Source organism: Centrocercus urophasianus, unplaced genomic scaffold (assembly GCF_019232065.1).
Source record: "Centrocercus urophasianus isolate 14NV4802_14NV808 unplaced genomic scaffold, USGS_Curo_1.0 seq_42, whole genome shotgun sequence".
NCBI lineage: Eukaryota > Metazoa > Chordata > Aves > Galliformes > Phasianidae > Centrocercus > Centrocercus urophasianus.
In genome coordinates this window covers 1,213,876-1,351,711 of record NW_024885000.1, presented here as the reverse complement: position 1 = coordinate 1,351,711, position 137,836 = coordinate 1,213,876, and the positions used below count along the sequence as shown (strand labels likewise).

Genomic DNA, 137,836 nt, shown 5'->3' with positions numbered 1-137,836 from the left:
GTTGCACAAATGTCCCTGTGTAGCAGACCCAAAGCGAGTGCTAGTCTTCCTGTAGCCTGGAGAATGTGCACATCTGTTTGGGTGTGGAAAAATGTGGGACAAATATCTAAAATATCTCTAAGAACAATATTATGCTGGAACACCAGCAGCAGTAATACTTTATTAGGTAACTGCCATGTGTTGACTAAATCAGCCATATGTTAGGGAACAAATCAGCAGCAGAGGCACTGAAAACATGATCTGAAATTGCAGTCAAGGGCTGACATTGTATTCCTCTGTGAAGAACTATGAGGTACAGACAGGATATAAACAGGAAAAAAACATAAATCCCTATCAATACAGGCTCCTCCCCTGTCTTGCTGCTCTGTTGTGCATGACGTGCCTCAGCTGGCCCCGAATTGCAGCGTCCAGCCAGCAGGCAGGCAGCCTCACACCCACTGGACAAACAGGGTTTTTCAAACGGAGGAATCAGGCTGTGCAATTCCGCTGTGATTTCCCAGCATGTCCTAATGTTTTTCTGGGATTGGGTCAATGACTGTTGACTTCACTCCTTCCTGCTCAGCTTTCTCAAACTAGAATTCAAAGAGGCACTAAAGCTTTGTCTTTGCTGGGATGCAGTCTTGTAGAAAATGCAGAACCCTGACATGCACCATAGGGTCCTGTGTGGATACTTCTTATCTCAAATGAGCTGAAATAAAATAAACAGCTGTGTTTGTGCAGGGCTTAGCAAGCATTTAAGAAATCAGCAGGACATGCCAAATAGACTGAAGAGATGCTTCAGACCCTGCATCATGGGGACAAAAGAGAAATGCCATAAGCAACAGTAGCAGTTCTCCTTTAAGCCTTTGGACTGGAAGAAATGGGGATGATACGATGGTTAGGAGTCAAATCCCTCTCACAGAGAAAGTCCTTACTGTTCCAGCTACTTTAATTTACTTAAAAGAAGACTGAGGGTTGCTGCTTGCCCACATGCTGCTCATACTTGAGCAGCCATCATCGTCTGTACAAGGAAATAGAACTAGGTGTAGCTCAATAGCTTGGCTGTGCACAATTCAAAGAGTAACCCCTTGTTCAACAACCAAATTAAAATCAGATGGGTCACTGCATCTCTAGAAAGTTAGCTTTTCCAACAGAAATGTTAATGGAAAAGGTTTGCAGAACGAACTCCAGGCGCAATTCAGACATGCCAGAACAGCCTCAGCATATCGTGTTTATGCATAATACCCATTTTTATTATTCCCTTCTATAGAAAAGAGGCATAGCAATGCCAGCAAAGAGCTCTTTTCTGATTTTCTGCCACACTTTTTTCTCTGAGCTTCTTAGGTTGCATATTTTGAATCTTTCTTTGTATTTCCTGTCCTTCTGGCAAAGCATTCTATGGGATTGTGGCCCAAACACAAGCAAATGTATATGGGATATGTGGTATTTTCCTGAAGATTCAGAACTGAATCTTTTAATCTATTACAACATTACTAGAAAATAATTAAAAATTAAAAAACAGATTCAAAAAGTGGATTAGTCTCAGTGACAGTGCAAGCAAAAAACATTTATGGAATAGGCATGCCTTAAGACTGTCAGGATTGTGACTTTTGCTGATGTGAAGGTATTTTACAAGCTGTTTTAGGGGTTGTTTCTAAATTTGTTCTATGTTTAGCTACTGGACTCTTCCATGGTCCTTTCTGCTAAGTGTTCACACAGTTCCCATCCAGTGCAGCCACCTGAGCTTCCAGGGAGACGCGTAGCTGTACCAGTGCTGGCACTACAGCCTTTGTAACGTGGGCCACAACTGTTACCACAAACCTCTCAATACCAAAAATGCAACAGTTGTACAAAACCAGAGGATATTTAATGAGCCCTGTGACTTCTAAGTGAATTATCCCTCCTTGTAATAAACCATTTTCCACAAAGGCATTTCTGGAGGCAGAATATGGGAAGAAGGGATACATGGGAACTCCCCTGTTAGCCAAACAATAGCTAGCTAGCAGATACCAGTGATGCAGCTTGTTTAATATGTCAAAGAACTAAGCATTTCCAAAAAATAAGACTATTAAATGCAAACTGCCCTCATCCTCACTTTTCAGAAGACAGATCGATTACTTTTTAATTTCAGGATGGCAGTTCTTCTCTCATTTGTTCATCAGATGCCCTGCTACCTATTCTCATACAAACACTTCCCCTGGTAGAGATGTTTGGACTGCTGTGTGATGCTGGTAATACAAGATTTCAGTCTGCTCTGTGTGTGCTGTGCTTACCTCTGAGTATATTGCACAAAAAGCTGCTCCTGAGAAAGGTCTTTATTTCATCCAGATGCTGAGCTGGGGTTGGCTGCAGCATGCCATCGGGCCAGTTTGGCTGCGTAGCTGAGTCTGGGAGTTGCTTACTCAGTGTTCAACTAGAATTAGAAGTATTTGTTTCAGTCAATAGCCAGCAAATACATGTTTTCAGTACCCTTCCCCACTCGATAGCAGGAGTACAGGGACAAATCCACGCTCTTGGCTCTCTGAGCTGTGCCTTTTTCACTGTTATGGTGTATTAATTGTCTAAAGTGCAATCGTGGCTTTCACAAGCAGTGTGCCTGTAAGACAAGATACCTTATTCCGCCCCTTTACGAGACCCTACTTAATTATCCACTGTCCCCAATCCCTCTCAGGCATCTTACAGGCTGACTGCGAGCAGGAGAAATGCAGCATAACAAAACAATGCTTGCTGATGTAACCATCTGAACTCAGTTTGCACAACAGATATGGACAAATGAGGATTCAGACTTCCCATCTTCTTCATCTGGAAGGCAAATCTGCTTACAAGTGATGACACCACATGTCGTCAGTTCTCACTCAAAACCAGAGACAAAAGCACAGGATGGTTTAGGTTGGAAGGCTCCTCCAGAGGCCATCTCATAGAATCATAGAATGGCTTGGGTTGGAAGGGACCTCAAGGATCATCAAGTTCCAACCTCCCCAGGCAGGGCCACCAACCCCCCCATTTCATAGCAGCCCAGGCTGCCCAGGGCCCCATCCAACCTGGCCTTGAACACCTCCAGGGATGGACAGGGCATCACAGCTTCTCTGGGCAGCTGTTCCAGCACCTCACCGCTCTCTCTATGAAGAACTTCCCCCTGAAATCCAATCTAAACCTTCCCTCCATCTGATCCAACCCACCTGCTCAAGTAGAGCCATCTAAAGCAGGTCTGCCAGGACCACACAGGCATTTATAATACCTACAGAATAGTTCCAATGGAAAAAAATAATACAGATGAAACATCACACAGCATATCCAGTGGTGGTGATGGGACTCTGCTGACTGTTTGGAATCAGCACTGTTTTGGTGAAGAGATGATGCCTAAAATCTTTCATTTGCGTGTGCTCTTTCACATCATAACCTGAATTCAATAGATATTCAGAAGGAGAATGATGAGATGGGTGTTTGTTATCCAAGAATTACCTGATATTTGCTGATATTTGAAAAGAATTTGAGGGTAAAAAATTTGCAGGCACGTGAAAGCACAGATTCAACTGCTTGTCCACTGGCTACTATCAAGGCAAAAAATAACTCATCTTAATTGTAACACTGCAAATGATCACGTAGACCCAAATCAAAGGAAAAACATTTTTTTCCTTCTCAGATGAATCTAGTATTTAGGTATCTTCTCAGCAGAGTATGGTGCAGACTGTAAATTCATCTTAAATACTTAGGTAACTGATCTGTCCCATTTAACAAGATAAAGAAGAGTTGTATAAGGTACTCCCATATAGCAAAGTATCCTGATAGACTCAGTGTGGAAATTCAGGTGCAGCTGCTATGGAGAACATGCTCCTAACACCAGCGTACAAAGTAATGTTCAATTTTTTTTAAGTTGACTTCATTTTACGCCTGCTGTGTTGCAGCCAGGAGAGCTGGCTGCCATTTTGTGTGCTTACTGCGTTTGGTTCTGCTACCAAGATCCAAATACAACAGCTTAATTTTCATAAATCTGAAATCTTCCAAGCTCTTGTTATGTGCTCATTGTATTGCTTTGTGCAGCACTGCTGTATGCTGTGCTTTTTGGAAGAATGTACTAATAAAGCAATAACCTCTTCAGTGTACTCTGTCAGTTTAGTAATGATAGATCTAAAGTAGTGACCACTGCCAAAAATAATCCAACAGCTTTTCCTACTGTTCTGCCACCCTAAGAAAACACAGCTTCAGTTCCAACTGGCTGGTTATTTAACCACAAAAGAGTTTATTTTCAGAAGGTTGTATTTTTTTTAAGTTCTTTTGCTGCCTTCTTCCCGGATTGCCAGCTGTGGCAGAATCCAGTAAATCATGCAGTGTTATTCAAATGATGCTGAAGACAGCATCTGCACACTATTCCTTTGTACCTAGCAGTCCCAGAGATGAAGATAATATCCTACTGATGTCTTGCTTCAGAATTTATGTGCATAAAAGATTACAAACTTTGGGAGACAAAAAAATTTTAAAAATCACCTTATTCCTACTCCTTAGTCTCTTCACTGAGCTGATGAGCAAGAAAATGGGAATTTTTAATGAATTCAAGATTTAATTCCTCTATTACATCTACAGTGACTCATCCTGTAAATAAGAGGCTTATGTATGCTGAAGAGCCAGTTGGAAATTACCTGTGTCTCATGCACTTCCTTTTGTTCTGAAGGCCTCCAGTGCTGAAATGCTCCTTTGAGTGTTTCTAGGGAGAGCAGTAGACTGAGAAAAATGCTGCCCTGCAGCAATGATGGCCCACTGTGTCACCATGACCATCATCATCACAGGATGGACAACAGCCTTAGTCTCGGCAGTGAGAATAATAAGGATGCTCGATAGCCCACCATGCTTCTGTCCTTGGACAGTTAAAGAAAAAGGGTATTATGAATCATCATCTGCGGGGTGAGGATTCACCAAACCAGAAACCTATCCGAATTTGGAAAGCATTTATATTTAAGCTTCGTTTTATAGTTCTTGGGCCGTAAGTAATCAGAATGGCTTATTTGCAAGCACCTGATTTTGTCACTCCTATCCTCCTGAACCGGTACCCAAATGTTTCAATTGCTAATGCCTCTGCAAAGAAGCAGCCTTGAGATGGCATCTTCCCTGCGCCTGTCTGCCTGGGCCTCACTTCAAGGGATGATTTCAGAGCACCACTGTGGGCTCCTAAAACCCCAGTTCTGTTTGTCCCCAAACCTCAGCCATCAGCAGTGGAACAAAGGAGCACAATTCCTTTTAATTCACTTTGGCCCCAGAAAACAAACCAAGTCTATTGCCCATCAACTTTCTAGCTTCTTTGACAGGCCATTCACTCCAAATGAAGCTACCCAATAGGAGAGATGCAGCCTGCAGCAACAGGTGCTGGATTCTTGCAGTAGACATTGGAGACTCTTAATAGAAGAGCACAACAAGAAGATTCTTGCAAGGACACACAGAGTTCAACTTGCACTGGGATGCAGCCCTTTTTGTGACAGATCGACCATTTACACACATGATGAACATGCACAAAGTTGCTTTGACAGAAAATTATATATAAGATAACAAACTGATATTCAACAAATAAAAGATATCAGATCTCAGTTTGGATAGAAATCCCTTTAATGCAGTGAGGGAAAAATGAGTTAATGGCCACTTGAGATAAATCTCTCTGAAAATAAATAACAGGAACCAACTTTAGAAGAATCATGTGAATCTGATTAGCCTGAAGTCAATGGCCTCGATGGAATAAAACTGGTAAACTGAAGTTAGCTAGAGAGAAAAATGCTGGCTAGAAAGAAGTTACCTAACCTACTACAGTTGTATATAATCTCCATATTACAATGTTTTAAAGCATACCCTGAAATTACAGATTGACACGTGATGACGTGTTGCTTTGTTTGATACTTTCAGCATGGACTACAAAGTGTGTGTGTGTTTCATAGGACAGCAGGGTTTCCTACATCTTAATTAGCCAGCACCAGGCAGTGACTGGAGATCTCAGGCACTGACAGGGAAACTACTGTCAGCAGGAATGGGAAAAATCCATCTCAAAGTTGGCCACGTTTGAGATCTGTGCAAACAGATCCACCCTACCTTGTCCTTTCCTCTCTCTGCACCTTTTCCAAACGGTTCTGGAGCTGGTTATGCCAGGTGTGTACCTTGGGATTTTTGGCTTCCAATATGAAATGACCCAAAATGAAATCCAGAGAACTAAAAGATGTGTTACACCACATGAAAGAACTGGAATTTCAGACTCTTTTTTTGTTTGTTTAATAATGAAAGTGCCAGTATCAAACTGGAATTCATCTGGAAAGAGAAAGTAAAGGGTAATCAGACTACAATGTTAGTATCCCATCTTACAGCCAAAAGTAGTTACAGCAGAAAAATACGTCTTTAAGGGCCAATAAGCTCTTCCAACTAATGATCTTATTCCAGCTATTCAGAAGGGAATGTAAATCCTGATTCTTGTCCAAACCTTTGTTAATAAGAACCATCTGAATTCTAAGAGTGATACTAGCTTTAAAAAATAATAATAATAATTCAAGCTCTCTTTTTAAAATCTTTCTTCATTTTTCTACCACTGTGCAAACAAATCTGAAACAAATGAGATGTTTAGATATAGAGCACATCTTGAAGTGTGATGCATAAAGTGTAATGACTCCAAAAATGAAGAAAAGAAAGTAAGCTGGGATGTCATGTTCAGATTCTCGAAGATAGATTCCATAACCTGTGATGTTTCTCTGGATCCTTGGATCAATGGACCTTCCTTGGAACTTGGAACAGAACATGATGTAAGCACAAACAGCATCTAGAAATGACAGTAATGACCTTCTTGACGTTTAATAGCTGTGTGTTTCAGACTGTCCCGTTCCGTTCATTCTTTACCTCAAAAAGGAATTTCATCTTATGCTCACAATGATATATTGTTTTTTTATTCCATTGAAAAACAACTTGAAGATAAAGGATTGCAAAATAAAACTCCCATCTTACAAAACAGGGATGTTCCTGTGATCATTTAGAAATTTCTGAGATAGTGGAGAAATAATAATGGAATTGAGTATATGCTTCCATTAAAAAAACGTCAAACCACTGAATGGATCAATCAGATCACTTAATCAAACTGGTCACTAGCTTATGGTCTATCTGTAGAAATCCTTTTTGTAAAGGTGAAGAACCTGAAGAATAATGCAGCATCCCTACTGAGCAGTTTCTTTCTCTAAAAGCTGCCTATGCTCCTTTGTTTTTTACTTTTTTAAACTTTTAAGATGTTCATTGATGTTTCTTAATCAGCTCTTCTACCTTCATGAGACCTATGGAGACTTCCTAATGGTTGAAGACCTTCTCTAATGATTTACTTTACCTTACTATATGGGAACTGTGACAAGAAACTAAAAATGAGCTTCAGAAATGGACTTTCTTCTATTGTAGTTGATACATCTCCCAACACGGTCACACTCAGCCTACGCCTACCTTAATTCACCCTAATCAACTCATTTTGTTAAAAATACGTATCAGTTATGATTTTATGATTACATAGGAATAATACTTAAGATTTAAAATGCCTATAAAAATTAAAAATGCATTTAAAAAAAAAAGTAATTGTTTGTTGTCAAACAAGTGGTTGGACTACATTTGAGAGGTATGTTGATTGGGAATGAGTAGCAAACAAACAGCGGTGACCAGCGAGCCATGTGCTGCTGCATGTGGGGTGACATGCAAACATTTGGGCAGATATTTGCATTTCTTCTTATTGCAAAACCTGAGCTTTTTCTGAAGATTGTACTGATCCTGTACCCGCTCCAATTCTCCCACTGCCATGGTTCTGTGACCCATTTTCCCCCATACATTCAAAGCAATTGAACAGTTACATTGGATGCAAGACAAACTTTCAGCTTTGAAGTTCTCCTCTCAGCCTCTTCCAGGCTAAACAACCCCGATTCCCTCTGTCACCTCTCAAAAGTCTTATTTTCTCATCCCTTCACCAACTTTGTTGCATTTCTCTGCACGCTCTTGAACAATTTCCTGTCCTCCATCTAGTGAGGGACCTAAAGCTGGACATGATAGTGAGGTATGTGCCTGCAAACAAGGGGACAAGCATTTCCCCAGCTGGCCACATTAATTCTGATGGAGGCCAGGATGGCACTGGCTTTGTTCACCTGCCCACACTGACAGCCCACATTCAGCCAGATGCTGACCAGCACCCCGGGTCCCTCCTTGTCTACTGGGCAACTTCCAGACACTCTTCCCCAAGCCTGTACTGCTGTACAGATCGTTGTGACCCAAGTGCAGGACCCACCACTGACCCTTGTAGAACAAACGTTCCTAAGTTTGTATTTTTGCTATTCCATCATCATCTGGTTACTGAATTCAGATTTTGCTACAGTCAAAAAGCGTGACAAGGCAGATGCGTGATTTCCTTTTGTTAAGCTCCTGCATGTTTGCACAGCTTTTCTTCTAGGATTCTCTGTCCTTGTTCTAGGTCTGTATAAACCTTAATGCTAATCACTGATGTTGCACCGTTCACACTTAAGCTATGTGTGGCTCATTGACTTTCCCCTTATAGAGAGCTTCAAATTCTAAGAATAAATTAGAAGGTTACTTCTAGAAGGATTAGAAGATCACTGCTCCTGTGTTTACTACATTATTGCCCCCATGGTCTTTTATTACATTAGACAAGAACATTTTTTAGTTCCATAAAGTGAAAAATCAATAGATTGAATGTGCAAATGCTTGGAACTGGGATGACCAAACCACTGCAAAAAAATGTTCTCACCGTACATTCTTCAAAACAGTCTCAAGAAGCTGACTAAACAAAAACTTCTTTTTTAGCACTGCTTCACATAGTTTAAAAAACAGCGTACAGAGGAAGGAGATGAAGTGGGAGGAGGCACTGTTTGCAAATCCTGGAACGGTAACTTGTTATGGGAATGAGAAGCTACAGAAATAATAACTTGTAAATAACATTTAAAGGCTGCAGCTGGTACATGGAACACAGCTTGAACTTCAGGATGTGCTTCTTACAGTTAAGTAAGGGAAAAATGTTGCAGATAAATGCAGAAATGCTCCAAGCAAGATATGAGGAACCTCTGGTTGCTCAAACTATTGGATGACATCTCCAAAGCCATGAACTCATCAGCCTGAGCAGCACTGCAGCTAAGCTGTAGCATTTGGATGTTGTCGATGCCTCTACTACAAAATGAAGCCTGCTGTTCTAATTGCTGTGGATAATGAGTTATATTCAGACACAACTCATCACATAATGCTTTGTGTTCTCTGGCCCGCATGCAAAGTGCTAGCTTTGTGCAAACTTCCATATTAAAAAATGGTAACTTGAACTCACAGATATACGGATAATACCTGATTACTACGCTAAAAGTAGGCCTGAAATCTCTTCCCAGAATTATGGCATTTTAATTAGAAGAATGTGGACGAAGGCTTAATCTTATTAGTAAGGATAGAGAGGGATAAGGCAGAAACAAAGTCCACAGCAACATAGCCTAAATGTGAAAATCAGCAGCTTGGAGGCTGTGCCGACTATCCTACAGCAACAGAACTGCTCCCTGCTCCTCTCTGACGTAAAAGGTGAAATTTGACAACGAGCAATTTGAAAGAAATGCCCCTTCCCCTGCCTTCTAACTCCAAGTTACCTCACGCTCACTTATTTGAAAGCGCACAGCGAAAACCCAGGGAAAGGTTATTTTAAATTTAGGAACCGAATGCAGAGATTTGTGAAAATAATTTAAAAACAATCATTTTAGGCACTCTGAAAACTTGTGACGTTCAAGGATAAATAATCTCAACTGCAGCCGATTCCAACAGATGCTAATCTGTCCCTTGGCTTTGCAGCCTGCTTGAAATAGTACTTGTTTCTTCATGTCATGCCTCTGGCAATGCTTAGTGAAGTTAGAATTACAATCGCCAATGAATCCCATTCTTAATGTCATTAACTTTCTAAACCGTTCCCCATAGCTGGCAGCCTTTCCATGCAGTGAGACCTACTTAGTTGGGAGCTGGGAGAGTGATGGTTTGTCTAGAATCATTGTGCCTTTCAATTGAAATGTGTTTACTGGGTTCATTATGTCCATTTCATGACGGTGATCGCAAACTTTGCACACTGGCTGCATTTCTCTTGTGGTTTACCTATTAGTGAAAGGAAAAAAAAAAGGCTCTGCGGTTAATTGTAATGATTTGTGCAAGAAGACTCTGTAAGTGAATTGTTAACATCATAAATTCAGCAAATGTTTGAATTGAAGATTAGGGACGTGGTTCATCTGCAGATTCTGTTCTCATTTCTAGCTTAGGAAGTGATTTAGCAAAATACAGGTTTCAGTGGCTGCTTTTCTACCAGCTGATAGATAACCACTGTCAGAACCCATAAACCACAGCTTAAGGTTGCTTCCAAATTAGGGACAAATATTGATCAGAAAGCAGCAAGGATGGCCCCAGATGACAAGGACTGTATGTCAAACTGAAAACACAGGCAACAGTACTGCTGTTTGTGTTCATTAATCCTGTAGTTGTATAACGGATCATAGGCTACAAGTTTACTTTCTCTCTCTTAGAACATGAGTCAAGGGTGACCAAAATGATGTGTGTTATAACATGAGCTTGACACTCATCACTTTAGCAGATGGGGAAGTCAAATATTTGCTTCTTAATAAGAAAAAGTAAAGCTGATTAATCATCTGAGTCATCCTGCTCTAGTTCAGTGTTGGAATGAATGGCATTCCCTATGGATCAGCCTACGCAGAAGGAAATGCTAGACTGTAATCAAGACCTAGTGACTGAGTTCAATCAACTGTTTCAAAATATCAACCATGAATTTTTGATAAAACGGGGATTTTTTCTCTCAATCATGCAGTTAATCCATCCCCGAAAATTCATATTTTGCAGGGAAAACAATTGGAAGGTTTCCATTAGGGCCCCCTCCAAGTGGAAACTTACTACCCCTTTTACAAGCCTACATTATGTCACAATGCAATGAACAGATTAAGGGACTGGAACACAGCACTTGCCCTTTCACATTCTTCTTTCTGAACAGTGCTGCAATGCTGCCTTGTTTCTGGGACAGATAAGTGGCAGAAACCCCCTGATTTAGACTCACAGACGGCAGCAAATTTTTAGAAGCTTTTAGAAGATATCAACCTTCTGCAACTCTTGCAGATATTACCACGAGCAGCAAAAATCCCACCTGGAAGGGAAATGGCACAGTTTGCAGTGAAGTCAGTTAAGTTCAGTTGCTGTTTTCTAGAGGAATCAATCCCAAAAAGTTTATTTCTATGGGTTTTGTTTCTTGTATCTAGCAGTGAGCATTTCAAACAGGAGCTGAAGAAAGTTCCTGTCAATTTCTGGCAAGAGTTTGTCCACTTGGAAAAACAGTGGTTATCTGAACATTAGTCTAGTTCCTGATGCCCCAGGTTATGTGCAGTGATGAAGAATTTATCATCAGCACATCTGTAAATGAGTCATCTTGTTTCTTGCACTCACATGGCTTCACAATTTTACTGCCTGCTTGCATTGACGTAAAATATTGGATATTTGTCATGTGAAGCTCTTCCATCCCATGGGTAATATCGGAAATTCCAAGCACAAATAACACCTTAATACCACGTTGCAGTCAGTGTATCCCAAATCATCCTGTAACCTCCACGACATGACACAGTATTCGTCTTCAATTAGCAAGTCACATAATGACAAACGTTACAACTCAGACATCTGGCTGCAAATCATACACCTGGAATTAAACACCTTCACCCAGCTCTATTACACATCACAGACTGTGCAAACGAGGTGTGAGAGCCTTAGATAAGATATTACAAAGTAAACAATAACTACTTTTTTATTTTTCCGCTGGCGTAAGGTGATGAATTCTTCTAATGCCAACAAGTCTTCACCCAACATAAACACCAGAAACGGAGGATTTCTTATTTGGCTTTTATAGTTCGTTGAATGATGGCATTGCTGGGAGAAAAGTGTAATAAAGCTGAAAGAAACAGGAGAAAGGGTGAAGGGCTTTGTCAGAGCTCTTCTCCAGACTTCAGATCCGTTTCCTGGGCTGTGTGTCTTAACACAACGCCATATCAATTCTCCAGGCAATATGGAGCTTCCCCATGTGAGTTTTGGGGAATGTGGAAAGCAATATAAATTCTCACTCCAATTCCCACTGGGCCCTTTATGAACCATGTACTGAATACCCACCAAGTTTCATTCTGTTCATAATGCTGATTTTTCAGTCTGCTTTTTGCACTAGGTAACGTAAACCAGAAATAATTTCTCTCTCTGCCTTTATGTTCAGCCCTCCTAAGAACAGCATTGGGGTGAAGGCAGCGGGGAATGAAAAGAAACTGATAGCTGCAGTGAAAAACCAGTTTGCAGTTAACTCAGCCTGACCCTCTGCAGATGGGCCCCGGTGACCCTTCCTAAAGGCCTTAATAGAGTAGTTTCCATGCTCAGTGCAATGATGGCATTCCAGCAGAGCCGCACTGATCAGCTGCGTTCTTCAGAACTGTGAGTTCTTCTTGCCATGGCTCAACAGAGCTGTTGGTACGGCTGTCGTAAAGCACGAGCGTAAACACCTTGCAGAGCTGGGGCTGCTGCACAGAATATCTCAAAAGGATCATGAAATAATGGACAGGAAATGATGCATTTCAGAAAGTGCAGGCTGTGTTGTTCACCGCGGGGCAAAGAAATGCCTTTATGAACAAGCAGTGTTTAATACCTGAGTCACCCAGGCCGTAAAGGCTTCCAGAAATAAAAGATGTATTTCAAAATGGAAAAAACAGATATTCTTTGAGATAGAGCTGTTAAACGTGTCATAATCAAAGTAATGCACAGCAATGAGGTACCTGGTTAATTTCCATTACAAAATTTTCCGATGCTTTTTTTTTTTTAATGGCCTGGATTGAATACATTTGTATCAATAACAAAATAAAGACAAGCAAAGCAAGTCAATAAACCAGACCACAAAAAGATCTGTCCCTATTCCCATACAATACAAAGGGAAAAGATACAAACTGATTGAGAATAGGAAAAAAAAATTAAACAATCATCCTTAAACAAATAAAATCACATTTAGAAAAGAGAGAATTCTCAACTAAATGATCTGCTAGGACAAGGAAGCAGGCTCATCCTGACAGTTATTCATTTATTGCACTCATTTTTATTCCTGGAAGTGTCATGTTTGCATAACACGTTCAGTGATGATACTTCTGTCGATGTTAAGTAAACAGAGGCCAAAAACGACATGGAAGAAATCATCTTCTGCTTTACATATTTTGCCTTTGTGCTTGGATCTGTTTGCACTGACAGTTCCAATATGCAACAATTCAATGGACTACACTCTGATCTTTTATTAGCACATTGTTGTCTTTGGAAATAGGAAATTACATTTTGAAGTAAAGAACAAGAATCGGGACACGTTTTTTTGGAATCACTGTGATGGTTTATGCCCAAAGAAACTAATTCAGGAAGCACATCAAGCCTTCTGGTTACTGCAGGTATGATTTCTGAGAGCAGTCAGGGTTTTGTTCAGAAAAACATTATGGGATTACTGTCAGACTGAGGGGAGAGCATGCAGGGGTCTGGATTCTAAAACTCCAGCCAAGGATTTTTGCTGTGTGCATGAAATATCCATGAACTATTTTCTTTGGAAGGATAGTACAATGAAACTCGAACGCCAAGTTCATACAATGCAACTGTTCCCAGCAGTAGGGGATGGGAATCTGATATTGATTTGGATCTTCTGATACTGTGAACCACCACGCTGTAAAATCGCAAAGCATTGCTGTAAAGGCAAGAGCTAAGAAGAGCCTTTACTAGCAAACGATCATTGCCTCAAAGGCAAGGAAGAGTCAGAGGTGTTCCATTCATTGTTCAGTGGCACCACTGAAGCTTAGCAGTAAAGTCATCCTGCGTGTTATTTCCAATTACATCATGAAAACATTCTCATTTTGGGTTTAAGTGAAGTCTCACTCATGGGCGTATGCAGGTACAAGCTGATGTCTGTGTGCATATAGAACCATGGAAACACCATGGTTGGAAAAGTCCTCTAAGATCACCAAATCCAACTGGCAGCACATGCCCCCCATGGCTGTAACCACATCCCTCAGTGCCACATCTCCACCATTATTGAACACCTCCAGGGACGGTGACCCCACCACCTCCCTGGGCAGCAGTGTCACTGCATCACCACTTTCTGCAAAGAATTTCTTCCTAATATGGTAATTTTCATTTTAATGGCTGTATGCAAGCTCCAAATACTGAACAGTACTCTGTGTGTTTCCTCCTGCTATACAGTAATGGTGTAATTTAAACACCATTCAAATGACTATAACCACCCAGGCATTATGCCTGTAAGTAATCAAGTGCTCTCATCCATCTGAGCACATGAAAGCAGTTGTGCAGTGTGGTGTCCTTGGGTGTGCTTCGTTTGGACCTAACGCACTCAGAAACACGCTGACTTGTAGGCTGGTGGAGTCAACTCCTGCCAGCTTCGTTGGCTTCACAACTCTCCACCAATACAGCCAGTCTGCTTTCTTGTTTTACTTCATTCTTCTTCTGAGATGTGGACAACAATGAGAACCACAAGCAATATTCAGGATCTGTATGTCCTATCCTGAGCATAGTACAGGCTTCTATCAAAAGTCTGAATTTTTCCTGCCACCACCTACAATGCATAAGCAGCTGGCATCTGGCAGATAGAGCACACATACATCACTTTAATAGGTACTACCATATCTTGGCATAAGCAGAAAGGATCTTGCTTTGCTTGGCCACGTATTTTTTTGGTGTAATTAATTCAGCACAGCTGTAAAAAAAAAAAGAAAGGCTTCGTACAGCCACAGCATCCCACAGGACATCCATCCCAAAGCAGGAGATCTTTCAATCACAGAAACACTTTTAAATACACTGGCTTGCATAAGTGCGTGCCTGTCAAATTCAGACTAAGGAGGACTGCCTTTCTACTACGAAATAAAAGCAGTAGCATTGTTACGTGTGCCTTTTAGCATGAGACAAATTGTGCTGGAAGAGATGTTATCTTCCATTTCTCCCAGCATATCAGATGTTGTATTTCACTACCAGTTTCTGAATCAGCCCTTTGAACTCCTGGGGAAAGGATGGTTACCTGCAGAGGTCACCATTGCTGCAGCCCATCTGACAGCTACTGGGTTTCACTAGCTTTTATTGAACTAATATCTAAAAGACACAACTCTGAGCCCACCAATACCACCACTTTTGGTGCTAGAAAATTAACTCTTTTGGAATGAAGCATTAATTTTATTAACCTTTGATATTTAACAGCAATGTTTCTTCTTAGGAACTGAAACAAATGGCAGAACTACATTACCTCCTTAAAGTTACAAATACTTTTTCCTCCATGCTTTCAATTGATTTCCAATTGTTGTCATTCAGCATTCTATTAGTTCTAAAAGCATCTTGTAGAGAAAAGCAATTCATGGAATTTACACTTGAAGGAACATTTCCCTGTGCCCAAAGTCGTGAAGCAGTAATTTATTCTATGGATAGAATGATCCAGTTTTTAAATGTGTTGACCCTGTTCTGTTTACCCCACTAAAGAAGGGTATTTTGCCCTGAAAAGGGCCAACCTTTATATGTCTTTTAAATATTTTTCAGATATGATGTTTGAATAGTCTACATAATGGCTGCCAAATGCTAGCTTATCATTCTATACAATAACTACTTGCGTGTGGGTTAGAATGATCCTTTGTGCTAATTTTCCACTGAATTTAAATGAAGACATCTGAAAAGATAATTTGAGCTTTTGATTGAGAAAACGGACACTGCTTTGCTAAGAGAGAGAAAAATAAAGCCACGGTTACTTCCTCTGCTATCATTTTTGTCAGCCTGATGCATCCCTTCAGGGTGAGGGGCTGGGACCAGTCAAGATGTGACATGACCATCACTGTGCTGCACACACTCGTCAGAATGAGTTCCTCTCCAGATCTTACTGAGGTCTATTAGAAAATGATTCATCCCTGACTTTAATGTCTTCCAGGGACAAATCTTCCTTATTTTACTGGTTCTCCATCCCAACACTGCAGTATTGTAACCTTCTGACTTTCAGACAAACACAAGATGGTTGTCAGGGTCACTTTCAGGCTTTCACAAAAGCCTGGTTTCCATAATATCTAAACCAGCTCAGAAGTGCAAAGACCAAATGAACTTACTGGCAAGTTCACTTCCTGCCTATCTTTTTGCAGATAATTGTCACATTTTACTTAGGCTTTGCAAAAAAGAAAGTATGAAAAAGGCTTTATTGTGACACTGAGGCTTGAAAACACCCATCAATGATTTGTCTTATAGTTACAATGCAACTTTGAAGTTGTGGCAGCTTGGAAAAACCAGCCTGACAAGCACGCTCACTTCCCCTGTTTCTTTAAAACTCCTTGAGCATATAAGGGAAATTTAAAGTGAAGAAAGCAACTGAAGCACAAGCACTTTTTGTTCCCAGCACACAAATTCTTCTCGTCCCTGTGACTGGGGTCCCCATTTCTGCCTCTGACTGATGCATCAGGCAGAACAGCGTTAGCACCCAGCGTAAATCAATAAGCACTGTCAGTTTCAGTCTGTCAAGGCAGTTTGTAAGTGTTTTCAAGTGGACATCCTAGAGGATACGGATGGTGTAACCTACAGCCGTCCCTAAGCTGGAAGGCTTCTGCCTTGGGCCATTCACACTTTGATTTAATTTATATTAAGAAAAAAGAGTGTTACCTTCAGTAGAACTGCCATAAAAGAAAAGGAAAAAATAATTAAGCCTTATATTCAGAACTAAAGCAATAAAGAATTTCCATATAGAAGTAGCTACAGTGCTGTGCAAGTAGAACTAGATTTTTATTTACCTGGATAAAAACCACAAGGAGAATACTTACCTTCCTCTAAGGTTAAACTGTTCTTACAAAAGATTTGTTTCCAGCTTTGAATGTAAGCACAAAAGCTCTATGAACACACTCCAAACATGCAGACAATTTAACGTGCATTAGCAGATACAATCCTCAGCTTCACTAGACCAACATTTTTCTGAGCAAATGGGGTTTCTAAGCAAGGAGCACTCTGTATTTCAAACACTCCTCTTGAAGAGAGTGCAAAAATCACTGCACAGAAAAAAAAAAAAAACCACATCGACTGATGCTGAAGATCCCAAACTTCCACAACTCGTTCAATCCCACACGACTTGCTTTGAGAAAACTGCTGTTGTGTGCTCACTCACCTTAGAGGGGATGGGAATCTGGAGGGCTGTCCAGGCTGTTTTGTAGTCTGTAGCACCCCGGTCTGCGGATACTTTCCCAAGCCAGAAGAGCCATTCACATTCCCTCTGCCTTCCCAGCCTCATTCACTGCTCTCAGGGCTCAGCTAGCTGCACTGACTCACTGAAATCAAGCTCCCTCAGGGTCCTAGTGCTGTAAACGTGTGGGAGCTGCACAGACTCGTAGGAATTCTGCTGCTGGCTTGGTGCCTAGCCCGTGCAGTGATGGACAGATGTGCAGTGAAAGTTTGAAAGCATGCACTGGTTGTATGACTGTGCATGCATAATAGCAAGAAAAGCCTCCGACTTCCTGGTTCCACTGTCAAGAGCTCACACTCTTTAAGGGCTTTTTTTTTTTTCCTCCTGGTCTTCAGCATTTCTACTTCGCATCTTAATCCCTGCACTCAAATTAAAGAAACTCCGGGCTCTGTAATTAATGGGCCCTTTTGAAATCCATCTCTGGAGTCCTTTAATGATGTCATCTGTTGATAAACAAACCTGAAGGAACGCTAATAGTTAACTGGGGAAGCAGTGCACTGGGTTGCCTGCAGAAATCCCCACTATTGGCCCTCTTTAACAGGGCTCAGCCAAACACAGCTCAAGAGTAGCAAAGAAATATTTGATCCTGACTTGGGGCAGAGGAAAAGATTATGTAAAATCCCTTCCAGCCATAATATTCTGTGTTTAACATGCTTACCTTAAGCAGAAAAGAGATATGGAAATGTTTTCCATTATTTTTTTATGAAGGAGGATTAAGCACTTGCAGCAAGGAAACAACGGCGTGCTTTAAGCACTGATAAACAACAGAAGGAATACAGAAGGGGAGAAATACAGAAGATAAAGAAAAGCCACAGGCAGTTGGCTAACTACACTGAGAACTGCAAAACAGCCACCTGGGACCTCACCTGGAAATACATCATCATTTAACCTTCGTGATTGCACAGAGAAACAACAAAAATTATTAGGGTGTCCTTGGAAGATAAGAGCATTGCATTTTCTCAGTGTGGCAATAATCAAACATCTTTCCATTCCACCCAGAAGAGGGCAGCCATCCAGAGAGACTCATCCCTACAATCCTTTGGACAAGGGAAAAAAGGACACCAACGTGTGGCAGGCAATACATAAAGGTGTGAAGCAAGAGGGAAAACAGCTTTGAGATCATGGTGTTTCTTACTGCCACATAGATATATAGTTGTTTTTTTGTTCTTTGAACATGTACCAAGCAGATCTTCACATCTTATTAAACTTAAAAGACAATTCTCCTTTCTCCTAGTGCCAAATACTACAGCAGCTTCAGTGCTGGACTCTAAAGCAGCGTCCTTTTAAAATGGCCTGAATTATCTTTAAAGAAATTCTATATATAAAATGATTAATGCAAGTGCAAGAACTTCCATCTCAGTTTGCCAGAATTACGCAGCTCAAATTGCTTTGTTTTTCTGGGAGAAAAATGCTTTCCACACATCATCCAAGTCACAGGCCAAAGCGCGATGCCTTCATTTGCACAGGCAGCCATCAGAGTTCAGGAAAGCGTTGCCTGAAAACCTGACCTCAGGATTTGGCCTTAGCTTCATATTTCACTGCAGAAGTGCCAAACTATTCTTGTGTTGGGTGAGCATTTTGTCACACTTATTTCTGAGAATACACACAGATGAGGGCTTTGTGCAGCAGCATTTGAAGGAGCGTTGCAGCCCACGGTGGCCGCAGCAAACTGCATCAAAACAGACAAGACATTAATGCTTAGCAGCTCTACAATAGATTTCTTGGAAAAGCTGCCTTTTTCTTAAAAGTGCAGCCACAAAAGCTCTTTGGGGCACTGTAACAATAACATACCATATTTGTACTTAATCTGTTGCATTATTTCTGTCTAAAGGAACATTCCTTTTGCACCTTATTCTTCTACCTCCCGAGTTCACACCAGCAAAGAAAGCTGCAACAGTCCCTGGGATAAAGCACTGGCTCCTATTCTCTGCTTTTATGTTCCCACATACCCCAAACAAACACCATTTTAGCTTCTGGAGTAGGTGTGGTGCTACAGGCACACTGCAATGTGCTTAACTCCAAGTGGACTGCTATAGGCAGAGCTCAGTGGCTGAAAGCATTGCAAGAGGTCTCATCTTCTCCTTCTAGCAGCGCTTTGAAACACAGATGTAAGTTTTACCACATGCATGTTTCCTTTTATCCTCTGTGAGCTGAGGATTCTCCTGATTTGACAAGCTGCTGCATGAAAGGTGAAGGATAGTGATGTCAGGCTGCATAAGGGAAGGTGCGCTCTGGAATCAGAGGGGAAACTTCCTATAGTGTTCTGCGAGCACAGAACTGGTGAATTATGGTTCTCTGCAGGTTTGCATCCACTTATTTCTCTGCCTTTACTGCAATAGTTCCAAGTTCCCACAGCATCTTGTATAAGCTTCTTTAAACCATATTCCCCCTAAGATTACATGAATTCAGCACGTTCCTGAGAAGTACTGCCATACAGCACAGTAACATTCTGCACTTCAGAGAAACAAGAGCACTAACACCAAAATAAGGAACATCACCACTGAGAGCTACGAATACAGGTAAAGCATTTTGTGCTTTGCTGACCCTAGGGCTGAGGTGAGCATTGACCTAAACCCTCAACTGCAGCTGTGCATTGCCATAGCCTTGTCTTCCTACATCACCACTTTCTTTTAAAGTTCTTCACAGAGAGAGAATGGTGAGGTGGTGAAACAGGCTGATGGTGGAATGGCGGATGCCCCATTCATCCCTGGAGGTGTTCAAGGTCAGGTTGGATGGAGCCCTGGGCAGCTATGGAATGTGGAGGTTGGTGGCCCTGCGTGTGGCAGGGGGTTGGAGCTTCGCAATCCTTGAGGTCCCTTCCAAACCTGACCATTCTGTGATTCTACATCAGCACCTTGGAGGACACACAGGGTATGAAAATGGTGCCCTGTGCCTTCATGGTATGCTCAGTATTGCAAGCAGGCTTAAGGGATGTAGGAGCATTTCTCCTGGAGTTGCCCCTGAAAGCACATGAGGGAAGATGTTTGAGAAGCAGCAACCAGGCCTTTTGTCCTGCTCAAAAAGGTGCAAAACAGCTGCTGACAGGCTGCAGGCAACACCAGAGTATTCACAAGTAGACCAACGGTTATATACAAAAAGAAGATCTAAACTCACCCAGCTGGTGGAAAGGATCTCTGACCACACAGCACTCCTCAGAAAGCAGCCTAGGTCCAAGGATGCTCTCCCTTCAGTGGCTGCCCCTGAAATGAGCCCAGGGTGGCTCTGCATTGGGTGCAGCCCTTCTGGGCACATGGGAGAGCACAGGTGCAAACAATGAGCTCCTTAGGCCAACAGCACCCCTTCACCAGGTGCTCAGTCACCAGCTCAAGGATTCCCCTGCTCTTTTCCATTTAGAACCAACGGTCCTTGAAGAAAAAAAAAAAAAGCTGCCAAAAATGTAAGCAGTTATGCTGATTATTTCTGAGATTTTTACGGCTGTGGAAGTAACACAGGTGAGAGCAGCTGCTCTTCCTACAATGTTGTCACTTTACAGAGGAGTCAGGGTGCTGAGAGAGGGACTCACAAGTTCAAGCTCTGAAAGATATTGAGGAATGGGATGAGGATAGCGACACTTTTTTCTTCCAACACATTTATATCTGTATCTTTATTATACAGATATCTTTATTTATGTCTGTATTTGTGTGTGCAGACGCAATACATCCTTGTAATATTAAGTCCCTGTGTGAAAAAAATGTTTCCTGGATGCTGGGAAGCGTTTAGATGTGAGTGCAAGAAGAGTTTTAAGCATCTCCAGCAAAGCATTCAAAGTGGCAGTGTTTGTTTACCTAAAAGAAAAATTACCAGTTTTAAAAATGCCTAGAAAACACAGCTATCTTGTGTAAACTTGTCTGAGAGTTCTTGTCCTGGGGCTAAAGTGGATGTAAAGTGATAGTAGATATTTCCCATTTTACTCACCTGGAGGGAACTCGTCCCCGCTGCCAAATTCATGTTAATCAAGAGGCGAACAGGAATTGTCGTAATGCAAGTTCTTGTGTTAGTGACAAAAAAATAAAAAAGCATACAATTCGTGGTTTGTTGTGTCTTACTCTGTGTATCTTTACAGTATTATGTGCATGGCAGAAGTTACTGGAAAAAAAGCAGAAGAGTCATTGGCGGGTTATGGATAAATAGGTCAGACAAACAATTACTGACTGCAGACTCTCGGCTGTTTCAGCTGCATGGCTGCTCTGTGGGATCGATAACGCACAGAATGCAGCGCATCGGAAAATGGATTTGCACACAATACATTTCTAATACGCTGCAATTCAAACCAAGTGGTGATGAGGAGCGTTGACTTATGGTGAATTAGGGATGTGATCTGCGCTCATCTTTTCTTTCTCTTTTAGTTGGCTGTGTAATTAAAACATCTCAGAAGCCTGAGCCTACTGAAACCAGAATGTCTTGATTGGCAAGCGCTGTTACAGACTAGGATGTAACTCTAATGGAAGCAACATACGGACCAAGCAGAGCTACGAGATAAACATTCTATTACTCTGCAGACGCAGCAGAGATTTTGCCTCATGGTTGGTTGAAAGAATGCAGAAACTACAAACATTTCTGGAATATGCAAAGCATGCACTTGTGTTGGAATACCTTCAGATTCAGCTATTGCTTTGAAAGGAGGGTCAAATAAGAGCATATCTGCTCTTTACAGTCTTAAATGCTAGATGAATTTTGAAGACTAGCACTCAGATGCTTATTCCCTATTCCTCTGTTAGAGCTGAAAAGTTGTAAGATATCCTGCTTTGTAGCTGCACAGCTTTTTGCAGGACGTAGCAAAAATCAGTACAGCCTGATTGCTGCACTTGGCTGAAGCAGGCCTGGATTGGAATCTGAAGTCTCTTTGGAAACCATGAAGCACTTGTCAGACAGAGTTCACTAACTGTGGACTTCTATATGAGGTCTCTCTCTCCATGAAAAAAAAAACCTCCATGGATGCCATTTTGCAGGGAACACACGTGGCCTGGTGTGCTGCTAACATTCACCTCCAGGACAGGAACATCTCAAGAACTGGTCAAATACGTATTGTTTTTTTTTTTTTGAGTGGATGTAGAATCATAGCGTGGGGTCAGAAGCAAGCATTAAGATCATGTAGTTCCGACCCCTCTGCTACAGGCAGGGACACCTCCCATAGCCCAGGCTGCTCACAGCCCATCCAGCCTGGCCTTGAATGCTTCCAGGGAAGAAGCATCCACAGCCTGTGTGGGCAGCCTGTTCCGGAGTCTCACCACCCTCACAGTAAAGAATTTTTTCCTACTATCTAGTCTAAATCTACCCTCTTCCAGGTTAAAAGCATTTCCATGTAAAACCATATATGCTGAAAACGCAGTGCTAGCATCAATCTTTCTGGGATCCACAGAGTCTGACAGGTACATCCTTTCCTTGGGGGGGCACTGACACTGTCAGTGAAGCTCATACTTGGTTAAAGACTCATTCACCCAATGGCAGCTTGCAGTAAGAACATTTGTCAGGAGGTTTGGACATATTAGCTGTTACTAGATAGCAAAGTTATCATGTGCTGACTTCCCGACAAGCTTTTACTTGCAGCACTGTTCCTCAGCTTGCTGCAGAGGAATCGACTGTGGCACAGGATGATTCCTCTCTTCTGTGTGATCTGTGGAATGGGTCCCGATTCTCTCCTCTCTACTATTTTCCTTCCATGCTCTAATAGAAACTATTTCAGTGCCTACCTATGGATGGCCACAGTTTCTGCATCTGACTGTAGTCCCTTTCAACCTATCTGCAGGAGGTGCAAAGCTGTAGTGAGAAATCCTGTTATGAAATCGGGAATGCAGGCTAAACATAAAACTTGGAATGAGTTGTGATTGACTATTAAGGGTAGAAGCCTTAGCTGTTGGGACGTTCTAAAATAGCTTAGAGAATGTGCTCTGTTGGAAGGCTCTTGCCCTCACACCAGAAGACCTCAAAGGATGGACTTGCTTTTCACTGTTTCTTTATCTGATATCTTCTTGCCCTTAGTGGTAAATTTTAAAGAGACTTTGAGGAAAGGCTAGAGAGAAGTGCAAATGATTGCATTTAGAGCAATGACGTAGAAACATTTCATTTTGTACTTGTCTTCCAGGACCCGAGCTCTCTATTGTGTGACAACAATAGAAATGGTAGAAGTGTAAAAAGCTGGACTCCCTGCCAATGTTACAACTTGTCGTTACTACTAAAAAAGGCAGCAAGCTGGGAGGGTATATCAAAGAATGAATCACTCTGCATTTGCCTCGTTTCTTGCGCTTGTTTTCCACACATTTTCTGCTGATCACTGTTGGAGACGTAGGTCCAGGCCAAAAGCACGTTTGGATCGAGCCAGTGTGGGAGTGCTTATGTGTGCTAAGTTGTTCTGCAGTGAGATGCATGGTTCTCTGCATCAGAAATGGAATCAAGGTGCAGCTTTTCAGTTTCACTATGAGGAAAACCAGGTATGGAGTCAACCTCTAGCAGCACTGCAAAGCTCACGCACAGCGTTTTTCTTTCTTTCAGTGATGCAAGGATTGTCTCCACCATGATTTCCACCACTGCATTGCTGGATAAATGAGATGTTGTAAAATTCAAATCCTTCAGCCTTCATTAGCAGCGAAGTGAAGCTTTCAGCTAACTCACTTTTCTGTGTCCTTTACTTTCTTGCCTTGTGCTGATCTATGTAAATAATACTATTTTCAGACCTCTGGCAGGAAGAGAGAGACTCTAGGGAAAATATGCCCTGATTGGGCAAATCAGGATAATGGCACAAGTCTTGTAAATGCTATCAGCTCTGCTTTTTAGGGACTCCTTCAGACACATCCCTTCTCCTCCCCTCGCTAAGAGACCCAATGCTACTGCCAGCAGACTTGCAGTACTACAAACAGAAACTACCATCTGTGAAAGTCAACCATACAAATCAAAATGCAGGTTTATAGCATGCAGCATTCGCATGATTTGAAAATGCTCGTTGCATGCACAGAAGAAATAAAACCAATTTGGGTTTGAAGAAAGCGGAGTTTACTCTGGGACACAGCGTTCAGTATTTGCAGATCATTGGACAGCTCAGTCTGGTACAGATCATGCCTTTTTATGGGGACATTCCAGCTCCAAAGAAAGCAAATTCTTCTGAAACACATTGTCTTAGTTAAACTTCTAATATGTTTGGGTAGTGCTAGCAGCAGCTTTATATAATACAGTCTTGTAGTGCCCAACGAAGACCAAAAAAAAAACCCAACCCATATTCTATGTGCTATTGAGCAACAGGAAATACAGCCAATGTGGATATTTTACTACTGTGAGATTTGCACAGCATTTTACACCTGGAATTGGGATGAATAACAAACAAGGAAGTGGATATCATCTGCATCCTCTCTTGTAGTATACCCGTGATACCTGGTGCTTGGAACCAAACCAAGTCACTTACTGAAATTCCTTTAAAATCACATTCATTTTGCCTTCTGTTAAGTTTTCATTAAATTCTACACCCGTATTTCATGTCCTTTTTTTTAAAATTTAATATACTACTTAGCAACACTGAAAAATATCTGCAGTACACAGAATAGCACAGCACAGAACAGAAAAGAAAGTAGCAGTTTGGCTGGAAGGGACCTTTAAAGATCATTGAGCCCAAGAGGCTGCCCACTTCACTTACTGTTAGAAAACTGTGCAGGTAATACTGCTGGAGGTCTTGCCTCATTTCTTCGCTCTAGCATCCTGAAAAACCACTCAGTAGTGCTGGTGGGCAAGTAGTTGCCTTGTAAGTAGTTGCCTTGTAAGTAGTTGCCTTGTAAGTAGTGTCATGCGTGGCTTCTGCAAGAATATCCATGTTGTGGAGTGCTAAAGGCTTGGATCCACGTTGAGTGCCTGCCATTCTTCTGTGTGCCTTGGCACTGCTGTCCTTGCAATGCTGTGATCCGTTTGAAATGCTGAACCGCATCGTGTCTGAAAACTATTTTTTGTTATGCAAGAAGGGAGGGTTGGTATTTTGGGTTTTCCTCTTCTTACTATTCTCCTCAGGACACTCAAATACATTCAGATACATTCTGATGTGTTTGTGATTCTGTAAGACTTTTCAAAATTTGTGTCATTTCACATGCAAGCCATCAGATGGGCAAAGTCATTTTCTGCTTGAGAATTATCAAAGCATTACTTTATTAAGAGCTGATCTCAAACTTATGTATGCTTATTATTTCTAATATAGGGAACAGTGTCCAGGGTATCTTATGGAATATTAAGAGTGCCTGCCTGTTCTTCAGCTCTAACCTTGTTTTTGTGGGCCCAATTTCATTGCACTAATGTTGTGATTGGTGTGAAAAGTTGTGTGTGTTCCTTTTTCCTTTCCCACATGCTTTCTGTTTACTCTTAGAGCCTTTCAGTTTCTTAGCCACTTGTAGTTTTGAAAAGCATAGAGCACAGCTGACATACCTTCATTTTGGAATGAAGCTGTGTCTTTGTGCCACATCTTCTAGATAGGAAGGAGCATTTACCTGCACTTTGCATAGAACACTGAAGCACAGAGAAAAACTGAACTACAAGTTATCATCCAAAGTCTGAGGATGTCTGTAAATCTCAGCTGCTGGATTCTGAAAGGCATTCACCAGGTAAAGCAGGAAGAACTGTTTTCTCAAGGTGATGGAGAATGCTTTTATTTGACTGAAGCTTAAGTGTTGGGAAAAAGTCCATGTGAAGATCCAGCACTCGAGTGAAAATGAACAGTTAATACTTGTTCTTAAATCTCTGCCTTTCTCTTCGAATTATACTTAAAGTGGAAGTGCCTTTAGGTGTCCAGAATGTAAATATTTGGCAATTGCCAAGTGCGCTGAGAGACTGCAGACCAAGCTCTACTCTGATTGACACTGAAAGCTTCTGTGATTGGCAGCAACTTGTCCCTCTCAAATGTTTCTTCTGTGACTTCTGTGTCAAGAGTGAATTCTTCAAAACCTCCAGTTTCCTTAAAATTTTAACCTGCTCGCTGGGAACAAGAAAAATTTCCCTTTCCCAGTATTCTTCTTTTCTCATTGCTCTTATTGCAGGGAAGAACTGCCTGAAAAGAAGAAAAAAACAAAGCACAACAACAACTTCAACCCCCCCCCCCCCCCCAAAAAAAAAAAAAAAAAACCAACAAAAACCACAACCTTCATTCCAGAGTCAAATTTGCAATGAGAATCTTGGAGTCTATTTTTGTCCAATACCATTTGGACAAAATTCAAGAATTTGATTTTTCCCATTGCTTTACTTTGTACTCCAGTTGACTCTGAAAGCACGGCCTGAAACGCTGAACCACAAAATTCAATTAAAACACTGGGAGTAAACAGGGAGAAGAAATCAATGAGTGGATTATTCTATCAGCTGCTGTTCCCATGATCTTTCTAATCTTATGCTGCACTACTAGAAGGGTGTTGTGAAGCAGAGGCATCGTAAAATCGGATCAAACACTTCATGCTCTGAGCACATAGCAGAAAATTAGATCGATAGCATGAGCCTATTTTTTTTTGCTTGTAAGTAGCTGGACTGCTGAATCTATCCATAGTGTGGAGGCTGATCTGTTTTTTAATCCTTCTCAGTCTCACTATGAAGTTAAACATCAGTTCTTGGAACAAACCTAAATCAGTGCAGATGCCAGGCTCCTCAGGTGTGCATTCACTGCTGCCGTATGCATCCGGTAATGAATTAAGACGTTTGGAAAAGAAATGTTGATCAAGCACGAAATTCCATCTGCATCTATTGAAAATTTCAGGCAGGAGGGAAATGTTCTAAAATTGCCATATTTATCACTTGCTCCTACCTTTGTCTGCTGTCACTTTGGGCTCCCAGCACAAAAAGACGTGGAGCAGTTTTAGACGAAACGAGGGGAGATTTATGTTAGGTGGGAGGAGGGGATTCTTCACCATAAAGTGGTGAAGCCCTGGCACTGCTACACAGAGCTGCTGCTGCCCCATCCCTGGCGGTGCCTGAGGCCGCGTTGGATGGGCATTGGCAACCTGAGCTGGTGAGAGGCCATCAACCCACATCAGGTCCTCTTGGTATAAAGAAACCTCTTTATACAGATTGTCAGTCTTCATTTGGGAAAGGCAACGAGCAGAACGTACTTTTATTAATGTCTCACGTCACCTATTATTTTAGATTGGTTTACTGGTGGAATACAAGTGATGTACGCTTCTGTTGATAGTCCTAAATAATGGTATGGTCAGAGCAATGCAGGAAAAAGGGATTGCTGGTGACTTCATTCCAAAAACTCTTACCTGCACTGTGCTGCAGAGCCACAGACTTCAAATGCCTTTGGTGATAAACAGAGGGAGACATTTCACTGTAGGAAATGAAATTTATCATTCCGTGTTTACCTGGAAGAAGTGTTGCATCATAATAACAGTTTTCTAGTTTTGCAACACTAGCTCCAGTCCTTCATTTCCACTATAATATTGGTCTCTTGGAAAAATAGTAGTCTCTAATTGGATTCAAGTGACAGATACCAATCAGGTGGAAGTTGAGAAGTATTTGCAATATGAGACATAACGTTATATCATGATGTATTTCAACCACAGACCCGCATGTGTACTCAGAAAGTGTGGCAAGGAGAGTAGCATCATCTGTTTCCAGCAATATTTGGCATAACAGCATTGCTCAGGATAGTTTCAATGGTTTCCTGACCATTCATCATAGCAGTACATTGTCTCTCATGGGCACCTACGAGCTGCCATAAACATGTCTTCCTTTCTGAACTTCCTTCAAATATATTTATTTCTGTGGCAGAGAGAGGGACTTGGAAAATGCTCTGTGCAGAAGCCACGGGAGCTGATCTGCCACTGAGCAGGCAGGTGGCCAACTGAATGCACAGGCATACATGCAGACAGCTGAAAGGACAGATGTATCAAATCAGATTTATGAGGTCAGTTTTCCCAGCCAATAAAGCCCAGATTGCTGTCTGACCTGTTATAACCTTCCTGTGTTTAAACGAATGTGAAACAGATAATCCAGCATTTGGCGGAGACAACACTGACAGAATGCAAACATTATTTCTGTAGCCACATCAGATTGTTTTTCTAATTCAACACAAAGTGTTGGGTTGAAGATCTTTGAAGAGTTCACAGTATTTTTATACTGCTTGTGTGTGAACAAAAATTTTCTCAGTCCAAGGGAAGGGGCACAGTATACTTGTTTAGTAGCTTACTGCAGACAATAAATATACATCTGACTATAATGCTGCAGTGGCAGATACGTTCTGAGCAGACATGTAAATTGTATCTACTCCTCAAACGCAGAAGATGAACCCATCTCACTGTGAGAAACATGGACAAAATGCCAATTAAAGTTTCATGCTACAAGCATGGTGGGAGAGTAAATAATATCCTTCTCTGCAAATTGGAAAGGTATGGATTTGATGGGTGGACGGTTCAATGGACAAAGCACTATCTGCAGGACCAAATCCAGAGAGTGCTGATCAATGGCTCCACGTCTGGATGGAGATCAGGGATGTGGTGTCTCCCAGGGGTCGGTGCTGGGGGCAACGTGCTTTAATATCTTCATCAGTGATGCTGACAGTGGAGTTGAATGCACCCTCAGCAAGTGTGCAGATGACACCAAGCTTTGGGGTGTGGTTGGGATGCCACCCAGAGGGACCTGAGCAGGGTGAGCAGTGGCCCAGGAGAACCTCATGAGGTTCAGCAAATCCAGGTGGAATGCCCTGCAACTGGGTCGAGGCAGCTTCCACCAGCAACACAGGCTGGGGGTGTAAGGATGGAGCACAGCCCTGACGGAAAGAACCATGCATGATGATAACTGAACATCTGATCCTTCCATGCCATACCACTAAAATTAAATGGCAGTATTTCATTATGGTGGTGGTGTTTAGCTGCTTAAATTAAAAAGTTGCATTTCTTCCTTTTTTTTTTTTTTTTCCCCAGTAAAATAAAGCATTTTTCCATTCTGTAAAATTCTTTTTCTCAGCAAATGGGTCTGAATTCTTTCAATATTGTTTTTTGAATCTTTTTTTTTTTTATCCTATGGGAAAAAATGCAAATTACAATATGAACATTATATGCAGGACACTTCAAGAAGATACTGAAACTGAAAAGTAAAAATAACTTTCTGATGGGAATATATTAAATAACATTGAACATAAAGGCTCACTGGCAGTGTCAATTGCCAGCTGCAAAAACATACAGTATTAGGATGGGAAACCTACTACGAAGACGCAGGCACTTGGGAAGAGCACATTAGTAAAAATGCTATTTTTACTTAAAGGTTTGTACAGTCAAAGTTCATCTTTCAGTGTTTTTTAAAGATTAGAATTTCAATGACTTTAAAGCTCTAGGACCACACAACCCTGGGGCCGCCGTCCTCGCGGGGACCGAATGAGAAGAAATTAATTCGTTGTGTATCAAATCTTATGCATGTCTTTGGACTTCATGAGCTACTTTTGTTCTTTTGTATTTCTGTTTTTGCTTTGTATTGTTGAACTGCAGAAATAATAACAGACAGTTGGTGCCTGCAGATAGTAGTTAAGGATTGTTAAAGAAAGTAAGCCACGCTGGGAGCCTTTATAGAAGTTGAAGAGCATAGAGAGACACTCAGATTTTGAATTTCACAAAGCTGACACTGAAATGTTCACCACAGCACCTTCACAATCAAAAAGCATCACTTCCCAAAACTGCACCTCGTCCATTTCTGTTGCATTTTATCCATGGTGGAATGGTTTTGTCTGACATCAAAAACACTTCCATAGCCCTCCTGCTGCAAGAAGGCAGGCTCAGACAAGCTGTCTCTTGCCTTCCTTTCTCATGCTGGAAGCTGTGACAGATTCTTCACCTAAACTTGTATTTTCCTTCGCCAGCTGCAAAAAATGACTTCCAATGCTCTTCTTTGGTAGAGCCATCAGGTGGGGCTCTTGCCAGAAGGAGGAATTCTGGTCGTTTATTCTAAGAGCTTTCCGGCATTTATAGAGATGCTAAATTGAAGGCTTTCCAGCACTCACAAAACACGTGTTTTTATTAGTAATTACAGCTGTTTGTGTGCATTTCTTGGGCTGTGCATTACAGGAGATGCTTTCAGAAGATGACGTTCTTTCCAGGTGCCATCTCAAAGTAAATTAACATTACAGGAAGCTTTTTACAGTCAGATGTGGCTCTGTATAGTTTTCCCTCTCAATAGGCAACACCTGATAAATGGTTGCACCCTATTACATAACTTCCAGTGTTTCAAATAAGTTTCCATTAACCCAGGTATCAAAATGGAGGTACCGTTTCTCCTGCTCATTTCCTCACCTATGACATTCTTAAGGACGTTTCTCAGTTTAGCACTGAGTGTAACTCAGTGGGAGTGTTTGCAGAGTGAATGAGTGACATCATGTTTGTCTCAGCTAACAAACAAGCACAGCGCGTCTTATTTAAATTTAATCTTGACCCTAGGACATAAACTTCAACTTCTGTTGCCCTGGCCTGAGTTTGCCTATCCCAGATGACTGTAGATGTTACATGGATAACATTGCATTTAGCATCTTACCATATGTTTTATGTCTTTTTTGGGATACCCTGATAACCTTTTGCATGACATAGAAGTTTTGCTCCAATTGCCAAAGGCGCAGAGGTCAGCCAGTCTTCATAGTAGTTCATGTTGAGAGCACCGGATCTTGTCTTTTTTTTTGGTGGAGGAAGCTCTACACAGAAGCACTGCTTAATCCTTACAGATTACTTACTTTATAGAGCTGACCTTATTCTTTTCCCTCTTCCCTACCCTTCTCTGATGCTTCATTTGCTCACATTAACAAGTTGGTTACACACTGGTGAACAGACTTTCCTTGTAGCACGGAGTGGTTCATACATATGAGACTCAGTGCCTGATCGAACACCTGCCAAGTGGATTTTGGATGCTAAGGGTATTTGGTATGTAGGCAGAACTATACAAAATATTGCAGTTTTCAGAATTCAGGGTCCAGTTCTACTTCAGGGAGATGGATGGCATGACTGTCTTTGGACTCCATGGCAAGGCAGGTTGGCTTCCAGATCACTGCAAGGCAATCTCCAGGAATTTACCACAGCTTGTACTTATTCATGTGTCTTACACTGACTGACAACAGTGGTGTAAACTGGCATAACGAGAAAAGAAGTGATAACATTCAATCTTTTGGGGCTGTTTCTGTCCCAGAACATTTCTCATGGTGGAAAGAGCAAGTGATTAGAATGTGGTGCGTCTGCTTCACCAAGAGAAACAAAAAAGAGTTGTCTGAGCAAGCTTTCGCTAGAGGCTGAGTTTCTGGCATCTTGGAAGAGAATGGGAAGTAAATCCTGTACAGCTGGGAAAAGATTCAGTGTGAGCTTCTGTGTGAGAAGGATTTGTACTGCGAAGGAAAAAGAGCTTCTGTCCTTTATCTTTTGTGCTTGTGGTTGCAGTTATTCCATTAATTTGATGATGTAAATGCTAAGCACATGGCGAAGATGACTTCAGAAGTCTGACCTTTCAATTTTCTTATTTCCCTTCCTTCAGCTGAATGGGGGGAGGTAGTTATGGAATTGACAACAGACCCTGAGAGGACCAGATCAGAATAAGGTGACAGTGCGCAAATGTCAGACTTCAACAAATTAATCCCAGGATGGTCACCCAGATGTGTTTGCAACAGATAATCTAAATACAAACATAACGTTCTAATCTCTGCCACGGTGACTCAGTAACAGATGCTAAATGGATCCACATTAACCTTAGGGCAAAGCATCAGCATCTGTTGCATAAATATTTAAGGCAATATGTTTCACACAATATTTTGAAGGATTACTTTTTTTCTTTCTCTCTTTTTTTTTTTTTACAATTACAACCACATTTCACAATACTCAACTGTCCTTTGAAATACCTAAAAGAACAGGAAGCAGTGCAAAACATGGAACAACTAAGTAAGTTAAGGACAGTAAAACTGGTGTGCAGCATTCTGTGGTTTCCTTTGGATGCTGCTTTTGGGAAAAGAGAAATCTTTGATGAGAATATACCTTTGGTTCTTCAAATGTTATTAAACTGAAATATAAACACAGAATCATAGGATGGCTTGGGTTGGAACCCAAGGATCATCAAGTTCCAGTCCCCTGCTACAGGCAGAGCCACCAACCTCTAGACGTGGTACTAGCCCAGGCTGTCCAAACAAAGTATAGAGTGGCATTTTCCTTCTGCTAAATTAAGCTGCAGTGTAAGGGATCACCTGGCACAACTTTTGACAGATTGGTGTATTTTAGATATAGAATCATAGAAAGGTTTAGGTTGAAGTGGACTTTAAATCCATATTGCATTAGCAAATTATTTCCCAGATGAGAACAAATCCCATATAGCCCTTAAAGCAGTGTAAGCTGATCCACCTCGGCAGCATTTATTTTCAGATAGTGTCATTGTTTCACTTTTATTGATTGCTTTCAAATTTTAGGCTTTACTTATGCCAGGATGGTTAATCTGTGGGCTCAGAGGGTTAATGCCTGATAAGAAATTCTTCAAACACAGTGAAAGAAACCCAAATTTCATCAGGGGCGAGGCAGGGGACGGGGAGGATAAGGCATGACTGAACAACGTAAAACAGCAATTGAGTGCTAATTCAAATACCAAACAAAACCACAGCAGAAAGTTCTCAGACAGACTCCCAGAGGACGAGTACATAACCAAATAAGTACTAAGGAATCTTGGACATAAAGAGGTCCTATAAAAATTGGATGCTGCTGAAAATATCACCTCCCACCCAGTCCAAATAATAGGTGATGTTCTAGTATGGTCTTTTATATTCAAATCCTTTACATAAAGAGCCAGATTCAAAGTTTAGAAAGATCAGAGAGCAGAGCCTGGATGCCGTATTTAAAACAGCGATGTGGATAAAACTCTGTGCATCTCCTGTGCTACCATCAGCTGTAATCTTAATCCTTTTGCTTTAAAAATAATTAAGTCTCTAGAAAGACAGAGATGCAGCAGTCTTGGAAGGGCTCAGCTGTTCAGCACGTACAGCCCTGAGGCTCTGAAGTGAAATGGTTGTTACAGCAATGAATCCTGTAAGGCTCCTTAAAGACTTGGGAAAGAAAATCCAATTCCCAATGAGCTTTCAGGTATGCACAAGTTTCATTTTCACTTGGTTGGGTTTTTTTGTCTTCTAGTTCCAGGAGACTTTCAAGTAAATTTCATTTGTCCTTAGTCTGATGTCTCCATGACCTGAACTCACTCTGGTGACAGGTAATCTTTAACTGCATATCTATAAAGCAGTATAAACCATGACTGTATACAGTAGTGCATTTGGTCTTGCTAAACCATTTAATTATGAAGTTCTATAAGTGATGTAACTATGATAACTTCAGCACATTCTGCTTGACCAAATTTCCATGTTCTACATCTCTTCTGTGTAATTGAATTACAGGACTGCAGTATAGTGAGGCTGTCCAACAGTAAAAGCATTTAGTATTGCAGACAGAGCCACAGAGCAGGGAAGAAACTATCCTGTTATCTTGTTTGCTTGGAGTAAGTCACTCTGGGTTTTTTTTCCAGTCTGAAGTTATATCAAAATCATTCAAAATCATAGCCACATATTTCAGAAAGCACAGTTCAGTACTGAAAGGATTGTCGTGACGTGAAAGCAGAGGTCCCAATACACTGCAGGGATGGGTTTAGAAGGTGGGCAACAAGGCGTGAAAAGAGAATTAGATCAGAATTGTTTGGGGTCATGAGAAACATAGCAAAGGTAATGCTGGTGTGTTTTCTGCACCATGAGAAGTAGGGGGCAACAGAGCTGGTCTCAGAGTAAAGAGAAGACGACTTTCCCTTGTGACAGACAGCTCAGTGCTGAACTTCTTGCTGCAGAATGTCACAGGCATGGAAAGTTTGCAGGAGTTCAAGGGAGAACACATTCCTGGAAAGGAAATCCTGAGAGGACTGCTGCTGTCTCCTGATTTAAGAAATTCCTAAAATGCGAGTTTCTGGAGAGTGAGATAATGTTGTGGAGCCGTTCATATGATGTGTGTCCTAATCTTATGCATTTCCATGCTGATCCTTTAGTCATTATTGTAGGAAATGAGATATTTAGCTAAGCAGATGTTTGGTATGATTCACCACTTATGTTAAGGCAGTTTGTATTGGATGGAGGTTTAATATTTGCTACATTTACTTGCCGCAGTGTAAACTGGAATTTATTACAGAAGGAGATCATAGAATCATAGAATTGATCAGGTTGGAAAAGATCTTAAAGATCATCAAGTCCAACCACAACCTGACCATCCTACCCTAACTCTAACGGCAGCTCAATCACGTCCCTGAGCACCACATCCAGATGGATTTTAAACTCATCCAGGGCTGGTGACTCCACCACCTCCCTGTGCAGCCCATTCCGGTGCTTAACAACCCTTTCTGTAAAGAACTTCTTCCTGATATCCAACCTAAACCTCCCCTGGCACAACCTGAGGCCATTTCCCCTGGTCCTGTCACCAGTGAGAAGAGACCAGCCCTGCTCTACAGCAATCACCTTTCAGGTATTTGAGGTGTTTATCAACTGTACCCTGTTCTGTGGTGATCCACAATTAGGAACATCCCCCCCCCCCAAAAAAAAACAAAAAAACAAGACTAACAAGGATTTGTTTCCAAGAAGCAATATATTATATTATATTAAACATAAGACCAAAAATTTTTGGAGAAGATAATAATGATTCCATTCATGAAATGCCACGCACATCTGAATGAATGCTTTTATTTGTCATAGTGTGTCTTCAAGATTTGATAAGTGCTGATGTTAAGCAGTTCAAACACACCTGCACATCTGCTGTGTTGATGCATGCATCACCTGCACGGCGTTTGGCACTTTTCTATACCACCACAGTACAGACAGCACCCAGACCTACAGGAAAGGCTGGCACTCTGCTGATGAGCTGGTTTGGACATTTACACTCTGCTGTGGGAAATCCTTACCAAGCAGCATACATTCTTTTAACTGACTTTCCTTTTTGGTTTCCATGCCTCAGTGGACTGATGAGTGGCTTGATGGAAGAAAAACTCTCCCTGGAGAAGATTTCTAATTTTGCTCCCTGGGTGAGCAGAAAATTTTAAAGAGCAGGCTGCAGGCTGACACTGGTGGAGGAGGGCTGGGAAAGGTCAGAGACCCCTGAATCATAGCTTTGTTTTCAGCAGCTCCGCTGGTGAAGCCCCCTAGACATTCTCCAAGGCTCTCTGTTTGAGAGACAGCTCATTTCCCCTCCTAGATTTATAAGACTGTTTAAAATTGTGACATCTTTAGGGCCCTCGAGGCCAGCATATATGGATGAAGCTGGGAAAACTGCAAACACAGAATTAAATACATTTCTATAAAGGCAATGCCAGTTTTCTTCCACTAAGACTCTTGTAGTCAAGATGCTCCTACAACATAAGTATGAGCAGTTTGCACTGGAGGGCAAAATCCTTGAAACTCTGTTTCTCTAAGCTCCAAAGCATTCAATTTTTACTATTTGTCCTTAAAATAATTTTTTTTTTTTTTCACTTAAGTGACACTTTCTGTATCTTTCGTACAATAGTTGCAAATCAGCTGTCCTACTATGGAAGTGAATGTTAGAGATAGCAGCAGAGGCTTCTATCTTGTTTTAAATAAGTTTATAAGTAAGTTTAAAAATGATTTCTTGAAAATCAAACCTTTTGTAGCAATGCTTTTTGTATCGAGTTGTGGAGTTTAAACAATTTTTTTTTAAAATTACTGTTATAACAATTTTAGGAGGTTTGTTGTTGTTGTTGTTGTTGTTGTTGTTGTTGTTTTTCACTTCATTCTAAAGCAGAAAATCTCCATCATGGAAGTATTGTCATCTCTTTGTATACTCTATAAGTCTTTCAGGCTGCTATAATACATCTTCTAGAATGCTGAACTTCGGTTTTCTTTTACACCAAAGGCAGTAGAGGGGAACTATCAGATTCTTGCTAGGAAACAGAAAAATCTATTTTTGTTCCCCTTTCCCTTATGCACACTCAGGTGGGGTGCCTGGAATCATGCAGGATTGAGGAACCCCAGGAATTCCTTATCTGCAATGCAAGGTTAAAACACACCACGTTTACCTTAATATTCCAGTGGGTTGGGTTCTTTTACTTTGTAGAAATGTGGAAATAGATGGAATAAGCAAAGGGATGGTAGTCACACACCCAATGCTACCAGAAACAAAGAAGTTCTTACCGTGTTTCACACTGACTCTTGCCTTTTCCTCCTGAAAGGTTCGTGGCATTCAGCATTTGATTTAACAAAACTTGATGATCACATCCATGTCTCTTGGCTGCTGGTGTGACAAACAGTTACACGTGGATGTCCTTGCAGAAGGCGATTACCTTTTGCAGTCTTAGCAATGGCAGTAAAATATGCCTTCCTAGGCCATTAGTCTTAGCTTAAAGCAGGAAAAGGAAGGATAAATGCATCTGACTGACAAAAATTCTTAGTTTATCTTCTTCAAACTTGACAGAAGTCTTACTTGGCACTTGCGAGGCATGTATCATAAATAAGTGATTTATTTTTCATATACATATTTAAGTGCTAAGTTACACTGCTTTTCTTAAGGCATCGTATCAAATCGTATTATTCCTCCTAATATTGTGGGTCTGTTGAAATCTGAACTCAGGCCTTGTTTCAGATTTTTCTTCACTTCCTGCTCACACAGTTCATCATGTGAGTGAAGTTTTTCCATATCTCGACTATTTCCTAGAAATAGTTCCTTTCCTTTGTACCATATTAGTACTGGCACACCAGTCACACAGATGGATTCTATCTGCTCTCATCTGCAATGAAATTAGTACCGAGTTCTTCATCTAAACCACTCCAGCATGCAATGTAATTCTTTTATATCTGTATTGATTTTTTAATTATGAAGATCAAAGGTATGAGTCAACCAACAAATGATTTTCAGTCTTCCTTGCATCTCAGTGTTTTTATGTACTTGGACTTCAATTGACCAGAAGACCGTAGCTTTGCACTTGGAAATTGTTTGATTTGACAGGTTCTGTATTTGCGACATCAAAATATGTTGCTATGGAAAATGTTACAAGTTCTAATTAAAAATGCAGAGGTCACAAGTTTCCCAGAACCAGTAGGGCGTAGATCTTAGGAAAAAAGAATCACAACATAAAAAATCCAGAGATATGTCAGTCTGCAATTTTCCAGATCCGAAAGGAGTGCAGCAAGTGTTCAGAAAAAATACATGAGACTGGAATTTTGATCAAGTTCCCTTGCACTCATTCATATGCTGTGTGTACACCTTTCCATTGGCACAAATTGCCTTCGCAAATCACACGCAGAGCTCTGAAATGTCCTCATACAAATTAGAGGAGAGTTAGTAATTTCATGTAAATTAGTAGAAAGTAGACCTGCGTGGTGATTCTTTCAAATCAAATGCCAGCACTGAAATACCCTCCACGTAACATCCAAGCATTCTGCCACCTACACGCATCCATCGCTTCCTTTGAAGGTTGGTCCATGTTCACTTATGACTCACTGATTCTCCTTCTCTTCATTACCTCTTTATTTGTTCAACTGTTTCTACATTCCCCCTTCATACATTTTTCTTTGTAAACAATCCTTGTGACTTTCTGTTCCTTTTGCTCCAGTTCAGCCAAACCACAAGAACCAATGGTACAAGTGCAGGCCTGAGGCAGAAATATCTGAGCTGGAACATCTCTGAGATGTACCCACAAACTGTTCCAATCAGAACCTAAGAGTACCTCAGCTGCAATGAATTCATCCATGCTCAGTGCCATGCTGTTAGGAACACACCTGTTTTGGAGATTTTGGCCTTGCATAACACAAGACTTTTCCATTTTCACTCAAAATACATTCTGTTTCTTATCTTTTTATGGCGTTGGAATTCTCAGTGCTTTCTTTATTCATTCTTCTTTTTATTGTTTTTCCAAAGCAGTGACGTGTCGTTACTACAGCACGGGACCAAGTCAGCTTCAGTTTCCTCCTGGGACAGAATCCTGTGCTATGCAGGTTGCAAGCTTGCAGTCCGATGGCTCCTCAAACCCACCTTTTGGGTTTCCTCACCCAAACGCTTTTCTAGATAATAAAAAACAAATATCACTTACCTGAGTTTGCCATAATACAAATGCATGTGAGCACTGTATCACAACTGCTGGGAAGCAGCTGAGCAGCAGCAGGTCTCGTTGTGTTAAACCTTCATCTTCTCGTATCAACTGAGATTCACCTGGCCCACAGAGAATCATTCTCTTGACTGAACTGCAATCAGAAGTGGATAAGCAGACAATTGTTTTTATGTACATTTTGTTAAACCAGATGTGAATTTTGCAGAACATTTCAGTTATCTGCTGAAGATTTCACAAAGGTACAGCATGAGACTTCATGAGGTAGACTTACCATAGTATGGATGTACACGTAATCTTTCCTTCTTTTCCTTTTTAATGATCTTTTCAGCGTTTCTGCAAGAATTCAATACTTGGTTTGTTGCCAGAGTTAACATGTGGGTGACTAACATGGCTGTGGCCTCAGGCCACAACCCTTAAACTGAGAAGATAGAAGGTCAAGTGGAATACGAGAGCATGAAATGGACTTTGTTGTTAGTATAGGCATTTTTTTCATAACTGCAGAAACTGGCATTGGGATGATGAATTTCAAAGCCTTTCTGCATCATTTCAGTATAATAGAAAATACCATAATTGATAAATCAACAGTAGAGCCCCTCTCCCCTCCCCAGCACTACTTTTTCCATTTTAAACTACCATGGCTAATTAGGACAAGGACTGGATGCCTTCATGAACTCTTAAAATGCCGATCTACAGTTTTACGAAAGTAGGAAATGTCATTCATCTGTATTTAATTAAACTTTTTAAAGTCTATGAACAGAGCTCATTACCACGAAAAATTCTAGGCAGCTGCCTTAAAGCAGTTTCTACAGTTACTTCCTTCTTTCTCTGTTAATAAGGAAAGAATTTCTCAGATAGCTACAGGATAAATTTGGGATCAAGATCCAAATTATTTTGTTTTTTTATTGAACTGAAGCACTGCCAGATCTTAACCTCCTTATTCTAAGAGGAGAGACTGGATTCAGATGGCAGTTTAAAGGGCAGCCATGCTCCTTAGAAGGTACAAACCTTCTGCCTTACTCATTTCTACATTGATAATTTACTTGATCCTTGTTAAAATGTAGACTAATTAGGCTAATCATTTAAAATTTCCTCCTGCTTAATATGCTGTTAGAGACTTTAAATAATACTTTCCTCCTTTTTCTGTACAGATAGTACAGATCTTTTTTCTATCATAAAGCAACAGAAAGTTACAGTCATTTTACATGAGCTCAGTATTTCCATTTTCCTATGTTAATTGTGGACATACTTTTATTGCTGCCTGCCTTTCCTCTTAATTGATGCTTTTAAAAATAAGGCACATACTGTGAAAAGGCATTATCTTTAAGGGACGTATTACATCATACCAGCCACTATGAAGAATTAACTCTATCCCAGCCCAAACCAGAACAGTTGCAGTACTTCCTAGGAGAATCAGTGCCAGCTCTCAGCACCACATATACTGAGGGTTGTTGTTTCTTATGCAACAGCTAGAAAAACGTCTGGGGCTTTGCCTAGAAGTTGACAGACAAATTTAAATAGTCCCTGTAAATATTTTGGATGTAGAAATTGAAACCAAAGGGAAGTTTACTTATTATGTTTGCTATATAAAGGAAGTTACTTGCTACGTGTCCTATAAAATACAACAGTTTCTTGCAAGGCTTAGCAATGAGCTCACATCTACCCATTATGCACTGCACACACGTATGTGAAAACAATTTGGGCATAATAATCAGCATTTCCTGCACCATGGCTCAGTATGCTTTTCAACAGCTTAGTTCTTGCTCTTTCAGGTTTTGGTAGCACTTTGTTTCACAACAAAGGGCAAAGTTCTTGATGAATTAAAATGAGGGCCACTCTGTTTGGTCACTGTAACCAACAGGCACAGCTGATCACCAGGTGACAGTTCTACGTTCAGAAACATTTGGATCAGTATCTTCCAAATGTTCATCCCAGTTGTCACAAAGAAAGAAAAACGGCGTTGTCTTCTGTTGTCTGACACCTGGCTGCTTTTGGGGGTTTTTTTGAGTCATCCATTGATTTCCAGCAGGGAATCATCAGGCCAATGAAACTGTACAACAGAGTCACTTTTGTACTCTAGAACATACAGCTCAACCTGTTTAGATAGCAACAAATAATTTGTACTAAGCAAAAGCCGTAATGCATGGTAAGGTAGTATTTATTTTCTTCAGAAATTGAAATAGATTTGAATTTGCATCAATTTCCATCCCCTTATAAGAAGATTCTTTGCTTTCTTACTTCTTAGGCGTATGGGCTGTTTTAATTTCATTAACAAAAGTGACATTTTTCTAGCTCTGTGTCTAAACTGACTAATCCAAACTCTGAATCTTGAGGGGGTGGAGATCAAGAATAATTTCAAACTAGAGCTGGATGTCGTACAACACAGCGGTCAGAATCTTCCTGTTTGAGTTCAGGGTTTTAGTTTGGTCAGTCAGAGGAACTCTGTGTGGAATTACTCACAATCACCAATGGCTCCAATACTTCAGAAAGTTATTCTGGGAACTTTTCTTCTAGGTGGGTTATCAGACATGGATGGAGTCTCTTTAGAACAGAGCTAGCATTAAGTAATTAACTAATAGCTGATCTCATGCTTTTGGTAATAAGGAACTAGATTATTAAAAATGGGCAGGTAGATAGGAGATGGAGAGTGAAGAAGTTTGTTTAGCTTCATCATTAGAACTGGTGCTGGCTACGACCAAATTAATATAACATCTTTCCCACTGTTAAGACTTTATGTTGCAAATCTTTAAAACACATCTGTCATGTACTCTTTAAAATAAAGGAAATAAAAGCAGATTTTTTTTTAAAGAACTGTACAGTCTGGATACATTTTCCATTTTTCAGATAACATGCATGTCCCATGGAAGGCAAACTACAGAGTAGCTCTGGTCCTTTTCTAAATGTTAGGTTTTGGATATTTATTTTTTCTCACATGTCCTTCTCTTGGACACTGCATGCAGTAATAATGGGCAGACCATCTTAACAGCAAAGCTTCAGAACAACTAATGTTGTATTATGATCAGAGGCATAAGAAAGAGACTGTTAAGTCAGTGAACATGGGGAAGGTAAAGGGGGAACGACTATTTCTCTTACTTTTGCAATGCAAGAAATGCAAGCTCCCATCTAAATCAACTAGTAGATGATTAAAACAAGGAAATGGAAGTATAAAATGTATTCCATTGACAGAGGGTACTGTGAAAGGTAACAGCTGAGACAAAGAAGGGTCAGGACAGTTCTTGATGTATTAGGATAGTGTGTTCTTGAGCACAGGTCACAAAAGAGAAAAAGCTCCATGGTTTTGTGACTGCATTATTCTCTGCAAGTCGTGCTGCCCATTCATGCCAGAGAAGAATTCAGTCCAGTGTTGGTGTGGTTTTGGTTGTATTTTTTCAAATAACATGGAGCAGAATGAGATGAGTGAGCTCTTCCTCCTGTGACCATCAACTTCATAATAGAAAACTATATAAACCTCATAAATGGCTGGTCAAATAAGTGCTGACTGTTGGAGTCCCCCAAAATCTCTGCACCTACTTTGACAAATTGTGCTCCTTCATCCGACTCTGAAATTGCAACTTAGAAGAGATGCAGCACTTTCTAATTTGAGGTCCTTCATGTTCAGTTTGGCCATACGATGTGTCGTCTCACCAGACCGTGGTGGGACAGCTGGTTTGCAGTGAACTCGAAGATCAAGATAATTACAGCGTCTGCAATTTGTCCAATTCACTTTCTCTAATTTCCTGTTTGCTGGTGCTCAAAACAACAAGTGCATTCCGTCATGAAAGGAATGAGCCTACTGACAGGGAATGAGATGGAGTGGAAAGCAGCTGTGCTGCTGTTACAAACAAACTTTGTTCCAAAAACTCATTGATTACATGTACCAGAGCAGTGATACCATGTGCAAAAGAAGAGCAGCTCCGTACTTCCATAAACTAAGGATGCAACAGAACATGTCCCTCTGCTGCTTTGAATTCTCTCATTCAGGCTATCAAACTGTAGCCTTAGGGATGCTTAGCAAAAGGGAGCTTGTACAAAGTAGGCAGGTTTTCACCTTATTTCCAAAACCACTGAGTTTGAAGTTCAAAATCAAATAACTTTCTATTTATTAGCAACATACAGTGAGCCAGTGTTTAAAAATGGCATCTGGCTGTAGTCACTGCCTGTGCCCCAAACCATATTTTCAGCTGACAGTGAGCCATGATGCTCACTGATGGGAGATGACCCATTTTTCTCTGCGCATTCAGTTTGACTTTCCCTCCTTCATGCTGATTCAGCCATCTGGTAACTGTATTACAGTGAGTTTCCTGATGTGAGATGTGTGTATCCAGGGGCAGGGGACATTGCCATGACTCTTTGGAAGTTTCAGACTGATTATGGAGTGCCAATGGTTTGTTTTTCCCTCGCATTCAGAAGCACTGCCCATGCTGCCAAATCAAAGTGAAGTTAGGGCAGCTGCCTCTGCAGGTACATTTGTTTTTAATCACAGTTTCTACTGTACTCAGGTCAAGGGACTCAAAGTGAAAAGGAAATGATCACAGGAAAACAGAGATAAGATAGTAAGTTAGTTAATATCTCAACATTTACCCCAGTGCAGGATCTGTTTATTCCTGTGTCACTTCTGCATTTAAAAACAAATCAGTAACACTAGCACAGTGTGTGATAATGAAAAGAGAGCATGAGGAAGCATGATGCTTAGATGTCCTTTTCTACAGGTGAATGAAGGAAAAGGCACTTCTAGCTAAAGAGGTCTTTCAGAAGTACCTAATTAGCCAAAGTTACTCTAATTGAATAGCTTGTACCAATGCTCTGTAAGCAAAACATGCAGCAAACAACTCACTCTTCTCCCTTGATCCATGCAGTCCAGTCTTGTCTCCTCTCATCTAAGACACCTCTTTCTCACATTTCTTCCACACTCCAGTAAAAAGCATCTGAAATGTAAAGAAACGTCAAGAAAGATTTCATATCAGGTTTGGTTTGCTCTGAAACTCTCTTTCATGCAAGGGAGAACACAAAGAAATACCACTGGCAATGTACTTGACAATGATGTGGCAAGAAGTCCTACATTTACTTATAGTGCTACAGAATACACAAATCCTTTAAAAACTTCAAAATGCAGCAGGAGTGTAAGCAAAGAATTTCAGATACCTGTCTGTATCATCAGAGATAGGAGAACTGAAGAAGCTTCCTAAGAATTCATTCATCCTGATCACTTTGCCTCAGGCTCACTGAATCACAGGTTAATTTATGAAGCCTTTTTTTCATGCCAGAACCACCTTTTGTAATTAATTCCAGATGCAGTAATTAATTCTAGATGTAACTCTGGAAATATTCAGAAGCAGAAGCATGGCCTATTGACAAACAGCTCTCATTTTCCATTGAAAGCTGTGATGATCTAGAGAATCAATCTTACACAGTATCTAACCTAATTAATTCTATGATGCGGATTCTGTAGTTTGAGGGCCACGTCACAGCTGGTTTGGAGCAGAAAGAAGTGGTTAATTTACAACTATTACTTCTACAGCTGGGAGAACTGTTCTGTACCAATCTCACCAGAGCTTCGCATGGAAAACGTCCTCAGTGCAGAACAGTGAAATGAAGCTATCAACACTGACCTTTAGGAACTAAAAAACTTCTGTGCCTCAGAGTGCCTCAAGAGTGTTTCTGTATGATGGACACTTGGATGCAGCCAGTGGCATCTGGATGTGTCACAACTGTGTATTTACTTTGTAATTACGGATAGAGTAGCGACTTCGGATTGGCACAGACATTTGTGTATAGCCTGCAGAAAAGTTACTATGGGCAGCGTTCAGAAAAGTGCTCTTACACCGCTATTCAATGAGACTTGCATGCCTGCAAAATGTCACATTATCTTCCTGATTCCTTTTCGCCTTCTGAATGAGGCACTCTCCCCATTAGCCTCAATGAAGGCTTTGTTTTTGTCTTCAACACTCGGAACAAACTTTCTGGCCAGCAGAACGAAAATCACTAACACAAAGGATATTTTTCTTCTCTAATTGCCATAAGACTGGGAATATTGCTTGCTGTCAGACTGAGCTGAGAGCCTATTGAAAAAGACTGGATAAACTGACAAGCTTTTTCTCCATAGGCCCTGAAGTGTGTGTCCCACCAGTAATGCTTTTGAAAAGATTATTTGTATACTGTGTGCCAGATCTGAGGCCTTATCTCTTGGAAACTGGGCTCTGTTAGGGAAGAGGACCGTCTTAACGCTGTCATATTTAGCATTATAACCTATCACACTGATATCCTATATGGGGTTACGTGTTCAGAGATCAAGACCTAATAGGGAAGTGCTAAACTCCCTGTCCCTGGAGTTCAGACTCGGCAGAAAAACACACAAGGGAATTATCCTATGGGGGCTCCCTGCAAACATCCCTCAAAAGCAGATTTTAATAAGAAAATAACATGGATAACTGTTCCTAGAGCCTATACTGATGCGCTGAGATGTCTAATTGTCTGCAGATATGGTCCACGTTGATAATAATGACCACTTGAAGAGGTTTCTTCTACTAACTTTGAGGCACTAGGGATTCAGCCTCAAAGAAGCCTGCGTCTTTTGATGGTGAATAATCAGCTATGAGAATACTGCCTGAAATTAATTTGTGGAGTAATACGTGGTCACTTCAGGAGGAAAAAAAAAGGTAAACGACAAAGGTTGTATGGTCATTTGATGGATCTGTTATAAGATGTGGGAACACACTGCACAGGATTGCATCCACGCGGGTTTTGGGTATCCCCAGGCGAGGCGCAACCTGCTTCACTGCTCTGCCCTCCTCATGACAAAGAGCAGCACCGCATTGTTCTAAGCGCTCTGCGCCACAAGCCCGCAAATCTCTATGATATTTGGTCCTCCAGGCGGTAACACGCATGCGCACGGAAGCACCCTCTCTTTCCTCCAACCGCTCTGCGCTGCGAGTCCGCCGACGTTTTTGGTCCCTGGTCCTCCAGAACGTACAACGCACGCCCCGCGATACGTACAACTGACACAAACCTCCCACCTACAGCCACCCGCGTTACTCTCATCACTTCTGCTCCCGCCCTGTTTCGGGCGCTTCCACAACAGAACCAACCACAAAAGAACGCAGCAGCCCCCACAGCCTCAACACCTCCTACCCCCTCACACCACCCTCCTCCGCGAAAGCCCCCAATCGCGGATCCTCATCATAAGCCACATACTCTGAAGGCAGGGCGAGAATTCCTAAGCCCCATCAGCAGTTCCCAGTCCGCGTCCCCCATTCATTCCGCACTTCCTCACACACCTGCACCCTCCACGTGCCCGAGTGAATCCATAAACTCACTCTTTTACCTCACCACTGCCTCCGAGCGCCCACTGATTGGCTCAGCGCATCCATAATTTACATATAACCGCTCTGCGCCTCGAGTCCGCCAACTTCTATGGTGTTTGAGCCTCCAGGCAGTAAGACGCATGTGCACAGAAAGCCGGAAGTGATTTGCCTAAATTCTAGCTACTCTGCGCAGAGAAACCACCACTCTATGGTGACTGATCCTCCGGCAGTAGTGCGCGTGCGCCAAAGCAAGCGGCACTTGCATGGATTTACGCTCACGCTCAGACCGGGGAGCAGCCCCCTCGCTCCTATCGCCACGTCCGATTGGCTCAGCGCCGGGGCTGACTGACAGGTGCCCGCTACAGTTCCGCGCATGCGCACTGGCTCTAAGGCGCCCCCCGTTGCCTCGTATTGACTGCAATTTGGTACTGGAGGCGCTGCTGCGGGCTGAGGCTCTCGCTTAGAGCGTGGATGGCAGAACTCTGCGGTGGGCTGAGTGCAACCTGGAGAACCCTGGGGGTCTCTGGGAGTAATCTCTAAGTGAATTTGTTGTGGCAGAACAAAAGAGGCATCACTGCTGGAGGAAGCTTCATATGTTGGATTAAAACACTGAGATTCATTCTATACAATGCACTTTAGGGTGTGCTTGAGTCCACTGGGGTGTCTTTGGAAGCCTCTAGAGCACAATGCGAGACTTCTACATCATCCTAGTGGACACCGAGGAGCTCTGGGAGTATCGCAGAGTTCCTCAGATTATGCTGGGGGCATTTTGGAGGCATCTAGGGCACACTTAGAGGCCTCTAAGATACCTCAGAACACATAGAGGAGCTCTGGAAGCACACAAATGTTTCTCTGAGCACAGAGGGTGGCTCCTGGGAGGCCTGTAGGATGCCCTGAGAAGCATCTAGAGCAGCATGAAGCACAATGAGAAACCCTGGGAGAACTCACTGGACATCTCCAGGAATCCAGCAGGACAAGGGGAAATGATTTTAAGTTAAGGGAGGGAAGATTTAGGTTGGATGTCATGGGGAAGTTCTTTGCAGAGAGAGTGGTGAGGTGCTGGAACAGCTGCCCAGAGAGGTTGTTGATGCCCCATCCCTGGAGGCATTTGAGGCCAGGCTGGATGGGATCCTGGGCAGCCTGGGCTGGTATTAAATGTGGAGGTTGGTGGCCCTGCGTGTGGCAGGGGGTTGGAGATTCATGATCCTTGAGGTCACTTCCAACCCGGGCCATCCTGTGAATCTTCCGCGGTGCCTGGAACACACCGGGGACTCTTGCTCAGGGCAGTGCCTGCAGTACCCACCGGCGTCCAGCAGGTGGCAGCAGAGAGCCGCGGCGCTGTCGGGAGGCGCGAGAGCCGCTCGGCGGCATTTCCAGCAGCGCCCCGAAACCCGGCTTTGTTGCTCGGCTGCTGGTTGCCCAAACAAGCAGCGACAACGTATACACACAAATGTCTATCCGCTACTTAGTGTGCCACAACATCGAGCTTCCAGAGCTTGTTACTGCGCTGTAGAGCGCCCTGTAGGGTGCCCGTCCTTCTCTCTCCTTTCCCTCACTTTCCCCAGGTGCTCTCCTCCTTGCTTTGCTTTATTATTCCCATTACCTTCCTCCACATTGCTCAGAAATTCCACTTTCTTGATGAATATCAAATCCTAAAGCACTGCCATTCTATTAGAGTTATCCGGTTGGGTTGTATTGCATTTTGCATCTCACTCTAGGGCACCAGAACATAGAAGCAGATTGTGAGGTCTGATTTGGGGAAGGCAATTCTCTTGGTGGGGTCAGCATGGAGGGGCCAGAGCCCCAACCACAATAACCCCAACCCTAATAAAGCCCCGACCCCAAAAACAATACTAATCATCAGCCTAACAACCCTGAAGATAGCTGTAATAACCTCACAAAGCTTCTAACTCTAATTCTAATTCTTACCCATAAACCCAGCACTAAAATTTTCTCTGATATTAATAACGTGGCGAAGGCTGGCAAAGCTGAACAGAACCCAAAGGGATCTCAGCAAACCCCAGCACAGAGCAGCGAACCCAAATCCATTTGAAACTACTGGAGAGAAAAGGGAAATCCCTTCCTTACAGTGAAAGAGGCAGATCTCTAGAGAAGAGGAAGCAGATAGGGAGCAGCCGTCAAGCGTCCCATAAATCAGCAGGACGTTATAAACACTGCCATGCACTGCAGTTAGGAAACATCCAACAATACTTCAGACTGTCAGTACCACCAGGAAATAAGACAAATAGCAGCCCAGCCTGGCTCTCCCTCATTCCAGGATAAGTTTCTACAAAGCCTGACTGATGCTCTATGGCACTTCCACCTCTTTGCACTGCTCAGGCTGACTTTAAAGCTCCTGGGAGGGTCGGACAGAGTCAAAACCACAGAACCAAGCAGCCTTCTCCCAGCACACCCAGCATTTCCAGGGTTTGCTTCCAGCCTCTCATGGTTTATTTTGCACGTACACCTCACAGGAACCCAGGGTACGTGATAAGCTGCAGCCAACTGCAAAACCACAGCTGATGAGGCTCTCTGCAGAAACCAGCATCATGCTATTTCAGAGTTTCGTTCCTCTGGCTGGCACTAAACGTTAACAAACTCAAAGCAGTAGAACGCTACACATTTGTGGTTTAATTCCTCTTCTCCTTGTGTGGATGGCAGCGTTTATGACTTTTTAAGCAGTTGATGAAGTGCTTCATCAACAAAATGCACCACTGCAAACTCCAATGGAGGCTGTCCTCAGAAATCCACCCACACTCATCTTTTCCGTTCTCTGGTCAGAACGCATCCAGCTCAGGTTTCCAGTAGATGCTTTCATGGGTACAGAAGAGTAATCTGGGCACATTGATGCCATGGCAGCACTTTCTATTAGTCACAGAATTGTGAAAGTTGGAAAAGAGCTCTAAGGACGTGAAGTCCAACCATCAGCCCATCCCCACCGCGCTGCTTATTGCCCTTCCTTCGGTGAGGTGCTCAGGGTGCAATTATCACTCCTTGCAGCACAGCAACACGTCACAGAGAGGCTGCTCCCAAAAGCCATGGAAAAAGAGAAAAAAAAAGGCTGATTTGAAGTTTACCTCAACCCCATTCTGCTGAGCCTCCCTTCCTGAACCAACAGGCACCGACCTGCACAGAGCCCTGAGCTGTGCCCCTCAAAGGACAGCAGCTAGACAAAGCACCTCAGCACCAAATATGCCAGATGTGGAAACAACACAGAACCCAGCCTGGAGGAAGAGAGATTTGCATTTGCAAATTGCAAATGCCAGCAGTGCCCAGAAATGAGCTGAGCTGTTGGACAGGAAGGCTGATGTGCGCAACCACTCGTACCTTAGAAAATATAAACCCAATACAAAACCGTGATGGCCAATTAAGCCTCAACCGCAGCTGTCACGTTGTAACAGCACAGACATGGACAAGGTTGGCCATCAGGTCTCAACTCTGCCTGGACGCCAACAGCAGGTCAGGCTATGGGATGCAGGCAGCGCATCTCACCCAATCCACACTGTGTGATGGAACTGAATGGCGTATTTCAATTTGTAACCCAAAGCCAATTTCGGCTTTACTGTCACCTTTACGCCACAAGCCGCCTCACAGGCACTGCCTTCCGGCCTACAAGTCCTTCCCCTCCCCAGCCGCCATGTTGGGCGCGGCAGAACCGGAAGGCAAGGGGGGAGAAGCCATCTTGGTTGCTCGATTTGGCAGGGGAGGGAGGCGCCATCTTGAGAGTGGCAGAACAAGAATGTGGTATAACGAGACGCCATCGTGAATGCTTGATTTGGCACAGCGGGAGAGGCCATCTTGAGAGTGGCAGAGTAGGAACGGGGGCAGCCATTTTGAGTGAGACATAGCAGGTGGGAGACGCCATCTTGAGTGTGGCAGAACCCTTTCCTCCCCACTCCTCCACTCCCTTCAAGTTTAAACGAGACAAACAAAGCAAATTGGAAGTTTTTATCTGAGGAAATCTCTATCTGCACAGCTCTGAGCACCCCCTGGGAGGGCGCTGTGAAGCCACAGCCCAGCTCCCACACACCCACAGCCCTCCCTGGCTTTTATAGCCACGCATTGTGTCTCCATCATGCTGGCGAGCCGCACACAGCCATCCTCCCCTCCATCCATGGAAGCCTCCAACTGCTCCTCACCGCTCACCTGGAGGAGGAGGAAAAGAGGAGAGAAATGAGAGGTTTCCCAGGGGAGGGCAGCCCACCCAGCAGCAGGTCGCACCTGCCCAGCACCGCTTGCACCGATCTCCTCAGGGCTGCGTTGCTGCCATCCAGAGCTGCTGCCAGACGGCTGCGGTGGGACGGGCTGAGCTGCGGGGAGAACAGATGTGGAGCTGCAGAACAGGTTGAAGGGAGCCATGAAGGGTCGGTGGCTGCAAGGCTGCACTCACCTGGCTGCTGTAAATGGTCAGCACAGCCATCACCAGCTTGGCATAGCTCAGCGATGTGGCAAAGGCTGGAGCCTGCTGGCACAGGGTGAGCACCAGGAGGTCAAAGAGCTCGGAGGGCAGCGGCTCCTGCAAGAGAGCGGGGAGCACTGCAGGCCTTCAGCCCGGAGCTGCTGGAGCTGCACACGATGCAGCCTCACCTGCCTGCCCAGCACCGCCAACACCACCGACAGCAGCTTCTCGGTCAGAGGGACTGCCAGCACCTGGCTGCAAAACACAGGAGATGTCTGTGCTGCTCACACGGCCTCGCTGGCTGCACACTCTGCAGCTCGTCGTCTCTCACCCCAACACCATTCTCACGTAGTCAGGCTCCAAGCACTCCTCTACAAGGTCACACACCAACTTGATCTGCTCTGCACCTGCAGGGGTAAAAAGCTGAGGCTGCCAAACCCATGTGGGTGTGCTGACCCTTCCTGCTGCCCCTTTCTGGATGGCCCAGTCAGGACACCCAGAAATCAAGTGGCGCCTCCTTCTGCTGTTTGGAGAACTCAGCATCCTTCATTCAGCTGCAAAAGCTGAACTGCCAACAGCTCCCAGCAGTGGGGGATGCTGCCCTGCTGAGGGTTTAGGATCATTAAAGTTGGAAAAGATCTCTAAGATCAAGTCCAACCATCACTAAACCATGTCCCCAAGTGCCACATCTCCGCGTCTGTGCAGAGCAATGCTTCCCTTGGGCAGTTTCAGCACAGCTCTAGGAACTTTCAGGAACCCCCAAGTCCATGAGGGATTGCAGCCCTCCCCCAAGAAGGCTGATGCTGGAAGCCAGTGTCATCTCCCTCCCTGTCAATACCAGGCATCCTTACACTCCTCTCCCATCCCAGCTTAACTTGCTCAGATTCTACCAGCACTGTGGTTCCTAACACACATTTAGGGTGATAAATGCCCTCAAAAAGACAGCACCCCGCAGTCAGAGCTTTCCCATAGCTCTCCTTTCCCACCCCTCCCGTCAGGGCAGCCCAGCACACCTTGCCCTGGCTCCTGCAGGATGGAAGCCACCAGGACCTGACAGAAGGGCTCTGAATACTTGGAGCAGAATGAAGTGAGAGCAGCCATGAGGTGGCGGGAGGGCAGCTGTGTGAGGGACAGGACCTATGAGCAGAAAAGGCAGAAGTGAGGATGCAGAGAAGGAAACAGGGCACACTCAGGCTGGAAGAGCTCTGCCAGAGCACTTACTCGTGTGAGGAAGAGCTGCTCAGCCAGAACAGCTGCGCTGGCATAGCTGAGGTTGGGCGTGAGAGCCAGCAACCAGCTGCAGAACTGCACCAAGAGCTGCTCTGGGCACGTGGAGAGCTGGAGGAAGGAGCACAGCCCCTCGAGCTGGGGACAGCAGAAAGGACAGGGCTGTCAGGGGCAGCAGCAGCACCACCAGCTGCGAGGAACCACTTCTCACCTGGCTTGGAGAGCAGCTGTTGAGGATGTGCAGCTCAGGTGGGATGCTCAGCTCTGTGCGCTGCAGGGAAACACCGTCCTTGGCTAATGCACCAAACAAACCAAGCCACAAAATGTTGCTCTAGGGCTTTTCTCCTCCCTACTACCTCCCAGACTGATCCACATGCTGTAGAGGAGGTGACACAGCTGGCCTGTTGTCTCCTGCCAGTCACCCTACAAAACCCATCTCCTCTCCCACTCCCTTCTGGAGGCCCTGGGATGAGCCCATTTAGCCCACCTGCACCAAGGATGAAGGCAAAACATCCACTTACACTGGCTTCTTGCAGCAGCAGCATTTTCAGCCTTGGTCCATGCATCTAGGGAAAGTGAGGTGAAAGAAAGTCAGACTCTGAAAGTTCATCAGCTGAAAGAGGGGAGCAAAACCTTCAGGTGGGGAGCTGTTGGTCAGTTTGCTTCCTGATTTCTACGATAAGCACTTTGAGAAGCAGCATCCTGAAGAGTCATAAATCCCAAACTAGAGTCTCTCAGGTGCCCATGCCATACACACAGCAGCAGACTGAAGGACCCAGGAGACTTTTTCCACAGCAGGGAAGCTGCAGAGGTGTCCCCAGGAGACACAGGGATGCTGCAAAAACAGCACCCACCACCTTGCCACAAGGCAGGGAAGGCTTGGCAAAGGGAATGCAGACAGATAGCATGGAGGAGGATTGAAACCCAGAGAAAGCTGAAGCCCTCCCCAGTACCTGGATAAAGGACTGGACCTCCGCTGCAACCTCCAGCCCCGAAATCCTCCTGGGCTCCTTGTCTGCATCCTGCTGGGGGCTTTCCAAGGCAGCCCCAGCTGGGCTCTGTGCAGATCCATTCCTCAGTGTCTCCCCAGGCACCTCTTCTCCCACCCCAGCTGTGCTATCCAGCCCTCCCGGCAGCTCAAACACTGCATCCTCCAGCAGTGGCCTCTTCTCCTCCCTCTCCTCACTCAGCTCCAGGCTTTCCTCCAGTGCCTTCTTGCGCTTCCCCCCTGGATGCACAGAACCAGCCGCATCCCCATCCTGTTTGGGGAAGCACCACTTCAACTTCCTCCTCCCCTCCGCTTTGCTCTGGGCAATTTTCTGGCACAGACACTTGAGCTTCTGCTGGCAGGAAGCCGTCAGGGCAGGGGGAGGTGGGGAGGAATGCTCCTCTCCCCGCAGCAGCAGCACCCCCAGTGCGTGCACCCAGGGGTCCGGCTGGGGGTCCTGCCCTGCAGCACGCAGCAGCTGGTGGAGGCAGTCTGTGGGCACCATCGCTGCTACTGCATGCAGCAGGGAGAAGAGGTTCCTCTGGCACAGGATGGGGAGCAGCAGCAGCCGTGGTTTGCTGGAAAAGGGGAGAAAAAGAAGAGGCTGCATCACTGCAAAGCACTCCAGAACTCTTACGTGCCTTCCTGAGCTGCGGAGAGAGGTGCAATAGCGGGAGGACGTTAGAGAGAACAGCAAACACCTCCAGTAGGTTTTGCAGAAAAGCAGCGGGACCATTATCCACAGCGTTACACACGGACCACTGCACCGGGTGCACAGGAATTGGGAACCTGATGAACCCGACCTCCCACTGAGCCCCGAGTTTTGGGATCGCAGCTGACTCACACAGCCAGGGCTCCATCCGGCACGTCCAGCGTGGGCTCCTCCGCACACAGCGCGCCCACAAAGCTCCGCCAGGGGAACGCGTGTCCCGGTCCTTCCTGGGCCTGCAGCCGCTGCAGCGCACGGAGAGCAGCCAGCGTCCCAGCGGGGCCGGAGGAGAGAGCGTGCAGCAGCAGGCGGCAGGGCTTGGCAAGCAGCTGCAGCCAGGGAAGCTCCATCTGCCCGCAGGGAAACAGGGAGCGGAGCAGCGCCTGCAGCGACCCGCTGGATGCTCCCAGAGCTCCGCAGCTCTGGGTGTGTAGGGGGCAGGGTTATGGGGAGGACCCCCAGGAAGGCCGCGTTACCCGGCCGAGGCTCACGGCAGCGCTATGGGGCAGCTCTATGGGGCACCTCCACACGCCGCTCTCCGGCGGCAGCCGCAGCTCCAGGCGGAGCGCAGAGCGCTGCTCCCCTCCCTGCCCATCCGTGCTGGGGACGATGAGGCGCTCGGAGCCACGCGCGCCACTTCCGCACCGGGCGCGGCAAAAAAACCCAAAAGCGCGCGCTGTATGCAAATGATCCCACGTGCCGAGTGCAAAGGAGCCCTTAAAGGCGAACGCGCCGAGCCGCTCGGACGGGAGGGCTGAAGGCAGCGTCTGCGCTGTTTTATTTCGTCGTTCCTAGATTTCGCTAAAAACAGTTTAAAAACCGCGCCCCAGGGCAGCCCGGCTCCCCGTTCCTCTCAGCACTCTGTGCCTTAAAACCTCCCTCCCTATCCCGGCTCCTGCAGTCTCCCAGAGGTGCAACAGGAGGGGCTGAACCCCGTTGCCCCACACTCCCCGCCTCATCACCCGGCTCCACGGGCTCCAGCCAGGCTCGCAGCAGCCGGACCGTCCCATTCCCCACCCCACAGCTATCCTCCCTCCCCCCATACCAAAGCCAGGAGCAGCTCAAAGCATTAAAAGTGGATTATTCCATTCCCAGAAGATGCTTCCTTGAAGCCAAGAGCACCTAGCGAATACCCAGGGTTCAGTCTGAATCACTAATGTCCTCAAAGAACATCCCATGGCTATAACTTGTGTACAGCAACTCCAGCTCCAGCAGAGCGCTGGTGACAGCCCATTCAAGCAGGTAGAATTCATCTTCTTCCTCATCAGAGCTTTCCAAGGGAGAAGGGCTGCGCTCCTGTGGCACAGGACAGATGGTGAGCCCGGCCCCACGGTGCCCCTACCCCAAATGATGCATTGCCCCACTCACTGCACGCATCCTCAGGCGCTGCCGGCTGTGCCGCAGTGCTGTTCGCCCAATGGGCAGCTCGTGCAGGTAGATGCAGTCAGAGCCAAAAGGGCAGCGGCCGTGGTTCCGGGTGAAGAATTTGCACCTGATTTGCCTGCAGGGTTCAAACAGCAGCTGTGAGCACTGCTGGAGCGCTGCAGAGCCCGCGGTGCTGTGCACTCACCCTGTCCGTGCCTTGAAGCTTTCGATGAGCTGCTGCTTCTCGTCTCCATCTGAGAGCCAGAACTTGTGGGGGATGTAGTAGGTGGAGGTGAGCCGGCACTCTGGGCAGGCTCTGGGTGAATGTAATAGAACCATTAAGGTTGGAAGACCTCTGAGATCCTTAAGTTCAACCCCACCCCCACAGACCGCATCCCTCAGTGCCACGTCTTGAACCCCTCCAGGTGACACCACCACTCCTGGGTATCCCGTGCCAATTCCTGACCATCTTCCTGGTAAGATTTTTTTCCTAATAGCCAACCTGAGATGGGTCCTAAAAAGGGAGCAGCCCTGGCAGAGCTCAGTACCCTCGTGGGAGCACCCAGCGTCCTCATCACAGCTCCCACTCTCAAGGAAAGGCTTCAGGGCACGGAGCAGTGGGGCAGTGACCCCATCCCTGCACTGCCCGTGTGTCCCTACGACACTCACTTGCTGACCGTTTTTGGGAAGTCCCGGCTGCGTCTCCACGTGCGGATGCAGCCCAGACAGAAAGCGTGGCTGCAGTTGGGGAGGATCCCAAAGAGCCGCTCCTCCGGCAGTGCCTTCTCGAAGACCCGCTCCATGCAAATGCCGCACACCACAGCCTCGCTGCGTGCCCTCAGATCTGTGATGGATACCGGAGCTGCGGCAGCACCGAGCTCTATGGGATCCTACAAACCGAACAGCACAGCACTGCAGCCCGTGGCTTCACACCAGAGGGTCAAGCGGGATGACAAGGGCTGCACAGCCGTGAGACTGAACCCACCTCCGAGCACTGAGCCCACGCCGTCTGCACTGCTTTGCTGGGGGCTGGGGAACTGGGATCTGGTCTCAGCCCCTTCAGGTGGGAGCCTGAGCACAGAGGAGCTGTTAGAAAAGCACATCCCACCCCACCGTCGGTTCCACCTGCCCGCAGAACACAGGCTCAGCACTCAGGTGCCCCCATCCCTTACAAAGAGAGCAGGAGAGTTTCCCACAGCCCCAGCATGGCTTTATTTTGGGGGGGGGGGGGGGGAAAGATGTGGGACAAGGGCAGACACGTGCAGGGTGCTCCACCGCCACCCACAGCCCCGCTGGTCCTGGGGCAGCCCGGCACCCACCTGCGGCACTCCGAGCTCTCGCAGAGCCGAATCCTCCACGGACAGCACATCCGGGGGGGTCACCGCTTGCCGGGATGTTCTCAGTGCCATCCTCTTCCTCCGCCCGTGGCAGTCCGAAGGCTGCCCGCGTTGCGCTGGCAGCAGAGCTGTGCCCCGCTCCTCCCCGGCTCCGGACCACCGCCCCCTGCTCTGACCCCCCCCGGCGGGGGTGCACCGGGCTGCGGCCGTTCACTGCGGGCAGCGGCTGCTCCGGGTCGTGCTGGGAGCTGGAGGAGCGCGGGGACACACAGAGGAGACACGAAGAGGAGTCACCCCCCCGCTGCCAGTCCCGCCCCCCGACCCGTCCCCATTCATTCACTCACTCTCCCGGAGCGCGGTGCCTGGCCGGGGGAACCTTCGTGCCGTGCGAGAATCGGCAGCGCTGCCCAAACCTGCACGAACCGCGGGCAAAATTCCTGCGGAAAGGGAGAAACTCCATGGCCGGGGGGCTGCCCCAAAAAGCAGGGATGGAGCATCACCCCCCAGCAGTAGCTTTTAAGGATGCGACCACATTTTGTCCCCAGCGGTGCTTTCGACTCAGCCTTATCTCCCCGCTAATTGCGAGGCAAACGAAGCCCGAGGCTGGGCTGGAGGAGGGACCTGAACTGCACAACCCTGAGGTACCCCCCCAGCTCCCCATAGGGGGCAGAAGGCAGCAGGGACTCCTCAACACGGGGCACCCACCCTGGACCCCCAGCTCGGAGGGGCCGCCGGGCGCTTCCCTCTTCAACCCAACACTCTCCAGGGGAAACGCCGGGGGTGGGAGGGGGGGGGAAATGGGAATTCTAGAGACACGATGCTGCCCTTCAATGGGGCTCTGCTCAAAGCCCGTTCTCCTCCAAAGCCTTTCCAGCAGCCCCCCTCCCCAAGCCCTACCTGCACAGGGGTCTCACAGAGGACCCCCGGCCCCGTTGTGCCCCCGGTGCCACCAGCGAGCTCGGCTCCATTTCCTCCAGCAGTACGGAGGGTGAGAGGTACCTCTGGGGCTTTTATGACCTTGGTGGGGTGGGCACACCCTCACCTTAATTGTGTTAACCCTTGCCCTGCTTTTCCTCATGCTGGTGGGAGGTGTGGGGAAGCTCTCTATCCCCAAATTGCCATAAATCAGGTATGGGAAATGCAAAGGGACACGGTGTGACTTCCCCTGGAGCACCTGAGCAGGTTCACTCTGCTGGTTCACTTTAGATCTGGGGCAGGGAGCACTTAAATGAAGCTGAGACCACATCACTGACAACACGCTCCCACTGCCTTTTGGTCCCGTTGGAAATGCAGAATGCAGGCAGGAATAGAAATGCATCCCATGCCCTGCACTGGAAACAACCTGAGTGCTCAATCCTGCACAGAAGGGCTGGGTGCTAAAAGGTGCTTAAATATTTAGTTCAGATTTATTTAAAGTCATCAGTTTGCAGACACTATTCATATTATTAAAAACACCTGGAGGTTTGTACTTCTAGCAAAAATATACATTTCAGTTTGAGGGTTGTTACACTGAGGGAAAGAGCAAAAAGTTCCCCAGGTGACCAATGCAGGGGTCCACGTGCCCTGGGGGTGCCACCGAGCTTTGGGGGCCAGCGGGGGCTTTGGGGACAGACCCCCATGCTGGGAGCAGCACACACCTCTGGTGCCTTCCCCAGAGGACTTCAAAGTGCTTTAGAAACGGTAACTCCTTAACAGCCCTGCAAGGTACGGCTGAGAGGTGAGGGTGGGGAAACTGAGGCACAGTGAGGAGGCAGAGGGCAGCAGCAGGTGTGGGATTGCCAGCCCAGCAGCATGGAGGGGAAGGCCAGAACCCAAAGCTGTCCCCGAGCTCAGGGTATGGGTGGAACAGGGCAGGGGAAGCAACCCTCCCCCTTATGAATAGTTGGTGTTTATACTGTGTTTTACAGCTGCAAAGCTCTTTGCAACCAGTACACTGATTGATTTTCGTTTTCCCCTTCTGAGCAAAGGGCAGCCGGCTCCCTTTCCTGGAGGGGGAAACTGAGGCACAGCCTTAAGCAGAGGGGCGAAGGCCACGCACACTCTGGTGGCAGCAACACCAGGTTGGGGTGCAGCGATCTCCTGCGCTCCCCAGTGCTGCTGTTCCTCCGTCAGGGCTGCTCTGCTGGTGCCGTGGATCACCAGATCTCTTCTGCAGAACCTTCCAGCCCGCGATGTGCTCCCTCCCCACAGCCCCACAAACACCCTGTCAGCACCCTGGGCTCTGTGGGCTGACCGTGACTTTCCCCATGCTGGTGTTGCTAAAGACTTTGCTTGCTCTGGTGCTTGCAGGGAGCTTGCACAGCCATCTCATCCCAAACCTGCCCTGCGCAGACCTTTCTGGAACTCCTATCTGCACAGAACTGCCTGGGGAAGCAAAAGGATCACGAGCCTCAGCTCCGAAGGTGAATTCTTGAGTCAACCCCTTCCCTCCCCTCTTTGACACAGAGGTGCTAAGGGACAGGTTCCTCTGAAGTGGAGGCACTGGGAGCACAGAGAGGGGGGCTGCAGCCAAGGCTCTTTGCTAGGACAGCCATACACGTCTTCAAATACGCCAGCTTTTCCTTGGGGAAGAGAAATACTTCCTTTTGTGCCACTGTCCTAAACTTCACAGCTCAGGACTACATCTTCAGAGTGCAATATGACAGACACACCCCAAGTGCAGCTGCTGCCCACGGGGAAACCACACCATGCTGGGGGCTCTCAATAACCAGAGCAGCCCCCACTAGCCCCAAGCTGCTGCAGGAATCCCCTGTCCATGCCATGCAAACCACCCGGCTGCTCTGGAGGCCCCACAGTAATGGAAACAGTAGCTTATGATTTGCCTTAGTAAATTCATTAGTGTGTCAATGGAAGTCCCAAGCTACCAGGAGGTGACTGCAAAACCTTCCGGTGCCTTGCCCTATGTACCGTACATTGGAGTCGTGTAGAAAAGAGTTTCCAGTAGAAGAAATGGAAGACATGGGGAAAGGTTTTCTTTGTTTTTGTACAAAGAGTCTCGCTTGGAATCCATGGCTTCATTCTCATAAATAAGAGGTCCTTAGTACATGTCCTTGTAGATCTCCTGCAGGAGAGGGTGCAGGGAGGTCTCTGTCTCTGTCTTCTTGATCTTCTGCACCAGCTGGGCATGCTCTGTCACCAGCTGCCGCAGGTCAGCCATCTTCTGCAGCAGCTTGGGGAAGAGGTACTGGGCGTCCGGGTGGTTGGACTGCAGGTGGAACTCCAGCGCTCGGAGGATGTTGTCTTGGATCTCCTCCACCTGCTTCACGTTCATCAGGCCGGGACGGTCTGTGGGGAGGAAGCATGGTAGGTGGTGTTATGTGGAGGCATGGAGATGGGGAGTGGAACCCGCCCATAGTGACTCCAATCTGGTCAACCAAGAAAAGGGGGAAAGTGCATGCCCTCAGACTGCACGTCCTAGAGCAGCTGATGAGAAAGGGATGGTACTTGGTGCAATCTTGGGAGTCAGAACTGTTCAGTTCTTCTCTCACCCCTCTAAGACTTGCAACCCATGGCATGGGGTTTAAACCAGATTAAACTTAAAGATCTCTTCCAACATAAACCATTGTATGATACTATGATAAGGCATCCATGCCTGACCTCTGCCAGCAAAGGCCCTGCTGAAGCACTGGGTTAGCTGCAGCCCGGCCCCTCCAGTCCCCATATCCCTGGGGGATTCTGTATCTGCTCACCTCCGCACAGGATAATGGCAGCCACAAACAGAGACAGGTCGCTGTCATCCAGCTCCAGTGCGTTGAACTTCACAGCAAACTCAAACTTGGGCTCCATGATCTCGTTGAAGGGCTTGCGCAAGCTACGCAGGAACTCGCGGGTCACGAAGCCATTCCCGTTGGCCACCAGCAGCCCATCCTTGTTCATGATAGAGGCCAGCATGGCAAAGATGGCCTCGTGCACCCCATACTTCAGCAGAGTCACTTGGTCATTCAAGTAGAGGCCTATGAAGCTGGGGATGCTCTTGGCGAACTCGGTGAGCTCCCGCACAGTTTCTACAGTGGTGCACTGGCAGCGGTAGAAGACGTGCACGCCAATCTCCTTGTAGGGGGGGATCCCATTCACCAGCTGTTTCCAGACCAGCCCCTTTTCTGCTTGCCACAGGGTGTCCATGTCATGGATCACAAAAGGCTGCTTGAAAAAGAAGAGAGTGGTCAGGAACCTGCTGCACTCATGCTCTGCCCAGGACACTCGCCTCTGCCTGTCCATTTGCTGCTCTCTCCTGCTGCTGCTAAGGGAGCACTGGCAAACGGCACCCACACACACGTGCACAAGTCTGAGGAGAGGTGGGAATTTTTCCAGCATGTGCAAGACATGTAACGACCACATAGCAGGGAACTGGTGCATGTGCAGTAGTTACAGCAGGAGGAAGACGAGCCCAGAGAACAGTCCCCCCCACACGGGCTGCAGCCAGCCCTGCCTGCCACTGGAGAGAACTTACTGGGGTGCTGCTGGCCTTCCCGGTCAAGATACCTCTCGCTTTCTTTTTGGTCATGTTGAAATTTTTCAGGTAGGCGTGGTAGATGTGCTTGGAGAAAGCTTTCAGGTCGGCCACCTGTGGGTTCTGGCAGCTGATCTCACTTGCCGTCAGCCCAGCTACCAGCTTCCTCTTCTCTGCCTCCGGCATGCGGCCAAAGCGGATCGCTGCGAGGAGCAAAACCAGAGAATCAGACAACATAGCCTCTCATCTCCACTCATATGGGCTCTACCACAAGCCCTGCTTCCCACATAAACACCTTGGCTGGGCCAGAAGCAAGATGGTTCCACCTGAAGTTCAAAAATCCCAGCAAGCTGTGTGCCTAGTTCCCACCGGGCCAACACAAAAGGGAGAGCCATGTGCCAGCAGCCAGCCTGCATGGCAGGATGAAAACGCCCATTCTGGTACGAAAGAAATGGAAGATGAGGCCCAACGCCCTGCTGGGCTTGAAAGAAGCTGATTCCTTGGCAAAAAAAGTCACAGCGTAATGCAAGCTACATATGGCCTCTCCATGTGAATCACAGAACCATGGAATGGTTGGGTTGGAAGAGAGCTTACAGCCTCCTAGTCCTACCCCTGCTGTGGGCTGGGTACCCCCACCAGCTTAGGCTGCCCATGACCCCTTCCTTGCCTCAGGCATCTCTAGGGTAGGGGCACCCAAAGCATTGAGAAGCAGTGCCAGAGCCTTGCTGCCCTCTGGGTAAAAGATTTCCTCCTAACATCTAACCTAAATCTCCCCTCTTTTAGTTTAAAATTGTTTCCCCTTGTCCTGTCACTATCTGCCCGTGAATCCTCGGGATGAAGAATTGCTCATGGGACAGATGGCCCAGGGCACCTCACCAGCATGCCCAGGAAAACAGTGACACTCACCATTATGTGACATGCCCAACGAGAGGCATTTCTGGAAGCGGCAGTACTGGCACTTATTCCGGTTCTTCTTCTGAATCTTGCAGCTTCTCTCACACTTTTCATATTCCAGCTTCATGCGGATCGTCCGGCGGAAGAAACCCTGCACAGAGTGGGATGAGGAGCAGGGAAACAAGGGAACAGCAGCGTTAGCACCCACACTTTAGGATCAGGCCAGTTTGTTATCCACAGCAGCTTCAAGGTTCATCCTCCACTGGGTGTTTTCAGCACAGAGCCACAAGGAGAGGTGGTGTGGTGGGAAAAGGGGTAGAGTGGGACTGGGTGTGTGATACTGCATGCAGCCAGCAGGGAGGGATGGAGGAACAGGCTGTGGGCCCCAGCCTGCAGGGAAGTCTGGCAGGGCCTCACTGCTAATGCAGCTCCGCTGGCATCTGGTGCGGGGGGAAGGAATTTTAGAGGTGCGGCCAAGCTGTGGCCGGCGATCCCAGTGGGATAAACACACAGCTCATGGCTGATCTGCAGCACAGACAGCATCTTTAAAAGCAAAGCCAAGGTCCCCATTGGGGTAGAAGGATTTGCTTTACAAAATAAAGCGTAACAAGCTAAGAAGTGGGACATGTTTGTCTGACCCAGGCTGAACCCCACGCTCCCCGGGGAGGACGCACCTTGCAGCCCTCGCAGGCGTGCACACCATAGTGGAAGCCCGAGGCTTTGTCTCCACAGACTCTGCACTCCACGTTCAGCGCCCCCGAGGCCGTCTCCTCACAGCCCATCTGCAGTTGGTCTGACAGGGAGGGAGAGGAGCTCTGTGAAAGGTCTGCAAACATAACAGAATCTGTCCTTCTGAACAGCAGCCACAAGCACAGCGTTGCACCCAACCCCACCAGAATGGGGCTGATGAGGCATTTCCAGCACCGCCTCCAGAGCTGTGTTTGGGTGGTTAGCCTCTGAGATTAGGCACTGACCACAGGCTGATGCCATGTATGGAGCCACAGCGCTGTCAGGAGCTAAAAGGCTCCACATCAGTGCTGAGTTCAGAAGGATCAGAAGGACTCTAGAGCTTAACTTTCGGCAGTGAAACCTCTCCACAAGTTTTGCAGTGTAGCTAGCATAACTCATACGATCAGTTTGCACTGAGGATTTCAAGAAGCAGACAAAGAATGGTTCTCAGCACCCTGGGAGACCTCCCCTCTTCAATATGCACACTCTGGGGCTCACCCCCACCTCCTGGCTCTATTTCCATCTCCCAACCACTGCCACCGGCTGTGTGGTGACTGCAGAGGAAGAAATAGATCCTCCATGCTTTGGCGCTCAATTAATTACTGCGTGAGACCACCAGAAGCCCAGCTCTGTTCACATGCAGGCCCTTCTCTGTGACTGTGGGGGATGTGGCTCCACTCACCGGTGTAGCTGCTCGAGGGCAGTGAGCTGTCTGGTCCTACACTTGGGTCCGAGGCTCCGCTAGGCACTGTCACTGCCTCTTCCTCTTCCTCCTCCTCTTCCCTGACCTCAGGTACTTCCTCCTGTAGTTGTTCCATAACTGATCACCCCTCAGTGCCAGGACTGCAATCCCTGTCATAGCTCTGGCATCATCCGCATCTATCCGAGATGGACCCTGCCAGTTGTACTAGCCTGTAGGCAGAGGGAGAGGCGTGTCAGTGCCATGGGTGCAGCCCCGCCATCCTGCTTTGCTTTGTGTCCTTTCCATGGTGACAAGCAGACCCTGGGTCTCCTTAAAGGCTGCTTTGCTGGAATCGTGTGTAAAGCCCAGCAGACTGATTCCGGGACAGCAACCAGCCCACAGCCCACAACCCAGGACCAGAGGCCGGTGCTCCCCACCCTGCAGATCCCACAGCAGAGGCACCACCCTGGGCAATGTCCCCTGCAGCCATCAGCACCCTGTGCTGTCACAGTGGCAGCCAAGGATGGGGTTTGGCACAGCCAGGACTACCGGAAGGGTTCAGATAGCACACGCTGCAGCTGCCAGCACCGAGCTCAGCTCCACACTGTCCTCAGCCCAGCGGCTGCAGGGGGCACAAGCAGGGCTCTGGGTCTGCAAGTCCCAGCCCCACACTGGGAAAGTGACAGCTTCCTGCCAGCTCCTTCTCTCCCACTCCTTCCCGTTACAGCAGTGGTGTTTATTTTCACTCCTGTTGTAACCAGCCCCAGCTCCTCTGCCAAGAGCCATTCAGCTGAGCTTGCTGCTGCCGCTCGTACAGCTGCGGGGCTGTGCTCAGCCATGGGTCTGGCTGCACAACCCAGCCCATGTCCTAATCCGGGGTTTCCTGTGGAGGATCAGCGTGGGCCCCTTCTCCCCGTGTCTCCTCTCCCTGTTTGTAGTCATCCATCCCATTCCTGCTGGGCTGATGCTGTTCCCAGCCCTGCTCAGTGTCCACATCCCAGCCTCCAGATCTCAACCCCTGCACTGAGTCCTCCTCCAGCAATTAATGCCCAAAGCCTGTTCTACACAGAGTGCAGCTATTTCCATAAAGGAGTTATTTTAAGGTAGAGAATCCAGATGCTCTATTTCCATCAAACAAGCCACTGACATCCAGCTTTCCCCAGGACAGCCCCAGTTATCAGACTCCAGTTAAACTGTTAGCATCTTCATGCACTAAAGCGTGCACCTTGCTTGCAGGGGACTTGCACAAGGGCAACCCGTGAGCAAATAGGTGCTGGTGGCACAGGGCTCCCTGGGCTACTTCGCCCTCCTGCAGCATCCCCCCCTCCTCTGTTCCCAGTCACTGCACTTGTGCTGCAGCCAGCTCCTCGGGAAGCTGTCAGCACTGAGCAAGGTCAGATGGGCGAGCAGCAGCCAGTGCCAAGGGGGAGGACAAAATCTGCAGAGGGGAAGCTGAATGTCAGTGTGCTGCAAAGCCAGCAGCCAGGCACCCCAAGAGCTGGTGCCAGAACATAACCTCGGTCTGCTCTCGCTTCTTCCCTGCATACCAGGAGTTCAGAGCTGTGGAGACAGCACTGTGTCAAGGAACTGGGACTGTGATGTTACCCACAGCTCTGTCAGGAGCAGCAAAGGGGCACAGGGCTTGCAGAAGTGCTGTGTTCCCTGTCTGTGCCTCCTGGGCAGCACTGAGCAACCATTCAGGGCTGTGTTGTCCTTGGCCTCCACTAGCGCAGTGGGGCACACACGCAGGCAGGAAAACCTATTTGCTGGAGATGGAGGATAACAAGCTGAATCTGTTTAAAGTCTATATATAAATAAATGCACACACATCAGGGAAATGCTTTTTGTCTGGATAGCAGTCGGTAGGGTAGAATGGTAGAAGGAGGTCTATGCAGGACCTTGCACTCCAGGGCAGCAGCAAGCTCTCCCAGACCCACCAAAGCAACTCCAAGGCTGTGCTTAGAGTTGCTCTAGCTGCAGATGGCTGTGCAAACCCCAGGGGTGTGGGAGAACAGAGAACAGGACACATCTGACAGCAACAGCAGACTCCAGCAGAGGTGTCCCATGTCAGCGAGGGCAAGACAAGGATATGTATCCCACCCATGGAGAGAGAAAAGCTTTTACCAGAAAGTTCTGAATGTATTGTTTTAATATCTTCTTGCAGGCCAAGAGCAGAGGGGAGCTGCGGGAGCTGTTTGCACACCTGCCTTTCCCTGAGCCCTTCCCCAGTTTTCCAAACAAGGGAAATAGAGAGAGGGGGGGAGGCATTAATTTCAGCCAGGCTTTCAGCAGATGAAAGGCAGCAGGGATTGTGCCCACACTGCAAGGTGCTGGGCATGGCCCTGCATTGCTGCAGGGGATGTGCAGACCCCAGACCCTCTGACTTTGGGAGTGAAGGCAGCAGCCAAACACAGAGACCTCCAAGCCCTTTCATGCTTTCAGCTGAAGGATTGAGTGTAAAGAACAAGCCAGCACTGGCTTGATTAAAATCAGTGCAACAGCTTCTTTGACTCCATTTAGTGCTGGATTCTTCTGGCACGTGCAGAGAGGACAGAGAACTATGCCAGCCTCCAGGACGCTTCATTCAGTCCCAGGCACTGGGGAGATCCCCTCCTGCCAGCCCCAACAAAGGCGTGCCTCTGAGGGCAGAAAGTGTTTGCAGAGGATCACACAGCAGCAGCCATGAGCACAAAGGGGATGTGCTGCCTCCCTGCAGGCCCCCTGGTTCAGAGTGGGGTGGCTGAGCTCCATCTCTCTGAGAGGACAGAGGGACAGTGGGGGACCCTGCACAGCTCCAAGGGGTGACACCCAGGATGGCTGTGTGGAGGGCAGAGGATGCCCAAAGGATCCTTCTCATCTCCAGGAGCTCCTTCCCCACTTGATGCCTGCAGCCCAGGCATTTTAGGGTGTGAGAAGTGCCCACTGCCCTGCAGGGTGTGCAGGAGGGCTGCAAGGGATGTGACGGAGCAGCCCAGTTCCTCATCACTGCACACAGAGACATGCATTCCAGCACAGACACTGAGGGGCTGGCAGCCACCAAATTAAAACAGAGTGCTTATAATTAGAAGGACTTCATCTTTAAAGCAGGTGTAGTTTTGCTGAGGGTGAGCTCCAAAAAAAAAAAAAAAAAAAAAGCAACCTCAGCATGCTCACTGTGATGGAGAGAACTCTCCCACCTCTATGCCCCTCACAATTGTTTCTTATTCAGACAGGGTTGGAGGCAGCTCCATGTCCAGTCCCCACTGCATGCTGCATTGTCACCACGTGTGTCTCCTCCTTGGAAGATGGAAGCTTCCAGGCAAAAGAAAGTGCCAGAAATGGCCCAGGCTTCTCAAGGGACAGCTCACAATGTCAACCTGCTCCAACAGTTGTTTGACTTACCGTAAAGGAGGTCGCAGGGAGCCACGAAAGGAAACCAACTCACCATGGAAGCACATCTCTGTGCTCATTTGGAGAAAAAAATTAAAACAAATTCATCCAAATGCACATCCTGTTGATTGTGCATTCAGCACTGTATGGGAGCGTTTTCTCAGATGGAGTGCATACTGAATACACACCAAAAAACCAAATTGATTTCCATTAAAAAAACTTGGTTGACTCTTATTGGCCATTATTTGTAGACATCCCTTGGATTGTGTCACCATTTCCGAAATCTGATGATCAAGTACCAGTTTTTGTTCCTCCTCCTTCACGTCACCTATTGCTAATAAAAGCCAAATAATAGCTAAGCAGATGCTGCAACACAGGAAAGGTAACCAAGCGCAGAAAACCAGGAGACACAACCATTGAAAACATGTTTGTTTTTTGTTCCTGAAAGATCAGCACGCCTCCTCATTAGCTAATGAGATCCCAGAAGCACTTACTACTTAAGTGTTTCCTCCCTCACTCAGAAGCCTTGGCTGCAAGGCAGGCTCTGTGCAGGAATAAACAACTGGAGCTGGCAAGGCAGAGAAAGCATTTGCCCCAACACCATGGATGTCCACTCCTTGTCCTTTCCTCCACTGCTGCTGTCTGCTTTTCACCAAGTATAACCCAGCCAGCTAAGCATCAGGTGCTGCCTGAGCTGCTATTACTGTGTTGCTGCTAATTACTCAACAGCATATGACAAAGGAGTACAGGAGATTCCCCTGCTTGCCTCAAGCTGCCAGGCTTGCCAATGAATCACACATCAGCCACATGCTACAACTCATCCACTTCCTGGATACTGAGGAAGAGAAATAAGTCAAAGAGTTGTGAAACTCACTGGATTCTTCTCTTTTTGCATCACAGCTGTCCCCAGAACCAGGTCAATGCACTCCAAAAGGAACTTCCTGCTTTCTCACTAGTGCTGGGTTTTTTTGGAGGGCAGGACCTGCAGGAGGGGCTGCTCTTCCTTTTCAATTCGTCTTCCAGAAGCTGCAAAGATACCTCTGGCTCCAGGGGCTCCAAGACATATCTGATGTGCTGCAAAACCTGTAGATGGCACATACTGGATGAGTGTTTGTGCTTCTACAGGATCATCCCTACACAGCTCACCTGCTTTCCAGAAAGAGGCTCTCTGCCCTCTTCAGCCTTGGAGCTCCACAGCTCCCTTTTGCAAAAGGGGTGGAAGTAGGATGGGCACCAAAGAGCTGAATGCTCACCAGCTTTTATCCAAAGTTCTGCTTTGTGACTTGCAGCAAATCCTGTCAACCCCCATACCTCCATTTCCTTCATCATCAAAAATAATAATAATTGAGTTCTGTAGTGCTTCCTTCCTCGTCCTTTCTTTGCTGCATTAGCTCACAGAGACGTCATGTTTTGGACCTCAATGCCAAGTGTCATTGTTTGTTCCCATATTATGGATTTGGACACCTGTTCCCAGTCACGCTCGCAAGCCTCGCCTGCCCCAGGTCAGCACACCATGCTGCTTGTGACCGTCTCCTCTGGCTGCTCATTCCCATATGAAATGTTTCCAGGATTGCTTTCAACAAGTAAACTGCCAAGTCTCACGCTGGAAACTGCCAACTGATATTTGTGTTTTGCTGTCAACTCAGGACAGTCCAGAGTGGGCAGGGGATGTGTGCAGCTGAATGATGGGACGAGGAGCACATCCAGGAAACAAGCAGCTACCAGAAAGGTGACACCTTCTCAGTACTGGAAACTGCACAGATGTGTCGTCATTTGAGAAGATCATTAAGTTTGGTAATGAGAGAGGACCATCCCTGCTCACACCAGGGCACAGCAGAGGTGACATGACTTGTCCTGTGATGCTGGGCAGCGCTTTGCCCGGCTGCCTGTGGGCACGTTGGCTTTGGGATGGCGTGTTGCTGTGGGCCAGCAGCTTGGCTGCAGCATGCCTATACAAGCACTGCAAAACAAGCTTGCTCCACGCTGCATGAACAGGCTGCCAGGGAAGAAGACGCTGCTGTTCTCTGGAGGCCATGTGCTGCAGGAGGACAGTGCTTTGGGCACACTGCATTGAGCTCAAACCGCTTCTAGTGCTGGGAGGGACGCAAGGCAGCTTGTGAAGCTGTCAGGACGCGCGGTATCCTGACCCCACATGCCCATCCTGCTGCCAATGTAGAGCCAGTGCCCAGCATCAGGCTTGCTTTTACATCCCTGCTTCCTCTCTGGAAGTGCCCAAGAAGCTGCCTGGGAACACTCCCCTTTACCATCCCAAAGGGAAATAAAGTCATCACTCTCTGAACCTCCAAGTTCTGCTGCATTTGCTCCAAGGTGCTGGCTTTGCTTACAGACCCCTCGTCCACGGATCCACAGCAGGCCACGTGGGAGGATCTGGTTTCAAGAACACCAGTAATTATAGAACAGAGCTGACGGGAGGAGCTCGCAGGAACAGCAGTGAGGTTCCCAAGGCAAACAACAGGCACAAGCTCAGAACTGCACTTAAAGGGAAATCCAGGAAAGCAGTAAGTGCAGCAAGTTGCCACTGCAAACTCCAGAGTCAAGGAGCACGTATCTGTGGGAGCACTGGGTGGCAGTGAGTGTGGCTGCCCTACAACAGCACTGCAATCAGAACACGGCACGGTTTCCCTCAAAGCCTCTGTGTCACTGGGACACCAGTGAGCGTCCTCACAGGGCGATCAGACCCCTGGAAAAGCAACAGGGAAACAGAGAAACACAGCAGCAGGCCACTGCTCTGAGTCACTGGAGCCAAATTTGGCAGGAGCCAAGTACCCAGCAAGACCTAAAACCAGGCAGCAGGTACTCCCAAATCCAGGAAACCAGCCACAAAAATATCATCAAACCTTTCTGCAGTGATTGAGATCCCCTGTGCTAAAGCTACCAGTCTGTAAGCTTGCTATGCTTACACTTGGACTCCCAGCAATGCACTACATATTTTGTAGACCGTAGCAAAATATCCCGAGCACTCGGCATGCAGCCCTGATCCCAGGACACAGCTGACAGTGAGCAATTATGCCCAGGCACGGGTTCAGATGATTCAGCACAGCCTGGGAACGTCCGCACCGAAGTGGTTGGAACAAATTGCCACGCTCGTTTCATCTCCCCTTCAGCCACAGAAAGGGAGAGAGAGAGAGCAAATCTGAGTTTGACTGCATCCGGAGAGCATTAAAATAACTTTGTTGCACAAAGTAGTTCAACACCCTCTCAGAGATCTGGAAGAGAGATGTTTCCTTACTATTTTTGGCTACGCTCAGTGTAGCAAGAGCTGAGGGAGGAGCAGAAGTTTCCCTGTTTTCAGCCGCGATAGGATCAGTGACCCCTGCCAAGGAGAGGATCTCAGCATGCTCCTGACTGCTTGGACTTCTGCCTCGGCTCCTAGAGAACAAAACACTGTAGCAAAGCCTCAGCACCTTTCGTAATACCCTCACCTCTTGGGCACAACTGTGAGCCCAATACATAGAGCTCCCAGGACCTCCCCAGCCCCAACCCCACACTCATGCATGCACACCATCAGCTCTTTTCTGATGTCCCTAAGTCACACAAATAACCCCTCCTCACAGATATGAGAACCCACAGACTTTTTGCATCAGCCCTCACAGGGTTGACGGCTTCCATGGTCCCACAGCTCTGGTAAAATCCATAAAAATCAGCATAATGTTAAGAACAATTTTAGGTACTTTAAGGCACATTTCAGATTTGCATTAAGATGAAATTGAGACTTGCATTAAAAACAAAAACATCAGACCGGATCGAGACTTGAGCACCACTGAGGTGACGCATCTCCCCTGTTCCCTCTTTAGCCTGACAACACCTTTCCTAGAGAGACATTTACTACCAGCAATATGATTCAGAGCAAAGTTTGCCTTAACAGATCACCAGAAAAACCCCAAAACTTCCCTATCAACTTAGATAAGAAAGCTCACCTGCCCTTATAAACCATCATATCCATTCCTTATCTGCATTCCATATGTCATTGGGTTGAACTTGCATGTTCTATTTTTTCCCATGCAGAGTTGCAATTCACAGATGGGCAAACCAGAAAAACACAGCACGGGGGCACTGTTTCTGGTTAACACAAGCACCATCTGGCTGCTGCTATCCACAAGCCAGAAAGATGCCCTGCTGAGAACCCAGCAACAGGAGCGAAGTGTTTCTGACTTGTATGCTTTCATCTTGACACCTCTGTCAGGTCAGGATTCCCTGCAAACTGCAGCCTCAGGTTTGCCTTTTGAGCAAGATCTGTTGGGGGGGTTTCCCAAGGAAGCACCCCAGCACATACCTGATCCCTTGTGATGTTCATATTCACAAGCTCTTGAAGGACACAGACACGTGTCAGACACTGTGATCACAACAGTAATTTTAGAGCATTACTGGAAACTAAGACCCATCGCAAATCAGTTCTGCTCTGTTCTTGCAGTCAGGCAGCAGTCCATCGAAAACCATTCTCATTCCTGGGTCTACAGGGTTCATATTGGCATCAATTGCAATACTCTATGAAAAGTAACTTCCTAGGCATTCTGCCAATGCAAATGTGTTCTAGAGTACAAGATTAAAGAAATAAAATAGCTCTTCTACTGAAGAATCCCATTTGTACTCACTATGGAAATCATTTGTGCCTGTCTTTACTTTGCCAGAGTCTCAAAAATTTCTGCAACAGTGACAAGTAGCATCTCTGAACAGTGATAACTCTAAAAAAAAATAGAGACTTCTCTTCTCTGCAGCACCTTATGCAAAAGCAGACCCATGGCAGCCAATACAAACAACAAAACAAGCCCACACCCCTGAAATTCCATAGTGAGGGCAAGCCTGACTGTGTTCCAGCAGCAAATAATCTCTTAGCCATAAGCACTCGAACAGCATCGCACCTGATTAAAAATCACTTGCCTGTCAGCTCCTGCTGCCTGAAGGAATCTGTGAGCCCCTTACTGTGCCAATCTCTTAGTCTCTAAGAACACAGTAGAGTTGCAGTTCATAATTGAAAAGCCACAGCAGAAACATTCCCCCAAACACAACAAGATGTACTGTACAAAAATACAGATTTGTCAACAGACAACACTCTCGAGAGGAGACCGTTAACATCAGCAAGCAATTCTGCACAACAATGCTTCCCTGATCAACACAGCCTCATGTGGCTCATTACAAAATCCTCTCCATACACTGCAAAGTTCCTTGGAAGTCCACGTTCCAAATGCCAGCACTGAGAGAGCAGAACAGTTGCATAAACTTTAAGAGACATTTTATAACTTTGCCCCATCTCCATCCAGCTGAATACATCAGATGTGTGCTGTGGCAGAAATAAACCCACCCCCTCAGCACAGACATGCAAGTGACCATCCTGAGGAACTTGAGCATCACCATGGGCAGCACTGGAGTCTGAGCCACGTCCTCTATTGCAGGGCTGAAACAGTAATAACCCGCTCAGTTTTGCCTGAGTAAGCAGTCATGCAGTAGCAGATGTTGTCAACATTGGTGCCAGATTGCGTGAGCGATAGGTAGGTGATCATTTACCTAAGTGCAGTCCTCTCCAATTTAAAAGGCAATTTCAACTGTATAAACCATGAAGTAACCAAACACTGTTATAGTTCGAAAGCAGCTGTTGGCTCAGAGGAACAGGGTGAGACCACAATGCTTAAAGCGCACGCCTCAGCAGAATCCAGAAAGACCACATTCAGAAACTGAGCAAAAAGTAAGGCACAGGATTTAGAATTAAGAAGCAACTTCAGAACGTCTCTGCTCACAGGGAAAAGTGAGACTTGGTGAAAGCTCTTCCTCGGCTCTTCCCTACCCCAGGTTTTAATAAAAATAAGCAGCGTGCTTTTCAGACCTGAAGGCAGAAGGGAAAAGTTACCTCTCTGCAGCTGTCCCTGCCTGCCCGCCGCTGAGAGCCGCCGTTCCGTTACCATGTCAGCATGGAGAGCTGGGGACCAGAGTGATCTGCAAGAGAACACAACACGGATTTCCACAGCTGTGCTGAAGGCCAGATATTTATGCCGCTGGGAGAACTGGGACAGATCCAGCGACGTCTCTGAAATTTAAACACACACTCCCTCTGCTGCGCGCTGCAGCCACTTGCTGGGCTGAGTTTCTCTCAGCCACTGTGTTGCCTTCCCCTTGTGCTGGCCACATTTGCAGCTCCATTATCCCCAATTTTTGTGACTGTGTGCAAAGTTGATATTAAAACATAGAGCTCATTGAAAAAACCTGCTACGGCCATGAGGTGGTTTGCTTTCTTGACCTCCTTGGGAGGCTGCATGAGAGTTACTGCAACTTTAATGAACCTCTCCGGTTCTTGAAACTTAAGGATTTACCAGAGTTCACCCCTCTTGGTTTTCCTGATAGTGTTGCAAATAACTGCAGGCACAGGAGAGCAGTCAGAGACCACTGCTGGGGGAAAAGAAAAAAAAAAAAAAGTCTTGAAGACTTTGAACGAGAGGACTTACAGAAAATATGCTCTATTTTTAGACAGTTATGCAGACTAACTGGACTAACACTAAACAAAGATGCTGTGAACATGATGCTACTTGAACCCACGTACCCTCCCTGACATTGCATAGGCTTAGCTGCTCCTCCCACCCTGATGGAAAAGCCCCGTTCTGCAGCACTGCCCCTTCCAGCAGCAGCAGGCTCCTGAGGCAGCCCAGCACTGATCCCACACCTGCAAACTGCAGCCTCTCCTGCACCTACCTCCCAGCTCCAACAGGCACCAGGAGTTACAGATAGCCATGACGACGCCAAGGAAGAAGCAAATCTGTCCCAAAAGCCAAAGCAACAATTTGTTGTGCTCTTGGAGAGGCTTACAGGGTGGGCATGGAGCAGGCTGATCAGCACCAGGCACATCCAGGGGAGGGCACAAGCCTGGAGAATAATCCCCGTCCCTTGGAGCAGAGCGTCAGTCCCAACACAATCTCTCTTCCTAGCAGTAATATAAAAGTACAGATAATACAAAGATCAGCCCCTTCAAAGCAAGCGATCACCTCTGCTCTGCAGGGAGAGGCTGTGGCACAGTGGCGCTGCACACATGCAGATGTCACCAAGGGGAGGGCACAGGTCCTGCAGCCAAGCCCTCTGCTCCAGCAGGGCTGTCAAGCACCCACCACAGCTCCACAGTCATAGCAGAATGCTGTGGCTGCAGCAGGCTTCAAATCCCACCCCAAAAACAGAAGGTGGTTTTTCCCACCAAACATCAAGACAATGTTCTTCATTAACTTCCTGATGAGAAAAGGTAATAAAGTTATTACATCCCCACTGGCACATCAGGAGCTGGCTTACTTCATTTCCACCAGCAGTAAAACCCATCCCCAACTCGGTAACAAAGTTGACAGTGTTAACCAACATATGAATCATGTACAGAGTGCACAAATCACACCCTGGGCTTGCCCCCAGCACAGGGCAGAGCGCTCACTGCTGCTGCCAGAGATCTGAGCACTAAGACTAAATCACCAGCTCACCTTGTGCAGCTGGCAGGCAAGTGCCAGGGCATGCCCAGCACAGTGTGCACAATGCACTGCTTGCACCAGCTCAGCAGGGTGCAGAGGGAGCTGCCAGCACATCAATCCTGAAAGCTTCCTCCTGCAGTTTTGGATGATAAGTCACAAGGAAAACTCACACCCGACATGTTTCTGTCAGCCAGGGAAAAGGATTCTCCTGAAGGCAGCAAGGAGTTTACACAGTGAGACTTCTCAGACCAAAAACTAGAAGTACAACATGGGCTGATGTACGAGGGTGACCAACTTGCACCTTCAGTCCTCCTGCACTGTAAATCTTCAGCCCCTCACACAGGGCTGTCCTAGCATGTGAGTGAGCACGAGGCCTCCTGGCCCAGCTGCTGGAGGTAAGAAGGCCAAGGCTGCCTGGAAGGAGGAAACCACACTGGGTTTGAAGTTCCAAGACACAATGCAGCTGATGGCCAGCAGATGCTGTGAGCATCACTGCACAGGGTTGGTCTGCTCTCTGCTCCAAGCTGCACCTTCAGCCACTGAGCCTCTCTGTGCCCTGATTTCCCATCCAGGGGCACTACAGCACAACACTCCTACCTCGTAAATATTTTGTGAGGCCTAATTCATTGCCTTGTGTAAATAAGCTGGAGTCCCATAAACAAATCAGGCAGGTAAGCATTATCTGAGGTGGAGTCAGCACACAGAAACCTTTGAAAGTATAATAAGGCCAGGAGGCATTTTGACCACAAAAAAAAGGAGAGGTCAAAACAGTTGGATGCAAAAGCAGGATCCTTGTTGCTTGTGATGACAGCCCTTGGAGGTGGCCAACAAAGAGGGAAAAAACACAGCAGGTTGGAAATAAAAAACAAAAGAGGGAAGTGGGAGGTGAAAGAAAATCACATCTCGTTCAGAGGCCCTGCCTCCTACTTCTGCACAATGCTTTACCTTTCACCTGGGACTTTTTACAAGTGCTTCTCAAGCTCGTTAAAAGCTCCAGTCCACCCAGTCAGCAGAGCTGGTGCCACCACAGGGCAGAGGCCCCCTGGGGGAGGGTGCAGCCCAGCATGGACTGCTTGGTCTACAGCCAGTGTGGATAAAGGTGGCAGTCCTTTACGCCATCGCTGCAGAAAATCAGAGGGAGCCGCAGCAAGGATGGGACCCCTGCTTCCCTACCAGAGGCCAACAAAGCCGCCTGGGGGAGCCCCTGGGGAAGGCCATCCACAGAATCACCAAGGTTGGAAAAGACCTTCAAGATCATCCAGTCCAACCATCCACCCATCACCAACACTAAACCACGTCCCTCAACTCAAAATCCAAACGTTCCTCGATCCCCATCCTTTTGCTTCTCCTTCCTGCCCACATCCCAGCAGAGCACCTCAGGGGTCCCCTGAAGCCACACACCTTTGGGGACACGCCTGTCCCTGACCCCCAGCCTGGCCATTTCCCCATTGCAAAGAGCACCTGCACCCTCATTAACCCACTGTCCCCACCTCCAAAGAGCCCCCCATCCCTCAGGAAGCCCTCAGCAAGCCGTCCCAGCCCCTCACGTAGCTCTCAGGATCCCCCCCGCGCACCCTCCCCCCCCGCGCGACAGCCCCCGTCCCCCCGCCACCCTACAGCCCCCCACCCCCACGTGCTCACAGCACCCCACACCAAATCCCTACGCCCCTCCGTGCTGCTCCCGCCCCGTGTCCCCTCGCGACCCCCGCCCTGTCCTCACCTCCCGTGACGGCCCTGCTCCCGTCCCGCAGCTCCGCCGCCGCCGCCGCTGCCCCCCGCAGCCTCACGTCACCGCGCCCGCCCTGACGCCACCGCATTCCCAGCGCCCCGCAGCCAATCGGAGCAGCCCGGAAGTGAGTACCGCGTCACCACGGCAACGGCCCAAGCTCGCCCCGCCTCCTCTCTGTCGCACGGCGCCCCCTGGCGGGTTCAGGACGCACATCTCCTTCTCGCGTGAAAGGCGCGGGGCATCATGGGAAATGTAGGAGCTGCCCGCGGGCGCGCTAAGTAAAGAGGGGGGGGTGGAGGCACAAAATGGCGCCGGGGGATGGGGGCGCCTGGCCTGGGGAGCTATGAGGCTTCCCCTCCGCTCCCCAGCACCTCCCTCTCGTTCTGCTCTTATACTGTGCTCAAAGTTCTTGGACTGGGCTGAGCTTACACCCTCATGCCTTGGGTAAACCACAGTGCCGGCTGATGGAATCAGTGGTGGTATGTTTTAAAGCACAAGCCTCATTCGTGCTGTGGTTGATGATGCCCCTCATTAATGAGATGTAACCACAATTAAGAACAGGCCTGGCACTGCTTTCAGGGAGTTACAGAGAGCTACACTATCTCTCCTGAGCTTCTTCCAGACTAAATCCCAGTTCCCTCAGCCACTAGTCGTTAGATTTGTGCTCCAGACCCTTCACAGCCTTGCCCTTCTCTGGACGTGCTCCAGGGCTTTGATGTCTTTCTTGCAGTGAGGACCTCCTTGCAACCTTTCTGCAGGAGTTTATTCTTAGGGTGAGGTGCTGGTGCACATCCCAGCACTGCACGCCCGCTGCTGACTCAGGCAGGTTGCTGCTCCTGAAGGATGGGACAGGCCTGGCTGCTCACAGCTTGGCAGCCGACCAAAGGCAGTGCTGACAGTGGCGCCTGACGTTCCCTCCACGCCTGTCCTCATACCATTAATTCTGGTGCACAGGAACTAGGCTGTTCAGAGCAGAAGCTACATTCTGATGAGTTGCTTTTAAAGAAAGTTGGTGCAACCCTAGAGCTGGTGAGAGGTGATGGCACGGTCACCCCCGCATGCCTCCTAGGGTCATAGAGCCCTTCTGACAAAGCTGAGGTTGTGTGGAGGTGGCTCTTTTCCTCCTGGCATAGGTGTGGCATGGCACCAATCCCAACACCGCTCAGGGAAAAGGTTGAGCTAATGGGCTGATGAAGGATGGTGCTGCCTCCCATCAGCACATTTCCACACAGCCCATTTCCTTCCCGCACGCTCCTGGTTCCTCCCTCTGCCTGAGGGTCTCATGGGGCTGCAACTGCTGTGCTGGGGTCACCTGGGGAGCTGCAGGGATCAGTGCCACACCTCGATGCAAGAAATGGTACACTGTCATATCAGAGCCAGGCAGAGACTCCAGGTCTGCCTGGAGACTGTGTAGGGCTGTCACGGCCATACAGCACTGCTCAATATCCCGCAGTACCCAGCACAGTGAGGAGGAGGAGGAAAGGTGACACATTTGAGCTGCCACAGCCCCTGGCTGGCAGGATGGGTCCCCGAGGCCATCATCACGAAGGCTGCAGCCACCCGTGCCCCCTCTGAGCTGCGTGGGACTGGGGCACGGGGCTACTGGGCACCCCCACAGACACACAGAGCTGCTTTGTACAGGGGCAGCCACGTCATGCACATGGGCCTGCAAACACAGCCTCTCTGTGAAAATAACCGTAAGAAAAGAGCACTGTAAAAACCAGGGGGAGGAAGAGCTCTGTGAGCAACCGCTCAAAGCCATGCCAGTAGGAAATAGATTGCAATCTCCTTAACGAACTGCAGTTAAACTGCATCATGAGCTACTGTGAACCTGGGTTTGGTGCAGGGCTTGCAAACGATGTGTTTTCAGAAGGGGTCCCTCTGAAACAATGAAGGGTCCAAAGTCAGAAATATGACTGTATTTAACAGAGGGGCTTGAAAAAATGAAACTCCATGTTTGTGGGGTTTTTGTGTGCAAGGAGGTTGGCCAGGAGACTTTCGGCTTTTGTTCTCGTCTTTCAGGGAACAAATTAACTGAAGGAGGCAGACCAGGCTGATGCCATTGAAGGGAGCTGACACAGCCACCTACTGCCACAGCAGAGCCCAGCCCTGCTGCCTTGGGAATTCTTTCTACTGCCTTCTGCAGGCCTTGGACTGAACCTGAAATGGGACTCTGAAAAGGGTCTCCTGCAATTCAAGGGTGAGGACATTAGCCCAGAGCACCGTTCCCTTCCTATAAATTAATTATAAGGAGGTGCTGGCACTCCCAGAGGATACCCATTGCAATTCATCATCTACAGACACTTCTCTGTTCCTCTTGGCCCTCCTAGACCAAACCACATTCCACTGGGTCAGTATTCATTTGTTGGGCTCTTTTCTATGCTGGGAATCCAAACCGTGCACTGCACACGAAGCAAATCAGGTCCCTGCAGGGCCACAGATATGCAGGGAATAAGGTTTATGGGCCAGTGGCTCCAAAAGCTTTATTACTTCTTGATTTATATTGACATCTATGTGACTCCAGTGACTTAACAACCACTTTCAGGGAATGCATGTGTAGTTAAGGACATATAGGTCCACCTGGTCATTGCCAAAAGTGCCCTTTGTGTAGGGGTAGTGAGAAGGCACCGCTCAGTCCCTAAAGCTGCCCTGGAGGCCCCTTTTGAGGACAACGTGTCCAAAGGCACAGTGGATGATGCTGCTGGCACAGCCAGTAGAAACCACGGGGGAATGGCAGTCCTGGGCCACACAGTCCAGACCCACTGGTGGCATCTTCAGGCAGTGTTGAAACCAGTGTCTGGTGTGCAGGGAGGTGAATCCAGACCACACACCTGGGCAGCCCAGAGGAGGAAATGGCCCTGCTGTGTTCTCCCAAAGTTGGGCTGAGTTCTTGGCAGTTGTGGCTGCAGCATGGAGCATCTCTGCTCTACATGTAGTCAGTCACCTATGGGCTTGGTGCTGGTCTCTGCTGATCTCCAACCCGAGATGACCATGCTGACCAGGCCTGCTGGGCTCTGCCATCCTGCTACTGGTTGGAGGGCTCTGTGGCCATGGTGTCTGCATCTGAAGACGGCAGTGGGCTGCTGCTCCCGCCATTGCTCACGTTCTCTTTGCTGCTTTCCCTCATGGGGTCACTGCCTTTATCCTCTACTTTCTGCTTGAGTTTGAGGGAGGAATCTCTCCGGCACATGAGGGGTGGGTAGCCAGCAAAGCCTCCTCCACTCATGTTTGTACGTTTGTCTGGAAACAGATTTAAAAAAAAAAATTGTCTGTCTTCTCCGAGTGTCCCAAAGAAGAGGACAGGACAGGAGAACCAGCAGCAGCACTGAGCTGCGTGCCATGGGGAAGGTCTCCTACCTCCTGGCTCGATGGGGTGCATCAGGCGGTTCATCTGCACGTTCCAGTGCTTGACGTTGGTGCTGGCCTGCCTCAGCTTCCGCTGGGCTGCCTGCAAAGAGACAGAGCAGAGTGACCCAGGACCACTGACAGGAGTTTTCTCTTTCCTGAACCTGGGCTGGAGGCTCTCTCTAGGATGGAGGCAGCACACCCTCCTTTGGTCTTCCACTCCTCCTGCTCCCAGCCCTCCCTGCTCCACACGTTCCCTGGCCTGACATTGCTGCCCTCTTAGGGACACACCAAGAGCCAACAAATCACCCTATGGCACAGCTCAGAAAATCCCAGAGCTGTGCAGTGAGAAAATGCCAGCATTTTCTACAGCACCCACCCCATCAGCAGACTTCTCAAAATAGCATCTGCCAGTGCAGCAAAATGGGGGCAGAACGGCCACAGCCTCTTCCCTGCTTCAGTGGCTTTATGAGATGATCACCAGCCTGGCACAGTTCTGCAAACCTTCAGGAGAAAACCTTAGATCTCCTCTCCCTGCTGCAGCTGATGTAACCCTGAAACCCAGCCTGGCTGCAGCAGGTTGCGTGACAGCAGGTCCCCAGGTTCTCTCCAGCATGGAGGTGACTCAGGGGAGGCCTGGAAAGTCCCCTGGGTCTTTCAGTGTGATAGGAAGAGGCACTAGGGTGATGCTCACCATGACGTCTTGGTCCACCCGCTGCCTGTTCACTCTCACTTCTTCCAGCTGCTTCTGGGCCTCTTCCAAACACTTGTTCTTGTTCTCCATCTCCTGCTTGAGGACTTGCTTCTCCAGCTGAGTTTTGATGATGTATTCCTCCTGCTCCTCCTTCAGTTTCATCAGCTGCTTCAGTTTCTCCTCTTCCTCAGCCAGTAGCCTGCCAAGAAAGCGCACAAGGTGAAGACATCCCTCTGCCACTTCATCCATCAGCTCCCCACATTCCTGGCATCAGAAGCACGCTGGCTCCCCAGGGAGCAATTGAGGACAGCTGAATCACCCTGGGGAGCATCTCTGGCAGCCCTGCCCCTGGGAGGAGGGTCGGTGGAAAAGATGCAGGGAGGCTCTGCTCCTACCTGGCCTGTGCATATCTCACGGACTCCTCGTCGTGCCGTGCTTTCACCTCCTGTTGCAGGGCCTCCTGGAGCCGCTCCTGCATCTCCTCCAGCTCCATGATGCGCTTACGCTGACGCTCAGCCTCCTCTTCCTTCAGGACCATCTCTGCCTGCATGGAGGCACGTGCCTGTGGCGGGGAGAGAAGCTGTCAGGGTGGCTGGGGACTGATGTGTCACATGCCATGAGGAGCCCATGGGGAGAGCTCCAGGGCAAGGCTGTTTCCCTCCTTAGAGGAATGCTTCTTGAAGAGCCAGCATCAGCTGCAAGGATGGAAATAGGCTCCCTAGGCAGCCCAGCAGCCTCTCAGCTTCGTGTACCCTCAAGCAGTTTGTCCACATCTTGTTCTCTGGGTATCACGTGCTGACCCTCTGTCCCTTGTTCCCATGTCACACACCACTGTGCATACCACCACTACCAGAGATAGCAGCAGTGTTATTGCAAGAGAAGAACATGCTCCTAAAAGCTCTATCAACCCTCCCCAGGCTGATCAGGCCAAGGGACAGAGATGGGACAAGCGACGCAGCCCCACTGCAGGACCTGCCTTAGGTTTACCCCCACCTGCTCGGCTTCCCGCAGCTGGATCTCCAGGGTCCTCTGCATCTCCTCGTGCTGCTGCCTCCGCCGCTGCTCCTCCTCCTGCAGCAATATCTCTGCCTGCCGCTGGGCTTCCTTCAGCAGCTCCAACTCCTGCAGTTTCCGCTCCTTCTCCTCCTGGAGCTGCTTGAGCCGCTGTGTCTCCTCCTCCTTGGCTGCTTTGCGCTGCTCCCGTTGCTCGCGCTGCTCCCGTCGCTTCTGCTTCAGGTCTTTGTGCAGGGACTTCTTGCCTTCAGCCTGCAGCCGAATGGCAGTCTGGATGGCTGCGGAGGGAAAAGGAGGATGTCAGGAGGGATGTGAGATGCTGGGGACAGGGCACAGAGTGGGCATGGTGTACGAACCTAGAGTCCACTCCTGGCGCTGCCGGGTGTCAGAAGCACTCATCTCATACGTGCGGGATGAGGTCTTCACACAGAACATGCATCTCTTCCCATCCCGGTCAGGCAGCACCTACAGGGAGAGGACATGGGATGGCATCATTTCCATGTGGATGGGGGATAACCGGTGGGATGAGAACCAAGAAAAACCTCCAGACACATGTGGGAGGTGTTGCTCCTGCTGTGAGCCCAGCCTGTACCTCCACACAGCAGTGCTTGTCCAAGGCAATGCTCCCCTTCTTTTCCTTCCGTTCCTCACTCACGTAGTAGGACAAGGCACTGGGCTTCAGCATGAACCACCGCTCTGACCAGTTCCTCCTCAGCTGGCCCTTCTTCCAGAGGTAGCCCTGCACCCAGGAGACACAGGGTTCAAAAATGACATGGAGGTAGGATGGGTGTTTGCGTAATGACATGGAAACCACATCCTTAACAACTGGGAGAAGACCAGAAGCATCCCCCAGAGAGCGACCATTGCTCTCAGCCATGCCCCAGGTCACGTGGGCTCCTTGCCTGTTTGAGCACGTCCTCAATGACCTCTTGGTACACCTCCTCCACTGCCATGCTGATGGCTTCCTGCTCGATGCCCCGCAGCAGCCGCCCCGAATTCACCATGTCCAGGAACTGCCAGACCGTCAGGCCGCCCTGCCCCTGTGGTTCCTGGGACAGGCAGTCGTCCAGCTCACAGGAATTCAGCTCCACATTCATGGCCGTGCAGATCTTCTTTAGTAAGTATTCCACCTGTGGAGATGGGGAGCTCAGCATCGTGGAGAAGTGAGAACCACCACATAACCACCGACTTGGACCAACAAAACCCATTCTGGAGGACCTAAAACCACATCCCTTTCCAGCCTGGAGATACAGGAGCCTTATCACAAAGGATGGTTGATGGAAACGGGCAAGTTTTCCAGGCTCAGGACATTGATTTTGGGTCAGAGCTTGACCATTGCATGGAGGCTTCTCCTTTTCATCACAAGGCCTACACGCTCTTGGCTTGTTTCACTGAAGAGAGAGAAATCATGCTTTAGGTAGGACTTCCAAGCACTGCTGTCCCCACACAGAGCAGGGATCAGACCACAGCCCTGACCACAGCACTGCTCTGGTTTCCAGCTGACCTCATAAAAACACTGGAAGGAACAGGGAAGGGGTCCCTGCAAGGGAAGTGAACATCATTTCAAGACTATCAATTGCTTTCAAAATAGAACTGCTGATGATAACATAGAATCATAGAATCATGGGATGGTTGGGTTGGAGGGAACCTTAAAGATCATAGAACCATGGAATGGTTGGCTTTAAAGGGCCTGGCCTTGGCCTGGGTGCCCCCCACCAGCTCTGCTGCTCAGGACCCCATCCATGGCCTCGGGCACTTCCCAGGGCAGCCTGCACCAGGGCCTTACCACTCTCATAGGAAACAATTTTTTCCTCATGTCTCATCTAAACATTTAGTTTAAAGCCACTCCCCTTCGTCCTATCTTCCCAACATAACGTTGGGACAACTTATTTTGGTATCCACAGAACTTGAGAGCAAGGAGGGCGGGTGACAGAGGTGTGACACAGCAATGTCCCCTGCCCCAGTGGGATTTCCCTCTCTTCTCATCCATCCTGGGAGAGGATAATAATTCAGCTTGTTTTATTTTTTTAACTTTTTTTCCTTTTTTTTTTTTCAGCTCAGCTCAGCGAGCAGCAGAATGATTCATTTGGTCTGGGGAACAGGAAACACCTCTCCTAGGGCACAGGAAGTGCGGTTGCCTTTGTACATCTGCACACCACTGCACTTCTTTTCAGTTCTCGGTGCCTCTTCTTGTTTGTTGGGGTGGTTTTGTTTTTTGTTCTTTTTTTCCATTTGTTTGCCTGTTGGTGCTTTGGGGCTGCTCACCCATCTCAGCTCCATCCTCGATTGTTGCAGTGGGACCTGGTGAGGCTGCTGTTGGCTTTGGTGCTCCCCACCTCTACCAGCCAGCTCATGGAGCTTCCACGTGATCTCTGGACAAGGGAACTCCTCCTCCTCCAAATACTGCCTGGAATTTGGGGATTACCACCAGTGGCCCCGGGTGCTTGCAGTTAATTCCCTGGCTGTTGCTCAGGGGCTGAGCTCTCGGTGGCAGCGGCACAGATAGAGATAGCTGGGTCTGCTGTTCCACTGCCTTTTTGGGGGATATGGGCTGAGCACCTCATCGTCATCACAACAACAGATTTAAATTGTTCCTCATTATTTTTTCTTTCTCCCCATGAATATCAGGAGGAGCCCTCCAACACCATGCCCAATGCAACTGCTGGGTGAGCTGCAAGGGCTTCAGTAGCAGACACAGATGGAGCCGAGCCTTGAATGCTCCTTGGCTGACAGTCTGCAGGCTGGCACAGTTGTTTCCCAGCTACCTAAATTCAACCATGGAAGAATGCTGTGGATCAGCACACACCACATCCTCCAAGACATCTTTCCTCTGGAGGCTTCAGCATCTCAGAGGGTTTCTCCAGTCACCCCCCCTCCATGGTCATGGCTGCTCCCCCCACCCCGAGGCACCACATCTCGCAGGATGTGATGAGGCAGCTCAGGAAGGACGTGCTGGGTTGTGATAGTGGGACATGTCAGCCCAAAGCGAGCCCAGGAAAGGCGGCTCCTACCTCATCTGGCACCATGATGAGAGGATATTTGTCTTCAGACAGAAAGTTGAAGAGACACCAGAGCTTGAAGGCATCCTGGTGGGAAACAACGCTATTCCCATTCCGGTCAGGCTTGTAATTTTTCTTCGCTGTCAAAGTCCAGCAGAGCTCATCAAAGTTTTCTTTGACAAAGGCACCTTCCTCCACCTGCAGACAGGACCCAGGCTGGTGAATGTGCTGCAGGATTGCAAGGGGGAAGGCTGCAGGGAGGGCAAAAGCTCCACACTGGAGGCTTCCTGTCCCTGCCAGCACTGCTGATTCACACAAGTGGTGGGGCACTGGCGTGTGGTGCCAGGACAATTCCTCAACACAGACCCCTTACACAGATGATTTTAGGCATGGCAACCAGTAGAGAAGGTGCTACAGGCACCTGGACACCATGACACATCATCTTCCTGGTAGTGGCACTCATGGAATCAATCATAGAATGCTTGGGTAAGAAGCGACCTTAAAGATCATAGAGCCATGGGATGGTTGGGTTGGAAGGGGTCTTAAAGATCATAGAGCCACAGGATGCTTGGGTACAGCCCCCCCAGTCCCACTCCTGATATGGGCTGGGTGCCTCCATTAGCTCAGGCTGCCCAGAGTCCCACCTATATCTATGATCTTGGGCACCTCCAAGGGATGGGGCTGCAGAGCACCAGCAGAAAACATACCACAAAGCACAGCCAACACCACTGGGCCTCCCCAAACGCATATGACAAATGCCTGGGTGGCTTTGGGTCACTTTCCTTATCCCATTTGCACAAAAAGAGGAACTGAGGTTTGGTGAAGGAAGTGCTGTGCCACAAGTAGGCAGCCCAAGAGGAAGGGATGATGCCTCCATTGGCCCTGTTGCCCGTCCACAGGTTTCAGAGGTCACCAAAAGCCTTTGTCAGGGCTGTGCGTGATGCATCACTGCTGTGCTGTGTCACTGGAAGGTGGGGATCAGACTCTTGGCCGTGTCTGGCCCTGCACTTTCCCAGCCATGCAGCAGCATGTGAGCAAACCACAGTCTGCAGCAGCAGAGCCGGAACAAAACCTCGGGGTGCTGGGTACCAGGAACAGCTGAGAGCCCCACTTACCAGGAAAAACCGCTTCCCCTCTCAGTCTGCCTATGGGATTTATTAGTTTGACCAGAAGGCAGGTTAAAGGTCACCTCCAAAAAACTACATGGGAAACTGCAACGGTTTGGGCCGCTCTGCAATGGGAGGGATGGGGTGTGCTGGGCTCCCTAATGCAGAGTCCTTTTGGGAGGCAGCAGGGAGGGAAGGGTTACGGCCTCCTGTGCTGGGCCCCAGTGTATTTAGAGCATGCAGTGGAAGAAAGCTGTCAGCCCTCACGTGCCTGGAGGAAACAAGCACTGAGCCGCACCGCATGAAACAAAGGTGCTTTTGAGCCACGGAAAAAGAGAGAAACCCCCCGAGCTTCCAACCTGTCCTCCTCCATCTCCTCCTTGTTCACCAAACCCTCTGCCCTGCAAACCAGGGGGGGGACACAGCTCACCTTGTCCAGGATGTATTTGTTGAGGTAGGGCATGTAGCCTTGGCTGGACACCGGCCCGTCATCATCATCACGGAAATGTTCCTCCAGGGCCACGGGGTCGTGGGGGATGCACAGCACCGTGTACAGGTTGTGGGACAGCACCTGGCGGGGCACGAGGGGGAGAGCAGGGTGAAGCCTTGGGATGGCACCCCCGAAAACCAGCCTTAAAGGTCAGCTGGACGCAGCCAAGAGCGAGGATTTTCTTATGTTCATTTCTTTCCTATGTTGGCACGTGGATCATTTTTTTTTTCAGACATTACAGAGCAAACAGGACATGCTTTGATCAAGATAAGCCGCCCCGAGCTGGGCTGCTTGGCAGCTGCCCTCAGCAATGTCTTAAAAAAAGAACAAATGCACCCAACCCGCCGCTGTGCTGTAATGCTGTGCTGCTTTCTGCAAGCGTATCACCAGAAGACATAAAAACGAAAATAAGATAAAGTTTAAAGCAAACAAAGATGAAATGTTGTTGGCACGGAAGGTGGCCAACAGTGATCTGTGCACACACCAACTCCAGAAACACCACAGGTATTGGGTTTAGAACAGATCCCCCAAAAACAAAGCTCACTTTGCAGCACGTGAATTTTCCACGTGTTGGGAATTTGGATGCTGTCACTATCCTTGAGCTGCCAGCAAGCAGGAGGTGCTCCACGGAGATGCCCAAGGTGGTACAACACGGCTTGGATGGACAGCTGGCATCAAGGTGATGGGGCTGGAGACTTCCTCCCAAAGGAGAGGAGCTGTCAGGGGCCACGCTGCGGGAGATGGTTCTTGCTCAACCGGATTTTCTCTCTCATTCTTCCCCTTCGGAGCGATGCTATCAGCAGGGCTCCACCCAGTGTGCAGACACCACGAGGGCTGTAGCCCCGAGCGCTGCGCTGCACCCTTTGGGGTTTGGCACTGCCCTAGGGGCTGCGCAGGGGTGGGAGAGATGGAAACGCCCTGAGAATCCAGAACAAGAGCAGGGAACCATGGCTGTGCCTTCCCCTTTCCATGCAGGGCTTTCATCCACAGCCCTCAACGCTCCAAAGCCACTGTCCTGCTGAGCGCTGCCCTGTGAGCCATAGGGATGTACTGTGGGGATGAGCTCACCCAAGCATGCTGTGAGCCACGGGGGGGTCTCACATGTGCACCCAGCCGTGGCTGGCACCCTGAGCCCCCCTTGTGCCCCCACACACTGCAAAGCACGTTCTGCTTCTCGCTGGAATGCTCACTTAAATATTGAAAGCAAAACAAGATGGGGAGGAAACCCCCAGCCAAGGATGCAGGATGTGCGAGGTCAGGGCTACCCCGACACTACGGGGACAGAGAATGGAGGAAAACACCCTGCAGCCCTGACACAGGGGAAAAATCTAGGGGGGCTGACAGGGGAAGGGATGCTCTGGCCACTGAAGTGCAGCCGCAGAGTGCTTTGGTGACACTGCTTTTCTGCGCTGCGCAGGGGTGCAGGGAGCAGCTGCGGTCAGCCCAGCACCACGAGCACCCAATGTCCCTCCCCAGCACCATGGGGGTGGAACACGTCACAGCACTGAAGAATGGCAGCCTCTCATCTTCTCCCCTGTGGGAGATGCAGTGGGCGACTCCAGGGCTGGGGGTGAACTTTGGGATCAGAGCTCAGCTCTGCATAACGGGCACAAATCCCACGTCGATTGGTCTCTGGCATACCACAGGGAGCTGTGCTGCTGCCTCAGTTTCTCCCCTTTGCTCAAAGCACAGCATCCCCAGAGGTGCTGCAGTGAGCCCAACCCAGGGAGACGCCTCCAGGAACCTCTGCCAGCAGCAATACAAATGTGAGCGGGGTCTGCATGTCCCCATGGTTCAAGCACAGCACTACGGGCTCCCCCCCAGGGGAGATTTTCACCCAGCTGAGCTGCTCTCAGCCCTCTTGTTGGCCAAACTGCCAGCACCAGCCTGTGCCAAGAGCCCTTTGTGCATTCAACAAGCACAGGAGCTTCAGTCCAAGCCACGCGGCTCCATCCCGCCTGCCCCAGGGCATTGTAGTGCACTGAGCCTGTCTGGTCCCCAGGGCACCCACCAAACCCCAGGACCTTCAGGATGGGGGCTCTGCCTCCCAAAGCTGGATGTGTGCCCCAGTCCCTCCCCCCAACACACAGCCTTAGGACCACCATCTCGCAACCACGTTTCCTTGAGAAGAGAAGCCTGGAGTACGACCAAGTCCTTTTGGGACTGCCCCAAATTTGGGTTTTCCAAAGTTTTCCAGCAGCATTTCCAACCCCAAGCGGCATGAAGCTTGTAGGCAGAGCTCATGGCAGCATCAGGAAGCACAATGCTGTGAACAGCACACCCCACATTTCTCAGCTCAGAGCACTTAACCACAAAACTGTCCTTCCTTCCTCTGCAGATACCCACCGATGTCACACAGATGTACACACAGTTTCTTGCACAGAAGCAAGTACGTGTAAAGTACTCAAGCAGTAGGAGTGCATGTAAAGAACTCAACTGCTGAACCCAACGTGGGGAGGGCAGCCCTAAATCCTGCAGCAAGCAAAGACCGGCGACGATGGGCAATGGAAATGAGGGGTGGAAAGCTGCTGAGCGTTGAGACACGCAGTGGAACAAGCACTGCTTGGGTGTTCCCAGCACCGTGTGGGTGTGCAGAGCCTCTCCTGCAGCCACGTCCCCATTTCGGGCCGGGTGGGAAAACAGCATGGGGAGAATCTGCGCTCAGCTCTGGATTAAGTCACCGTGGGGATGCAGTGCTCAGCCTCTGCACGAGGGGCTCGCAGCTGCATGGGCTCTCCAGGAAACTGCTGTGAAACTCGGTGTCTTCATGAGCTCAGCACCACCATCCCCGACACAGAGCTTGTGAGATGAGTGCTGCACGTGGTGACATTGGTGCTTTTGGAGCAAGGTGTGCTCCATTGGGGCTGGGATTGAGGCTCAGAGCCTGTTCTTGGTTTGCTTTGGGATTTTCCTGGATTTCTTCAGCTATTTCTACGCTTCCAGGCATCTTAAAAAGAAAATGGCACACACAGCCTTCAGCTCTGAGAGCCTTCAAGAGGAACCCAGCCCCTGCAGCCGGGCAGCAGGAGGTGCCATGCAGGTTCCCAGCTCCCCATTACCTGCCTTGGGGGAAGCCCTCAAAAGTAGGAGGAAAAAAAGAGGAGAAGAGGTTTCTCTGAGGGGTTTCACAACGCATCTCCCAGGCTCCCGATGCAACACTTCACCATGTTTCTAACTCAGGTCCCTTCTCTGCACTGCAGCCCCAAAACAGCACATCCATCCCTATGAGAACCAGGCCAAGACTAAGCAACCAAGAAGAGCTGCAGTGTTTGCAAAGGAAAAAAAGAAAGTTAAAATAATTGCTGCCTGTCAGTGAAACCTGGTGGATTTCACCAGTCCTGGAGGCGATAAATGGGCTTTATGAATCTTTCTGAGGACGGACCGAGCTCAGAGCCTTCTAAAAGGTGCTGAGGGGGTGGAGGGAAGGGGAGGTCGGCATTTTGGAGCAGTGATGTGTTACTGCTGGCCCTGAGCACAGAGTAGCTGTCATATTTAGAACTTTCTCCCTCCACCTTCCGACCCCGGGCTGCACAGGAAGAGGCACCATGGGCGCATTGGGGTGAGAAAACAGCCTGAGTTTGGGCTGATAGGTGGGCACAGACAGCATAAGAAACCAAAGCCATGAAAAAAGAATCCAATTTCTCCCCCATTTTCACACCGAAAACACATTTGAACGCTGATTCTTTGCTACCTTCCCCCCCCACGCACACTTTTTAATGCTTAAAATGGAGGTGAGGCACAGAAGAACTTCAGGGCACCGCATGTGGCACAACAGCACAGCCCTTCACCCCTCAGCACTGAACCTCTCCGGGACCCCACGGGCTTGCAGAGCATCCCCGGAACCTCACAGCCTTCCCCAAACCCCCCCCAGCTCCCCCAGTTACTCACTTTGAGCTGAGATTTGGACACTTTGCCGCTCTTCTCCACATCCAGAGCGGTGAAGGCGTACCAAATGGACTTGAGCAGCTCAGCTCGCAGGTCCATGGCTTCAAGCGGCGGTGACAGCGGCCGTTCTGTCAACGTTGTGAATCCGGTTTCAGGAAACCGATTGCACCGAGAGCCCCGAGCGGCTCCGGCCGTGCGCGGAGCAGCAGCGCCATCTGCGTGGGGCTGCGCTGCGCTCCGGGCACCGCTGCGCTCCCACCGCCGCCCCGGAGGAACGCAGAGATTGCGAGGAGCGCAGTGAGAGCGCACGGAGAAGGGACTGGCAGGGATTCGCGACCCTTTGCTGGCTCAGCTTCAGCGTTTGTGCCCACAAGAAGGAAAAGTTTCCTCCTTGCCTAAAATAGCAGCTTCCTCTTCTTGGGCTGAGATGGAGAGCTTCCCCCTCCTCCCCCCCGCAGCAGCAGGGGCTGTTGGAGAGGACGAGGCCCAAGGAAGGGGAGCAGGGCTGCAATGCGCTGCAGGTGGTGGGGATGGTTTGTCAAGGCCCACCCTTCCCCACAGAAACCTCTTCCTCTGCAGAAGCAAACTTCCGAAGTTCGTGGGGCAAATAAACACGTGACTGCTCACAGCCTCTGCTGCTGCTCTGTGCCGGCTTTGCCCTTGGATTTATGGGCACAGGTGCTGCCGTTACCCCTGCTGGGCAGAGGACGCCAGCCTAGCTCTGTCCCGAGAAAGATGTCCACTCACAGATGTATTTTCTTGTAGTAAGTGGCATCGCTCCCTAACCTGAAGTTTACAGGAGCCCTCAGAGCAGCCAAGCCCTGATGTGGGACTCGAAGCACTGCTTTTAAGCACCTGAGAAGCCACTTCTCACAGCCCTCAGCACAGTCCTGGGGTGATCACAGCTTTGGGAGAGCACTCAGTCAATTCAACAAAACCTCCTGCAGTGCCTTAACCCTGACATCTGGAAAATAATAGAAGCCAACCCCCTCTGCCATCCCCTGCTGCTCCACAGCACTGGGTCTGCCAACACAGTTTGCTCTGAGATTGGTATTAGATGGGAGAACTCCTGCCATGCACGCAGTGTGCATCCGTGGGGACACTGACTTCCAGCATCAGAACACTGCTGCCACTCCATCACCCAGCCCAGGGCCACCCTCTGATTGGGCTTTACTGCTTTGCTGCCCACTTGCTCATTAGGCAGAGGAGTTGGCAGAAATGAGGAATGCTGGACCATTTTTAAAGGAAGGGGACAGAAAATGCCTCTCCAAAAAAATTCTGCGTTCCTCGAGTTGAAATCTTTGTAGCTCCGTATCTGCTTCGTTAGACCAGCAAGGTCTTGGAGATCTTAGGCATGAAGTAAATAGAAGATACCCTGCCATCTCCTCCAGACTATTGGGAGGGGGGGGGGGCTGACGGATCAACACCTCAGGAGAGGGGGAAGGTAGAAAAGGGGAAAAAAACGTAGGAGGATGGGCCTAACAAAGCCAACACAGTGGCAATTAGCTAAGGGAGAAAAACTAATTTACTAAACATGATACTGTAATGCAAGATACTACAATATAATACAGTATAATTGGAATTGAGGATAAGAAGTAAAATAAAATTAGAAAGTCTGTCCAAAACCAAAGGCCTTACTCTAATGAAGGCGAGACAGCCAGGGAGCACACAATGCACAGATGAGCAGTAAAAGGGGAGGTGTCTCGACTTGCAAACAGTTTTATGTTTCCCTCTAAATGGAAAATGGGAACAGAACAGTGAAAATCTTCCAGGAGATGATCTTCTTCTGAGATGCTCTCTGGGAGATGTTATTCTCTTCTGAGAACCAGGTACCTGGAAATATCAGCAGTCCATGGAACAGCAGCCTTAACCTTAACTCCCAGCACACTACATGATATTATGATGTGGAATACCAATAATTTAAATCATAAAACAATGACAAGGGTCCACAGCAAGGAGCAGGAAAGCTGCTGCTCTGAGCCAAGGAAAACAGCAGAGCCTCCAGCAGAAGGTAGCAGCTGTCATAGACACTGCTCATGGAGGGAAGAGCCCTTCTGGCATGGCCACCCTGGCAGCCCAACACTGCCAGCACTGGCTCTCACTGCCTGTTTGCTGCACATCACAAGCCAGCTGCTCTCAGACTCCTTCCCTCACTCCTATACTGCACATCTTCCATGTGCCTGCTGGCCCAGATCCTGCAGATCCTGATGCACCCATGGAGGAACGGGCTTGGCTGTCTGCTCTTCCTGCCTGGGAGGCTCTGCAGGGTCTCAGCAGCCATTCTCAGCCATGGCTGTGTCCAGTGTTACAGGTTCATGCTGGATTGCTGCTGCCATCATACTGATGCTGTTCTCCAGGCTCTGCTGCTCTTCAAGCTAGGGAGAAAAGTCAGAGATAACACTGCCCTCCCAGAAAGTGTGCTCAGGAGGGTTGGCCTTGCCCCAGAGGACAGAGGTGTGAGGGACTGACTGGCAGTGGAGCAGAGCAGCAAAGCAGAGACACAGCTCTGACGGGGAAAGGCTGCTTATGAAGGAACATTCTGCAACCCAAGCAGGGCATCCATGTTCCCCTCCACATGCAAGGCACATGGGAGTTAAGGAGCAAGCAATCTAGGCAGGAGGAGATGCAAAGCAAGAGGCTGAAGTTGGTGAGTGGATGGGGTGTACACAGCAAAGGTGGCAGGAGCAATGCTCAGTGGTACCTGCACTGCAATGTGAGCACCATTGGTGGCTGCCAACATTGCCACCTGCCGATGGCAGAGGGATGTAATGGCTGACTCTTCAGACATGACTGGCCCAGAGGTGACTATGGTAACCTAGGAAAAGTTAAGACACAAGACAATTGTGTCATAAAAGAAAGTGGGATTCCCTCCCAGTAGGCAGTTCTTCTGCAGGGAAGAGGGAAGGCCTTGCTTCTGCCCATACCGGCTGTGTCTCGGTGCCATCAGTGTTGATCACAGTCATGGTGTGCATGTCACCACCCACGAACTCTTCCTCGGGCACTGTGAGGGCACTGTTTTGCATCACCATGCTGACTGCACTGCCCAGGGCCTGCAGGTCTTCCTGTGACAAGCTGATCTGGACAGGACAAAAGCAGATGCTCTCAGCCAGGCTGGCTTCTCAGGAAGCCTTATACAACACCTGATTTTAGCAACAGAAAGGCTAAAATATTCTCTCCTCCCTCACAGAATCATAGAATTGTGCAAGACCTAAGGCACAGAGAAACTGCAAGGACTTTGCCCGGGATCACAGACAGAATCAATGGAGCCCTCACAGATCCCTGGTCCCTCGCTCACCCCCTTCAACAAGACCTCCTTTTCCATTTAGCATCTTCTCTCTGGGCATAGCTCATGCAGGCAGCTCCTCATGCTAACAGGAAACAAACCTCACTCATGGCAGCTGCTTCCTCTGCCCCAAGCCACAGGTTTTCCCAATCAGCAGACAGGCAGCTCGTGCAGGGAAGTATGTGCAAGAAAAGCACTGCTGTTTACAAACTACGGAAAAACAATCTCCAAATCCAGCCTGTGTCAGCAAAGAGTGGGAACTGCTTTCTGACAGCTGTGCAGGAGGCGAGGGCTGGTGGCACAGCACATAAGCCCAGACAAATGCCTGCAAGACCCTGTCCAGCAAGGCAAGTGGTGACCAGAGGCCTGTGATTTACCCTTCACATCAAGGCTGCAGCAGTGGGATAGGACTGTAAGGGGGGAACCATCATGACAGACAGAGCCCCAGGGTCCCAGGGTCTGTTTTATACAGAAAAAAAAAGCCTTTTAGAGAAGACCAAGCTGAGATCTGGCCCCCAAGGGGACATCCTGTTTAGTGGCTTCAGGAAGTGCCTAAAGGGATATAGAAGAAGCTAGGGAGAGGCAGAACCTCACTCAGGTAACTGCTCTCCCTCAAGTGCTGGAGGCTGTTAATGTCCATACCTGCTCTGTCTCATCCTGAGAGATAAGTGAGACCTGTGTAGGCATACCATCATCATATTCCTCCTCATCCTTGTCTTTCTCCATCTCTGATGGGAAAGCAACATGCTGCCTCTTCATGGGGGAGCCTCCTTCAGCAGCAACTAAGTCAGGGAAAGCAAAGAGTGAAATAGGAGAGAGCAGGAAAGTGCATATCTGACCCCGGGTCATTGAAGGGCCAACAGAGAGGAGCAAAAGATCATAAGAACAGCCCAGTGTTAGCCTGGAGAGAAGGACCTTTGCGTCTCCCTGTACTACACAGCTGGATACAGTCCACTCTCAACTGATGACTACAGCTAGGAGGGAGAACTTTGCTCTTGGCTGTGACGTGAATCTGGGCTTTATGAGTGAGGTGGAAGCCACAGCACAGACTCAGGTCTGAAGGACAGCAGAAACACACCCTTGCTCCCTTGCTGCCATCTGTCTCCCCTCTGCCACATGGCATGACACACTGCAGGTGACGTGGAAGTGATTGCTCACCCTCCAGCTGCTGCTGGACTTCTTCGCTCTCCAGTGTAGATCTCTGGCTGTAGGCCTTCCCACAGATGTTGCAGGAGTAGGGCCTGCTGCGTGTGTGCACCACCTGGGGCTTGTAGAGGCTGGAGTACTCTGTGAAGCACTTCCCACAGCCCGGCACAGGGCAGGCGTAGGGCTTCTCCCCTAGGGCAGAGGCCACAGTGCAGAGCTTAACCCACTCGGCCTCATCATGCCCTGCAAAGAGATTCCCTAACAAGAGAGAACAGCTGAAGGCAGACCATCAGAACAATCAGCCCAATAAAGCAGTTCCTATTTCTTTTAATTACCTGGCCACCCTGAACACGATCATTTCAGTCCCAAAGATTTCCCAGCTGCCACACATCATCAGTGCAGGCTGGGGAGGAGCTGTTGGTCTTTTTACCTCCTCCCCTGCTTACCTGTGTGAGTTCTTAGTGGTTCTTGTAATTGGTGATGCTGGTGAAGCTCCTTCCACACCTGGGCTCTGGACAGGCGTAGGGACGCTCGCCTGTGTGTGTTCAGATGTGAGCCCTGAGGATGTGGGAGGTGGTGAAAGAGCGGCCGCAGGACTCAGACGGGCACTTGGAGGGATGCACCCCTGCAGTGACAGTAATGCTGATGGAGCCCTGCCAGAGCGCAGCCCTGTGAGCTCCTACACACCTCCACAGTACGACACCAGTGAGATCTCACATTGGCCCCAACCAAACGTACATTTCCCCCAGTAAAACCGGCACCCTTGTCCCTTTCACTGAGCTGTTAGCAACTGAGTTGAGAGTCCCAAGTGCTGCTTCTACTGCCCAACTACTTCCATCTGAAGACAACTTCAGCTCTGCCTTGCTTCACCCGAGATACAAGAGGCTGAAGCAGTACTTGATCTTGGAAGCCCTTTCAATGGGGAGCTCAGTTCTCTTATGGTGCTCACCTGTGTGCGTCCAGATGTGTTTCTGTAGATTGCCAGAAGCTCTGAAGGCTTTGCTACATGAGTCTTCTGGGCACTTGAATGGTTTCTCACTAACATGTATTTTCATGTGGGTCTTCTGCCCGTACGCTGCCCAGTAAAGAAACCACAACATTAATTTTACAATGAGAAGGAACTAAGATTGCAAGCTGTGTAACAGCTCTCAGATCACGCACACGTCTATCCTGTGCTCACAAAGCTGAAGGGGAAGAAATATCCAAAGAGCCTCACAACACCCCTGACTACTCAGCTTCTTCTTTTAGCTCCTTTAAGCTGTCTGTAATCAGTTCAGTCCTGAGCAGCCCCCCGTATTGCAATTCCTTATCAGAAGGCTGTGCTTACTGTGCTCTGCTGGAAAGAAGGGCTGATAGGTGATTTTGATAAGACTGAAGACAGAATTTTCACACGAGAGAAACTGTTACCTGTTGCAAATGAAGCGACATGCGTATGGCCGGTCACCTGTATGAGAACGTTCATGTACCTGGAAGAGAAAGCATGGGTCCTCCACGGTCCATGACAAAGGGGTTCCAACCTTGGTGATTCTATGACTCTATGGTAAGGAAAACAGCATGTGGAAATCTAGCAGCTGGAGAGAATCTCAAGTTCTCTGCTGGATTTCGTATTGGCCAGTTAACAAACCTCTTTCCTGGGACAAAGCCTCTTCTCAATGATACATTCCCACTTGATTTATTCCAAATTATGGATACTTCTTCCTGGTTCTTCAAGGTTAAAAGCATCTCCTTGAAGTCCTCAGAGAAAAACTCACTGCAGAATGATGCCTCAGTGCCAAAGGGTATCCTGACCTTTCTCTTGAAACACCTGACCTTTTCCAAAGGAGCATTTCCCTCTTCCTTTGTATAGGAACACTCTGATCTGGCACTAGAACATGCGGGCATACTTGGTCTGCACACCATGACTGCATGTTAGCTGCTTTACCTTCAGATGTTGGGCAGTGGTGTAGATGCGACCACAGCCTGCGTACCCACAGCGGTGTGCTTTATGGGCAGCTCGTATCCTCTTCTTGTTGCTGTGCACTTCCTGCTCCTGCAAATGCTGTCGAGCCAATGAGTGGAAATTAATTCAGCCAGCCACCACAGCAGCTGCCATGGAAGCCCATTCAAATTCTTTCTTTCCTTACCATTCATACACAGTCCTTCAGTTGTCCCCACAAAAGTGTGCTTCTACAAACACAGCTTGCACACTTATGGTGCAACACAGATTACAAAGCAGGGCTCTAGAAACCAGCATTTCCCATTCCTAGTTCACATTTCCTACCTTGGAAAACATCTGAGCTGTATCACAGCAGCTCTGCTTTCTCAAATCTGTGCCTGCAGAGTAAAAGGCCCAGCACTCTGTGGGTACTGGCTAGGTGCTGCAGAAGGAATCTGTCACTCTCCAGGCCCTTTTCAGCCACCTGTCAGTGGTGACACCCACAGAAGCCCTGACCAGCTTACCTTCCCAAAGTTGGCTCTACTCTGTGTATTACTTTGTGCACTTCTAATTTGTACATAAGTGCAACTTAAAGGAGACAAATTCCAGGTCAAATGTGAAATACCACAGTCCCTCAGTGCTGCTGGAAGACCATTAAGGAAACAATTGCATCTTCACTTTGTTGGCATACTGCTTTAATGCATTAATGGTCCTGACATCAAAGGCATCATCTTTCTCCTCTTGCCCTGTTTCTGCCTGCACTTCCACGATGGGGCTGTCAGGGAGCACGATGGCAGAATGGCTGTTGGTGGTGGAGCCACCCTCTGGCTGGACAGCCTCTGAAGTGCTGGAATCAAAACCTTCTGCAAGAGAAATAGACAAAATCAAACACAGCAGAGCTGCTGAGTGTAAATCACTCTTCACCTCCCCAGGCTACCTCCAGCCTTGGAAATCTGCAACACTTCAGCAGCTTTTGCCCCAGCTGCCAAGGAAAGAATGGGGAATATTCTTTACCTTTAGGTATGTAGGCCATACCCCTGTCTTCCCAAACTACTGGCTGACCATCTTCAAAAGCTACAAAATCTGAAAGAAGGAGAAAAAAAACTCCAAGCACATGACTGGAAGACTCAGATGGGATGGAGGGGCATTACTTCCTGAGCACTGCAGTGTTCATAGCCAGAGAAGCACACAGGGCAGGGCAGCCTGCTTGTGCTGAAAGTCAACCACAACTGTAGTTTTAAGACACCACCTGAGCCCCCATCCCTGTCCACGTCCAGGTTTTTAATGTTTTGTGAATAATTTTATGGCAGTCTTTGGCTCTTTGAGGTAATGCTCACCTCTTACACCATGTCCCAGATGTACGGCCATGGTGACATGGCTTCCAACAATCTCTACCCTCCCTCCTCAAAACATCTTCCCCCTCAAACATCTAATCCAGGAATAATATATTATCTCATGGTTCACAGAAACTCCTGTCCAACTGCTCCTAGGTAAAACAAAACGTGTTTGGGCTCTGCAGTCAGCAAAACCACAGCACACAGATTACTGGCCTGGCTTGTAGATTTGTTATCTATCAAACTGACAATATGTGTGAGTCCACAGGTGAAATGTCACAAGCTTTGCTTGCTGCACCGGCAAATTTAGCTTCTTGTCACATTGCTAAGAACTCTGCAGGAAACCACGTTCTTTGTCCTTGTTCATTCAGCTGGACAAGAAAACCCTATCTCAGATGGGCTCAAAGCTACAGCACAACTGTGAAGACACAGATGGCTTCAGTCCCACCAGCATCCTTCTAAAGAAAGGTGAATGTATGGTTCTCACCTTTCTGAACTACCACTGGATGGATGTACACTGTGTTTTCGTCTTCAGTTTCAGTGACTTGCTCTTCAATTACCTTTTCACCCGACACAGTTAAAAAGAATGCTATTAGCACTGCCCCCAAAGTCCACACTGCCTAATGAGCTGTCCCCTTCCTTTGTTGCACCTTCTCAAGGAATACAGCCATGCAGAAGGCAGAACTGTCATTTGAATGCTGCTGTTAATCAAGCTTTCCCTCAAACAGCCATAGAAGCACTTATCTCCCCAGAAAAGCTGGATCCTCCCTTTCCTAAGCAGGAGGGTAAAAGGCAAAGAATCTCAGTTATCACTTATTTACAATCACTTGTTTGAAGCAGAAAGAACAACGTGTGCAAAGTACTTTGGCTTTAAAATAGAAAGCAATTACATTCTGCTGGTGAAAACTCAATTGGGAGCTTTTAATGGCACCAGCAGGGCCAAGTTTTCTTCAACTTGGTTGGGGATCAACACTTGAAAAAGTTTTGGCTTGAAAAGATCCAAAGCATTACTTGCTTTGATGAGCTGTGAAGAGTGGACTCTTAAAAATAGTGAAAGTATGACTTATTCTGCAACAATATTTCAGTTACTTAATTATTTGATGCAGAGAGGATGTTGCTCCATCCTCCTCAAACTTAAATTGCTTTCAACTCATGCAGTGTTTGCAGGGAGAAGTCACAAAACCTAGTGGTTTTCAGCTTCACAAATTTAATAAACTTGCAGTGAGTTTACACAGAAAAGTAAGTGAAACAGCAATGACCAGGAGATGGAACTCTTGCAGAGCGCACTCTGTAGGCTGGGAGGTGGCACAGTGCTTGGGAAAAGCAGGTGGTGAAGAAAGGAGCACGCCCTCCAGCACACCCCAGAAAAAGGACAAGAGTTGAATTTGGCACTGATATTGCATTTTAACCAACACTGAGCTCAGCACCCTTTTGAGTGAGAAAAGCTTTATTGGGTCAAACTTCAGTGAGATCAAACATTCTGCTTAGCTTCAGGGGAAGTTTTGGCCACAGAACATACAGGGAACTCCATTTTTCCAGTCTGGACAGAACCTTCATTTTCTACTGCAACAGCTCTCCTATCACCAAAGCTTTATTTCTGAAGCAGAGATGTTTTATTCATGGATGCATCTCCTATGTGAGGAAAGGCTGAGAGACCTGAGGCCTTTCAACCTGGAGAAGGCTGAGAGGTGACCTCAATGTTTGCAAAGATCTGAAGTGCAGAAGTCAGGATAGGGCTGGGCTCTTTGCAGCAACAGGACGAGGGGCAGTGGGCAAAAACTGCAACGCAGAAAGTTCCATACAAATGTGCAAAAGAACTTCTTCACTGGGAGGGCGACGGAGCATTGGAACAGGCTGTGGAGTCATCTTCTCTGCAGACGTTTTGAGACCTGTCTGGATGCTTTCCTGTGCAACCAGCTGTCAGGAACCTCCTTTAGCAGAGAGGTTGGACTCAATCTCCAGAGGCCCCTTCCAACCTCTCTGATTCCTGCACAGTCTTCTGTGCCAATCTAAGTCGGAAGCATCCTATACAAGATCCACGGCGATCTGCACGCCTTATCTCCAACCTCATGGGGTTGTGAAGAGACTTTGAGACCTCACAGCCCAAAGACTCCTTTACCTTTGGCAACCTGCTGCTCGGAGGCTGTTGTCCCATCGCTAAGGGTCACTGCCTGCAAGCTCTCCATCACGGCCTGGCAGCCTCACACACGACCCTCACACACAACGCGCCGCCGCCACAGCCGCTCCCCGCGCAATATCCAGGTTCTGGGGACTCTTTCCGGAAGTTGTAGAGAGGCCGGGTTCAGACACGTGAGCTCTCCCGGCTCCCTTCCGCCACTTCCTGACCTCACTGCCACACCGCGCCACTCCCAGCATGGCGCTGAGGAAAGCTCGCGAGATCTCAGCCGTACTTATAGCGCGCCTGTCGCCCCGCCCCGCCCTCTCCGCCTGAACCGCCGCCATGAGGTGGGTGTCGGAGCGCGGCGTTATCCGTCGCCATCCGCGGCCCGGCCGCCGGGCAGGGTGTGGGTCACCGGGTCCGGTGGCGGGGAAGGGGCGGGCGGTGGGGGAGAGCGCGGATGGAGTTCGGGCCGGGCTGGGTTTCGGTGTTCGGGCCCGGTCCCCGCTCCGCGGCCTGTGTTGGGCCCGCGCCTGAGCCTGTCTTCTGTTTCCCCCCGCAGCAGCAAAGTGTCCCGCGACACGCTGTACGAGGCGGTGAAGGAGGTGCTGCAGGGCAGCAAGACCAAGAAGCGCAAGTACGAGCCCTGCCCTGTGCCCGGCTGAGGCCTCGCGCCCCGTGCGGGGCCTGACCTGGACTCTTCCCTCAGGTTTGTGGAGACGGTGGAGCTGCAGATCAGCCTGAAGAATTACGACCCGCAGAAAGACAAGCGGTTCTCCGGCACCGTCAGGTTCGGCATCCTCTTGCTCACACCCAGCCTTCAGCCCGCGGCCCTCAGCCGAGGGTGGCTTCCCTGCTGCAGGCCGTGCTGCTGAATGCCCCGGGTAGTTCAGACTGTCACCCCCGAGCGGGTGCGGCTGGACGGACCCCCACCCTGGGTCTTAAAACAAGAGGGGAGGTGTGGGGTGCTGCCCCCGCCGCCCTGCCCCAGAGGCAGGTTCTGAGCGTGGAGGAAGATGTGAGGAGCTGCGGTAAGGTATCTGCACGCGGGTCCCTCTGAGCTGCGTGGCATCATTGGCACACCGGGTAATTTGGGCTCTGTCTGCAGGCTGAAGTCGACCCCACGGCCCAAATTCTCTGTCTGCTTGCTGGGGGACCAGCAGCACTGCGATGAGGCCAAAGCGGTGGAAATCCCTCACATGGACATAGAGGCTCTGAAGAAGCTCAACAAAAATAAGAAGCTGGTGAAGAAGCTGGGTGAGCGGGGTGTGGGTTGGTCTCTGGATGCCATGGCTGAGCCTGTGACAGCAGGTTTCCCCATGCTCACATTCCCATGTCAGGATTAGCTGCAGAGAACAGAAAACTGATTACTCTTGAAGAGTAGGATTCTGTCTAGGAGCTACCTAGCAAACCTTAGGGCCTCGTACAGTGTGAAATGCCTGGCAGGGCAGTGCTGTAGGAGTGCAATGATTGCCCTCTTCCAGGAGGAGGGGATACAGGAGAGCTGTTCCATCTCCTTGAGAAGTTGTCTTCCCTCCCTCAGCATGCCATGACTTTCAGGGAAAGAAAGTGCAATAAAGCCAAGTAGAATTAGAGGTGAAACTTGCTCTAATCCTGCCATACTGCAATGAACAGGATGGAGTTGGGTTACTTATAGCAGATAAAACCTTTCCTACAGAATGAAAGTCATTTTGATAAGTATCTTGAGCAGACAAGGAAAGCTTACCATTCAGTCCTTGGAAGCATGGGAGGTTGGAAAACAATGTAGGATATGGTTACTGTAACCTAAGCCTCTCTCAGGTCTGTGGCATCATAGAATCATCATCATGGGAATGGCCTGGGTTGAAAAGGACCACAATGATCACCTTGTTTCAACCCCCTGCTGTGTGCAGGGTCACCAACCACCAAACCAGGCTGTCCAGAGCCACATCCAGCCTGGCCTTGAATGCCTGCAGGGATGGGGCATCCACACTCTTCACATATGAACAGAATACAGAAGGAGAATTCTAGTAGAGCTCCAAGTGTCCGTAATGCAGCTGGATAAATGCTGTGCATTTCAGGGAAGTCCTCTGTGTACAGTTAATGGGATTGCTGCCAGGATGTCAGGCTCTGAGTCCTGGAGGAGTTTGGCCGGTGTGACAAGAATGGCTTATAATGCAGTATGAGGGAAAAGGCAGGGCTTTGGAACGTGGAAATGTTTGCACAGGGGGACGTGCAGCAGTACAGTCTCACCCGAGCTGTTGGTTTCAAGCTCTGGGTTAGAGCTGAGAGCCCTTCCTTACCTCCTTTTGTTCTCACAGCTAAGAAGTACGATGCCTTCCTGGCTTCAGAGTCCTTGATCAAGCAGATTCCTCGAATCCTGGGTCCAGGTCTGAACAAAGCTGGCAAATTCCCTTCTCTCCTCACTCACAATGAGAACCTGGTGGCCAAGGTTGATGAGGTCAAATCTACCATCAAGTTTCAGATGAAGAAGGTAAAGAGCTCAGGGCTTCCAGTTGGCAGCCGCTTACCTGGGGGGCGGTGGGTGATTGGTGTCCCTTGGTTGTGGCTGCGATCCCTGGGCTGGTCTGTAGGTGTCCCCCAGTGTCTTCAGCAGCTCCTGGTGAGGAGCATCCAGCGTTGTGCTGGGCAGCAGAGCAGCGCAGTCACCATTCAGCTAACTGGAAAAGAACAATTGATCTGCGGTTAGAAGAGCTTAGAAAAGCAATGAGGAGATGATGCTGATGTCTGAGCGCTGAGCACAATTGGTGACAATTAACACCTCCAGGAAGTGGGTGACTGCAGGGTGCGGCTCTGGAGCCGGGCGCCCGGGTGGCTTTGTGCTCACTGCTGTGCTTTGGCAGAAGCACATTTGGGACTTGACTCTGCAAGTGAACTTTGCAGCAGCTCTGTGGATGTCTGCGCCTGTCGAGAGATGTCGAGGCAAGCCAGCGCCCTCAAACCAAAATAACCCTGCTCAGGCATTTTAATCTTGTGACAGTGGTCTAGATGTGACTCCTGGGTATTATTCAGAATTAGCAGCTCTGCTAGCTGAGGTGCATCCTCAGACGCCAGCTGATGTGAGCCTGAAGGCACAGCTGGGAGGACGCAGTAAATGCAATAGTTTGCAAATGCTTCAGCATTTAAAGTAACAGAGCTAATGATGTCCTGACGCTTCTCTCGTCAGTTTGCTCGTAAATCCTTTTGTCTTCAGCCCGTGGGGAACATTGACTTAAAAGCTCCTCTGCAAGGCTAGCAGGCAGAGGCTTGGCCCATGTGTATTATGTGCAGAAAGAAAGGGCTGGTGGCTGGTGCCAAAACAAAAAGTGAAGCTGGCGCCATGCGTAGCAGTGAAGTTTGGAGCTGATAGGCTGTGCTGCTGGGTTAGCAGTGTGCAGGAAACATGCCAGCGCTGCCTGGTGAGTCAGGCATGGGATTAGTTACACGAGAGCTCTGCTGCTTCCCTACCAGCTCAGAGCGGCGCTTTGCACGTCCCTCCCAGCTTCCCCAGCTTCAGGAGATGGCTGCTTGCTGCCTTCACTGAGCCACCTTTGCGCTGTGAGGAAGCCAGACCTGTGCCAGCTGTTGCTCAGATTGCACCCAGATGCTGCCAGACATCCATGGGAGCCACGTGCCAGACAGCGAGCTCTGTAGAAGCACTTTGCCATGGATAGGCTGGAGAAGTTAGCTGCAGGGACAGGCCGTGGGGTGGGGATCCCTGGGTGCTCTGGTTCTTCTGTCAGCCCGCCCATAGGTGACCGTGGTGTCCTTGTCCCCAGGTGCTCTGTCTGGCTGTGGCTGTCGGTCACGTGAAGATGACAGAGGATGAACTTGTCTACAACATCCACCTGGCCATCAACTTCCTGGTGTCCTTGCTGAAGAAGAACTGGCAGAACGTGCGTGCTTTGTATATCAAGAGCACCATGGGGAAGCCCCAGCGTCTGTACTAACTGGGTGGCAATAAACTTTTAGGACATCTTACAGCTGTGTGGTTGCATTCCTCCAAAGCTTATTGGGCAAGACTTTCTGAAGAGCTGCTCGCTTCCTTGCAGTGAGGAAGGTTTTAAATGCTGTTAAATTGAAAGAGGCGTGAATTCAGGGGAAGCATCAGCCTTACATTTGCGTTTGAGCTTCCTGAGTCACACAAGCTGATTTCTTGTGAAGTAGACAAGCTTGTCACCCTGCATTCCGAGCAGGAGGGGGGGAACCACTCAGCAGCTAGCGCAAGCAAAATTGGGGTGCTTACCTCAAAACTAAGGAAGGGCTCAGTGCCCAAAACAGCTCCTGCACACAGCAGTCATCTTACAGCCCAGGGCTCCCTTCTACCATCCCAGGAACAGCATCCTGCCAGCTCTCAGGGTGGGGGTTTATGGGGCATTTGCATTTTATAGAGTTCTGCTGCCCTTGAGGTGACCAATGGCTGCAGGAGGGGCTGCACAGCAGCAGCTCATGAAGACTTGATGGGTCTTTCAGCTGGCTCCAATTACATCAGGATTTGGAAGGTGCTGGGGGTAAGAGGGGGGAGTTGCAGCTCAGTGAGGGGTTCGTTGGCTCTGCTTTGCTCTGCAGAGAAGCATGTAGTAGTTGCTGTTCAACTCAATGTTCTGGGCTAAAAGATATGTTGCATCTAATTAATGTATATAAATAAATGCATTGTGTAATGACTGCAGAGCCTATGGAAATCTGTAGGATTTAAGCTGGAAGCAAAGCTCTACGCCCTCAAAAAGAGCTTGTCTGAGCATCTGAAGAACAAAACAATGAAAATAGCTTTGGACCCCGCTGTTAGAAACCTTTTAAAACAAGCAGCAGAGCCAGCTTCTGAAAGATCAACACAACACCAAGAAATTCCATTTAATAATTAAAAAAAGACAATACAAAATGCAAACATTTCTTTTTACAAAGTTCAGATACATTTTTCTTTTTCTCTTTAATCAAGTGCAAATAACTTTATGAACTACATCTTTCTCATCAATCACTTTGCTGGAGATGGTAAAACGGCCTGCTGCAAAAGGCAGATATAAATATTCCAACATGAAAAAAAGAATCCCCTCCCCCCCAAAAAAAAATACACACAACAACCCTTATATTTACGTTCACCTCGTTGAAACATTCAATACATCTGAGAGGTGGCTGATGGTTTTCAGCCCTTCAAACCTTTTCTGAGTCATCTGATGGGTGCAGGTAAGAGAAAGGGCCGCTGCTTTCTGGTGGGCTTTTCTGGGGGATTCTTTGAGGATATTGGGGGGGGGGGGGTGTTGCCACATCTCTGTCCTTTACAGGAGGACACGCAGCCCAGCTCGCCTTCCAGCACAGCCCTGGCGGAGCAGAGGTGCCCGGCTGGGGACGTGTGGCACCCAGGACATCCCCCAGTTCCCAGATCCACCCTCCCAGGCTCAGAGCAGCAGCAGCAGCTCCCAAATTCAATCACAGAGATTCAAAGAGCTCTGCGTTGCACCGGGGCCACCGCAGCGCATTTCTGGGCTGCCTTTTTCTTTTTTTTCTTGTAAATCCGAAAAACCCTTTTGGTGGTCATTGCTCTGCTGTGGCTGCCCCAGAGCGATTCAAAAACACAACAAAAAACCAACCCTCCGAATCCCTACGACGGCTTTTGTGCATCAAAGCAGCTGCTCTCAGACACCAAACCGAGCGACAAACAGCTCAGCCCCCACAGCTGCTTCCAGCCAGGCTGCGAGCCGGGCGGCAGGAGGGAGAAGCCCACAGCTGTGATGAATCAGTGCAGCCTTTTCCAACCCCCCACATCTCGGGGACGCATCCCTGCACATCGGAACCCGGCCCGCCGCCCCAGCAGAGCCCAGTTGTTGGGGTGAGCGAGCAGCACAGATTGAGGGGGGCACGGACCAACCCAGGGCTCTGCCTGGGCCATCAAGGGGATCCATGGAGCAATTTCTCTCCCAGGATGGGAGGAGTGGGCGCAGCGGGACGGAGCAGCACAAGCCAAGGAGCTCAACCAGCCCGAAACCCTACAGCACCGACCCTGCCCAGCATTACAGACAGCCCCAGTGAAGGGGATGGATCCACTGTGAGTGGACAGAAGTGCCTTAATACCCAGTAAAACTCACCCCATCATGGCCAAGCCTCACTTTCCTGCAGAGGAGATGTGCAGCCTTCCACCAAAGCAGGTTGCTACAGGGAAAACATGCAGCAGAAAAGGTTCCAAGGCCAGAAAACACCATTGCATTTGTCACCAGCAGCCCAGGGCTGGGCTTGGTTTGTTGGTCAGTTGTTTTGTTCTTTTTTGTGACAGACACACATTCTCATTTCTCAGGCAGGTATAAATATTGTAGTTTCTAGTAGAAAAAAAAACAAAAAAACACAAACAACTTCCCTCTAAATAATATAAAGAAGACTCAAATGATTGCACTTAATACATATGAAAAAGGTAGAAAGGAGGATATCCTAGTGCACAAACGTTGACTCCTGCTCTTCACAAAGCTTGCTTTCTGTCGACGAGTTACTCTTTGGCAGAGCTTGGAAGGAAGTCTGGTTCCTTGGCACAAATGTCCGCGGGGGGGGAGGGAAGAACGCGCCCGGCTGAAGTCCTCCTTGGTCGCTCCATCTCTCCCATGCAGCCACACGTTGTTCTCCATGCCTTCCTCCAATGCCAGGTGCCAGCACGGCTCTCCAGCAGGACGGCCACCAGTGCCACCGTGCTGTCCCATTCTGTCCTTTCTTTTGTCCTTACTGTGGTTCACTGCGGTTGGTTTCGTTTTCTTCCCCCCCCCTCCAGCCCTCCAGGCTCCTCTGCAAAGCTGTGCTGATAGCTGAGCTCCGTGCGCTGCGCAGAACGCGGCGCCACCTCTGGTGCTGCCCTGGGATGGGGCAGGAGATGTGCCCTGGGGGGGCTGCTGGTGCCTGGATGGCATCAAGGGGCGGGACAGAGCCGGCACAGAGGTGGGAAGGAAACGGACGGGGTGAAGAAGCTGCTGCAGAAGAGAGGAATGGCATTGCTGGGTGAGATCAAGGTGAGACCGGAGCTTTGTGTGGGACGGGAGGCGGCGGTCCTGCCGGAGCCAGGCAGGAGGAAGGAGGAAAATTGAAATAAGAAGAGAGGGAGGAGAAGGTTTCCTTGGTGGCCGGGCGGCCCGGTGTGTCAGGGCGCTATTTGTAGGGCCGCAGGAAGCTGGAGACTTTGGAGCGGAGCAGCTTGATGAAGGAGCGGGGCAGCATCTCCTTGTGCTTCTCCGTGTACTTGAAGTAGTTCTGGGGGTGTGCCAGCACGTCGAAGAACGCTTTGATCAGCTTCTTGTCCTGGAGTTAAGCAAAGCTGATGTCAGCCCCAATACTGGGCCCAGCACACAGCTGCTTCAGCCCCACAACACCCCCAGCACAGCTCCAAACCCGAGTGATGCACCGTGCTCACCCCAGCAGCACCAGGCAGTGGAGCTGATCGGGGCAGTGCTCACCTTGAGGATCTCCTGGTGGTTTTCGGAGGCGTACAGCCTGCCGTCCCGCACGATGTCCTCCACCAGCTGCTCATAGTCCTCTGCAACAGCCAAGTGAGAAACCAGCTCAGGGCATCCTCCCCAAACCCAGAGTCTCAATCTCTGGCACCGAGCTCCCCAGTGTGTGGGAGACTCGACCTGGGCTCCTGGGGGAGCAGAGCAGGCAGCACCAGGCTGGGATGCCGTCGCCCCGTGCTTACCATCATAGGTGACATAGGGGATCTGGAAGCCTCGGGCGCTGTTGGCCTCGCTGGTTTTGAAGTTGATCCAGAGTTTGCGAGAGCGGGCGGTGAAGGCGATGGGTCTCTCGTAGGTCTGGCACGTCTCATAGGTGGTGATGGAAGATGGGGAGGCTGTGGGGGGACAGTGAGGGACTGAGTGATGACCCCCACCTCACTGTGCTGGAATGCTTAAAGGGGACACCAGGGATGGGGCTTGTCTGTGGGCAGTGAGGCTGACCCCCCCAGTCCGTGTTTACTAGCAGGGGCAGTGACATTCCCTCCTTAGAATGGAAACAATTCCTTCCTTCCAAGGTTTTGAGGATTGCTGAAAAGCTTGTAAACGGCCCTCATTCCATGCACATCCCTGCAAAGCAGCAAGGCAGCACAGCAGCAGCACGATGCTGACATCCCTCCAACAACCTTTCCATCGCATAAACCCACCCCACTGCCTCGCAGGGACCGGCCATTCTCCCTTGGCATTCATCAGCTCTGCTCTGCTCTGTCCTCCCCCAGCTCCTCCCGTAAGCACCGCACCATGCTCTGTTACCTACAGTTTTTCCGCATCACCAAGACGTCCCCGCACTCATCCTCAGAGGGCAGGAAGATCTCCGGCACCACGATGAGGATCTTTCTCTTGGGCGGTGGGTTGATGTTCCATGTGCACTCGACGTTGGCAGGGTAATTCCCCGGGTAGTTGGGGGACTCAATGTAACCCGTGTACTCGCCCAGCTCGCCTCCGCACTGCCGATCTGCAAAGCAGGAGAGGGGCAGATGGACTGGGAACTGGTGGTACAGAGAGACAAAAAGCTGGTAGCACAAAGGAGACAGATGGGCTGGAAACTGGTGGCAAAGGACTGGAAAACGTGGCACAGAGGGCACAGAGGGATTGGAAATTGGTGGCATGGAAGGACTGGAAAATACGGCACAGAGGGACTGGAAGCTGGTGGCACAGAGGGCAGAGAGAGACTGGTGGCACAGAGGGACTGGAAACTTGTGGCAGAGAGGGCATAGAAGGATTGGAAGCTGTTGGCTCAGAAGGACTGGAAACTGATGGCACAGAGAGTCAAGAAACTGGTGGCGATGGACTGGAAACTGGTGGCACAGAGGGATGGGAAATTGGTGGCACAGAGAGAAGAAATCGGTGGCATAAAGGATACAAAAGGACTGGAAATGTTATCACAGAGGGACTGGAAAATGTTGGCATGGAGAGACTGGAAACTGGTGGCACAGAGGGATGGGAAACTGGTGTCAAAGGCACTGGGACTGCAGAGCTTTATGGGCTGGTGTGGGTGTCTTTATCAGCACCACTCCATGCACACCCAGCCACACAAAGCACAGCAATGACCGACCGCGCTGTTTTGAGGGACCTGGGGGTGGTTCTGGGGAAGGAGTCCCACTCACACCACATCACACCCACTGCCCACCTACTTTTGCACTGGGACACAGAGGTGGAGCCGTCGAAGTCGGTGGTGGTGTTTCCAGGACAGGCAATGCAGTAGTTCTGCCTGAAGTCAGGCTGGTAGGTGCCCACGGCGCAGCGGATGCAGCGGTGGACGCTGGTGTTGTAGTAGTGCCCGGGTGAGCACTGGACTGGGGGAACAGAGAGCAAACAGAGCTCCGTCACTGCTGGCACAGCCCCAGTGGGTCCCTCCCGCCCTGCACCAAATGGAACAAACCTTTGGTGTCACAGTCCTGGAAGGAGAGGGCTCCCTCGTGCCGGGTTGTCAGCCCCCCGCCGCAGGGGAAGCAGAGCGCCCGCCCCACCTCAGGCTGGTAGGAGCCACGTGGGCACGGCTGGCAGGGCTTGAAGCCGTCGGCGGAATGCTGCCCAGGGGGGCACTGACCTGTGGGCACAGCCATTGCTGGGAACGCAGCCCACAGAGTGCCCCGTGCCCGGCTCCCTGCCCCTCCAGCTGAACAAATGGGATGGAGGTCCTTCTAAATGCTGTTCCCGTGGCCAAACGGGCAATTCCCAGAGGTGCTCAGAGCTTTTGCCTCTTCTAGATGGGGACTGATGGTGGAGCATCGGGGTTGGTGTGTGGATGCCCCCTCCCTGGTCCCCTCTGCTCCCCCCTACCTGTGCAGCCGGTGATGTTGGTGGCTCCCACGGGGCCGAACGCATCGCTGCGGGGACACAGGTCACAGGAGAGCTGCCCTTCCTTCTCCTGGTAGGTGCCAGAGGGGCAGGGGACGCACTGCTCCGTCTGCCCGTGGTAATAGGTTCCCTGCGAGCAGCTAACTGAGAGCCAGGGCTGGAGGTCAGTGGCATGCTGGGGGGCTGTCCCCAACGGGGGGGACACATCAGCTCCCATCCCAGGGCCTTGCACTGCTGCCTTACCACACTTGGTGCCCAGGCGCTGCTGGCCCGGCCCGCAGCTCTCCTGCCGTTCTGGGGCCACGCTCAGCTTCCTTGCCACCTCGTACTCCATCCCAGCAAAGCGCAGCAGGAACCGCTCCTGGTTGATGGATTTCTTCAGGGCTTTGATGGCCGATTTGAGCTTTTTCTCCACTTTCTGTCGCAAGCAGTGCAGGTTGCAGCTGGCTGGGTTTTGAGGGTGGGGGAGCAGAGAAAACAGCGATAAGAGAACAGAGAAACCCAACAGAATTCTCTCCTTGTGCAGAGCGCTGCTGTGGGCTCTGCTGGATGCCCAGCCAGCACCGGATGAGGACCATCCCAGCTCTCCTTGCTGCATGGGGCACCACGGGATGCCACCCAGCCCACCTGTGGTCTCCTCCGGTTTGATCTCCGCCTCGAACTCCAGTGTGATGCGCGTCACCTCCTTGCCGGAGGAGTTTCGAGCCCGGCGGCCCTTCCCCTTCTTGGATGAGTCACACTTGAGGTTGACAAAGGCCACCTGGCAGTCGGAGCAGGGTGCAGCACCGCCTGCACGCAGGGTGACAATCGGCACCTGCCCCTCTGTGGTGGGACGAGCATCCCCCCACCCCTGCTCACCCTGTGCTCCAGCCTTTCCCGCCTCGTCCTGCTTGCTCTTTGCCCGTGGGTGCAGGTGGCACTTGGCATCCTTGATCTTGAAGGAAGCCTTCTGCTTGATTGGGGCAGCGACAGTCTCTAAAAGAAAAGGCGGGTGCTGAACCCGTGGGTGAGGGGCAGCACGGGGTCAGGGGGATGGGTGCCCACAGCCCCTTACCGAGGCACTGCTGGCTGCTGTTGGCTGCTCTGTGCTGGCTGCCCTGACGCAGCACCGGCGTCCCGCAGCTCACCGTGTAGCTGCTGTCGGACTCTGTTGGAAGGAGGTGCAGGTGTCAGTGTGCTGCTGAGCCCCTGGTGCAACACCTTGTGCCCCAGGAGCAGCCGTGCAGAGACCCCAGGGTGCAGCGCCCAGCACTGCACCGACTCTGTGCTGCATGAACCCATCCCAGAAAAACATTGCTCCTTTGCACCCTGAGGGCACTGCAGCTCTTCTGCCCCTGCTTTGGGCCATGCAGGGGATGGGGACCCTCCTCTCCCCCCTGTACCTGGCTGGAAACGAGCCTTGGAGGAGCAGGTGAGGGCACAGCTGTCCTTCTTGCCCGTCTTGTTGCAGGTGAGAGTGGCCCGTGGTGGAACTGAACCTGCCAGGCATTTCACCAGCTCTGAGGGACATGCACCAGCTGGTGGGGACAAGTGGGGACACCTATGGCTGGCACAGAGCAGAGACCACGGCCCACCCACCCAGTTGGGAGAAGGGTGCAGTGTGGGGATCCCAGAGCAGCATCTTAACCCTCCCCCCACCCAAAGCTCCTTGCGCTGTGACTGCTGAGATTTCTGAATTTGGGGGGCAGAACTGCCCTTGGCTCTATCTGTCCCCAATGAAAGGGGTCAGTTGGGTACCAGAGCACGGCCAGGGCCATGAAAACTGCTCCTTTAGGGGCACAGCCAGTGCAAAAGCTCACAGCCAGCCCTAGGCATGGTCTAAGATACAATGAGGTGACCCAGGGCAAGGGGGGCAGTGCAACATCCATCCCATCCCATCCCATCCCGTCCCGTCCTGTCCCGTCCCGTCCCATCCTGTTCCATCCAATCCCATTCCATCATCCCATCCTGACCCACATGAGATGAGTCGCAGACCAAAGCAACTCATCTTGCAGCAGCCTTCAATTGGACTCCCCAAATCCCAGAGCTCCACCCACCCCCATCTTGCTCCTTACAGTCCCAGATGATGGTTGGGGCCATGGCCCCCCTGGGCTATGCTGGAGCAGGTCTGGACTGGACGTACCTATGCAATCTTTTTTGTTCCAGTGCAGCTTGCAGCCCGCAGGACAGGTACACTGGTAGCTGCCAGGCGTGTTGATGCAGCCAAATTTGCAGCCCCCACGGTTGATGCTGCATTCATCAACATCTATGGGAACAGAGGGCAAAGTTGGGGGCAGTGGGACCCCCCAGCTCTGATAATGAACCATCTCAAGGATGTGATTTTGGCCAGATAAATGGCACAAAACACAGAACACCAGCGGGGTTCTTGCATCCCGGGGGGGCAGGGTTGGAGCAGGCTGCTCTGGGAGCAATGGGGCACGTGTGGCACAAGTAAGGTCACCCCCCACTGCCACAACACACTCTTGCACCCCCCTCTGCATGTTTTATCTGCATCCTGGGGCGCTGCACGCCCCCGCCTCATGAAACTTAAATCAACCCCTTTTGATGTTCCCCTTCCCACCCCATCCCATCTTGCTGCCAACAACGCCGGGGATTTCTCTCCCTCTCTCCCTGCAGACAAGTTACAAATTGTTCCTGTTGCTGCGTTTGAAGTTGCAGACACCAATGTCTGGCTGTGTGTGCTCTCCCTGCACGGCCCCAGCATGGGGTGCACGGTGGGGACATGGGACACTGCCACCCAGACCCTGGGGACAGCCCTGGGGCTGCCCCATTTCTGGGTGCCCTGAGTGCTCCCCAGGACCCAAACACAGGGGGGTCTCACTGCCAGCCCCCAGCTGGCCCTACCTCCACAGTGGGTGAGCCCATATAGCGTGTAGCCCTTGTTGCAGAGGCACTGGAAACTCCCAGGGGTGTTGATGCAGAGGTGGTCGCAGGTCCGGTCGAAGGAGCACTCGTCGATATCTGGGGGGAGGTGAAAAAGCGAGGCAGGGAGGTGAGGATCAGCCCGCTCCTCCTTCTTGTGGTGCAAACCAGGGGGTGCACCAGGATGCTCTGGGACCCCATGCTGGGATGCTCTACGGCCGTGTCCCACCTTCTCTGCTCCAAACTCCTCGCACGTTCCATTTGCAGCCAGAGTAGCCCACCACCACTCCTCCCACCCCAAGTGCAGCCTGCAGATGTGCCAAACGGTGCCCTTGGTGCGGTGCCCCACTGCTGCCCTGCACACAGGAGGTGCTGCACAGGCAGGTCCTGCCTTGGGGCCGCTGCCAGCACCGTCTGTGCAGCCCTGCAGGGCACCTGGCTGGGGCTGGGCGGCCCTGCGTGCACAGGTGAGCCCGGCCCAGAGGGTTTGATCATCATTTCGTTGGCCTCATTAAGTTAATTGCCACGCTCGCATCAAGCTTGTAAGAGCGTAGAACCTGGATGGAGATGAAAGCGGTCGCAGCCCTGGAGCATCAGCTCCCCCCCACCCCATCGCTCCCAGACCCCGCGATTCTGGGGAGGCTGCAGCTGAGGCTGAGTGCTGCCTGTGGCTCTGGGGGGGGATTCCCGATTCCCGTGGCCCCCAAATGGCCCAACAGCACCTGGCTGGGTGCTGAGCTGGAGGCACTGCCTGGAGAAGCTACAGGAGAGGTTGGGACAGGGGGCAGGGAGAGGTGACAGCCGCGTCCCCGCGCTGCCCTCACCTTGGCAGTTCCTCTCGTTGATGAGCAGCTTGTAGCCCTTCTTGCAGCTGCACTCGAAGCTGCCCACCGTGTTCCTGCAGATGTGGTCGCAGCCGCCGTTGTTGAGCCGGCACTCGTCGATGTCTGGGGAGGGGGGTGGGGGGAGGACAGGGACATGCGTGCTGTGCTGCTCATCCCCAGCCCTCCCGGCTCTGCTTTTATATTCTTTTCCCCTCTCCCAACTAATTGCACAATTTACTGCTTGGAAAGGACCTGTGAAATGGAAGGGCAGCAGGGAGAGGCGGCCGTCTGCCCATCTCCCCACCACCAGCACCGGGGCCGGGACTTTCCCTTTGTTTCTGGCTGTAAACCGGCAATAAAACCCCCAGACACGGGGATATGGCTGCAGGTTATTGCTCTTTCCTGGAAACTGTTGAATCAGAGGGGCAGCCCTGAAGAAATAACGAGGGGAGGGAGCTCCTGGGAGCAGCCAGCAGGTGGGCAGGCGGCTGCAGAGCCTTCTGGGGCTCTGCTTTCAAGCAGGGTCAAGTTCCTGAAGCTGATGAATGATGCAGTGCAGGCACTGCCCCATCCAGCCCCGGGGTCACCGTGCCCCCGCATCCCCTGCAAGGACAGACGCAGTGCTGATGCTTTCTGATGCCAAATGGGCATCTTAAAAAAAAGCAGATGAGAGCTTGGTGCAGAATTTGGGATTCTCCCATCTCGGGAGGCAGCTCTGCAAACCCGGCCCAGGTGTGCTGCATCAGCACAGGACCCACACACAGAGGTGGTCCTCCAGCTCCACCCGTGGATGCAAACACAAACCCGAGCAAACCTCATTGGTACACAGTGCTGAGCTGCACCTGAGCCTTTCCTACAGGCACGAGTGACGGTCAGAGGGCACTCCTACCTTTGCAGGTCTTCCTGTCGGGCTGCAGCATGAAGCCCATGGGGCAGCTGCAGTGCACGCCGGTGGCCGCATCGTGACACTTGCTGTCACAGCCCCCATTGTTCACAGCACAGGTCTCTGTAGGGAGAAGGAAGGAGCACAGCAGATGAGGGCCCACGATCCCTGCCCCACTGAAACACCTCTGGGTTTTTAATGCCTCCTGGTTAACACACGCCCTCAAGCACAGAGAGGGGACCTGGTGGGTTCCAAGGGTGAAAATGAGTGCACGTGGCACATCTCTGCCTGCAGGCAGGGAAAAGCATCCAGGTTTCCTGCTGCCCTGTCCTCTGCACAGCCCTCCTGCCTTCCAGCATCCAGCACTTTAGAAGGGGCATCTGTCCCTGTGGTGGGACATGGGAGCAGAGACAGCCCCACCTGTCTGTCCCAGGGCAGTGCAGGTATGGACGGAGCAGTGCTGAGGAGGGGGGGTTTGCTACTGTAAAACAAAGGATGAAACACTTCTGGACTCTTCAGGAGCCTCCATGAGAACAGGGCTGCAGGCAGTGGGGGACACACGGCGCTGTCAGCATTCGGGTGTGCAAGATGCACTCAGGTGCACAGCCCTCACCCCACATCAGTTGCATCCACCACCCCACAGTGCTCCGTTTGCCCCACACACGTCCGTGCTGTCCTCATGTGTCACCAATGGGCACGCTGGCCCATCCGGCTGCCCAGGCTAATTTGGGAGATGCTTTGTAAAATTAGAACACACACACACACACACACACACGCCAGCAGCATCAGTGGAAAAAAAAAAAAATCCCTTAAAAAAAATGCTAATTATTCCAGCATTATCAAAGTCAGCTGTTGCTGGTAAAAGCAGAAGGGGCACTAATTGAAACGAAGCGTTTTCAGCTTGACAGCTTCCCTGTGAGATCAATCTTCAATTTGGGTCCTAACCGCCAGAACAATGGTTTGAAGTGCATGAAGTTGTTCACAGAGGGTAATAAAGCCTTTCCCTTCGGAGGGCCAGGCAAGGGGTAAATGAGGCTTCAAGGAACCCGACATGAACATGCCTTGAAGAAATTCCTTGGAAAGAGCAAATCCCAGGTTCTGCTGCTCTTTGCATGGGGCCCAGTGACGGAACCGTGCAACCATTTGCTGCAGGGCGACGGAGCTGGGATCGTTCTGTGCTCGTCTTGCTGCTGCTATTTTTATGATGTCCCATAATAGGAGAACAAAGGGACCATTTCATGCAATTAATAGCCAGCACAATTACAAAACGTAATGGCAAGGGATGGATTTCTGCAGATATGAACCCTGCAGCCCCAGACCAGCAAAGAGCACAGGGCAGACAGCACTGCACCAAGGGGAAGGGGAACTTCATGGAGGCTGCATTAAGAATTTAATTCAGCTCTGCTGCAGCAGTTTGGTCAGGGGGAGAGAGAGGAGCGGGTTAATGGTGTCATTGCTCAGGGTGAACCCCACGCTTCTGGAGCAACAGGAGCACAGCTCCCTTCTCCCCAGCCATCCATCCCCTTTGCACCGTCAGGGCTGAGCTTTGCAAAGAGTTTTGCATGGGATGCACAGGAGCCGGCTTTGCAGGGTCAGCACAGCAAAGCACTTTGTAAAACGGGGGTGGGGGGCACATCCCAGGACTTGCAGAAAACTTTTGCAAGCAGAGCAGGGCTCTGGTGTAGCTGAAAGTGAAGGGTCAGGGATGGGTGTTGTGGCCCTGGGACAGGAGCACTGCTCAGCAGTGCTGGCAGCTGCAAGCCAGCGTGAATCACCACACACACAGCGTTTGGTGAGGACTCCCATTGCACGGGGAGGGAGAAGACAAAGCAGCTCACACGCACACACACAAACACGCTCCATCCTAACCTCACTGTGCCACAACAACGCCCCTGCAGTGTCCTCCACTGTCACTGTCACCGGGTCCAGACGCGCCCCACGTGTGCCCCCGCGCTTCCACTGCTCTGGGTTTGCCTCCACCTCCCAGGAGGCAGCAGAAGGACATCAGCCCCACAGCGTTATGGAGAGAACCGTGGGGTGACCAGCTCAGCACAGAACTGAAGGTCTCTCTGGTGCTGCCTGCTGAAGGAGCCTGGGGAAGGCTCTGCAGAGTCCCCAAAAGGTGGGATAGGGCTCAGGGAAGGGGTCCTCTTGGAAGAGCCAGGGAGTGCTGCCATGTGTCACCAGGAGCTGGGGACCTGCAGTGACATCTGGGAGCAGGGTCATTGCAGGTGCTGCCAGCAGTCACCAGCTGGGGAAGGGAAGAGAGGAGGGGATGTAGGGAGACACTGCAGGGAGAAAGCCCAGTCTGAGCGATGCCTGGTGCCCTGGTCTTGCAGCACAACTCCTGCAAATGCCTCTTGTAACTGCCCCATTGCAAGAGATGGCTCTGATCCCCAACAGGACAGAGCGGAGCACCGGGGCGGCTCTGAAGCACTGCTCCCACCCAACGCTCCCACCTTAGCCACAGCTGCAGAGATGGGCACAAGGAAACCATCACCCCCGGCTCAGACAAGGTGAGTGCCCAGCATCATGCAAGCACAGCCAGGGAGGGGTTTGCTGCTCTGTGCATCCCCAAAAGCGGAGCTGGTTGCAGCCCAAGGTTTGCTGGGGCGGCGTGCAGGCAGCAGCAGTGCCGGTTAGTGCTGGCAGCGCAGCCGTGCAAAGCAGGCATGCAGTTAGTTCAAAGCTCACCCCCCCAGTGAGCATCTCGAGGCGAGACCCCTTCACAGAGAAAGAGAGAACAAAAATATTTACCATTAGAAAACGTCTCAAGGATAACGTGTTGCTGGAAGTGTCTCTCCCCTGTTTGATATTATAAAAAAGTGATTTAGAAACAGTGTCCAGCAAGGAAGCTCGCTTGGTGTCACACGACAGTGATTTCCACTCCGCTGCCTCTTGAGCTTGGTGGAAACGGTCCCCCACCTCCCAGAAGGATCCAAACCCAAGGTCTGGGTCCTGTGCTGTCCATCACGCTGTCTGCATCACCCCTGGCCTCTCCGATCCCCACCGGTTTGGCGCTTTGCTCAAGCAGCAGGGCAGGCGCAGGAGAAAGCGAGCAACAAAGAGCATTAGTGCAGAGCCCGTTAGTCCCATGGAATGGTGCCTTGCTCTCAGCAGAGCAAAAACGAGCGCTCGCCGGGGTGGGGGCAGGCAGGAGGGACTGAGCCCAACCTCAGTGAGCTTGGGCTGCACCCAAAGGGCCGTCTGGGGAGTGTTTTGGGAAGCCGTGGCATGGAGCTGAGGGCTGTCCTGCCTTATGCTGGGTGTTCTGGGGAGGGGTGAGCACCTCCTGTGCAGGGATGGAGCCCCACAGCAAAGGACACGTGGATGGGGATGCCTGGGGAGCCGTTTGGGGATGACTGCATCCCTGTTGGATGAGACACAACGCCGGGTCCGTGCAGGGGGAAGGAGGAGAAAAGGGGAAAAGGAGGAAGAAGCCCAGCCTGCCCCATGGGTACCCAACCCAAGGGCAGGGGGACTCAGGACCCCCAAGGCTCTGCAGTGCCAAGAAGGGACGTTGTCTCCGTGATCGGAGCAGCACGGTGAGCCCTTGGCCACCTTGTGTGCCTGAGCCCCATGTTCCCCCCCTCCCCAAAAAGCCCTCCTGTCCCAGCAGCTTTGCTTTCCCCAGCCCTGATCCACTCCCTGACGTCGCATCAGCCATCAGAGGTGCAGCACAAATCGCCCAAACACAGCTCAGGCAATCTGCCATAAAACTGGAGCTGGATTTGTTTCCTTCTTTACCTAATCGCACTTCCTGCCCATCCACAGCTCCAGGCTCACCCCTCTGCACCCCAAACACCAAAAGGACGGGAGATGCACCGCCAGCATCAGTTTCACCCTACAAACTCTCCCAAAAAGCTGAAAATCACAGCAGCCAAAGCTGCACCTCCTCACGGGCGCTGCACCCCAGGGCTGATCCGACCCAGGCTTTAATCCGGAGGGCGATTTGTTGCGCATTTGTTTTATTTTAAAGGCCGCTTTTAGAGCATCAACATAAATATCCGAGGTCACCGGCCTCCCCCTGCAGCTTCCATCTCCCCCCCCCACCCCGACGCTGCAGACGCGTTGGGAGCCATTAGGGCTGGCCCCGCTCTGCTCCCAGGCATGTTCTTCATTATCCTCGTTTTTAAAAGCGGCAATAAAAAGCGGAAAAATGAAAAACACCGGCCGTGCCCTAATGAAACCGTCACTCAAAGGGGCTGCTCGCGCTTCCTGCCGCGTGGTGTGATCTGAAGGGAACCTGGACCAGGGGACGGCCCCAGCAACCCATCAAAAGCACCGCGTACAATTTCAAAGCCCGCAGCCCGGGGAGAGAGTTTGCGTTCCCCACGCTGGAAATTTTATTCCCCTTGAAATGATGAAATATTTCAGAGGAAATGGAGAAGGAGAGAGGGGAGGGGGTGGCGGTGGGAGTGGGGGGGGGGAGGCAGGGCTGTTTGCTGAGCCCTGGCTGTAAAACAAACGTGGGCAGTTATAAATATCCGAGCAGGTACCTCAGCCCCCACCTCGGCCATAAATCTGACCCCAAAGCACAATCCTGCAGTGTTCCTGCTACGGCTGGGGGGGAAGGGGGCCTGGGACCCCTCCCAGGGGGATATGGCGCAGAATGGGGCTGTCCCTGCAGAGCCACATGGATGGAGGCACAGGGTCAGGGGGTTCGGAACTGCCCCCAAAAATCTGCGGTTCATCTCCCTCAGGAAGGTGGGAGCAGAGAGAAGAGCCTGCAAGGATGCAGTGGAGCTTGTAAGAGGTGCCACCCTGAGATGCTGTGCACAGATTGGAGCAGAAAGGGGACATTTTGGCCAAGGCTCTCAGAAGGATGTGGGATTGCTGAAGCACAGAGGTGCTCCTCTCACACCTGCAGCACCCAGGCCTCCATGCTGAGACCCTCCATCAAACAGACCCCTGTGGAGCATCACCTTTGGGCAGCACCCTGGTGCCCCATGCACACAGACAGCGGATGAGTGGGCTGCTAAATAACCCTGCCGGGTGCCAAGCTGGGGTGGAATGCAGCAAGCAGGGAGAAGATGCCTGCAATAGAGCAAGCCCCACTCAGCTCCCTGCTGCCCTAAGGACAAGGTGCAGCATCACATAGAGCCAGCTGGGAGTGGGCAGGGGGCTCTGCTGGGGGCACAGTGCTGCAGGGGATGGACCCTGACCCCCAGGTCAGGTCAGAGCTTGGGGAGTGCAGAGCAATCCCTGTGCCATGAGCAGCCCAAAGCTGGCTGCTGCCTCCAGTCACTCTCAACCCCTTTTAATTATTTTGCAATAAGAACTGAAATGTCTGGAGCAATTTGTGGACTTAATCACTCCCCAAACGTAACATTTTTTTAAATCAAATCAGCTGTCAAGCAGCGCAAGCGTCTGAAACCAGTAAAACTTCTATCTCTGTTTGATGTTTCCCAGTTTGAAAACACATACAGGAAAAGGATGCTTTTGGGGATGGTTGGGCTCTCGGGGCTGTTGGTTGCTTGCTATTATTTTTTCTTCTGCAAGACAATTGTTCCTGAGCTGAGAGCCCACGATGCCAAGTTGGGATGGAGTGCGCGCATCCAAATTGGTCCCCTCCAGCTTCCTCCCTGCTGCTGTTGGATGGAGGTGGTGGCACCACGGGGACAGTGACAATTGCTGCTGTGAGGGACGTCACCACCCCTTTCCCTCCTGCAGCACAAAGGCAGGTGGGGACCTCAGCACACTGAGTCACAATGCATTTGTCCCCATGTCCCCAACACTCAGAGCATCCCCAAAGCCACTCTCGCTCCCAATGGATCACTTTGTTCCATGCCTGTGGTGGTGACACGGCACCAAGCCTATGGATGCACGCAGCATCCCACAACGAGCTGCTCCAACCTCAGCCTCAAACTTCTGGCAGAAGGAACTGCCCCATCCCCAAAGCACTCCTTTACCCAAAGGCACACTGCTCAGGGACAGAGCAAGCGGCCCCGAGCCCCAGTGTGATCCCTCGTGGGGACTCTGCACCCACCTATGCAGGTGACGCCGTCAGAGTGCAGCAAGAACTTGACGTGGCAGCCACACTTGGGACCCTGGTCCGTGTCATCACAGGTGTGCTGGCAGCCGCCGTTCCCGTAGTTGCACGTCACTGAGGGGGACAAAGCAAAGGGGTCACTATGGGGGAAACAACCCACAACCCCTCTTCTCCCCACGCCCCCCCTCCTTCCAGGCTGGATGGCACAGAGCTGCTTGGGGAACCTCAGCCAGGTCCTAAGACACGTTCCTCCCTCTCAGATAATTTCTAAAACCCTTTGGTTTTCCCAGCAGGATCTTGGCAGGTAAAAACCCCTGGGTGGTTATGTGGATGTTTTTTTGGAGAAGATTTACTAAATGCCACCAGTAGACTTGGTGGAAGGGGACCCACTGACACAGGGGCACAGTGAGACCTCCAGGGTGACTCAGGTGCTTCCCTGCCAGCCCTCCCAGGGCGTGCTTTGCCTTTAACTTGGAAGGAAAACAGCTCCATAGGATTAAAACTGTGTCTCATCAGCAATTTTAGCTGTTTGCTGCAAGACAGCGAGCAAGCAGCAAAATAAAAACAATTGCATAAAGACAGAAATATATATTTAATAGCCTGGCAGTGCCAGCAAGATCCTGGCGGGAGATCAGACGGGCTGAGAGCACCCTGTGCCCCGGGGAGAGGATTCCTGAGCTCCCCCTGTGCCAATCACATTCCCTCTGCTCATCTTCCTCATGGGAAAACCAAGCTGGTGTGACATGGATAGAGGGTGCTGCACACACAGTGCCAATTCAGGCTGCTCGTGGTGGAGTTAGGGCTTTGCAGCAGGGCTGGGGTGGGTCTGTGCCATTGGAACAAAGCCGCAGAGTGGGACTGGGCTCTCCACCCCTCCTTACGTTTGCAGTCACGTTGGTTCTTGGTGAGCTCGAAGCCCGGGCGGCACTCGCAGGCGATGCCCCCCTTGGGGGTCTCTCGGCAGATGTGGGCGCAGCCGTGGTTCTTGTTCATGCAGTTCATTCCTTCTAAAGGAGAAAAGGAAGCAAAGAAAAGCTCCAGAAGGTCACCAGCAACGAGGATTGCTCTCCTCCTCCTCTCCACCCCAGCAGCACGGTGGGGGTGGAGGGATGGGGGTTTGAGGCAGCTGTTTTTTGCTACAGAGGGAAGGTTTCTTTTTGGATCTTATCAAAACTGATGGCTCTTTGTGCCAAGGGCTCCGGGTCTGGCAGCATTTCACTGCTGTGCATCTGCTTGAAGTGAGGAGGGAGAGAGGGGAAAGGAGAGAGCGCAAAAGAAACGCAGAGTGCAGAGGGAAAGGAGACAGTCTGCCAGGGTCAGAGAGAGGGAAGGAGAAGGGAGACGCAGTGCTGGCAAGGACCCCAGAAGGAAGAAAGCAGCCGTAAGAGTGAGATTCAGCTCTCTGACGCTGAATGCTTCAGTCCTGGCAGTGCCTGAGCCAGGAGTAAAGCCAGGGCGACCAACGCTCAGTCCCAAAGGCTCCCAGCTCCCCAAGCCCTGGGCTCACAACCCAGGGATCAGCTCCCAGCCGCTCACCCCTTCTCTTCACTCCAAAACCTGAGTGAAGGGAGCATGCAGGCAACATCCACCGGGCTGACCTCGGGATGCAGAACCCACACGGCCCTCCCAGCACTGATGATGCTCTGCAGATGCTCAGCTCAAAAATGGGCTCCAAAAGGCAGCACCTGTGTCCCTGCCTGCAGCGGGGCCACCCACGGCGGCACTGATCTCATCCCTGCCAAGCACACACATGGGATGGGGACACAGAAATGCCACTGAGCCATGCCAGCCTGGGCAAGATACCCCAGGGAGCACAAGGGATCAGCACAGCTGGGAAGGAGGAAAGCGAAACCCATGCGGCCGTTTTGCCAAGCGGCAGAGATAAAAATCAGCAGAGATGCAAAAACAAAACAAAACAAAACAAAAACCCTCTCTCTCATTTCCTCATATTTTGGCGAAGAGCTCGCTCCAGACGGCAGCAATTTAGAGCTGATATTGAGACAGAAGGATCGGTGCTGTGCAAGACCTGGCAGGAAAGGATGCGTCTCGCAGAGCGGCGCGGGGAGCTCCGGGTACCTTTTGTTTAATAAAAGGCTCTGGCCACGAGATTAGAGTCCTCCATTTGGTATTATTGAGCTCGATTAAGGGGCCTGCAAGGGTTTTGCTCTGGGATGTTTGTTAGCCCTGCAGTGTCCTCTCACCGTGTGCTTGTGCCAAGTTTGCTTTTAAATTCGCAGCGCTCCCAGCGCCGAGGGGGGTCAGGAAGCAGCACCAGAGCTGTGCACTGTGCAGGGCTGAGCGTGGGAGCCCAGCAACCACTCCTGCAACAACCACCCCACAGTCACCACCCCAAGCAAAAAGTGACACTGCTCCTTGTGACCGGATCTGAGCGATACATCTGAGGTTATCCCACAGCCCCAAAGTGGGGTCCCACCTTGGAGGTGGGCAGTCAGGGCTCAGGGGGTGCCAAGCACTGACCTTCAGGGCGCTGGATGCACGTGTGCTGGTTGTCACTGAGGAAGAAGCCCTCCCGGCAGAAGCACTCATAGCTGCCCATCATGTTGACGCAGGTCTGCTGGCAGCCGCCGTTGCCCTCTGAGCACTCATCCAGGTCTGCAAAGGGAAGGAGATGGAGGTGAGAGTGGTTCTGCAGCACCAAATGGAGCGGGACGGGAACGTGCTGTGCAGCAAACAGTTTCTGCTTTGCATCCTTGGTCCCCCAGCTAGAAGAAAGGGCGCTGCTGAGTGCTGCAGGGGATGAAGCCAAGGCACATCCAGGGGTGGATTTCAGAGGCCACACAGCTTCTCCAGGAGCAAAAAACGCGGTGGCCCCATTTTGCAGATGAGAACACCAACCCACAGAGAAAGGGGTTCTCCTTGTCCCAGATCCCTGGGCAGATTGTGCCCCTCTGTCTGCTGCTGGTGGGGAAGCGCCTGGACTTCATTATGGGGAACCCTAGCCCAGAGCAGGGACAATTACTTCTAAGGAGACTCAAATCCCCTGCAGCATCCCAGCTTGGGAAGGAGGCAGAGATGAAAACCTCAGCCTGAGTGCTGCAGGATCAGTGCCACAGCCCCACATCGCTGTGTTCCTGTTCTCTGTGGGCTCATAGTCCACATGGGGGCACAGAGCTTGACCGAACTCCTTGCTTTTGGGATGAATACACCTCGAGCACTGCACTGTGCTGCTGCAGCCCAGGGATGCTCAGAGCAGGGCTGAGCCCTGGCTGTGAGCCGTCACCAAGCAGTGGCACCGTCTGAGGCCTCTGGAGGACAAACCAGGACATCCCATGCGATGACAGAGGGCTCCCAGCTTCCCCCAGGGCTTGTCCCAGCCAAGTACCGTCCTGCAGATGCCAGCAACTCTCCTCAAATCCCCTGTTTATAACAAGGGCTTAACATCTTGCGGCGTCTCCTTCAAGGTCTACACAAAAATGAGGAGGCAGCTGTTCCAAACCGAGGGCTGAAACGAGACCCCGCCGCTCTAATACCTATTTTATGAAACGTAACGGAGGCAGGCAGGAGCCAGAAGGCCCCGTATCAGGACGAGGGCTTGAATTCCTGTCCTGGTTCAAAAGGTCACCCAAGGAGGGGATGCTCAGTGGCTGCTGCACACCCCAACCCAGCAATGACCCATCAGCATCTGGCAGGAGCTGGACCTCTCCTGCAGCTCTCCCTGGGAATAGCTGAGGGTTATTTGGTGTATAGAGCACGTGCTTCTGGGTCCTCCTCTCCATTTGGGCACTCCTAAGCCTAGGCAGAACGCTCGCTTTGCTTTGCTTCTGCCTTCCAGTCAAATGGGGGTGGGAAAAGCATGCCTATGGTTGGGGTGGATGAGGGTAGGGAAAACCCCCTGGGCCTCATCCCTGCAGAGAAAAAAAAATAATAATAATTTAAGAAAAAGAGGGTATCAACATCATTCTCTGCAGAATGGGCTCCAAAGGGTAAATTCGTGCTATCCTGGAAGCAAAGCAGCATGGATGAGATGCTTCCTTGCGATGAGCTGTGGAAGGGCTTCAGGGATGCAGGGCTGCCCCGCGCCCGCTGCTCCCCTCCCACCCCGCTCTGTAAACACATGACGTCTGTGGCTCGCCGAGCCCAGCTTCCCTTTCTTCTCCTTGGGCTCATCCTCCCCAGGGTGGGGAAGGCAGGGCCGCCCGCCTGCGCTCCCTCCAGCTGTGTAAATCTCCCCCTTCACCGAGGAGCCTGCAAAGTTCCCGGTGATGGCAGTTAATGCGAAGCGTATGTGTCCAGAATCCCTTTCCCTTCCTCCCTCTAATGATGAGCTCATTAATGACCTCGCTGCAGACACTAATTAGCAAATAGCACGCCGCAGTCCGGGGTGGGGGAGGTGGGCGGCCGGGTGCCCCTGCGGGCGCTGCGGAAGGAAGGGGGCGTTGGGATGCGGGCAGCGCGGCTGCACCGAGGATTCGGCCGTGCCGCAGCCGGATGGAGCTTGGGGCAGCGCGAGGATGCGCAGCTCTCCGTAGGCAGATGCTGGGTTTGTCTTGGCCTCAGGATTATTTACCCAGTCCTTTCGCCTGCTCACATCTCCACCGTATTTGCTCTTAACTCATCTATTTTGGCAGGTGCAGGGCTGACCTCAAGCACGAGCGCCCAGGAGAGCCCTGCAGGCTGGTCCTGCCTCCGGCAGCACAGCAGCACACGCTGCTTCCATCCATTGGCCCCAAACCCAGCAGTGGGGAAGGCCTCCAGTTCCACCTTGCCCAAACATATGGATGATCCCTATCCAGTTTTGTCCCGGCACCCAAGCATCCCCATCGTGCAATGGGAAGCAATGCCATCCCCATCCCTGGAGAGCTGTCGCTGCACAAAACATCTACGGTGCCTCTGCTGTCAGCAGCCCTCCCATACACCACACCTGAAATATGCAACTCGCACATTATCTGCTTTCAGCACCAGCAATGTAACAGCCTAGAATGGAGGCTGTTTGCATTGCCGCTCCTTAGGGCAATGCAAACCAGTGGGACTGTGGCAGGTGCAAGGATGAGGCTTGCAGGATGGAGTGAAGTGCACAGGGGTCTTGGCCCTCTGCAAGCACAGAGGGAAAAAACAGGGCTATGCCTGCTTTATCTGCATACTAGCTTCCCATTCACATGCAAGCTGTTGGTGCTTGCACACTCTTAAGTCTGCTGGGTTTGAGCTCTTTGCAGGCTGCCATTACCTTGGTTTCTTGGCAAAAGCAAAAATGCTGAGGCCATTTAAGCAGCAGCTTCAGCTAGCAGCAAACCTTGGCACAACAAACCCTACCACAAAGCCATCCCTGAGCCAGCCCAGCACTCACCCAGGCAGTTGTGGCCATCGTGTGCCAGGCGGAAGCCATCGTAGCAGGTGCAGCGGTAGTTCCCAGGGATGTTGACACACTCGTGGACGCAGCCTGCGTTGTCCTCCCGTTCACATTCATCCACATCTGCAGAGAAAGGAGGGCAGGGAGCTGCAGGGAGCATGTCTCTGCTGTGTGCCCAAGTCCCAGCCTGGTCCCTGCCCCAGCTCAGGTGTCACCCTGTGGTCCCTGCTGCTGCTCGCCAGCTCCTGCTGCATCCCAGCACTGCTGCAGGAGCAGAGCCCCACCTGCACCCGTGATGATCAGCTCTGCCATCCCTCCTGCTGCAAAATCCCAGCCAAAGGCTGCTCCCCTGCTCTGTGCCCAAAAGGTGATGCATGGGAAGGGTATGGCTTCACCTGCCCACACGGAGGTACTTCAAGTCTCAGAACACAGCTCTACTGCCTGTCCTTCCTGGAGGAAAGCCCCCCCACAAGCCCAGGAACCATTTGGGATTTCCTGAGGGCAGCATGTTTGCGTGCTACCTGAGCTGGGATCTTGCTTTTGTTCCATCACTATTTGTACTCCTCCCGATTCAGGAAGTTTTCTTCTGCCCAGTTCCTGCCTCCTTTCCCTGCTGCATTTGGACACATACATGCTTAAGCTTCTCATGTTTTACCTACTGACCTAATTCTGTAGCTTCTGGGCTGCAAACCCTGCAGGAAGAAAGCCTGGATTTGTTGCAAACAAAGCCCAGGTGACCCTCCAGGGGCTGGAGCAGCACCACTCTTTGCAAACATGGCTATTTGCAGAGCAGTATCACCACATCATGTTGGTTTGTGTCTAAGAAAAGGTTTGTAGTGGGCTGGGGTGGCTCAGCATCCCTCACTGGTGCTTGGGGCTCATTGGAGGGGCTCCCGCAGCACATCCTTACCTTTACAGTGCTTCCCATCACCGGTGTAGCCAGACTTGCAGATACACTTGTAGGACTTGGGTGTGTTCTGGCAGATGGCATCAATGTGACAGCTGTCAGTGCCCTCCACGCACTCGTCCACATCTGCAAGGGGAGAGGAGGTGATGGGAGCAAGAAGTACACAGACCTGTAGCAGCCATGCAGGCTTTCAAGTATCAAAACACAGAGTGGAGAAGAGGAAGGGAAGAATTCTGCTGCTCTGCTTTGCTCCCAATCACTGCACCCAGCCCAGTGCAACTGGTGATGGGTGTGCTCCAGAAAAGCATCACCTGTGCACCTTCTCTCCTTAAAGCTCCCCTGGGAGCCAGTGATCATTTCACACAGCTGAGGGAAGCAGTGCTCAGACACCAAAAGTCCAGGCTGGAACCAGCCCAGCTAGAGGTGAAAGCCTCTGTCTCCAATTAGCAATTTCCTGAGCCGACCAGTCACCCAGATAATCGTCACTGCTCTTTATTCTTAGGCATGGAGGAATGTGTGCAAATTAACAGGGACCACAATAAATAAACCTGAGAGCAGGAACCAGGGAGTGAGAACTGGGAAAAACAGCACAGCTTCCTCAGGAGCACAGCCAAAAGCACAGCTCCCCAAAGGCCCAACACCTCTATGGGCATCGTCCATCCAAACAGTGGGGATGTACTTCACAGCATGGAGGGAATCATCACGGAGCTGTGGGATGGCTGGATTGAAAGGGACCTTAAAGATCATAGAACAATGGGGTTGTTGGGTTGGAAGGGACCTTAAAGATCACAGAACCATGGAATAGTTGGGTTAGAAGGGATTTTAAAGATCATAGAACCACGGAGTGGTTGGGTTGGAAGGGACCTTAAAGATCATAGAACCATGGGGTTGTTGGGTTGGAAGGGACCTTAAAGATCAGAGAACCTTGGGATGATTGGGCTGGAAGTGACCTCATGGCCCCCTGAGCCCCACTCCTGCTGTGGGCTGGGTGCCCCTCACCAGCTCAGGCTGCCCAGGGCCCCATCTGTGGTCATGGACACCTCCAGGGTTGGGGCACCCACAGCTCTGAGCAGCAGTGCCAGAGCCTTGCTGCCCTCTGATAAAAAAAAATTCTCTCCTAATATTCAGGAGTAAATCTCTCCTTTTAGTTCTAAATCATTTTCCCTTATCCTACCACCATCTGCCCATGTAAAAAGTCACTCTCCCTCCTATCTACAAGCTCCTGGCCAGAGCATAAGACTCCAGGCAACAACCTCAGCAACACCCAAGGGCTCACTGTGGCAGGAGGCATGGGGAGCAGAGGTTTTAATAGCACAGAAGAAATGGAGCTGTGTGGGGTGGAGGCTGTGTGGGAGCTGAGCATCATGCTTGGGGCTTGGGGACCTTCAGTGCATCCCACTCTGCCACATCCCATAGGAGGGATTTGGACCCCAAAAACCATGAGCCCAAGGCTGAGAAACTCCCAGCTGCCTTTAAAATTTGTCTCTCTGCAGTGCAAAGAATGCAGGCGCTCCGGGAGGTCTCTGAAGATGTGATGCATCCTGGCAAGCCACCAGAGGCTGGGCAGCCCCAGAGGAACGCCGGGATGGAGGCCACGGCCACAGGAGCAAAGGGCTGAGCACTCTCCGGCCACCATGGGGTTTTTTTGCAGGGAGATGTGAGTCATCCTTGCACCAGGGAGGCAGCACGTGCCTGTGCATTGTATAAATATTTACAGCACGCATTCATATTTGTTGTTTGACATTAGCCATGGCCTGCGGCCACCAGCGCCTCCCTCGGGCCATTAATCACGGGCTGGGGGCTGACCCACCGCAGTGGGAGAGCTGTGGGGTGGTGTGGGGACAGGCACCCACTCTGCAACCCACAGGGACAGCCCTGGTGCCACCACAGGGCGAAGACCCCACACTGCACCCAATGCTGAGCCTCACTGCATCCATCCCTGCTGTCACCTCCCAGCCACAGCAAGGCGGGATGGAGATTGCTGTTGCTGGATGCCCCACTGGGCACCCCATAGACTCCAGGTGCCCACCTCAGCACTCGTGGTGCACGCAGCTCTCAAATCAAAGAGATGTGGTTGGGATGCCCAACATTGCCCATTTGGCAGACTCAATAGAAACCACAGCCAACGAGTTCAAACCCAACACATTCAAACCCAAACGCCTCGATCCCTATAGCTGGAGCCACTCACACTCGCCAACAGCCAGGTGTGCCCACGGCAGGACAGGGGCTGATGTTCCACAGCTCCCAAATCTGCCCCAGGTGGGGATCATCAAATTACAATGGGTAACGGCCTTAACTGGCACCAGGAGAGGTTCAGCTTGGCTATTAGGACAAATCCGCCACAGGGCGGTGATGCAGTGGCACAGTCTGCTCAGGGAGCGGTGGGGACCATGAAAAGGCTCAGAACTGCAGAGATGTGGCACTGAGGAACGTGGTTATGGGCACGGAGATGGGATGGGGTTGGATTGGCGATCTTTGTGGTCTTTTCCAACTGTAATGATTCCACAGTTCTATGAAATGTTGCATTTTTTTGAGTTTCAGGGGCACAGATGTGGGTACAGCTCTTCTAGCATCTCTCATGCACAGAGAGGTCGTGCTTCCACTTTGCTCAGCAATAGATGAGCAAAACCTCCCATTGCCGTTCTCTGAAAGCTCCCCAAACACGAAGCATCCATTGCACACCACAGAGTTGAAATTTTCCCAGCATTTTGCCAGAAATTGCACTTTTTTAGATTTATTTTTCCTATTTTTTTTCCCCTTCTCTGCCCTCAAAGTCAACACAATGAACAATGCGTGTTGTGATGCTGAAAACAATGCCGTGGCTTTCCCTCTCACACATGTATGGGTTTTTTTTTCTATCTCCTTTTTTTTTTTTTTTTTTTCCATTCTGTAACTTCAAAACCCCTCTAACTTTGGAAAGATTACACAGCAGCAAAAGTACAAAAGAAAACATTATAAATTTGCCACTCTGTAATTTTTCCAAAGCTGGAGACATTCTGAAAGGTTACAGGATTAGAAAACGAGGGAAAAAAGGATAAAAAAGTGTGTGTGTGTGGGAAGCATGAATAAATACCCTCCTGGCCACTCCAGGAACCATCCCATCCTGGCAGGGATCCTACCTTCAGAACACCGAAATCCTGGCTCCTAAGAAAGAGCATCTTTAAGAAACTATGGAGTAAAAATCAAGAAAAAAAAAAGCCTTCTGAAAAACCCAATTTTTGCATTCTTGTCAATGTAAGGAGCATTTCCCATGGAGCAACTTTGCTGTTGGGACATGCTTTCCTGTGGGAGATTTCCACCTCTGAAAATGCCTGTGGCACTGCTGCAGGTGCTTCCAGCAGCTGCAGAGATGCAAGGGATGAGATTTCCAAGCCAACAGGATGGGAGATTCAACAAAAAGCAATGCCAATATTCCAACTCCATCCGCAGCCACAAAGCCCTCACTGGGGTTCATAGAATCGTAGAATGGTCTGAGTTGGAAGGGATCCTCAAAGATCATCCAATCCAACTCCCCTGTCTTGATACAGGACACCCACAACTCAATCAGGGTGCTCCAGGCCCTGTCCGGTCTGGCCACGGACGTCTCCATGGATGGGGACATCCACCTCCTCTCTGGGCAGCCTGTTCCAGTAGACCCACAGCCACTACCATAAAAAACCTTTTCCATATATCAACCCAAATTTCCCCTCTTCGAGTTTGAAACCATTTTCCCCTCGTGTTATTACAGAATCACAGAATCTCCAAGGTTGGAAAAGATGTCCAAGATTCCTCAGTCCAACTGTCCACCTACCACCAATGGTTCTCCACTACACCGTGTCACTCAGTACCACATCTAAAGGTTTCTTGAACACATGAATTTCTTGATCCATGGGTCTGCCCCATGGCTCCAGATCTGGGAGGTCAAGTGCCAACCCCAGGCTGGGATTTGGGGTCAGCCCCTTCAATAATCCAAGCTGCCCTTTTTCAAACTCCCATGGGTGCGCTGTGCCCCAAATACCCCGAACTGAGGGGTTTTGCACAAGGCAGATCTGCAATGAAGACGCTACGGCCCATCCAGAGATGTACCAAAGGGCGCCCAGCTCCACCTCTGGATCCAGCCTCAATTTTGGGGCAAAGCCCATTGGTGCTTTGCCCATGCCCTTGGGGTCAGCAGCACAACGCTGAGGCTCTGCCCACAGCACAGCCCTGGAGGAGGTGGCAGCGCCCAGCGCGATGTTTTTTATTCCGTTGTGGGTGGGATTTTCCAGCGCTCGCTGTTGGGCCCCGTTCCGCTCCAGCTGCAGCTTTATTCTCCATTTCAAAGGCAGCCGAAGAAGGCAGACGGTTGCAACGCCACTGCCATTTCGAGAGCTCCCAGAGGACGGCTGCCCCGGCACCGCATCGCGCCCATGGGGATGCAGTGCTCGGAGGGGGGACGGCGCTGGGCGCCCCGGGGCATCCACACCAATGGATGTGCGCACGGCTCCACGTGCCCTCACAGCCCGTGCTGGGCTCTCCCCTCGCTTCCTCGTTAGAAATAATAACAGTAAAGATGCTTTCATCTGCAGGCAGACGGACTGAGTCAACGGAGATGAGCTAAGGTGGCAAAAACCCACTGGGAATTCCGAAACAAACAAAACCTTTTTCACTCTTCTCTCGGCGCTTCAGCGTTTCCTCTCAAATTGGTTTGATTCTTTGTTTTTCTATAGGCAGCCTGTCTGTATAGAGACACGTGTGTAGCTGTTGGCAGAGGCACGGAGTTTCCACTCGGCCTTAATGCCAAATTAAAGCGTTATAACTTCAGTAGCTCTTTTTACTGGGGTATTAATAACCACCTCAGACACCGCGGGGCACTTTATTAATCATTTGTTCGTGGGATGGGGTGGGCGCTGCGGGCACGTTGGCCAAAGATGCATCATCCAAACTGGGAATCCTAGCTCAGGTGCTCGGGGACGGGACGGGCAGGGGGGTGGGGATGGGGATGGGAGATGCAACTGTGGGCTGCGGTGTGCTATGGAGCAATGATGCTGGAGGAGCACGGAAAGGAAGGGAAAAGCATAGGCATGAGGTACAGAGAGGGGTTGAACGGCTCTCCCCATCCACCTGCACTTGGGTGGCTCTTCAGGGGTTGCTCCTGTTGCTCCTTCTGCTTATCGGCTGAGCAAGGCTCGCCTTCCAGAGCGTGCTTGTTTTGTGTTTGGGGAGCAACAATCACGGTGGGAAGCAGCCTCTCCAAATCACAGCAGTGAGACAGAGCAAACTTTATTTGCCATCCCAGGCTTCTCCTGAAGCCTCTCGGGGGACTTATAACGCTGGAAGTGAAGGTTAAGGTTATTCATGCATACTTTTTTCCTAAATGGATTACTCCGGTGCGACCGTCTGCGAAGGAAAAAATTTATATAAAAATAAGAGAAAAAAAATAAAACTCCCGAGCCGCTTGGAGACAGCCATACATCTCTGCACTGGAAGACTCGAGGTGTCTGAATATTTATACTCCCGTTGGCAGTTACAAAAAAACTCTTCTTCCCTCCTTCCCACCCCCCTCCCCTTTTTAATCTAAGTATGGGCATGTCAGACGCCCTCAGTCAAAGATCTCCTTTGAACTGCTGTATGTTGAAATGTTTACAGTTTTACATTTCATATTTCAGAGGGGCGGAGGGGACAGGCACAACAGTCACACACTGTGAATGCAGCAGAGGGAGGAAAGCAGAGGCCGAGGGGGAGGAGGTCCGGCGGAGATGGGAGGGGAATCCAACAGCATCTCCATGCTGCAGCTGGGAAATTTTGTACTCCTTACAAAATAATACATCCCCAGCAACGTGGGCTCTGCAGGTGCATCCCCACCAAAGCTGAGCCCCTCATGCAGGAGGTGCCAAGGCTGTGGGAGAGGCTGCAGCCTCTGTGGGATGTCTTTGTTTATGGGATGCTGCCAGAGAGGCAACGGGATAAGGATGTGCCCTTGTGCCTGTAGGTGAAGGGCTGGGTGCACAGCCCTGCTGAAAAACTGGGGAGCTGCGGGCACGGGGGAAGGAAGACAGCAGCATCCAAGCACTGGGGCTGCCAGGAGCTCCTCCTGCCTTGCATGGGTTTGTATCACCGCTTGAAAGCAGTCCCAGTCCTAAGCTGACCCACCAAACCCAGCACACACCAGTCCTCCATTGGGCACCGTGCAGAGCTGAGCTGAGCCCCCTCCCTCAGAGCTTTGCAAGGTAACGCAGCGCTGTGAAGGAGCCCTGCTTACATCACACCATTCTGCAGGAAAACCAACCCACCCTGCGTGGGACAGCTGACACAGGCATGTGTGAGGGATACCACACAGCTGCACGCTGCACGTGGCACCGCATGGGGAAAGCACCAGGTGAGCTACCAGCACGGCAGTGAGGTGATGAGCTCCATCCTTGGGCACCATCACCCCAGAGCTTTCAGACCCATCCTCTCTCAGCACACCCTAGGCACGCGGCTTGCTGCTCGAGTTCAACGTTGGAGCGTGGAGAAAGCCAAGTGGTGTTGGGGGACACCCGAACACCCCAAACCCACGTGTCTCTCAGCCTCCTCCCGCTGCCTCCTGAGCCCCAGTGGGGTCCAAGGGTTCCTCCAGCCCTGCTCAGCTCAGCTCAAACTGGAGCTGGGAGCAGTACAGTATGGAGGAGCCCGCACTGCCCCGGGTGCGAAGCGGGCGGTGAGGATTTAGCTCACCTCTCTCCACCCCCTCTCCACCCCGCTCCTTCCCCGAAGGGATCTGTCAAGTCTCTGCACGATGGAATTTTACTTTGCTATTTTAATGCAATTCTGGCTCAGGCTTAAATGGAACTGGAAACCAAAAGGCCTTAATAAATAAATATTATGATAAGAAATGAAAGCAATGCATACACGAAAGATAATTTGGGGAGGGGGGGGTGGGAAACGAAGCATTCCTTTCTGAGCTTAAATCGTGAAGCTTTACGCAGAGCTGGACGCCTTCTCAGCAAACCTTTGCCCTGGAAAATCTCCCCCATGCTTGTCCAGACCGAGAAGACTCCCATTGTTTTAGAACACTGAAGGCAGATAAGACAATAGCCTTGAAATTCCTCCTAACTTCGTCAGTGACAGGGCTCAGCTCGGCTAGTCCTATTGCCTGCACGAGGTCTTTAATTACACGCTGCGCTCCCATATTTCATTCACACACTATTTAATCTCACCCTATGCACAAACATGCAGCTACTACAATAGCGGGAGCCAGAGCTGGTTTGATAAACCCTGTGTGGATGGGACAAACAAAACAAAACACGGTGCAAACAACAGATCCTAACAGGATTGTGGTGAATGAGGGAAAAAAAGCCCCTTCGATCCGGTGGCATCGTGCACATAGGGCTGTGTGTGCTCGCGTGCGCACGCACCCCAGTGCATAGAGAAAAATCCAAGCTAAATATAGAGGTGCTATAGAAAAGCCTAAGATATAGATAGCCCGTATATAAAGCTATGTGTGTGCTGGGAGAAAGCCTGGCTGAAGCACGGGAGCGGAGGAGCAGAAACGCCTGAAGTCGATAGCGATGGATGTGCCTCTCATTTGCAGGGACAGGAAAGCACAGAGCGTTTTTCAGCTCAGATCCATGAAGCTCTCTGCAGCACACTGCCCTGCTCGGGGCTATCAGAGCATTTGGGGTGCTGTGTGTGTGGATGGAAAGCACACCAACGTGGTGCTCCCACCTTCCAGCCCCGCTGCGCCTTCCCCATCCCCGGAGCGCCCTCACCCACATGGCATCACCCCTCTGCACACAGGCGAAGCCCCAAGACAGAAGAGCTTCCAAACTCCTTCAACCAGTGCAGTGATGGGTGAGCGCTGATTTCCTGCCTCTGCACCCCCTGCCCGGAGATAAAGAGTCCGAACACACGCAAAAAAAGCCAACAACCCTAAATGCAGATCATTAAAGAGTTCACAGAAAGACAACAATTAAAGGCAGCAGTGGGATATCTGCAAGCAGCGCTCAAAATCACCTCAACTAAGTTGTTACTGCTGCCCGTTTCACCAGCCTGTGTATAAAGCCCACATGTAACAGGAGGTCCGGCTGCCTGCACACACATCAAACAGATTTGGGAAGATTTCTCTTACCTTGACTGGCTTTATTTGCCAGCGTGATTCCAGAGTGGAGCAGAAGGGCAAGCATGCACAATCCAGCAATCTGCAACGCTCCCATTGCAATCCCCGCCTGCCTGCAGGAGCGGGGGCAAGAAGGGGGATTTCTCGTGCTTTAAAGGAAACAAGAGGCTGAGCATGCAAAGGGAAGGCAAGAGAAGGAAGGGGCTCTCCTCTTGCTGTGTGTGAGACAGAAGGAGGGAAGGGAACCGAAATGATGGAAAAAGCTGCTCTGGGTTCAGTGTGGGGCTCTTGGTGTTGCTAAAGAGGAGAGAGTGAGGGAAGGAGACCTAGGGCAGTTGGAAGAAAGTGGACTCTATCGCCCTCTCCCTGGCGGCTGCTCTGATCCCTTCTCCTTCTTCTCCTTCTTCTTCTTTTTGCTAAATAATCCCAGCCAATTCCAGTTCTGCAAGAGAGCAGCAGCAGCGGCGGCGGCGATGAAGGGGGGAAGCAGGCGCCTTGCACTGGTGCTGGGGACCTGAGAAAGGGGAGTGGAAAGGAGAGCCCCATCCAAGCAACGCCCTTTTTCTCCCAGCCTTTCTTTCTTTCTATTTGGCTTTAGCTACTCCTTCCCGGCTCCCCCCTCGCACCCCCAGGCTGGGCTCTGCCTGCAGGAATTTACAGTCTGCTCTGGAGGAGCAGGGCCAGTAGCCATGGAGACTGCTTCCCTGGGAGCAGGGAGGTCAGGCGCAGACCATGGGTGATCAATGCATCAATGCAAAGCCCCCCGCAACCCCCAGACCCACCCCGCGCCTTGCAGCCCCTTGGCCCGTAGGGCTCAGGGTGGTGGTGGTGGGGAGAGGGGGAGGCATCCGCCGTGGGAGGGAAAGAAAAGGGGAAGGAGAAATAAAAGTAGAGGGGGGAAAAGGGGGAAAAAAAAGAAAAAAGAAAACAAGCACACAATAAAAGAAGGAGTTTGCAGATGCCGCGACCTGCGGCACGGGGGCTCAGCGGCTGCGGGAATGGTTGGGCCGGTGGGAGAGCTCTGTGAGAGACGGGGAGGGAGGACTGGGAATAAGGGGGAGGGAAACACAGTGAGGAAAATGCGCTTTTCTGAGATATTTTGGGTTTTTTTGGGTTGTATGCAGGAACCTCTCGCAGCCTGGCCCTGCACGTAGGACCCCACATGGCCCTGCGCCTGCATTCCCTCCCCTGGCATCTGCTTCTAGGGGTGCAGAGGGGACCTGAGGCAGAGACCCCACCGTGCTGCCCCCATGGGCTCATGTGTCCCCTTTTGTCCTGGCAGACCCTGAAGATAAAAGAAATGGGTCTGAAAACTACAGAGAATGCACAGCTAAGCCAAAGCACCCGCTGCCATCCTGCCGGGGAAAGGAGAGGGTGCCCAGCAGAGCAGGAAGGTACTGAGGAGTCCCTGATTCTATTTGTGGTTTCCTTACAGAAACAAAAAATGCATAACCCCTGGGTTGCCATCACGGTGTGCAGGGCCCTGCTCTGGAAGAGGTCTGCACAGCCAAAGGCAGCAGCCAAGAGAAAGCTCACACTGTGCCATCATGCACCCCCCTGGGTGCTGCCACCAGCAGGATCTCCATGCAAAGTGTCCAGTCCTAAACTGGGCTCCTACCAGAGCAGTGAGTAGTAGCTGACCCCTACCAGAGCAGTGAGAAGACCATGGTCAGGTGCAGGGCAGATGCACAGAGATGAACAAGAAACCCAGCAGGGCAGCACTGCTCCTATGGGATGGGTCCAACAACTCACTGTGCTGAAACCAGTGACAGACCCTCAGCCCCACAGCATTGCCTGGGAAGGGGTGAAGAAGCAGCAGTGGTTATTAAAGCTATAGAAAATAGCACCGTATAGAGAAATATGAACACAGAGCTGTCACTGTTGGGATGCATCGGGAGAGGTGCGATGCATAAGCAAGAACTGGAAACTCCCTGCTCCTCTGTTCCAGGTCCCCACATCCCACCCCATCATCTTTTGTCATCACAACCAGAGGAAAACTATACACTCCTTTTTCTTCCTTTTTTTCTTTTTTTTTTTTTTCTTTTTTTTTTTTCCTAACCTGTCTTCTAAATCTGGAGACCGATCTTAAGGCACGAGGGACAAGACCTTCAGCTATGTTGATTTATAACCGAGCTTCTAAATTACAGGTTTACGCATTAGTATAAACACCCATAAACCAGCCCTAAATACACAGTATCGTATGTAATCAAAACGCCAAAACACCGGTGGCCACGTGACAGCACAGGGGGAAGGATGGGCTCAGAGTGCCTCGCTGGGGCTGGCACCAACCAAGTACTCCCAGTTAAACCAGTTCATTGTACTGGGAGTGGGTCTTGCCCTGAAAGAACCATTGGGAGCCAAGGGGCTGAGCCCCACGTATGGCTCATGCAATGGGGTTGGGACAGGCTGGTGTTGAGAAACTCACTCAGAAGTCTGGATTTCTTCCCAAACTTTGCCACCTGGTTTCCATGGTTGGAAGAAAAGAACTGCCACTGGAAAAGCCACGGGGTTTGTGCAGATGAAGATCCCCAGGATCACATGGGAAGGATGCAGGAAGGCTCGTGAAAATCAGCCCCAGTGCTTGGGGTTCAACCAGCTCCTGCCACTGGGAGCCCTTCCAAGGCAACTGGGACAACTGGGCAAGGCGGAGAGCATGGCTGCTGTGGGACATGCACGTGTGTGCGTTTGGGAAGGCAGGGCTCTCCTCCCCACCGCCTCCGCTCCCCGTGGAGCACTTCTGGGCAAAACCCATTTGCTTTGGCTTCACGTAGGGCCAGAAGATTCGAGTCCATTGTGCTGAGGCACTGAAGAGCCGGCGTGGAATTGTCGACCATGCTGAAATGGTTACATGGGGAGTAATGAAAATTTACTGCACCCTGCTCGGGTCGCCAGCCAAGAAATAAAAGCAAAAGATCACAACAGGCATTTTTTTAATTTGAGGCAAAATTAAAAAAAGAAAGGATCCGCACTTAGAAAATAACAACCACATCCACAGATCAAAGCAGCTGTTCTCCTCTCATTCTGGGTTTTAAGAGATTTCTGCAGCTACGGGGATGTTTACACAGGGAGAGAGATACATACATTGTGCTGTCTTGATGCTGCCTCTCCCCCCTTCATCTGGCAAAACATTCCCTGGGAGGCAATATGAGGTCATTCTTAGACCCTGCGTTGTTTTCCTCAAGCTGCAAGCCTTGGGGGCAAGAGGCAATTCAGTTCCCATTAGCAAACGCACATTTGCGCTTGGAACCTTCCCATGCACATCTTGATGAGGAGCTTGGGGCCGGTGACAGGACCTGCCCTCACCAGCTCCTCATGGCACCCAGGGGGTCACCAAACCACGGGAAGGGGCTGTGGGGCCAGGGAGCTGCCTGGCACCTCCTGCAGCCCAGCCTCCCTGTTGCCGTGGCTTCCACTGCTTTTATTACAAGTGGGGCTGCGTGGCTCTGAGGAGCGCTAATGGGCTGTAAAAGTCATTTCCCCCTCTGTCTTCTTGTCTCATGACTATTGGGAGCTTGCATCCTGCTCCAAAGCCCATGCAGAGATGGAGGCTGTGGGAAGGTGCCAATGGATGCTCCCTTTGTCTCCTTGCATCCACCCGCTGGTGCTCCATGGGCAGCACCGCTTTCTCCAAAGCCAAGTCTGGCTAATGATTCCCCCCCCCTATGCTATCAGTCTGAAACCAGACTTAGCACGAATGTAATGTCGCACACTATAAATGAGCCACATCTTCAGCACTGCCTGTGCATATTTGCACGATGATGGAGCCAGAAGGGATTTCTGAGGCTGTGCAAGGAACTGCTGTGAAGTAATAGTGGACACAAAGCTCCCGTAAAGGACCTCAGCGCATGCAGAACCAGCTATTGAATCAGGTAGGGGCACTGTAGGAAGAAGACGCCAACGGATTAAGCCACGATGCTTAGGAGTACAGAGAGCCCAGGAGGACCAAAGTCACAGCCCTGCCATCGCCCTGCACTGAAGGGTGCTGGTGGTGCCCCCAGAAAGCAGCTGTCGTGATGTTCCAACGCCCCAGCGAGGGGTGTGATCTCCAATTGGGAACAGAATGGACTATTTTTAAAAACAGCAAGGAAAACACTTCGTTCCCAGCAAGAAGCTGACAGCTCAGCTCATCTCCGTTGCAAGCTCCTGGGCACAGCGCTCCTTTCCCCAGCCCACCATTTCAGCACGCTGCTCCGAGGGGACGAGAAGCACCAGGTCCAGCTATGTGACTGCCTGGCCTCCGCCCCCCCCCCCCGGGGGGGGGTGTGGGGGGGGTCGTAGATCTTCCCAAAACGACGTCCTTGTTTGTCATTCCCCCCTTTGCAGCAGGAGAAGCTGACACACGCGGAGGTGAGGTGACTTACGCGGCGTCACCGGGAAGGTCGATGGCAGCGCCAGGAATAGCCCCGTTCCCAGCTAACCACTAACCACACTTATCCCAGAATAAGGGTCCCTTTTTCCAGCTGAATTTATAACAGCTTGCTAAGTGACATAAGCCCTTACAGAAATAGGCAGGCTTTTATTCCAGAATAATTACTGGGAAATCACACTACAGCGTGCAGGGGGTGTAATTACACCGGCGTAGCTGCTGCTGGTGGATCGTACCCCACGCACCGGCAGCTCCCTACAGCTTTTACCATGTCCTGCTTTTCCATGAATCATAGAATCATTAAGGTTGGAAAAGACCATGAAGGTCACCAGCCATTGGCTCACCCCCTCCATGCCCTCTGACCACATCCCTCAGTGCCACATCTTCACGGTTCTGAATATCCTCTAGGGTCCCCACCACCTCCCTGTGCCAATGCTGACCGCTTTTTCCAAGGAGAAATCTCTCCTAATATCCAATCTGAACCTCCCCTGGTGCATCACCTACAGATCATCACCGGGCAGAAGGCAGCAGATCTCTCCTTAAAGTTTTATTAATCATATTTCCCACTGAAGCTACCCAACAACAGACCTTCCAGCTCCTGCAGCCAACAGCTGTCTTTTGTTACCCCAGACCGAT

At 49.9% G+C, this 137,836-nt stretch overlaps 8 protein-coding genes and 1 long non-coding RNA gene across 28 annotated transcripts in view; 1 reads left to right on the top strand and 8 right to left on the bottom strand.

The window, feature by feature from the left end:
* Positions 1–17,465, bottom strand: part of NGF (nerve growth factor) — a 19,245-nt gene extending 1,780 nt beyond the window's left edge. For 2 of the 3 annotated variants that reach the window (XM_042833830.1, XM_042833829.1), the window contains exons 1-2: positions 17,183–17,266; positions 2,253–2,392 (exon numbers count right to left, since the gene is read on the bottom strand). Coding sequence is in view for 1 of the 3 variants with exons in the window: in XM_042833828.1 (XP_042689762.1) it covers positions 17,183–17,305 (123 nt within the window). In the remaining 2 variants the exon portion in view is untranslated. Of the gene's footprint in view, positions 1–2,252; positions 2,393–17,182 lie in introns of all 3 variants that reach the window. The other variant, XM_042833828.1, reaches the window with a different exon arrangement.
* A 17,348-nt stretch (positions 17,466–34,813) lies between these two features.
* LOC122168462 lies at positions 34,814–45,698 on the bottom strand. 2 transcript variants are annotated; one of them, XR_006171261.1, is made up of 4 exons: positions 45,606–45,698; positions 43,119–43,209; positions 38,559–38,620; positions 34,814–38,420 (listed from the first exon to the last, which is right to left on the bottom strand). It is a non-coding gene; the product is annotated as an uncharacterized LOC122168462 (long non-coding RNA). The 2 variants fall into 2 exon arrangements; XR_006171262.1 differs by lacking the exon at positions 45,606–45,698 and adding an exon at positions 45,476–45,580.
* Positions 45,699–49,640: 3,942 nt separating this feature from the next.
* Positions 49,641–53,827, bottom strand: FANCE (FA complementation group E). 5 transcript variants are annotated; one of them, XM_042833623.1, is made up of 11 exons: positions 53,044–53,827; positions 52,165–52,777; positions 51,733–51,777; positions 51,423–51,482; positions 51,206–51,349; positions 50,998–51,121; positions 50,316–50,391; positions 50,173–50,239; positions 49,976–50,101; positions 49,807–49,895; positions 49,642–49,731 (listed from the first exon to the last, which is right to left on the bottom strand). In XM_042833623.1, exons 1-11 carry the CDS (start codon positions 53,256–53,258, stop codon positions 49,728–49,730), a joined length of 1,563 nt encoding a protein of 520 aa, XP_042689557.1. In that variant the 5' UTR covers positions 53,259–53,827; the 3' UTR covers positions 49,642–49,727. The 5 variants fall into 5 exon arrangements, with proteins under 5 accessions (XP_042689562.1, XP_042689557.1, XP_042689558.1 ...); XM_042833624.1 differs by having other exon boundaries at positions 49,976–50,047; XM_042833628.1 differs by lacking the exon at positions 49,807–49,895 and having other exon boundaries at positions 49,641–49,731; positions 49,976–50,047; positions 50,333–50,391.
* A 124-nt stretch (positions 53,828–53,951) lies between these two features.
* On the bottom strand, positions 53,952–56,070 carry LOC122168301 (probable E3 ubiquitin-protein ligase makorin-1). Its single transcript, XM_042833482.1, has 7 exons — positions 55,955–56,070; positions 55,593–55,858; positions 55,259–55,344; positions 54,943–55,163; positions 54,479–54,589; positions 54,277–54,409; positions 53,952–54,204 (listed from the first exon to the last, which is right to left on the bottom strand). The coding sequence occupies exons 1-7, from the start codon at positions 56,068–56,070 to the stop codon at positions 54,049–54,051; spliced, it is 1,089 nt and encodes a 362-aa protein (XP_042689416.1). The 3' UTR covers positions 53,952–54,048.
* Positions 56,071–58,421: 2,351 nt separating this feature from the next.
* Positions 58,422–74,963, bottom strand: PPARD (peroxisome proliferator activated receptor delta). Of its 12 annotated transcripts, none has more exons than XM_042833561.1 (9): positions 74,906–74,963; positions 72,434–72,662; positions 71,598–71,683; positions 62,366–62,595; positions 61,629–61,780; positions 60,967–61,105; positions 60,061–60,263; positions 59,300–59,753; positions 58,422–58,895 (listed from the first exon to the last, which is right to left on the bottom strand). In XM_042833561.1, exons 4-9 carry the CDS (start codon positions 62,499–62,501, stop codon positions 58,648–58,650), a joined length of 1,332 nt encoding a protein of 443 aa, XP_042689495.1. In that variant the 5' UTR covers positions 62,502–62,595; positions 71,598–71,683; positions 72,434–72,662; positions 74,906–74,963; the 3' UTR covers positions 58,422–58,647. The 12 variants fall into 12 exon arrangements, with proteins under 12 accessions (XP_042689495.1, XP_042689496.1, XP_042689497.1 ...); XM_042833562.1 differs by lacking the exon at positions 74,906–74,963 and adding an exon at positions 72,058–72,133 and having other exon boundaries at positions 72,434–74,650; XM_042833563.1 differs by lacking the exon at positions 74,906–74,963 and adding an exon at positions 72,058–72,130 and having other exon boundaries at positions 72,434–74,650.
* Positions 74,964–77,366: 2,403 nt separating this feature from the next.
* Positions 77,367–89,019, bottom strand: DEF6 (DEF6 guanine nucleotide exchange factor). The gene is made up of 11 exons (XM_042833769.1): positions 88,451–89,019; positions 84,503–84,643; positions 82,979–83,164; positions 80,870–81,097; positions 80,560–80,706; positions 80,324–80,432; positions 79,947–80,245; positions 79,349–79,515; positions 78,954–79,152; positions 78,272–78,362; positions 77,367–78,154 (listed from the first exon to the last, which is right to left on the bottom strand). Exons 1-11 carry the CDS (start codon positions 88,544–88,546, stop codon positions 77,940–77,942), a joined length of 1,878 nt encoding a protein of 625 aa, XP_042689703.1. The 5' UTR covers positions 88,547–89,019; the 3' UTR covers positions 77,367–77,939.
* A 1,433-nt stretch (positions 89,020–90,452) lies between these two features.
* On the bottom strand, positions 90,453–98,311 carry ZNF76 (zinc finger protein 76). Its single transcript, XM_042833481.1, is given in 14 exon segments — positions 90,453–90,822; positions 91,149–91,262; positions 91,372–91,524; positions 92,373–92,512; positions 92,889–93,068; positions 93,323–93,337; positions 93,340–93,501; positions 93,826–93,951; positions 94,267–94,342; positions 94,798–94,914; positions 95,470–95,654; positions 95,806–95,874; positions 96,613–96,723; positions 98,245–98,311. Coding segments are annotated over 14 exon segments (1,620 nt in total). The 3' UTR covers positions 90,453–90,717.
* A 235-nt stretch (positions 98,312–98,546) lies between these two features.
* Positions 98,547–102,204, top strand: RPL10A (ribosomal protein L10a). Its single transcript, XM_042833577.1, has 6 exons — positions 98,547–98,591; positions 98,807–98,881; positions 98,954–99,034; positions 99,353–99,501; positions 100,545–100,717; positions 102,003–102,204. Exons 1-6 carry the CDS (start codon positions 98,587–98,589, stop codon positions 102,171–102,173), a joined length of 654 nt encoding a protein of 217 aa, XP_042689511.1. The 5' UTR covers positions 98,547–98,586; the 3' UTR covers positions 102,174–102,204.
* Positions 102,205–103,708: 1,504 nt separating this feature from the next.
* On the bottom strand, positions 103,709–133,288 carry SCUBE3 (signal peptide, CUB domain and EGF like domain containing 3). 2 transcript variants are annotated; one of them, XM_042833585.1, is made up of 23 exons: positions 132,847–133,288; positions 124,782–124,904; positions 123,869–123,994; positions 121,042–121,176; positions 119,445–119,570; positions 118,561–118,677; positions 115,329–115,376; positions 112,578–112,694; positions 111,689–111,811; positions 110,847–110,963; positions 110,125–110,247; positions 109,385–109,480; positions 109,057–109,149; positions 108,861–108,977; positions 108,630–108,791; positions 108,246–108,449; positions 107,985–108,146; positions 107,584–107,751; positions 107,336–107,497; positions 106,459–106,656; positions 105,887–106,039; positions 105,648–105,727; positions 103,709–105,492 (listed from the first exon to the last, which is right to left on the bottom strand). In XM_042833585.1, exons 1-23 carry the CDS (start codon positions 132,929–132,931, stop codon positions 105,343–105,345), a joined length of 2,985 nt encoding a protein of 994 aa, XP_042689519.1. In that variant the 5' UTR covers positions 132,932–133,288; the 3' UTR covers positions 103,709–105,342. The 2 variants fall into 2 exon arrangements, with proteins under 2 accessions (XP_042689519.1, XP_042689520.1); XM_042833586.1 differs by lacking the exon at positions 115,329–115,376.
* Between the last annotated feature and the right edge of the window lie 4,548 nt (positions 133,289–137,836).

Excerpts from the sequence above, each read along its gene's own strand:
- FANCE (XM_042833623.1), bottom strand. The coding sequence starts at position 53,258 with ATGGAGCTTCCCTGGCTGCAGCTGCTTGCCAAGCCCTGCCGCCTGCTG. Across the intron at positions 51,122-51,205 it reads AGCAGCTCTTCCTCACACGA|GTCCTGTCCCTCACACAGCT; the intron begins GTAAGTGCTCTG and ends TTCTGCTCATAG. Across the intron at positions 49,896-49,975 it reads TGACCATTTACAGCAGCCAG|CTCAGCCCGTCCCACCGCAG; the intron begins GTGAGTGCAGCC and ends TTCTCCCCGCAG.
- LOC122168301 (XM_042833482.1), bottom strand. The coding sequence starts at position 56,070 with ATGGAGTTTCTCCCTTTCCGCAGGAATTTTGCCCGCGGTTCGTGCAGG. Across the intron at positions 55,164-55,258 it reads CGTGGGCTCAGTGCTCGGAG|GATCCCATAGAGCTCGGTGC; the intron begins GTGGGTTCAGTC and ends TTCGGTTTGTAG. Across the intron at positions 54,205-54,276 it reads AGCGCCTGAGGATGCGTGCA|GAGCGCAGCCCTTCTCCCTT; the intron begins GTGAGTGGGGCA and ends CCTGTGCCACAG.
- PPARD (XM_042833561.1), bottom strand. The coding sequence starts at position 62,501 with ATGGAACAACTACAGGAGGAAGTACCTGAGGTCAGGGAAGAGGAGGAG. Across the intron at positions 61,106-61,628 it reads ACGCCTGCGAGGGCTGCAAG|GGTTTCTTCCGCCGGACGAT; the intron begins GTGCGTCCTCCC and ends CACTCTGTGCAG. Across the intron at positions 60,264-60,966 it reads GTTGGGCATGTCACATAATG|CGATCCGCTTTGGCCGCATG; the intron begins GTGAGTGTCACT and ends TGCTCCTCGCAG.
- DEF6 (XM_042833769.1), bottom strand. The coding sequence starts at position 88,546 with ATGGACCTGCGAGCTGAGCTGCTCAAGTCCATTTGGTACGCCTTCACC. Across the intron at positions 80,246-80,323 it reads GCGCCAGGAGTGGACTCTAG|CCATCCAGACTGCCATTCGG; the intron begins GTTCGTACACCA and ends TTCCCTCCGCAG. Across the intron at positions 78,155-78,271 it reads GCACCCCATCGAGCCAGGAG|ACAAACGTACAAACATGAGT; the intron begins GTAGGAGACCTT and ends ATCTGTTTCCAG.
- RPL10A (XM_042833577.1), top strand. Across the intron at positions 98,882-98,953 it reads AGCAAGACCAAGAAGCGCAA|GTTTGTGGAGACGGTGGAGC; the intron begins GTACGAGCCCTG and ends CTCTTCCCTCAG. Across the intron at positions 100,718-102,002 it reads TCAAGTTTCAGATGAAGAAG|GTGCTCTGTCTGGCTGTGGC; the intron begins GTAAAGAGCTCA and ends CCTTGTCCCCAG.
- SCUBE3 (XM_042833585.1), bottom strand. The coding sequence starts at position 132,931 with ATGGGAGCGTTGCAGATTGCTGGATTGTGCATGCTTGCCCTTCTGCTC. Across the intron at positions 121,177-123,868 it reads CGATGGCCACAACTGCCTGG|ACCTGGATGAGTGCTCAGAG; the intron begins GTGAGTGCTGGG and ends TTCCCTTTGCAG. Across the intron at positions 108,792-108,860 it reads GGGAAAGGCTGGAGCACAGG|GCGGTGCTGCACCCTGCTCC; the intron begins GTGAGCAGGGGT and ends CCCTGCGTGCAG.